The sequence below is a fragment of the Ranitomeya variabilis genome, chromosome 7 (assembly GCF_051348905.1).
Source record: "Ranitomeya variabilis isolate aRanVar5 chromosome 7, aRanVar5.hap1, whole genome shotgun sequence".
NCBI classification, from domain to species: domain Eukaryota; kingdom Metazoa; phylum Chordata; class Amphibia; order Anura; family Dendrobatidae; genus Ranitomeya; species Ranitomeya variabilis.
The window spans coordinates 36,936,360-37,052,163 of NC_135238.1; the positions used below are offsets into that span (position 1 = coordinate 36,936,360).

At 43.9% G+C, this 115,804-nt stretch overlaps 1 protein-coding gene across 2 annotated transcripts; it reads right to left on the reverse strand.

Moving 5' to 3' along the window:
- Positions 1-52,199: 52,199 nt before the first annotated feature.
- On the reverse strand, positions 52,200-104,802 carry LOC143785754 (cytochrome P450 2K1-like). 2 transcript variants are annotated; one of them, XM_077274846.1, is made up of 9 exons: positions 104,547-104,801; positions 100,733-100,895; positions 99,279-99,428; positions 98,707-98,867; positions 67,431-67,604; positions 63,095-63,236; positions 55,613-55,800; positions 55,317-55,458; positions 52,200-53,405 (listed from the first exon to the last, which is right to left on the reverse strand). In XM_077274846.1, the coding sequence occupies exons 1-9, from the start codon at positions 104,739-104,741 to the stop codon at positions 53,218-53,220; spliced, it is 1,503 nt and encodes a 500-aa protein (XP_077130961.1). In that variant the 5' UTR covers positions 104,742-104,801; the 3' UTR covers positions 52,200-53,217. The 2 variants fall into 2 exon arrangements, with proteins under 2 accessions (XP_077130961.1, XP_077130962.1); XM_077274847.1 differs by lacking the exon at positions 67,431-67,604 and having other exon boundaries at positions 53,074-53,405; positions 104,547-104,802.
- Between the last annotated feature and the right edge of the window lie 11,002 nt (positions 104,803-115,804).

The window sequence follows — 115,804 nt, forward strand, 5'->3', positions numbered from 1 at the left end:
GTATGTTCTCCTTGTAGGCTTGCATGAGTTTCCTCGAGGTTCTCCACTTTTTTCCATATTCTAAAAAGCATACGGGTAGGCTTATTGGTCCTAGTGTGTAGGTGAGTGAGAGACAGATTTAGGTTGTGACCCTAATTGGGGACAACAACTGATAAGAGGAATGGTGATCTCTGTGGAGCGTTGTACAATATTATAGTACAAACCTATTTATCAAAGAGAGGACACATCACATCAATCAATTAATTATAGGCATTAACTAGGGTTAGAAAAAGGGTCTCCCTTTTATGAAAATGTAATGCTTCAGCAGTGTCTAGTTTTTCACATAAAAATAATTCACTTATAAGGAAGCTATCATCAGAAAATGACTAGAATGACCTACTATTTGTGTGACATTTTTTTTTCTTTTTACTATTAAGATCTTTATTTAAAATAAAACAATAGTAATCTTGCAATTTTCACAATGGCCACTGGGGCTTTTTTAGCCACATCCTTCCTTAGCTTTCAGGAAGACAGACTCCATATCATCAGAGGCAGGATTACAATGACTAGTGACAACTCTACACACAGCTGATAACACAGGATCCACCAATCACAATAGGCGATGTCACAGCTCTCCCTGCTATCCTTGATTTCACAATGACCTTTGCACATGCTCATAAAACCTGATGTATTCAATAGATAATATTATTCCCTTTAATTAATTAGAGACTAGTCTTTCTTACCTAGCAACTTATCTGTGCGCTATAAGGTACTCAGTAACATTTATCAGTGTGAATACTAAAAAGCTCCTTATTCACTTACTTGAAATATGAAAAAATCTATGAGATCTACTAACAGCTAAACCTAATTATCACTACTCCCTGCTGATTCTCCTGGATCTCTCTCCAGCATCTGACGCTGTGGATCACCAGCTCCTCTTCACTATGCTCTGCTCTATCGGCCTCCAGGACATTGTGCTATGCTGGTTCTCCTCCTATCTCTCCGACCGCTTTCTCACTGTATGTTTTGCTGGCTCCTCTTCCTCTCCTCTTCCGCTAACTGTCGATGTTCCTCAAGGATCAGTCCTTGGCCTCCTCCTTTTCTCCTTATATATTGCCACTAGGGTTGAGCGACTTTCATTTTTTTAAGATCGAGTAGGGTTTTGGGAAACCCGATTTTGTCCAGAGTCGAGTCGAGTGCAGTCGGCCGATTATCGCTAAAAGTCGGGGATCGACCGAAACACGAAACCCAATGCAAGTCAATGGGGAAGCATAGTCGGCAGTGAGTGGAGGCCAGGAAAACACCTACAGTGCCCATTTTAATGCCAAAAACATCCATTCTTGTTTCTGAAGCTTGCCAATCTTAATTAACTGTATAATAATAGTTGGGCATAGGGAATTGGGGGAAAGTTGTGGGGGGAGTAGGGCTGGCTCAAGTTTTTCGTGGGCCCAGGAAATGCGGACTACGTCACGGCGGTGTTGCAGGGAAAGGTAAGTATTTAAACGTTGCAAGTGCTGTGATCCTGAGCAAGCAGGGGGGGGCCCACTCGTTCGCATTGCCACTGGCACAGGGCCCCTCAAAGTACGGCGGTGTGTTTGCATGGCGGGGGCGCCTCCCACCAGCAGCGACACTTTTGCGTACTCTGAGGGGCCCTGTGCCAGTGACGTCGCCAACGAGTATGCCCCCCCACCTGATGAAGGAACCTGCACTTTCATCTGCACCTTCCTCTTTGTCCCTGTGTAAGGTGGTATAACATGCGGGAAGGGGAACCTTATTTTCAGCAGGGTCAGATTCTGGCTGTGTAGAGTACAAGGGGAATGTAGTGGTCTAGGTCAATGTACCAGCAGACTCATTTAGCAGTGGCTGGGCAATGGGCAGGATGAGGAGGAAACAGATATAGGGCCAAAGAATAAATTAGGCTACATGCAGTTCAAAATTGGTAACAGGACTAAACAGGCGGCATTGCTTTGTTCAGTGGAGTAGCAAACCCAAGAGCAGCAGACACTGTTTCAAGGGCCTAACCACACTAGTAGGCCAAATGCAGTTTAATATCTGATAGTATAGGGCGAAAGCCAGAATGTGGAAGCTCAGCTTTGTTCAGTTGAGGACAACACCAGGGAGGGGCAGACACCTTTAGTAGGCCGGAAAAGCCTATTGCATTTTTTAAAATGGTAATTTGGAGCAGAAGGTTGAAGCTCAGCTTTATTTAGTTGAGGACAACACCAGGCAGGGGCACACAGACAGACACCTTTAGTAGGCCGGAAAAGCCTATTGCATTTTTTAAAATGGTAATTTGGAGCAGAAGGTTGAAGCTCAGCTTTATTTAGTTGAGGACAACACCAGGCAGGGGCACACAGACAGACACCTTTAGTAGGCCGGAAAAGCCTATTGCATTTTTTAAAATGGTAATTTGGAGCAGAAGGTTGAAGCTCAGCTTTATTTAGTTGAGGACAACACCAGGGAGGGGCAGAAGCCGTTAGTAGGCCCTAACCACCATTTTTTTTTTTTTAATCCACTTAATGAGAGCCGGAAGGTTGAAGCTCAGCTTTATTTAGTTGAGGACAACACCAGGCAGGGGCACACAGACAGACACCTTTAGTAGGCCGGAAAAGCCTATTGCATTTTTTAAAATGGTAATTTGGAGCAGAAGGTTGAAGCTCAGCTTTATTTAGTTGAGGACAACACCAGGGAGGGGCAGAAGCCGTTAGTAGGCCCTAACCACCATTTTTTTTTTTTAAAACCACTTAATGAGAGCCGGAAGGTTGAAGCTCAGCTTTATTTAGTTGAGGACAACACCAGGCAGGGGCACACAGACAGACACCTTTAGTAGGCCGGAAAAGCCTATTGCATTTTTTAAAATGGTAATTTGGAGCAGAAGGTTGAAGCTCAGCTTTATTTAGTTGAGGACAACACCAGGCAGGGGCACACAGACAGACACCTTTAGTAGGCCGGAAAAGCCTATTGCATTTTTTAAAATGGTAATTTGGAGCAGAAGGTTGAAGCTCAGCTTTATTTAGTTGAGGGCAACACCAGGCAGGGGCACACAGACAGACACCTTTAGTAGGCCGGAAAAGCCTATTGCATTTTTTAAAATGGTAATTTGGAGCAGAAGGTTGAAGCTCAGCTTTATTTAGTTGAGGACAACACCAGGGAGGGGCAGAAGCCGTTAGTAGGCCCTAACCACCATTTTTTTTTTTTAAAACCACTTAATGAGAGCCGGAAGGTTGAAGCTCAGCTTTATTTAGTTGAGGACAACACCAGGCAGGGGCACACAGACAGACACCTTTAGTAGGCCGGAAAAGCCTATTGCATTTTTTAAAATGGTAATTTGGAGCAGAAGGTTGAAGCTCAGCTTTATTTAGTTGAGGACAACACCAGGGAGGGGCAGAAGCCGTTAGTAGGCCCTAACCACCATTTTTTTTTTTTAAAACCACTTAATGAGAGCCGGAAGGTTGAAGCTCAGCTTTATTTAGTTGAGGACAACACCAGGCAGGGGCACACAGACAGACACCTTTAGTAGGCCGGAAAAGCCTATTGCATTTTTTAAAATGGTAATTTGGAGCAGAAGGTTGAAGCTCAGCTTTATTTAGTTGAGGGCAACACCAGGCAGGGGCACACAGACAGACACCTTTAGTAGGCCGGAAAAGCCTATTGCATTTTTTAAAATGGTAATTTGGAGCAGAAGGTTGAAGCTCAGCTTTATTTAGTTGAGGACAACACCAGGGAGGGGCAGAAGCCGTTAGTAGGCCCTAACCACCATTTTTTTTTTTTAAAACCACTTAATGAGAGCCGGAAGGTTGAAGCTCAGCTTTATTTAGTTGAGGACAACACCAGGCAGGGGCACACAGACAGACACCTTTAGTAGGCCGGAAAAGCCTATTGCATTTTTTAAAATGGTAATTTGGAGCAGAAGGTTGAAGCTCAGCTTTATTTAGTTGAGGACAACACCAAGGAGGGGCAGAAGCCGTTAGTAGGCCCTAACCACCATTTTTTTTTTTTTAAACCACTTAATGAGAGCCGGAAGGTTGAAGCTCAGCTTTATTTAGTTGAGGACAACACCAGGCAGGGGCACACAGACAGACACCTTTAGTAGGCCGGAAAAGCCTATTGCATTTTTTAAAATGGTAATTTGGAGCAGAAGGTTGAAGCTCAGCTTTATTTAGTTGAGGACAACACCAGGGAGGGGCAGAAGCCGTTAGTAGGCCCTAACCACCATTTTTTTTTTTTAAAACCACTTAATGAGAGCCGGAAGGTTGAAGCTCAGCTTTATTTAGTTGAGGACAACACCAGGCAGGGGCACACAGACAGACACCTTTAGTAGGCCGGAAAAGCCTATTGCATTTTTTAAAATGGTAATTTGGAGCAGAAGGTTGAAGCTCAGCTTTATTTAGTTGAGGACAACACCAGGGAGGGGCAGAAGCCGTTAGTAGGCCCTAACCACCATTTTTTTTTTTTAAAACCACTTAATGAGAGCCGGAAGGTTGAAGCTCAGCTTTATTTAGTTGAGGACAACACCAGGCAGGGGCACACAGACAGACACCTTTAGTAGGCCGGAAAAGCCTATTGCATTTTTTAAAATGGTAATTTGGAGCAGAAGGTTGAAGCTCAGCTTTATTTAGTTGAGGACAACACCAGGCAGGGGCACACAGACAGACACCTTTAGTAGGCCGGAAAAGCCTATTGCATTTTTTAAAATGGTAATTTGGAGCAGAAGGTTGAAGCTCAGCTTTATTTAGTTGAGGGCAACACCAGGCAGGGGCACACAGACAGACACCTTTAGTAGGCCGGAAAAGCCTATTGCATTTTTTAAAATGGTAATTTGGAGCAGAAGGTTGAAGCTCAGCTTTATTTAGTTGAGGACAACACCAGGGAGGGGCAGAAGCCGTTAGTAGGCCCTAACCACCATTTTTTTTTTTTAAAACCACTTAATGAGAGCCGGAAGGTTGAAGCTCAGCTTTATTTAGTTGAGGACAACACCAGGCAGGGGCACACAGACAGACACCTTTAGTAGGCCGGAAAAGCCTATTGCATTTTTTAAAATGGTAATTTGGAGCAGAAGGTTGAAGCTCAGCTTTATTTAGTTGAGGACAACACCAGGGAGGGGCAGAAGCCGTTAGTAGGCCCTAACCACCATTTTTTTTTTTTAAAACCACTTAATGAGAGCCGGAAGGTTGAATCTCAGCTTTATTTAGTTGAGGACAACACCAGGCAGGGGCACACAGACAGACACCTTTAGTAGGCCGGAAAAGCCTATTGCATTTTTTAAAATGGTAATTTGGAGCAGAAGGTTGAAGCTCAGCTTTATTTAGTTGAGGACAACACCAGGGAGGGGCAGAAGCCGTTAGTAGGCCCTAACCACCATTTTTTTTTTTTAAAACCACTTAATGAGAGCCGGAAGGTTGAAGCTCAGCTTTATTTAGTTGAGGACAACACCAGGCAGGGGCACACAGACAGACACCTTTAGTAGGCCGGAAAAGCCTATTGCATTTTTTAAAATGGTAATTTGGAGCAGAAGGTTGAAGCTCAGCTTTATTTAGTTGAGGACAACACCAGGGAGGGGCAGAAGCCGTTAGTAGGCCCTAACCACCATTTTTTTTTTTTAAAACCACTTAATGAGAGCCGGAAGGTTGAAGCTCAGCTTTATTTAGTTGAGGACAACACCAGGCAGGGGCACACAGACAGACACCTTTAGTAGGCCGGAAAAGCCTATTGCATTTTTTAAAATGGTAATTTGGAGCAGAAGGTTGAAGCTCAGCTTTATTTAGTTGAGGACAACACCAGGGAGGGGCAGAAGCCGTTAGTAGGCCCTAACCACCATTTTTTTTTTTTAAAACCACTTAATGAGAGCCGGAAGGTTGAAGCTCAGCTTTATTTAGTTGAGGACAACACCAGGCAGGGGCACACAGACAGACACCTTTAGTAGGCCGGAAAAGCCTATTGCATTTTTTAAAATGGTAATTTGGAGCAGAAGGTTGAAGCTCAGCTTTATTTAGTTGAGGACAACACCAGGGAGGGGCAGAAGCCGTTAGTAGGCCCTAACCACCATTTTTTTTTTTTAAAACCACTTAATGAGAGCCGGAAGGTTGAAGCTCAGCTTTATTTAGTTGAGGACAACACCAGGCAGGGGCACACAGACAGACACCTTTAGTAGGCCGGAAAAGCCTATTGCATTTTTTAAAATGGTAATTTGGAGCAGAAGGTTGAAGCTCAGCTTTATTTAGTTGAGGACAACACCAGGCAGGGGCACACAGACAGACACCTTTAGTAGGCCGGAAAAGCCTATTGCATTTTTTAAAATGGTAATTTGGAGCAGAAGGTTGAAGCTCAGCTTTATTTAGTTGAGGACAACACCAGGGAGGGGCAGAAGCCGTTAGTAGGCCCTAACCACCATTTTTTTTTTTTAAAACCACTTAATGAGAGCCGGAAGGTTGAAGCTCAGCTTTATTTAGTTGAGGACAACACCAGGCAGGGGCACACAGACAGACACCTTTAGTAGGCCGGAAAAGCCTATTGCATTTTTTAAAATGGTAATTTGGAGCAGAAGGTTGAAGCTCAGCTTTATTTAGTTGAGGACAACACCAGGCAGGGGCACACAGACAGACACCTTTAGTAGGCCGGAAAAGCCTATTGCATTTTTTAAAATGGTAATTTGGAGCAGAAGGTTGAAGCTCAGCTTTATTTAGTTGAGGACAACACCAGGGAGGGGCAGAAGCCGTTAGTAGGCCCTAACCAAAGTTGAAGGCCAAATGCAGTTTAATTTCTGATACTATAGGCCGAAAGCCAGAAGGTGGAAGCTCCGATTTAGACAGTGGAGGACAATTTGAATTAGGGACTGCAGACAGACTTAGTAGGCTGTCCCCTGTGGACCATGCATCCACCACATTTTACCCATTGCTGTTGTGAATTTGCTTTTTGCTCCCTCTAGTGGTTACTAGTTTTTTGACTCTGGTTTTTTCTGTCATTCCTTTTATCCGCACCTGGGTCGTTAGTTAGGGGTGTTGCTATATAAGCTCCCTGGACCTTCAGTTCAATGCCTGGCAACGTAGTTATCAGAGCTAGTCTGCTGTGCTCTTGTCTACTGATCCTGGTTCCAGTTATATCAGCTAAGTCTGCCTTTTGCTTTTTGCTATTTGTTTTGGTTTTGTATTTTTGTCCAGCTTGTTCCAAATCTGTATCCTGACCTTTGCTGGAAGCTCTAGGGGGCTGGTGTTCTCCCCCCGGACCGTTAGACGGTTCGGGGGTTCTTGAATTTCCAGTGTGGATTTTGATAGGGTTTTTGTTGACCATATAAGTTACCTTTCTTTATTCTGCTATCAGTAAGCGGGCCTCTCTGTGCTAAACCTGGTTCATTTCTGTGTTTGTCATTTCCTCTTACCTCACCGTTATTATTTGTGGGGGGCTTCTATCCAGCTTTGGGGTCCCCTTCTCTGGAGGCAAGAAAGGTCTTTTGTTTTCCTCTACTAGGGGTAGCTAGATTCTCCGGCTGGAGCGTGTCATCTAGAATCAACGTAGGAATGATCCCCGGCTACTTCTAGTGTTGGCGTTAGGAGTAGATATATGGTCAAACCAGTTACCACTGCCCTATGAGCTGGATTTTTGTATTCTGCAGACTTCCACGTACCTCTGAGACCCTCGCCATTGGGGTCATAACACATTGCGCCGTAATGGACACGTAATCTTCCGTGGCCATGCCTACAGGTCCATGCGTCTGTTGTCAGGTGCACCTTTGTACTCACAGATTGCCAGAGTGCATGGACAATGCGGTCTTCTACATGCTGGTGGAGGGTTGGGATGGCTTTTCTCGCAAAAGAAGTGTCGACTGGTTAGCTTGTAGCGTGGTACAGCGTAGTCCATCATGGCCTTATTAATAGTAAATAAAATATATAACTAGGCTCTATGAACTTTTAAATAGGTTCCAGGGGTACACGGGCAGCATTGGTGTGGTCAGTGGAGGAGTATTGCAAGTAGGGGCTGCAGACAGGCTATCAAAGGCCTAAAATAACAAACAGTAGGCAGTCATGGCAGTTTTACATCGGTTACGTGGATACACAGGCAGGCACTCCAGGCAGCATTGTGGTCAGTGGAGGAGTATTGCAAGTAGGGGCCGCAGACAGGCTATCAAAGGCCTAAAATAACAAACAATAGGCTCATTGCAGTTTTACAGCGGTTACATGGATAGACGGGCAGGCAGCTTGGTGGTGAGTGGAGGAGTATTTAAAGTAGGGACCGCAGACAGGCTATCAAAGGCCTAACATAACAAACAATAGGCTCATGGCAGTTTTACAGCGGTTACATGGATACACGGGCAGGCAGCTTGGTGGTCAGTGGAGGAGTATTTAAAGTAGGGACCGCAGACAGGCTTCAAAGGCCTAACATAAGAAAATGGGCTGGCTGTAGGCACTTTATAATTGGTTCCAGGGGTACACGGGCAGCAGTGGTCTGGCCAGTGGAGGACTAGTGGAAGGAGGGACCGCAGACAGGCTTCAAAGGCCTAACATAAAAAAATGGGCTGGCTGTAGGCACTTTATAATTGGTTCCAGGGGTACACGGGCAGCAGTGGTCTGGCCAGTGGAGGACTAGTGGAAGGAGGGACCGCAGACAGGCTTCAAAGGCCTAACATAAAAAAATGGGCTGGCTGTAGGCACTTTATAATTGGTTCCAGGGGTACACGGGCAGCAGTGGTCTGGCCAGTGGAGGACTAGTGGAAGGAGGGACCGCAGACAGGCTTCAAAGGCCTAACATAAAAAAATGGGCTGGCTGTAGGCACTTTATAATTGGTTCCAGGGGTACACGGGCAGCAGTGGTCTGGCCAGTGGAGGACTAGTGGAAGGAGGGACCGCAGACAGGCTTCAAAGGCCTAACATAAAAAAATGGGCTGGCTGTAGGCACTTTATAATTGGTTCCAGGGGTACACGGGCAGCAGTGGTCTGGCCAGTGGAGGACTAGTGGAAGGAGGGACCGCAGACAGGCTTCAAAGGCCTAACATAAAAAAATGGGCTGGCTGTAGGCACTTTATAATTGGTTCCAGGGGTACACGGGCAGCAGTGGTCTGGTCAGTGGAGGACTAGTGGAAGGAGGGACCGCAGACAGGCTTCAAAGGCCTAACATAAAAAAATGGGCTGGCTGTAGGCACTTTATAATTGGTTCCAGGGGTACACGGGCAGCAGTGGTCTGGTCAGTGGAGGACTAGTGGAAGGAGGGACCGCAGACAGGCTTCAAAGGCCTAAAATAACAAACAATAGGCTCATGGCAGTTTTACAGCGGTTACATGGATACACGGGCAGCTTGGTGGTGAGTGGAGGAGTAGTGCAAGGAGTGTCTGTCCCAGTACTCCCAAAATATAAATAGATGTTAATGTCTCGCAAAACAACCAAAACAAAAAAAAAGGTGGCATACTTAGGTACAGGGGTGGGCTCATCTGCTGAGTTTCTGACATAGTAATTTGGCAGTAACTATTTAATGGTGCCAATATAGGACACAGACACAGACTACTTTAAGTTGCATCATAGATGTCTACAAATTTGTATTGTCAGTGCCAGACATTGAATGATGTCAGCGAATAGACTAAAGATTGGTGGAGCTGTGCGACATAATTTTGCATGTGGTAGAGCACATTTTGAGCTGGGGTACGGGGGGAACTCTCTAGAGGCCGGCGGGACCGCCCCAGGGCCCCTCATGTTACAACGGTGTGTCTGACGTTGGGTGCGCACCACCACCGCCAGAGACACTACATTGTACTATGAGGGACCCAGTAGCAATGCCGTCAACCAAAAGCGAGCACACCCACCTCTTCAGACAAACAGCAGTCTCACGGGTGCTTGCGCCAAGTCGCGATACCACGGCCCCGTGTGGGGAGTTTGGCCATTTAGGGAGGTGTAAACATGTCGTATGCTGTACAATCAGCTGCAGCAAATTAGACATTAGAAAAGTAATTCACAGGCAAGAGCCTTTCATAGGAAAGCTAGGTGTCGGCCGGGCAAGGTGGGGCAAAAGATTTCGAAATCCAGTTGTGGTTCATTTTAATGAATGTTAGATCGTCAACATTTTGGGTAGCCAGACGAGTCCTTTTTTCGGTTAATATTGAACCTGCAGCACTGAATACTCTTTCTGATAGGACACTTGCTGCCGGGCAAGCAAGCTCCTGCAATGCATATTCTGCCAATTCTGGCCAGGTGTCTAATTTGGAGGCCCAGTAATCAAATGGGAATGACGGTTGAGGGAGAACATCGATAAGGGATGAAAAATAGTTAGTAACCATACTGGACAAATGTTGTCTCCTGTCACTTTCAATTGATGCAGCAGTACCTGTCCTGTCTGCGGTCATAGCAAAATCACTCCACAACCTGGTCAGAAAACCCCTCTGTCCAACGCCACTTCTGATGTGTGCACCCCTAACACTCCTAGTCTGCTGCCCCCTGGAGCTCGTGTGAGAACGATCACGTGCGCTGTGTGCTGGGAATGCCTGAAGCAAACGGTCAACAAGAGTTGATTGTTTGGTTGCTAATATTAGTTCCAAGTTCTCATGTGGCATAATATTTTGCAATTTGCCTTTATAGCGTGGATCAAGGAGGCAGGCCAACCAGTAATCGTCATCGTTCATCATTTTCGTTATGCGTGTGTCCCTTTTTAGGATACGTAAGGCATAATCCGCCATGTGGGCCAAAGTTCCAGTTGTCAAATCTCCGGTTGTGATTGGTTGAGGGGCAGTTGCAGGCAAATCTACGTCACTTGTGTCCCTCAAAAAACCAGAACCCGGCCGTGACACGCAACCAATTTCCTGTGCCCCCGGGAAAGGTTCGGCATTAAAAATATACTCATCCCCATCATCCTCCTCGTCCTCCACCTCCTCTTCGCCCGCTACCTCGTCCTGTACACTGCCCTGACCAGACAATGGCTGACTGTCATCAAGGCTTTCCTCTTCCTCTGGTGCAGACGCCTGCTCCTTTATGTGCGTCAAACTTTGCATCAGCAGACGCATTAGGGGGATGCTCATGCTTATTACGGCGTTGTCTGCACTAACCAGCCGTGTGCATTCCTCAAAACACTGAAGGACTTGACACATGTCTTGTATCTTAGACCACTGCACACCTGACAACTCCATGTCTGCCATCCTACTGCCTGCCCGTGTATCCTCCCACAAATAAATAACAGCACGCCTCTGTTCGCACAGTCTCTGAAGCATGTGCAGTGTTGAGTTCCACCTTGTTGCAACGCCTATGATTAGGCGATGCTGGGGAAGGTTCAAAGACCGCTGATAGGTCTGCATACGGCTGGCGTGTACAGGCGAACGTCGGATATGTGAGCAAAGTGCACGCACTTTGAGGAGCAGGTCGGAGAACCCAGGATAAGTTTTCAATAAGCACTGCACCACCAGGTTTAAGGTGTGAGCCAGGCAAGGAATGTGTTTCAGTTGGGAAAGGGAGATGGCAGCCATGAAATTCCTTCCGTTATCACTCACTACCTTGCCTGCCTCAAGATCTACTGTGCCCAGCCACGACTGGGTTTCTTGTTGCAAGAACTCGGACAGAACTTCCGCGGTGTGTCTGTTGTCGCCCAAGCACTTCATAGCCAATACAGCCTGCTGACGCTTGGCAGTAGCTGGCCCATAATGGGACAACTGGTGTGCAACAGTGTCATCTGCCGATGGAGTGGTTGGCAGACTGCGTTCTGTGGAAGAGCTGTAGCTTCTGCAGGAGGACGAGGAGGAGGAGGAGGAGGGGGTGCGAACGCCTACAGCCAACTGTTTCCTAGACCGTGGGCTAGGCACAACTGTCCCTAAATTGATGTCGCCTGTGGACCCTGCATCCACCACATTCACCCAGTGTGCCGTGATGGACACATAACGTCCCTGGCCATGCCTACTGGTCCATGCATCTGTAGTCAGGTGCACCTTTGTACTCACAGATTGCCTGAGTGCATGGACGATGCGCTGTTTAACATGCTGGTGCAGGGCTGGGATGGCTTTTCTGGAAAAAAAGTGTCGACTGGGTAGCTCGTATCGTGGTTCAGCGTACTCCATCAGGGCTTTGAAAGCTTCGCTTTCAACTAACCGGTAGGGCATCATCTCTAACGAGATTAGTCTAGCTATGTGGGCGTTAAAACACTGTGTACGCGGATGCGAGGATAAGTACTTCCTTTTTCTAACCAGAGTCTCATGTAGGGTGAGCTGGACTGGAGGGCTGGAGATCGTGGAACTTTCGGGTGTGCCGGTGTACATGGCAGACTGAGAGACGGTTGGAGACGGTATTGTTTCCGCCGGTGCCCTAGATGCAATATTTCCTCCTACAAAACTGGTGATTCCCTGACCCTGACTGCTTTTGGCTGGCAAAGAAACCTGCACAGATACTGCCGGTGGTGCGGAAAATGGTGGCCTTACAGTGACGGAAGGGATGTTGCGTTGCTGACTAGCTTCATTGGCCGAGGGTGCTACAACCTTGAGGGACGTTTGGTAGTTAGTCCAGGCTTGAAAATGCATGGTGGTTAAGTGTCTATGCATGCAACTAGTATTTAGACTTTTCAGATTCTGACCTCTGCTTAAGCTAGTTGAACATTTTTGACAGATGACTTTGCGCTGATCAGTTGGATGTTGTTTAAAAAAATGCCAGACTGCACTCTTCCTAGACTCGGATCCCTTTTCAGGGATTGCAGACTGAGCTTTAACCGGATGGCAACGCTGTGCTCCAACAGGTTTTGGCTTTGACACGCGTTTTGGGCCAGATACGGGCCCGGCAGATGGAACCTGTTGCGATGTTGATGCCTGCTGCGGCCCCTCCTCCACCTCCGCTTCTGAACTACTGCCGCCTGCACCCTGTTCCCCCAATGGCTGCCAATCGGGGTCAATAACTGGGTCATCTATTACCTCCTCTTCGAGCTCGTGTGCAACTTCGTCTGTGTCACTGTGTCGGTCGGTGGTATAGCGTTCGTGGCGGGGCAACATAGTCTCATCAGGGTCTGATTGTGGATCTGTACCCTGAGAGGGCAATGTGGTGGTCTGAGTCAAAGGAGCAGCATAGTACTCTGGCTGTGGCTGTGCATCAGTGCACTCCATGTCAGAATATACTTGTAATGGGCATGGCCTGTTAAATGTTTCACTTTCTAAGCCAGGGACGGTATGTGTAAAGAGCTCCATGGAGTGACCCGTTGTGTCGCCTGCTGCATCCTTCTCTCTTGTTGTAGTTTTTGCTGAGGAGGACAAGGAAGCGACTTGTCCCTGACCGTGAACATCCACAAGCGACGCGCTGCTTTTACATTTACCAGTTTCGGAAGAGGAGGCAAAAGAGCTAGAGGCTGAGTCTGCAATGTAAGCCAAAACTTGCTGTTGCTGCTCCGCCTTTAAAAGCGGTTTTCCTACTCCCAGAAAAGAGAGCGTTCGAGGCCTTGTGTAGCCTGACGACGAAACTGGCTCCACAGCTCCAGACTTAGGTGGAATATTTTTATCCCCACGACCACCTGATGCTCCACTACCACTACCATCATTACCAGCTGACAATGAACGCCCACGATGACCTCTTGCACCAGACTTCCTCATTGTTTTAAAATCTTAACCAAAGTAACTTTATTTGTTGCTGTCAAACAACTTACACGGTGAGCTATAACTTCAGTATGATTTCAATATCCCTTAACAGGTTGGTGAGACCACAAGGAAAATCAGGCACAATGTTACACACTCTGTTTTCTGTGGCACAAAATCACAGAGATGACACACACGCAGGACTGTCACTCAAGCACTAATGTCAATATTAATCTCCCACCTAATTTATTTTTTTTTTTTTCTCAGGGAGACTTTAGAAACCAAATAATATTAAAAAAAAAAAAAAGGCTTTCTATGGCCCACAATTAGAGAGAGAGAGGTGGCACACCCAGGAGTCAAGACTGGCGCACAAGCTGAAAGGGCAATATTACTCTCCCACTGTTTTTTTAAGTTTTTTTTTTATTTCAGGGAGACTTTAGAAACCAAATAATATTAAAAAAAAAAAAAAAAAAAATAGGCTTTCTATAGCCCACTGAATGAGAGAGAGAGGTGGCACACCCAGGAGTCAAGACTGGCACACAAGCTGAAAGGGCAATATTACTCTCCCACTGTTTTTTTATGTATTTTTTGTTTTTTAAGGGAGACTTTAGAAACCCAATAATATTTAAAAAAATAAATAAATAGGCTTTCTATGGCCCACTGAATGAGAGGGAGAGAGGTGGCACACCCAGGAGTCAAGCCTGGCACACAAGCTGAAAGGGCAATATTACTCTCCCACTGTTTTTTTATGTATTTTTTGTTTTTTAAGGGAGACTTTAGAAACCCAATAATATTTAAAAAAATAAATAAATAGGCTTTCTATGGCCCACTGAATGAGAGGGAGAGAGGTGGCACACCCAGGAGTCAAGCCTGGCACACAAGCTGAAAGGGCAATATTACTCTCCCACAGTTTTTTTATGTATTTTTTGTTTTTTAAGGGAGACTTTAGAAACCCAATAATATTTAAAAAAAAAATAAATAGGCTTTCTATGGCCCACTGAATGAGAGGGAGAGAGGTGGCACACCCAGGAGTCAAGACTGGCACACAAGCTGAAAGGGCAATATTACTCTCCCACTGTTTTTTTATGTATTTTTTGTTTTTTAAGGGAGACTTTAGAAACCCAATAATATTTAAAAAAAAAAATAAATAGGCTTTCTATGGCCCACTGAATGAGAGGGAGAGAGGTGGCACACCCAGGAGTCAAGACTGGCACACAAGCTGAAAGGGCAATATTACTCTCCCACTGTTTTTTTATGTATTTTTTGTTTTTTAAGGGAGACTTTAGAAACCCAATAATATTTAAAAAAAAAAATAAATAGGCTTTCTATGGCCCACTGAATGAGAGGGAGAGAGGTGGCACACCCAGGAGTCAAGACTGGCACACAAGCTGAAAGGGCAATATTACTCTCCCACTGTTTTTTTATGTATTTTTTGTTTTTTAAGGGAGACTTTAGAAACCAAATAATATTAAAAAAAAAATAAAAAAAAATAGGCTTTCTATAGCCCACTGAATGAGAGATAGCACACACAGCAGTGGCACACAAGCCCTGACTGAGGCCAATATTTTTCTCCCACTGATTGATGTAGTGTTTTTGTGTTGAGGTAGAATTTAGAACACAAATCACGGAAAAAATAAATAGGCTTTCTATGGCCCACTCAGTGAGAGATGGCACACACAGGGATGGCACTGTAGCAGAAATGCAAATCTTAATCTCCCACAAAAAAAAAAAAAAAAAAAAAAACAGGGACTGTCCTACAATTACTATCTCCCTGCAGTAATCTAAGCCAGGTATGGCAGGCAGCAATAGGAGTGGACTGATGCACAAATTAAATAAAAAGTGTGGACAAACAAAAAAGATAGCTGTGCAGAAAGGAAGGAACAAGAGGATATGTGCTTTGAAAAAAGCAGTTGGTTTCCACAGTGGCGTACACACAGCAATACAGCTATCACGGAGCCTTCTAGGGCAGCCCAATGAGCTACAGCGCTGAGGGGAAAAAAAAAAAAAAATAGCTTCCACAGTCCCTGCACACCGAAGGTGGTGTTGGACAGTGGAAATCGCTGCAGCACAAGCGGTTTGGTGGTTAGTGGACCCTGCCTAACGCTCTCCCTGCTTCTGACGAAGCGGCAGCAACCTGTCCCTAAGCTCAGATCAGCAGCAGTAAGATGGCGGTCGGCGGGAACGCCCCTTTATAGCCCCTGTGACGCCGCAGACAGCAAGCCAATCACTGCAATGCCCTTCTCTAAGATGGTGGGGACCAGGATCTATGTCATCACGCTGCCCACACTCTGCGTTCACCTTCATTGGCTGAGAAATGGCGCTTTTCGCGTCATTGAAACGCGACTTTGGCGCGAAAGTCGCGTACCGCATGGCCGACAAGCACAGGGGTCGGATCGGGTTTCATGAGACGCCGACTTAGCCAAAAGTCGGCGACTTTTGAAAATGATCGACCCGTTTCGCTCAACCCTATTTATGACTATTGGTCGATGGCTGTTGCTGGGAAGAGTGTGGATTCTGCCTGACATGGTAATGTGATCCTGGAAGGGAGTTTCCCCTCACAAAGTAACATGATTATGATGTCAGTACAGGTCCTTTAGTCCTAAATCCTAGTTGCTGGAGAGACTTTGGAGGAAGAAGTCAGCTTTCTTTGGTCTGTAACAAAGAACCTTTCTGAGCTCCAAAACCAGAGGCTTCTACTGCACTTACAAGAAAGTGATCTGTTGAAGGTAAGAGTAGGGGGGCTGTACTTTACCCTAAGCACACAAACACTAACCGCCGTGAAATTCCACCAATAATGAAGCACAATGCACAGCGACCAATCTGCGAGAGTGTATTCGGTTTCTGCAATGAGGCAACAATGGTGTCCTATAAAGCCAAGAAAGAAAAATCTGTGATATTACTGAGCACAATGCATCACGATGAAAGTATTGACACCAATGACAGGAAACAAAAACCTGAAATTATACTTCATTATAATAAGACAAAAGGAGGTGTCGACAAGATGGACGAAATGATTACTGAATATTCGTGTAAAAGGCAGACTAAACGTTGGCCTGTTGCCCTTTTTTCCAATATCCTTGATGTGTCATCCCTCAATAGCTATATTGTTTATTGTCAAACTAATCCAGAATTCCATGCCAACAGGAAGGACAATAGACGTATATTTTTGACAGAACTTTGTTATGAACTTTTGATGCCTACTATGCTAGAGAGAAGCAGCACAAAATGCTTATCAAGGCAAATTACAGAGGCAATGATCCGATGTGGAATATGCTTTCAGGAACAGCCAGAGCAAAGAGAAAAAAAAAGAAAGCGCTGCTATATTTGTCCAGCAAAGAAAGAAAGAAAATCGGAGCGTTTCTGTTCTACTTGCAGACAAAATGTATGCAGGGAACATTCTGAAGAAAAAATAATATGCAAGAATTGTCGGGGGAATATGTAAAGTGGTAAATAAATATTCCTGCACCAAGTTTGCTACAGACTTTATGTAAATACTTTTTATAAGAAAAAATGTATCCATCATAAAAAATTGTACTGAGTGAATATATTGGGCGTGCCTGTTTAGTTACATTTTTGTTGTTTTATGTACATAATTTTTTTTTTGAATTATACACATCTTAGGCTATGTTCCAAGTAGCGCTGGGGTTCACCAGAATGTGATCCATAATGGATCTGACCTCCTGGTAACTCCAGCTAAGGCTGATGGAATGCCGGGATTCCACCAGCCTTAGCTGAGGTCACCAGGAGGTCAGATCCATTACGGATCCCCTCCTGGTGGACCCCAGCGCTAGTGGGAATGCATCCTTACTTTGCAAATTTAAAATAAACTTTGAAAAGTATTTTTATTTGAGTTATTCCATGTTATTTGCACACAGGCCTAAAAGGCCCCAGGTACGTGAATATGGGGTAGTCACAAAAAAAGCGTTGCTATACGAAATGCCTATAACATAAAAATATACGAACAACTGGAAATTACTAACAACTATATAGCTGATGAATACCTAGAGTTTCAAAATTGTAACTAAAGTAGTTTTACAGAAAATAATAAAAAAGTAACCTGACAGGCCTGCGAGGCCCCAGGTACGCGTTCTACCAGCCTTAGCCGGGGTCACCAGGAGGTCAGATCCATTACGAAATCCCGTCCAGGCGGACCCCAGAGCTAGTGGGAATGCATGCTTACTTTCAAATAACTTTGAAAAAAAATTTTTTTTGAGTTATTCCATGTTATTTGAAAACAGGCCTCAAAGGCCCCAGGTACGTAATAGTGTAGATTTCTATGGTCACGCATTCTAGGGTTAAGAAACTGTGGCTGAAGGTAAGCTGTGGCCTAAAATGGAAGTCTTCTAAGACCAGAGCCAGCAGTGAGAAACTGTGGCCTCACCTGGAGACCTGAGCAAAGACACAGTGTGTGTCTATAGAAGCAGTTGCGCCCTGCATAGGTAAGAGAGTGCAAAGCATGCTGAAACAGTTGCCTGGAACCCCTGAGTAGTCTGGCTGTGATTGTATGTGATCTGATGTTAGAGTAAAAAAGAGTACTCCTATTACTCCACAAACACTAAGCTCTGCCTCAATTTTGAAGTGTAACCACTAGTGTTGAGCAATACCTTCCGATATTCGAAAGTATCGGTATCGGATTGGATCGGCCGTTACCGGCAAAATATCGGATCTCGCCGACACCGATACCCGATTCCAATACAAGTCAATGGGACACAAATATCAGAAGGTATCCTGGATGGTTCCCAGGGTCTGAAGGAGAGGAAACTCTCCTTCAGGCTTTGGGATCCATATTCATGTAAAAAATAAAGAATTAAAATAAAAAATATTGATATACTCACCCCTCCGGCGGCCCCTGGACCTTAGCGATGTAACCGGCAGCCTCCGTTCCTAAGAATGAGGAGTGAAGGACCTTCGATGATGTTGCGGCTTGTGATTGGTCGCGTGACCGCTCATGTGACCGCTCACGCGACCAATCACAAGCCGCGATGTCATCGCAGGTCCTAAACTCACTGCATTCTTAGGAACAGAGGCTGCCGGTTACATCGCTAAGGTCCAGGGGCTGCCGGAGGGGTGAGTATATCCATATTTTTTATTTTAATTCTTTATTTTTTACATGAATATGGATCCCAGGGCCTGAAGGAGAGTCTCCTCTCCTCCAGACCCTGGGAACCACACACTGGGAACTTCCGATTCCGATTTCCGATATCACAAAAATATCGGAACTCGGTATCGGAATTCCGATACAGCAAATATCAGCCGATACCCGATACCCGATACTTGCAGTATCGGAATGCTCAATACTAGTAACCACCAAGATTAGCGCCTCAATTCCTTTTCTGAACATTAAACTGTACTATAGCCTAAAACAGTTTGAGGAACTGTGGCTGGAGATGAGTTGTGGCGTGAACTGGGAGTCTCTATGACTTGAGACAGTGGTGAGAAATTGTGACCTTTACCAGGAGAACTGAGCAAAGGGACAGTGTGTTTCTCTAGAAGAAGTTGTGCCCTGCATAGGTTAGTCAGTGTGAGGCATTTTCTGAGAGCTGCTTGGAACCACTGAGTGGTTGGGCTGTGATTGTCAGTTGTCTCACATTTGAGAAAAAAAAATCCCATTACTCTGCAAGGTTTGACTAATATATAGAACTAGATGGTGGCCCGATTCTAATGCATTGGTTATTCTAGAATATGTATAGTAGAATAAAGCACAGCCCATGCAGTATATAACACAGCCCACGTAGAATATAACACAGCCCACGTAGTATATAACACAGCCCACATAGTATATTGCCCAGCCATGTAGTATAGTGCACAGCCATGTAGTATATAACACAGCCCACGTAGTATATAACACAGCCCATGCAGTATATAACACAGCCCACATAGTATATTGCCCAGCCACGTAGTATATTGCCCAGCCAAGTAGTATAGTGCCCAGCCACGTAGTATATAACACAGCCCACGCAGTATATAACACAGCCCACGCAGTATATAACACAGCCCACGTACTATATTGCCCAGCCACGTAGTATAGTGCACAGCCACGTAGTACAGTGCACAGCCATGTAATATATAACACAGCCCATGTAGTATATTGCACAGCCCACGTAGTATATTGCACAGCCCACATGCTATATAACATAGCCCACGTAGTATATAGCAATGTGGGCACCATATCCCTGTTAAAAAAAAGAATTAAAATAAAAAATAGTTATATACTCACCTTCCAGCGGCCCCCGAGTCCAGCCCAGGAGTTTAGCGATGCTCCTCGCGATGCTCCAGTCCCAAGAATGCATTGCGGCAATAACACGTAATGATGCGAGACCGCTGCGTCATCATCTCGCGAGACCGCGGGTCGTTGCCGCAATGCATTCTTGGGACCAGAGCGTCGCGAGGAGTGGGAAAGGCGCCGGAAGGTGAGAATATAATGATTTTTTATTTTTTTTAATTATTTTTAACATTAGATCTTTTTACTATTGATGCTGCATAGGCAGCATCAATAGTAAAAAGTTGGTCACACGGGTTTAATAGCAGCATTAACAGACTGCGTTACACTGCGTTATGCCGCAGTGTAACACAGTCTGTTTAACGGACTGCTAAACCGCTTTGGGGGCACGGACTGGGGAGTAGGGAGGGGGCACTGACTGGAGGGGAGTAGGGAAGGGCGAATTCGCACCTGGACTGTGCCCGTCGCTGGTTGGTGGTATATAGACGGATTCCCCCATTAAAGGTAACCCTTAATTTTCACAATTAAAAGTAAAAAATTGCCACTGAAGTTCCCAAATTTTCCAAATATTTAATAACCCAAGTGGTTTGAATATCCACTATTGCGCCAAGTGAACTACAGGATAGGATAGGTCAGACAATGCCCTCTCAATAGCCCTACCTGCCCATGGAGGCTGGCACCCTAGATACACCATGCAAGAATGTCGCCCACGCTCACCATCGTCTAGCCCTTTAATAGCTTATGATGAATCAACACATTAATTGACTTTTGAGTTTAGACAAATTTCTTTGGAGTTCAGTTGGGGTCATAACTATAAACAGTGATTCTGATAATCAACTCTTTAAAGAGTATCATAACTTTTATATTTTTTTTTATTTTTTGAAGACACTTTACAGAGGGAGCCTGTGTCCTGAGACCCTCACCGATTGCTCCAAATATGGCAGATAAATGTGCAGCGTGGGAACCAGGAGTGCATAGCTCTTGTTCATGAGAGAACGCAGAACAGAGTATGGATATAATAGAGTCTATTACTTTCTAATGCGTCTTTACTTTTGGCCATATATTAAATGCTATGGTAATGTCATTAATCCATTTTTACTCATCTATTGTTTTGATAAGCGAACGAGAAACTAACTTTGTAAAATTACGGCATAAAACCATTATAGCAGAACATGGTTGCACGTATTTCCAGCAACATGACAAGTCTACGAGTCTTCAAGAGGTTCTTGACTTTGAACAATCCCTAGGTTATTAGATGGTCCCTTAACAATATTTTCATCACAAAGTGTCTACCTGCAGAGATCAGCTATTATTCCAGGGAAATCTGACAGTAAGTATTCAATCTCTCTCCCTCACCACCACAGAGGAAATGCAGAGTTACACAGTGACCATTCACATTAATGGCTTGTGTATAATGCAGTAAAGAACAAGACCTCTAGACCTTTAATGCCCACCATGAATCCATTCATACCTGTCTCATTCAGTAACCACCCCCAATTCCTTTGCCTCCAGCTAAATAATGTTGCACCCTCCTTGACTATACAGTAAGTACAGTATCCTACCTGCATCAGAGATTCGTGGGGCTTTTCCAGGTCCAGCAGGTGGAGATTTCCAATGACCGGCAGAGGCATAGGTCCAGGGGGCATCTTTGCTGTGCTCTTCTTAATTCCATTTATCCAATAGATGAATAGTGCAATGAAAATTGAAAAGTATATTAACACATCGGCTCTAGCCAAAAAGTAGGCAATAAAAGCCATAGCGAAGTACTGGTAAGAGTCAGTTCTGATTGTGCTCCTGCCCTTATATTTATACACATGGACTTATTTTTCCTGCCTGTGTTAATTGTTACTAGGGCACAAATAATCTATAATAAACTGATTGGTCAATTGACATTTACCTTGGACGAACAATCTTGGCATTGCTGTTCTTGTTTTTACTTACATAGCATTATGTATTTCATCCAAATGAATGTTGGCCAAGTGTATTATAAAGTGATGTGTACAGTGGGATAAAGGAATATGATTTGTAATGTTTTTTTATCTTGTTTGTTCTGCAGCTGTACCAGCGCCAAGTTGTGAAGTTCACATACTAATGTTTGGAGACACAGATGAATCTATTTGCAGTTATAGCAGGATGAACTTTATATCTATTGTGCTGGAGTCTTTTGCATTAGATTTTGTGTATTAAAGTTTTAATAAATTACCAATGTAATCAGCTAAATAGAACTTGGTGGGCAAGAGGCTGAAAAGATTTTCAATTTTTGGACATGTCTGACAATTATATCTATGGGAACCTAGAAGTTGTATCTTCAACAGTGGTCGACTCGACATTGAAGAAAAGAGAACCTCATCGCAAAATTTGTGCCAGGTTTTGCCACATAGGACAAAGTTTAGAATAAGCCCAGTATTAGCTAATGTTCCTCCTCACCTACAGTAATAGCTGAATTGTCCTTAATTCAGGAGGACCAGTCACGTTAATGCATGTTTTGGGAGTGCATTTTTTTTCAATTCAATCTAGGTAAAATTATATTCCCAGCAGTGATGCCATAAAAAAATTGAAAACCTTTTGCTGCCTTACATCACGGATTGCTGCTGACCTTTGGAAGCTCAGCAGTGATTTTACCAGGCATGGAACCTGTCATCATCATTATCCAGTCCAGGCACTATTTTATACAGCAGGAGAAGCTGAGCAGATTGATTTTGTGAGAAAAGATTCAGTATAATTTGTGTTTTTTCCATTTAATCCTCTGCTGTTTCTGGGATGTTTTGTCCAGTGGGCGGTCCTATCAGTGACTGACAGCTGTCTCGGCATGCACACTTATACGAGCTGTCTGTCATTGATAGGTCCACCTCCACTCCACCGCAGCTGTCTACCTCAACGCGTATCGCAAGCCCCTACCCGGATTCTTGTACCATTTGTGCACAATTTCTCTTCATGAGTCATGACCTTCCATATGAGCAAGGTTTGAAAAAGACCCAAGATAGGGTCAAAACGTTACCTTTGCCTTCCTAATGTAACCTGACTGCGGTGAATTTATTGCAGTTTTTTGTGATTGAAATAAAGCATTATCACTTATGACTAGAGTTGAGCGACTTTTACTTTTTTAGGATCGAGTCGGGTTTTGCAAAACCCGACTTTCTCAAAAGTCGGGTCGGGTGAAATCGGCCGATTATTACAAAAAGTCAGGGGCTGACTGAAACACGAAACCCAATGCAAGTCAATGGGGAATCAAAGTCAGCAGTGAGTGGAGGACAGGAAAACACCTACAGTGCCCATTTTAATGCCAAAAACATCAAAACATCAATTCTTATTACTTAAGCTTGTCAATCTTAATTTACTTTATAATAATAGTTACGCATTGAAAACAGGGGGTAATTTGGCTAAAGTTGTGGGGGGGTAGGGCTGGCTTAAGATTTTCTTGGGCCCAGGAAACGCGGAATACGTCACGGTGGTGGAGCAGGGAGAGGTAAGTATTTCAACTTTGCAAGTGCTGTGATCCTGAGCAAGCAGGGGGGCCCACTAGTTGACTCTGGCAAAGGGCCCCTCATAGTACGGCAGTGTGTTTGACGGCGGGCGGTGCCTGCCACTGCCAGAGACACTTTTGCGTACTATGAGGAGCCCTGTGCCAGTGCCAAAGAATATGCCCCCACCTGATGAAGGAACCTGCACTTTCATCTGCACCTTCCTCCTTGTCCCCGTGTAAGGTGGTATAGTATGCGGGAAGGGGAACCTGACTTTCAGCAGGGTCAGATTCTGGCTGTGTAGAGTGCAAGGGGAATGCAGTGGTCTGGGTCAATGTACCAGCAAACTCATCTAGCAGTGGCTGGGCAATGGGCAGGATGAGGAGGAAACACAGTTAGTAGGCCCAAATAATAAAGTGGGCTAAATGCAGTTCAAATGTGGTAACAGGACTAACCAGGTGGCATTGCTTGGTTCAGTGGAGGACAACCGTAAGGACTGGCTGACACAGTTACTAGGCCCAAATAAGTAAGTAGGCTAAATGCAGTTCAAAATTTGTAACAGGAGTACACAGGCGGCATAGCTTTGCTCAGTGGAGGACAACTGTAAGGAGTGGCGCAAACAGACACAGGTAGTAGGCCTAAAATAAAAAAGTTGGCTAAATGCAGTTCAAAATTTGTAAAAGGAGTACACAGGCGGCATAGCTTTGTTTAGTGGAGGACAACTGTAAGGACTGGCTGACACAGTTACTAGGCCCAAATAAGTAAGTAGGCTAAATGCAGTTCAAAATTTGTAACAGGAGTAGGCAGGCGGCATAGCTTTGTTCATTGGAGGACAACTGTAAGGAGTAGCGCAGACAGACACATGTAGTAGTTCTAAAATAAAAAAGTAGGCTAAATGCAGTTAAAAATTTGTAACAGGAGTACACAGGCGGCATAGCTTTGTTCAGTGGAGGACAACTGTAAGGAGTGGCACAGACAGACACAGGTAGTAGGCCTAAAATAAAAAAGTAGGCTAAATGCAGTTCAAAATTTGTAACAGGAGTACACAGGCGGCATAGCTTTGTTCAGTGGAGGACAACTGTAAGGACTGGCTGACACAGTTACTAGGCCCAAATAAGTAAGTAGGCTAATGCAGTTCAAAATTTGTAACAGGAGTACACAGGCAGCATAGCTTGGTTCAGTGGAGGACAACTGTAAGGACTGGCTGACACAGTTACTAGGCCCAAATAAGTAGGCTAAATGCAGTTCAAAATTTGTAACAGGAGTACACAAGTGGCATAGCTTGGTTCAGCGGAGGACAATTGTAAGGAGTGGCTGATACAGTGAATAGGCCCAAATAAATAAGTGGGCAAAATGCAGTTCAAAATTGTTAACAGGAATAACCAGACAGCATTGCTTGGTTCAGCGGAGGACAATTGTAAGCAGTGGCTGACACAGTGAGTAGGCCCCAAAAAAATGTAGGCTAAATGCAGTTCAAAACTGGTAAAATGACTAAACAGGCGGCATAGCTTTGTTCAGTGGAGGACAACTGTAATGGGAGGTAGACACAGTTAGTAGGCCTAAGTAAGTAAGTAGTCTAAATGCAGTTCAAGACAGGTAAAAGGACTAAACAGGCGGCATAGCTTTGTTCAGTGGAGGACAACTGTAATGAGAGGCTCACACTTAGTAGGCCCAAAAAAAGTAAGTAGGCTAAATGCAGTTCAAAATTTGTAACAGGAGTACACAGGTGGCATAGCTTGGTTCAGTGGAGGACAACTGTAAGGAGTGGCGCAGACAGACACAGGTAGTAGACCTAAAATAAAAAGTAGGCTACATGCAGTTCAAAATTTGTAACAGGAGTACACAGGCGGCATAGCTTTGTTCAGTGGAGGACAACTGTAAGGACTGGCTGACACAGTTACTAAGCACAAATAAGTAAGTAGGCTAAATGCAGTTCAAAAGTTGTAAAAGGAGTACACAAGCAGCATAGCTTTGTTCAGTGGAGGACAACTGCAAATGGGGGAATTGGAGCAGTCAGTAAGAGGAGGCCAAAAGCAAGACATTTTTCAGGCAAGCAACGTGTCAGCAGGGGAAGGTGGGGCCAAATAATTGGAAATCCTTGATTGGTTCATTTTAATAAAGGTTAGGTCATCGACATTTCGGGTAGCCAGACGTGTCCTTTTTTTGGTCAGTATTGAACCAGCCGCACTGAAGACTCTTTCGGATAGCACACTAGCAGCAGGGCAAGTGAGCTCCTGTAATGCATATTCTGCCAATTCAGGCCAGGTGTCTATTTTAGATGCCCAGTAATCAAAGGGGAATGACCTGTGAGGGAGAACATCGATAAGGGCGGAAAAGTAGTTTGTAACCATACTGGACAAATGCTGTCTCCTGTCACTTTGAATCAATGCAGCAGTACCTGTCGTGTCAGCGGTCATTGCGAAATCACTCCACAACCTGGTCATAAATCCCTTTGTCCAATACCACTTCGGATTTGTGCACCTCTAACACCTCTGCCATGTTGCCCACTACGCCTCATGTTAGAACCATCACTGCCGCTGTGTGCTGGGAATGCCTGAACCAAACGGTCTACAAGAGTTGCTTGTTTGGTAGCCAATATTTGGTCAAGGTTTTCATGTGGCATGATATTTTGTAATTTTCCTTTATATCGTGGATCCAGGAGGCAGGCCAACCAGTAATCGTCATCGGTCATCATTTTGATAATGCGGGTGTCCCTTTTTAGGATATTCAAGGCATACTCAGCCATGTGGGCCAATGTTCCAGATGTCAATTCACTGCTTGTGCTGGGTTGAGGAGCACTTTCTTGCAAATCAACATCACTTGTGTCCCACAAAAGCCCTGTACCTGACCCTGCAACGCCACCAGTTTCTATTGCCCCCTGAGAAGCATCCTCCTCCCATAAATATTCATCTCCATCATCCTCATCCTCCTCCTCTTCGTCCGCCACCTCGTCCAGGAGAGTTCCCTGAGCAGACAATGGCTGACTGTCATCAAGGCTTCCCTCATCCTCGGCTGCAGACGCCTGCTCCTTAATGTGCGTCAAACTTTGCATCAGCAGACTCATTAGTGGGATGCTCATGCTTATGATGGCGTTGTCTGCACTTACCAGCTGTGTGCATTCCTCAAAACACTGAAGGACTTGACAGAGGTCTTGTAGCTTCGACCACTGCACACCAGACAACTCCATGTCTGCCATCCAAGTGCCTGCCCGTGTATGTATATCCTCCCACAAATACATTACAGCACACCTCTGTTCGCACAGCCTCTGAAGCATGTGCAGTGTGGAGTTCCACCTTGTTGCAACGTCGATTATTAGGCAATGCTGGGGAAGATTCAGAGATCACTGATGGTTCAGCATACGGCTGGAGTGTATGGGCGACCGGCGCATGTGCGAGCAAAGTCTTCGCACCTTCAGGAGCAGGGCTGGTAACACCGGATAATTTTTCAGGAAGCACTGCACCACTAGGTTCAAGGTGTGAGCCAGGCAAGGTATGTGTTTTAGTTCTGAAAGGGCTATGGCAGCCATATAATTCCTTCCGTTATCACTGACTACCTTGCCTGCCTCAAGATGTACACTGCCCAGCCATGACTGAATTTCTTGCTGCAAGTACTCGGACAGAACTTCCGCGATGTGTCTGTTGCTGCCCAAACACTTCATTTGCAACACAGCCTGCTGACGCTTACCACTAGCTGTTCGATAATGGGATACCTTGTGTGCAACACTGGCAGCTGCTGATGGAGTGGTCGTGCGACTGCGCTCTGTGGACGAGCTTTGGCTTCTGTAGGAGGAGGGGGGGGAAGAGGAGGGGTGGCGAACGCCTACAGCCAACTGTTTCCTAGACCATGGGCTAGGCAGAATTGTCCCACTATGGCTGTTCCCTGTGGACCCTGCATCCACCACATTAACCCAGTGCGCCGTGATGGACACGTAATGTCCCTGGCCATGCCTACTGGTCCATGCATCTGTTGGAGGTGCACCTTTCCACTGACTGATTGCCTCAGTGCATGGACAATGTGGTCTTTGACATGCTGGTGGAGGGCTGGGATGGCTGTTCTCGCAAAGAAGTGCCGACTGGGTAGGTCATAGTGTGGTACTGCGTAGGCCATCAGGTCTTTGAAAGGTTCGCTTTCAACCAACCGGTAGGGCATCATCTCTAACGAGATTAGTCTAGCAATGTGGCCGTTCAAACCCTGTGTACGCGGATGAGAGGATGAGTACTTTCTTGTCCTAACGAGAGTCTCTTGTAGGGCGAGCTGGACTGGAGAGCTGCATATGGTGGGACTAGCGGTGGTGGTGGTGAACATGACGGATTGAGAGAGGGTTGGTGATGGTATTCTTGATGTTGACCTACATACAGTGTTTCCTACCAAAAACCTTTTGATTCCCTGACTGCTTTGTCCTTGCGACGATACCTCCACATTTGCTGCTGGTGCTGTCCTAACCGGTGGGCTTACAGTGAGGGAAGCAATGTAGCGTTGCTGACTACCTTCATTCTGAGCAGGTGCACCAACGGTACGTGATGTTTGGTAGTTAGTCCAGGCTTGCAAGTGCATGCTGGTTAAATGTCTACGCATGCACGTTGAATTTAAATTTTGAAGATTCTTCCCTCTGCTAAAGGTCTTTGAGCATTTCTTACAGATAACTTTGCACTGATCATTCGGATCTTGGTTACAAAATTGCCACACTACACTCTTCCTACTATGGAATACCTTTTCAGGCATTGCACGCTGTGCTACTTTCACCGGATGGCCACGCTGTCCTAAAACTGTTTTTTTGGTTGACACACGTTTTTGGCCTGAGAGGGGCCTGCCAGATGAAAGCTGTTGCAATGTAGATGGCTGCTACGGATCATCCTCCTCTGCTTCTGAGCTACTGGCAGTGGCACCCTCTTCCCCCAATGGCTGCCAATCAGGGTCAACAACTGGGTCATCTATCACCTCCTCTTCAATGTCATGTGCACCTTCCTCTGTGTCACCGTGTAAGGTGCTATAGCGTTCGGAACGGGGCACTATAGTCTCATCAGGGTCAGATTCTGGCTCAATACACTGCGAGGGCAAAGTAGTGATCTGAGTCAATGGAACAGCATAATAATCTAGCTGTGGCTGTGCATCAGTGCACTCCATGTCCGATTCATCTTGTAATGGGCAGTTAACAATTTCCCTATCAAACCCAGGCACGGTATGTGTAAAGAGCTCCATAGAGTAACCTGTAGTGTCGCCTGACGCATCCTTCACTTTTGGTTTGGGTGAAGGACACAAGGAAACGTCTTGTTCCTGACCGGGAGCATCCACTGACGACTCGCTGCTTTTATATTTGGAACTTTCTGAAGAGGAGGCGAAAGAGCTAGAGGCTGAGTCAGCAAGGAAAGCCAAAACTTTTTCCTGCTGCTCCGGCTTTAAAAGCTGTTTTCCTACTCCCAGATAAGGGAGCCTTCAAGGCCTTGTGTAGCCAGACGATGACGCTGGCTCAACACCTCCAGCCTTAGGTGCTATTGTGCTTTTGCCACCCCCACCAGATGCACCACCACCACCATCAGTACCAGCTGGCAACCACCGCCCACGGGCTCTTCCACCAGACTTCCTAAGTTTTTTGGAAAATCTAACCAAAATAACAACTGTTATATGGTACTGTAAAACAAGGTAGAAGGTATATATAAACTTGTTGAGAATTTAAATCTCCCTTTTTTGGGGGGAGACTGAACCAAAACTCAGGCCCAGTGTATAAAACAACACAATGTACGTGGCAGAAAGTGGCTGGCTGATATACGACAAACTAACAGGACTGAAGTATATCCACTTTGTGAGAATCTGAATCTCACTTTTTTTTTTTGGAGACTTAACCAAAACTCAGGCCCAGTGTATAAAACAACACAATGTAAGTGGCAGAAAGTGGCTGGACTATATATGAAAAAATACAAGGACTGTAGTACAATTTCAATCTCCCTACAATGATCTCAGGACAAGTATGGCAGCAATAAAAAGGACTGCTGCACACAAAAGTGTGGACAAATGAACAAGATAACTGTGCAGAAAGGAGCAACAGGACTTTTGCTTTTAAAATAGCAGTTGGTTTGCACAGCAGTGTGCAAACAGCAGTGCAGCTATCAGGGAACCTTATAAGGCAGCCTAATAAGCTACAGAGCTGATGCACAAAGATATAGCCTCCACTGTCCCTGCAAAAAAAAGGTGGTGTTGGACAGTGGAAATCGCTACAGCACAAGCAGTTTGGGGGTTAATCTTCCCTTCCTAACTATATCCCTTCTTCTGACGAAGCTGCAGCAACCTCTCCCTATGCTAAGATTGGCAGAAGTAAGATGGCGGTCGGCGTGCACGCCCCTTTATAGCCCCTAGTAATCTTTATTCAGCCATAGAGCATCAAAGCGACGTTTCGACCATATGTTGGTCTTTTTCAAGCTTTATTCAGCTCTATGGCTGAATAAAGATTACTTTGGATATTACACCCGGTGGTGCGCTGTTCTTCTGTGAGAAATTTGAAGCTTTACCCAGGAGGGTTCCCTGGATATGGAACGAGCGCCCAAATGAGTGAGTGCTGTCAGCCACCTTCATACTCTCCTTTATAGCCCCTGTGACGCCCAGAAAGCAAGCCAATCACTGTCATGCCCTTCTCTAAGATGGTGGGGACCGAGACCTATGTCATCACATTGCCCACACTCTGCGTCCTCCTTCATTGGCTGAAAAATGGCGCTGAAAGCGTCATACGAAACACGACTTTTGCGCGCAGATTGCCGACAGCATGGCCGATCCCACACTAGGATCGGGTCGGGTTTCATGAAACCCGACTTTTGCCGAAAGTTTAATTTGTCCGATCCGTTTCGCTCAACCCTAGTCAGCACAATTTTGTAAGGTAAAGAAAACACATGGCAGTAATGGTGCTGTAATACTAATTAAATTGATGCCTTAAAATGATATCACAGCTATGTCTTTACTTCACATTACAAAATTGTGCTGAAAAGTTCTACACAATTATTTTTTTCACTTGACAAAGACACTAGTCCAGCCTTGAAACTCGTTATCGAAATAAAAACCGTTTAACTCATCTTGGTCCCAAAGATTCTTCATTTCAGTGGTATTATCCAAACTGGTCAACTACCGTGGAGGAGATCATCACCCAACCACGATGCAGCAGCAGCGGATATCATCAAGTGTTCATAGGAGTTGTGCCTGCCCACAGCCTGCTCAGGTGAGCACTTTCCTTTTACTTTCCTTTGTAGCTAAAAGTGTATCACACGATGGTCTTTGTTTACTTTTTGTTCCTCCACAGGTGTTATACTAAAGATCAGAGGTAGGCAGAGTGCTGTTGAATCACAGACAGGGGGGGGGGAGAAGACCCAGGGTACAGTCCACGCCTGTGCACCAAAATCAAATTAGCAGAAAATCAATTTACAAAAAAATCAATTAGCAGGTATGGTACCAATTTAAATAGTATTAAAGTGAACTCACAGCTATGTCTTTACTTCACATTACAAAAATGTGCTGAAAAGTTCTCTTTAAAAGAATCATAATATTAAAGGCACAGCTTGGGTGTGGGGCCTGGTGCTGATTTTAAGTGGAGCTCAACCAAACAACTCTGCCTTGGTCAGGGTATTTAGACAAAGGGTAAAAGTGGCAAATTGAATTACTGCCCCATAAAACAACATAGCGAAAACTTTGAGAAATGTACTCTAGCTATATTGCTGAAAAATTATAAAGTGCCCATGCATGTGCTTCGCAATTGAACAAGACCGTAGAATAGTTTTGAAATTTTTTGCAGGAAAAAATATGGGATTTAGAAAATATATATATATATATATATATATGATCATTCTGTTAGAAGGTGTTTTTTCAGTTGAGTGACATGGAAAATAATTTGATTTTGTATCTTAATGGACCTCATTACTTTAATACTGAGAATGGCACAAATGCGTCATGCAAATTTTCTAACTTTCTACCAAAGAAGTGATTGGGATTGAAATAAAAGGGGCATCGTAGCTGTGCTTTTCTTAATTCAATTTATCATATTAATGAATAGTGCAATGAAAATTAAAAGGTATACACATCAGCCCACATCAACACATCAACCATAGCCAAAAAGTAGGCAATAAAAGCCAAAGCAGGGTACTGTTAAGAGTCCATTCTATTTGTGCTGCTGTCCTTATATTTATAGACATGGAATTATTTTTCCTACATGTGTTAATCTAGGGCACAAATAACCTATAATAAACTGATTGGCCCATTACCATTTACCTTGGCCAGACAATCTTGGCTTAGATGGCACAGCCTTCAGGGACACAAATTAATTCATTTTTAATTCCAGTAGAATTTATGTACTAAAGTTTTAGTAAATTACCAATGTAGTCAGCTAAACTGATTTTGAGGGCAAGATTCTGAAAAGAATTCCATTTGTAGACATTTCTGACTATTATATACATGGGAGCTTAGATGCTGCCACCCTCACCAGTGATCTACACAGAAGAAAGGGGTCCCCTTTAGTGATGAGCGAGTGTGCTCATTACTCAAAATTTCTGAGCATGGTCGAGTGTTCTCCGAGTATTTTGGGCGTGCTTGTAAATTATGTTTTAGTCCCCGCAGTTGCATTATTTGCAGCTGCTAGACAGCCTGAATACATGTGGGGATTCCCTAACAAACATGCAATCCCTGCATGTGTTCAGGTTGTCTAACAGCCACAAATCATGCAGCTGCAGAGACACAAACATAATCTACTAGCACGCCCAAGATACTCGGAGAACACCCGAGCATGCTCGGAAATCTCGAGTAACGAGCACACACGCTCATCAATAGTCCCCTTTGCCAAAATTGTGCCAGGTTTTGCTACTTAGGACATGACCTACAGAGTTAGCCCAGTATTATTTAAGATTCCTCCTCTGTTACAGAATTAGCTGTATTGTTTTTCATTCAGGAGGACCAATCAATTTATTGCATTTTTGGAGTAGGCCATTTATTTTTTTAATTGAAACTATGCCAAGTTTTATTCCCAGCTGTGTCACCGTAGGAAAATTGAACATTTTTTATTGTCCATCACAGATTGCAGTTGATCTTTGGAAGCTCAGCAGTGACATAGACTATGAGCAGATCATCATTGGTGAACTTTTCGTCCAAAAAAATGGTTCACTCCTCAAATAACAAATTGATATTTATATTTTGTTTATGTTTTATTCATTATATATTGGGGCAGATTTATTATTCCTTCTGACTTAAACGTAGCATGAAACTAAACTAAGCAGAATATGAGTAAAATATATCACAGTAGGCTACTTCAAATGATAGACTTGGAGAATCTTGCTAGAGATGATAAACAATGTCCCCTTCGTAATGTCATCCCTATTTGGTTGAGCCAACATTTTTATGCAATTTGTCACTTTCATAGCTAACTTGTTTTTTTCTAATCCTTGCCTCTAAACACTTTGTAAAACTCTTGAGTGGGGCGCAAAAAAGTGTTGTCAAAAACGCACAAATGGAAAAGGTGCCGGATAACCCCTTGAAGTGCTAGACCTTAGTGCTGAGGGTTTGTGCAGTGTTTAGGCTGGGTTGGATATGGTCACCAGTCAGAAGCAATCTTGAACTTATCCGGAGACTTAGGCGATACTAAAGGCTGAGACTGTGAAGATGGTAAGCCAGAGGATGCAAGTCATGACAGAGGGTCTAAGTGGAGCGGAAAATAATGTCTTACGCACACATGATTATTTTTGGCTCTATCAATATTTATAAGGCAAAACCTGTGACTGTCCTTTGTAGGCTACCGCAGGAGTACTCTTGGCTAAATGCATTATCAGGCCAGTTGGTTAACTCTGGAGAGTGTGCTGGAACTATAGGAATAGTCAACCCATAGAGGTAACAAGTGTTGGGATAGAGTGGCGAAGTTCAATCACATACGATAATTAGAATATTCAATGCACCAGTGGCTTGGTCAAGAGGTCCAGTGCAACATTCCACCCACTGGTTTTGTATGCTCCCGCCACTATCACTGGTGAATTACAGCACTGACTTGCTTGAACTTTCACTGCTGACAATGCAGCCAGCATTGTTGATCACCAGTGACGGAAGCATGCAAAACCAATGGGTGTAACGGTTCACTCAGCACCCCAATTGCTTATGCTTTAGGTTCTACAGAACAAAGGCAACAACTGGAAAATTAAATGTTTGATTTTTCTTTACAGGGGCTGTATCCTTTACAAAGCTATGATTTTAGATTATAATGCCAGTTTGGGCTCACATTTAGTGAATGACTTTACCAGGATTTTAATTCACGACTCCTAACCTGTAAGGCAGAAACTCCATCAGTGAGCCACACGTTGCACTGTTAAGTATAAGAGAATTTTCTGTAGCTATAGATCTTAATGGTATTTTTATTTTTTACAGGCAATAATATTCTGATATGCAGAGAATGATACATATCTATATACCAGTACATTATGCCCCTGCATGTGTGCACAATAATAGTAGCACCAATTACAATCATTCACTATAGCTGGAAGCCCCTAGAGTTCTTTCCTCTGTCTTATGTCTTATGCCATTGGGTGCAATGACCATTTTCAGGTTTTCAGGACTTCCTTCTTCTGAATAATTGCATTGTATCAGTCAAGGGGATGGGGAATGGCCCAAAGACCCTGATTAGTGATCTAAAAGTTCCGATAAGCCTAAAAAAATTCAGGCTCAATCGACTAACAACTACCTCTCCTGACATCCCAAAATATATGTACTTTTGATTTGTAAATGTTTAATAGCAAAAGTGGGGAAAGGCTTACAGCATTTACCTCAAAATTGCCTGAACTTCCTTTCTAATGTGTATGGGCGTCCTAAAAGTTCTATTTTCTGTCCCAGAAACTAAAGGCACAGCAATTCAGGAGAAAGTAAAAAAAATATCTTGCAAGATATAAACTATGCACAGATACAGTGCATTAAAATTTTCATTTGTGCCACAAAGTACACCTTATCAAAAAATCCAATCAGCATTTACTAAAACTAAAAATATACTTTTAGTTTAAAGGTCAAATAAGATAATTGGAGCCCATTGCATAATTTACTCTACTGCTTTCAACTAAAGAGATTTGATAATGATATTTACAAAAAAAGTACTAAATTAAATTTATTAAAGTATAATCAAACAAAAAACATCAGTCTCTATGTTGTCTCTGTTTTTCACTCCAAACTAATAGTTTGACTTCGCACAGGTCATGTATGGTGTGGGTGCTAATGTGAATCCAATACGAGGTTGGAGACTGAGATCGTCTGGGTGAGTATAAGCATTTTTTTATTTTTTTATTATTTTTAAATATTCTATCTTTTACTATAGATGCTGCATAAGCAGCATCTATAGTAAAAAGTTGGTCACACTTGTCAAACAGTATGTTTGACAAGTGTGACCAACCTGTCAGTCAGTTTTCCAAGCGATGCTACAGATCGCTTGGAAAACTTTAGCATTCTGCAAGCTAATTACGCTTGCAGAATGCTAAAAAAAACGTGAAAAAAACGAAAAAAAACCCGCAAAAACAAAATGCGGATTTCTTGCAGAAAATTTCCGGTTTTCTTCAGGAAATTTCTGCAAGAAATCCGGACGTGTGCACATACCCTAAGGCATACTTTCCAAGTCTCTCTCCTGGAAAAAATAGGAAGCGTCCAGGAAGTCACAAATGTTTCCTAGAACTCCCTGGAAAGCATAGTTGACTGAATAGTTCTTGTTTATTGCTCCAGGATGTTTCATATCCAGACCATTTGAAAAAACTGACCGTCACATCCAAACATAGACTAAGTGTGAACAGGTGCTGAACCTAGAGTCACCAACTCTTATATAGTCAAGCAAATAAGGCAGCACACTGCAGTGCTGAAACATGCAAACATGAAACATGCAAATTGAACTGCATTACTGCACTAGAAATATGAAAAATGAGAGCGTTTAGCGCATAAAAATGGCCAATTTTATGTGTACCTGGTAGCCACTTTATGGCATCTCTCTTATACCAGGTCCTACGCTTTCCTTTCCTCGCTGAGAATAAACATCTCCATCTGAATGGGTACCTATGAAAACCTCTTCTTAGACTAACATTCTCTCTCTCTGTGGAGGGGTAATGGACCTGTTGCAATTAAAACACCTGTGTATTATTTAGCCTTCTGACCGAGCACTTCGCCTCCTAGCCACAGGTGTTTTAATTGCAACAGGTCCATTACCCCTCCACAGAGAGAGAGAATGTTAGTCTAAGAAGAGGTTTTCATAGGTACCCATTCAGATGGAGATGTTTATTCTCAGCGAGGAAAGGAAAGCGTAGGACCTGGTATAAGAGAGATGCCGTAAAGTGGCTACCAGGTACACATAAAATTGGCCATTTTTATGTGCTAAACGCTGTCATTTTTCATATTTCTAGTGCAGTAATGCAGTTCAATTTTCGTGTTTCATGTTTGCATGTTTCAGCGCTGCAGTGTGCTGCCTTATTTGCTTGACTATATAAGAGTTGGTGACTCTAGGTTCAGCACCTGTTCACACTTAGTCTATGTTTGGATGTGACGGTCAGTTTTTTCAAATGTATTATTTAGCCTTCTGCCCGAGCACTCCGCCTCCTAGCCACAGGTGTTTTAATTGCAACAGGTCCATTACCCCTCCACAGAGAGAGAGAATGTTAGTCTAAGAAGAGGTTTTCATAGGTACCCATTCAGATGGAGACGTTTATTCTCAGCGAGGAAAGGAAAGCGTAGGACCTGGTATAAGAGAGATGCCGTAAAGTGGCTACCAGGTACACATAAAATTGGCTATTTTTATGCGCTAAACGCTCTCATTTTTCATATTTCTAGTGCAGTAATGCAGTTCAATTTTCGTGTTTCATGTTTGCATGTTTCATATCCAGACCAAACCACAGAGTACAAAGAATATTACAACAATACTCCATCCTCCACAAGGATGCCAATGGAGGGATGAAAAGTTCGATTTTGCTCCCTTTCTTTGTCCCAGGTATCCTACTTAGACATGAATGCTGATCTTCATAAGCTTAAGTACATGAGAGAATGACCAAGCAGCATATAATTACATTTTTAGCTACTGCATCTAACTCTTAAATGCACACATGCTTGGGGGATGTCATTCAAACAACTCTGCCTTTGTCAGGGTATTTTGTCAAAAAATACTGAGAAGCAAACTGAATTCTTGGCCTAGGAGAAGGAAAACACGATGAAGACTTTCGGAAATGTACTGGCTGTGCCAATCATTGTACTGGTTTCTCACTCGCTACAGAATACAATGCAAAATTATCTATCTCACCCACAAAGTTCTCCATTGTTTTGCACCACCTTATATATCATTCCTCATTTCTTTCACCTTACCCGTGCCCTCCATTCTGTAAGTGATCTAAGACTAACATCCTTCATAATATGAACCTCGCACCTCAGTCTCGAAGACTTCTCTCATGCTGCGAATATGTTGATGTTATATAAATTGAATTATTATTATTACTCTAGGTTATATTGTAAAAAAAATATTAAGTGCTCATGCATATGCTGAGCATATTAATAAGACCATCAAACTTTTTTTACTTTTTGGAGGAAAAAATATGAGATTTAGAAAACATATTTTATTTCATGTAAAATATAGTCATTCTGTTGGACAGTGTTTTGTCAGTTGAGTAACATGCAAAGTGATTTTATTTTTCATCTTAATGCTCCTCATTACTTACCTGCTGAGAATGGCATAAATGCGTCATGTTGGATAAATTTCACATTTTCACCCAAGAAGTGATTAGGATTGAAATCATAGGGAGTTTTCCATTGAGTTTTGTCATAGAGAACTGATGTCAGGAATGGGATAACCTCTATACCCTGGGAACAATAAATCACCAATTTTTTTTATTATATACATTTAAAAAATGTGAGATTATTTGGATGGCTGTGGACCCCATAGCAGTCCCTTTTACTAATAGGTAAATGCATACAATAGTTGAGCATAAGAACATTTCTTTTATATAAACTCACTTTTGGGATCAGGTAGCCCCACAAATACACATCAGTTGGAGTTGCGTGTGACACGTTCAATGGGACAACATTGCCAAACCTTTGTATTTCATGTATTACTGCATTAGCATAAGGCATTTTTTTCCAATCTTCAACTTTCGGCAGCTGTCCAAGTTTAATATGTGTTTTAATTTCTGCCTGTACCTTCACTATAAAGAAAAAGAAAACCTATTTTGTTACATTTTGTACTTGCACATCAATACCAATGCATTTAATTAATAGATTAAAGACTTTTGTTATGACTTGCACTGGCTACCAGCCAGTGCTAGGGCATGGTTACAGCTGACGCTCACTATGTACTGAATCCGTGCCAGCAGCGCCACTATGTCTGAAAGCCAGAGGCTGCCGAGAGGAATAAAACTCGTTTCCTTTCAGTGCAGTGGGCGGGCAGCTTTGAAATGCTATTATTCTGCAGATTAACCTTATATCTGCAGGTTAATAGTGTCGTTATCTTTAAATGGTGTGGAGATCAAGCATGGGCACTGCCGCTCCATTCATTCTCTATTGGACTGCTGGAGATTTCATCAAGAATTCCCGGTATACTCCTTCATATAACAAAGTTGTAAAGATTGATAAGTCTAAAACTTGGATTTTTACTGGCTATGAAAAAATGTATTTTAGGTGAAATCTAAATGTCTTATTTCGCCAAAAATCTCTTGTCCCTCTCTGTCTAGGGTGGGTGGTAGCATCATCCCAGGAATATAGCAAATATAAAACATGCAATTAATGCAAAAAATAAATACTATAATTACCTCAAATGAATAGATAATTTATATATGCAAAAATTTGCATTTAAAATTGACTTCTACAGGGGTGGCCATTAAAAAGACAGCCATTATACAGTATATGGAATATGACGTAAAAATGAATAAATAACAGAAAGTCTGGGTAAGGTGCTACCTTTCAGAGAGAGGTGATTTTGTGGTCTATAGAATCTATAGAGACTGTAGTTGTTCATGCGGCGCGCCCCCACACCGCCGCAGGGCCGAGGGGTACCCGGAGCCGGGCCTCTAGTTCTCAGTCTCGGGGTTGTCACGGTGGCTAGACCCGGTCCGTGGCCCTGTCCGTCAGTGGGGGACGTCCGGTGTAATAGGTGGTAGTAATAGTAGCGATGGAGCGGTGCAGTTGTGGGGTGTAAGTCGCGGTAAATAACGAGGACACCAGGTTGCAGTCTCTTTACCTCTTTACTGGAGATCTCTGAGTCCTCAGTCCAGAACACGGTTCACCAGGCTACGCAAGTCCGGCCGGTCCAATGGCACCTCCAGAGTTCTCCTCTCAGGTGGAAATCTGTGCCTTCCTTCTAGCGCTATGTGTTGTAGTCCTTCCCTGCTGTGCTTACGGAAAGTAACCCCACAACGGTTGTGTCTGTTTCTTAAGTTCCCTCACAACTCGATTTGATGTTCCTCTGTAATCCACCCCTTCCCTGTATTCAGGTTGGAATGGCACCCGTTTGTCAGGTAGGCCTGGAGTTCTTCCGGGACCCTAGAGTCGCCCCTCTCCCGCAATTGCCCCCCAAGACTTCATAGGTGATATGTGGTAGACAGCCCGCCTGAGACCGACTGTCCTGCCGCTGTTTGGAGTATGGCTTGAAGCTGTATTCTAATCCACTCCCTCGGCGTTCTGGCCACCGGTATTGCGCCTCAGCAGGGTGCTGCCTCTTTCAACAAAACCCCTGCTGGTATTCTCCTTCTGCTTGATCTCGTTTCTCACTCAGCACAATCTGTCTCGCTTCTAGTCCTTTCCTTGAGTCCCGCCGCTTCCAGGAGCCTGCGCGGACCCGTTACGTTCTTTCAATGCCAAGCCTCTGCCAGGATCCCACCCCTGGCAGAGACCCTACAGTCTCTCCCTTCACAACACCCCCTGCCACAGGGTGTTGCTCCGTTCAATCCCGTCAGCGTTCTCTCTAACTTTCTGCCTGACCCCCAGTTTACCCACTATGGTGGGGAGTGGCCTAATGAATAGCACCCTTAGCTCCCCCCGGAGGCCCAGCTGTGAAACATATTGGTGTCTGTGATACCTGATTGGAGGAACTCCTTCGGTGCCATCGAACGTACCATGGCTCCCCTTAGCGGCGAAGCCACAGTACTGCAACGACCAGAACTCTGGGGCGCTGCACTCACCTACATTCTTATATAACTTTTAAAAATATATCAAGAATTACTTTGAATCTCCGGATATTTCATCATCAATAAAATTCCCCAGCAGATCGTTGTAGATGTAGGTTCAGTTCCAGCAGCAAAAAGATCCAGGACGGAAGAAAGTAGATTTTCTTCTTTAAAATATGTCTGTGGTTTTGTTGTTTCCTACAATTACATAACACGAATATTCTCCATGTTACTACATTCAGCTGGTTTCAAGGCAATTACATGCGTCTTCTGTTTCTTATAAGGTAGGCACCGTCCTCTTTTCTTAACATTTCTTTTTACCTGAAATAGTAAGTTTGTCACAGTAATGTTCTCATGACTATAGCTGCCTGAATGGGAAGCATTAGAGAAATGTTATCATTCCACCCTTCAGTGTGTCTGGGATGCAGTTATTGACAGCTCAGCCGTCGATTCTGTTACAGGGGTGTGCTGAAGCTGTCATCACTTTGATTGACAGCTCAGTCATTCAGTCTGGTGTAGGGGCATGCTGAGCTATCAGTGTGCTAACTGACTGCTTGGCCGTCCAATCTGAGACTTTGAGGAGCTGGCCGTCTTCAGGAGTTCATTGCCCAGGTGATTGCCAGGCTACTTAACTGGACGTGTTTGCACTCTAAGAAATAATCACTTTACTAATTTACCTTTGGGTTGGTCTCTATGACTACTATTTACTTATACATATAGATGTTTGTTGATACCCCTTTACTAACATAGGATCAAAGTGGTCTGATGTTTTAAAAGCACTTGCTTTGATATATTATACCACTTAATCACCATAAGCTATTTTTGTCTGGTATCTCCATATATCTGTATTCTTTCCGTGTCATTTGTGGCTTTCACCACAAATTACCCATTCATAGATATTGTGTCTGCTTCATCAACCCTAATCTACATTTTTGATACCTACTGTGCTGTGTGCCTTTACATTTACCTACTCATCTGCAACAGTGATGTATTGATTGCCTTCTTGACCCGAGAGATTTCTCTTTTGCCACTTCCCCTTGTATTTTGTCTATATTTAATTTAATGGATTTAATAAACATTTACCTTTTTAATACATAGTGGTATACTGCTTCTTTGTTTCTCTTTTGGGTAATACAGTTTTTTTGGAAGTAATATCTTTAATAGGCCGAATCTGCTTTGGATTTCTTACGTAACTGGGCTGTTTCTTCCTGGCCTCTGCCAGACGTACAATCAGCTAAGTGCGGTTTGTCTCTCTGTGCCTTGCATTCTGTTTGTAAATTTTTTGTTACCTCACTCTGACCATCCGTCTGTTTAACCCTTTCTGCTCTGATCTGTTATCCCCCAGGTATTCTGACCTCAGAAAGTTACCTAACAACTCATCTGTCTCTTCCTTCTGTTTATGACGTACCCTCCTAACTTTTGACCATGGACTCCTTGATTATCCCGCCTCATGGCTTGGCCATGAGATGTGACTCTGTGTCACATCTCATCTGGCCAATACGTTTTTCTTTTTCGCCGGTATGGAGCCTGTACACCCGCTCGGTGACCAGGTGGCAAATTTGACGTAGATGACTCAGGATCTGGATAAAGAATGTCAGCGTCTGGAGTCATCACAATGCCAGTTGCAGGGTCAAGTAATTAATTTGATGAAGACCCCCTATAACCTCCACTGTCGGCAGTGGCTGTGACGTCAGTAGCCTCTGATGTAATGTTGGCCTATCCTGGACCTGTAATGGCCCTCCCTGATAAATTTTTGGGAAAGATCAGTTTAAGGTATTCACTGAGCTCTTCGAGTTGCAGATCCTGTGCCTTAGCAAAAATGGCATAGTCATCAAAATTTTGGTAGCAGCTAAAAGTAGCAGTCACTGACCAGTCCGTAGTGACTTAGTCCCCCTCGAAACAGGGAAAAGAGGTGGCAGAACACAAAGTGGAGAAAAGTCAGTCAGGTCTAGGACCCTTCAGAGAAAGAGTCCGTGAGGTCCTCCAAAACTTGAAGGGCTAAAACTATCTGTGTTTTTAAAGAACAAAAGGACCAATTGGGGGCATAGAACATGGGAGCTGTTAAAAGGGCTGTCAGCAAAACAGCTCAGCAGCAGGGAACTGTGATCTACTTTCACAACAACATGGACTCTGTTGTTCCTCTGAGGTCAATCAAGGCCGGAGAGCTACCAGAGCCAAGAAAGGGGAAGGACAAAGTATCGCCATGTTCCTGCCAAGGTTGGCACTGGTTTTTACACTCTCCTTGGCAATAGTCACTGATCATGGCTGTGCCATAATAGATCAGAGATAAAAAATTAAAAGAGAAAATACGACGCAAACAGCACATACTGAGAAATTAAAGTTACTGATTTACATATAATTTTTTTAGCATACAAGTTAACATCCAGATTAACTGTTCTCTGGATGTTTCCAGTATTGTGTATTGTATAATCCCAGGTATCCTGTCATTCATGAAATTCAAGCGAACCTTTCTCTAAGAATGTGCCTTCAATAACTGAAGCATTGGAGGACAGGGCAAGGAAACACATTTCCAACTTTACCTACTATAATCTGGTGCTCTGTTTTGCCAAAATTCATGTTTAATGTATATGCAAATTAGGCTTGCAAGTGCACCAGTGGGCGCATCAGGGCACTTTCAGTCCTCCGTTCCTCCATGATTCTTTCTTCCAACGCTACGCTTGAGTTGAGAGCAGAGGTGACATCAGGCAACAGAGCTTGTCTCTACTGTTAATCAATAAAAAAGCAGGGGCATAGCTGGGGGAGGGCAGCAAAGAGGAGACGAGGACTGCAAGTGCACTAATACGTCTACCACTAAACTTGTAAGCCTACTTTGTATATAAATAAAATATGAATTTTATCGCAATTGAGCAGCGGATAATGACAGAAAAGGTATTGTCGAATTTTTTTTCCCTGCTCTATTCTACAGTACCTCAGGTTTCTTAAGTACATTCTTACTGACAAGTACCTTTTAAGTAAGAAAAATTATGAAAAATCACAAAGAAATCTCTTACTTGATTAACCATAGAGTTATTTTAGGGCAGGGATGTCAAATTCAAATACATAGATGGTCAAAATTAAAAGTTTGGAAAAAGTTGTAGGCCAACTTTGATATTTATTAAAAAAATCTACAGTTGAGGACATTTTTCCTCATCAAATATAACAATGAACTTTTTCATATGGAAACAAAGTTAAAAGGGTTGTACCACAAACAAAGTATATTTTAATTAATAGATCTTGAAATAAAATATTGGAATTATGTAATATGTTATGTAAGATCGGTAAAAACCATATGGCCCAATATCCTAATTTAAATATGTAATTATAAAGAACTAGATGGTGGCCCGATTCTAACGCATCGGGTATTCTAAAATATGTATGTATGTATATAGCAGCCACATAGTATGTAGCACAGGTCAAGTAGTATATAGGAGCCATGTAGTATATAGCAGACAAATACTACGTGGCCTGTGCTATATACTATGTGGCTGCTATATACATACATACATATTGTAGAATAGCCGATGCGTTAATACAGGCCACGCAGTATATAACAGTGGCCACGCAGTATATAACAGCCCAAACAGTATATAACACAGCCCATGTACTATATAACACAGTAAAGGAACAAAGTCCAGCTCACCATACCGACATTCCCCAGGTCTCGGAGCACGGAACCGCTGTGTCAGGGCGTGAACAAACAGGAAAAAAGGAGAAGATCCAGCTCAACGATATAGTGAAAAGTCCATAGTTTTATTTCACCTCGAAAATAGCATGGTGTAAGGACAAAACATCAGCATACAAAAGGGTTAAAAACCAAGATCAACGCGTTTCCGGTGACTAAGCACCCTTAATCATGATACCTGGCACATGTCATGTCTCGTACTTTTATACTGGTATCCGGTCGGCACACCGGCATGACAATTAATCAATCCAATAGAATGGACACACATGAAAAATAAGCACAAAACAAGCATGGTAATAGAACTAAGGCAAATGTTCTAGTTGGATGGAATTACGGAAAAAGGAATACAGAAAAAGCATAGAAAAACTACATACAAAATTTAACACTGAAATAATTAATTAAATAAATAGATCTATACAAAGTTTAATTATAATTGTAATTAAATAACCTAAAATATATAGAAAAAATTATTTATATGATATATAATAAAATATATTCTAATGACAATATGAAAAAAATACTATTTTTAAATATAAATTAAATTTGTGGAAGCAACCTAATCCACTTGAGTTGATGACAATTTTACATGGGAGGGAGAGAAATTTACAAGGGAAAACAAAATCGCCTGAAGTGGGACACGAACTCATATGAGTTCTTTATTCGGAGGTGAGACATGCATGTAAATCTCGTAATGAACGGAGCTACAAGCTTCTTTGACTCGAGAGTCGGCCTTGGAATGTTACGGACTTATAGATGGCCAAGGCTGAAAGAGCAAAGTAAACAAATTAGAGGCAATCAAAGTCGAAGTGAATTAGTGCACAGCAGGAGACGCCGTTACAATGTAGAAGCGGCCGACAGGAAGGAATCATTTTAAATGGATAGTAAATAATAGATAAATAAATAAAAAAAAATATTATACATAACAGGAAAAACAGGGAAACATACAGAAAATGTAACCTATACATATAGTAAGCAGATAAACGAATGCGCAGTCCATAAGCTGTCAGAAGATTAATAGAAGAGCATTAGATCCTTTCTTTTGTTTAAGCCATGTGGTATTCTAGTACCAAGCTTGAAGATCCACCATGTTTCTCTATTTCTAAGGATCACCTCAACATCTCCTCCTCTAAATGATTTATGAATTTTTTCAATCGCATAAACTTTAAGTGACTCAAGATTTGAATGATGAAAATTAATAAAATGTTGTGAAACTTGTGATATGTTTCTGTTGACATTGATATTCTCAACATCATAAATGTGTTCACGGATGCGTGTTTTTAGGGAACGTATGGTACTCCCCACATATTTGAGGTTACACATTGTGCATTCCATGATATATACCACATTTTTGGTGTTGCAATTCAAAAATGTTTTGATAGGGAAAGTATTCTGGTCACTAGCATCAGTAAAATTACAGCGTTTTCCCGAAAATTTGCAAGTTTTGCATGTCACCGCACCACATTTGTAAAAGCCTTTCGTACTAAGCCAATGAGAGGGCTGTGCAATAGGGGTATTGAGAGAGCTCGGTGATAAGCTGGAACCCAAAGAAGGTGCTTTTCTGGATACAATTCTACATCCATTACTCAAAATTTTGGCTATATCAGGATCCTCTTTTAGAATAGTCAAATTATTAATAATCGTTTTTTTGATTAAATTAAACTGATTACTATACTGGAGAACTATAGTGATTGGATCTTGAGGAAGTAGACTTTGGTTTTGTTTTTTGTGAAAACGTGGTCGTCGTGCGACGATTTTTTCTGCTCTTTTTAAGTGCCAGTCACTATAGCCTCTCTGTGAAAGTCTTTCTTTTATACCCTCGATTTCTTGTGAATAATCTTTCTGTGTGCTACAGTTACGTTTTGCTCTTACCATTTCCCCCACAGGAATACTTTTAATTGTATGTTTGGGATGGTGACTGTTTGCGCGCAATATCGTGTTTCCTGCCGTGGTTTTCCGAAATGTGGAGGTAACAATAGGAGCATATGGTATGCCCTTCAATTTTAGGTCTAGAAACTCTATACAGGTGTAATCTTGGCGAGAAATAAATTCAAGATTAAAGGGATTGCCGTTGAAATAATTTGTTAAATCCTGTACGGTAGATACATCAGAATTCCAGATTAATATCAAATCATCGATGTATCTACCGTACCAACATATGCAGTCCTTAAATGGGTTTTCATCATTGTATATATAGGATTCTTCCCACCAACTCATTACCAAATTGGCAATGGAAGGTGAGTATTTAGCACCCATTGACACTCCGCTAATTTGCATGAAATACATTTGATTAAAGCAGAAAAAATTGTTGGTCATGAGAAAAGAGGTGACCTTTATAACATAGGACTGAAGGTCCGCAGAGAAATCACTATATTTCTGCATGTGAAATTTAAGAGCAAATAACGCCACTTCATATGGTATAGAGGTATATAACGAAGTGACATCTGAGGTGATCCATGAAAAGTTTGGCTGCCATATGAACTCCTCCATGAAGTTGAGGACATCAGTACTGTCCCTAAGATAGCCAGGAGTTCTCTGGACGAGAGGCTGGAGGAGCAGATCCAGCCACTCCCCCAGCCTCTCACCCAGAGATCCAATACCCGATACAATCGGCCTCATAGGTGGTGGATATTTATTTTTGTGGGTTTTGGGTAAGGCATACAAAATTGGAGTTACTGGATTTAAAACTTTCAGATGGTCACCTTCCTTTTTGTTAAATAATCCCAAATTAAGCCCCTCGTCTATCAGACTATGGATTCTATTTTGTATTTGTAGAGTGGGATTGGCAGGCAGGCACTTGTATACAGTTGAATCCATGAGCATGTCATTAACCCATGTGATATAATTAGCTTTGTCCATTATAACAACGGACCCACCCTTGTCAGAGTTTTTAATGACAAGGTCGTCATTATTTTGTAGTTCACGAAATGCCTTCTGTAACCTGGGTTTAAGATTACTATTGTGCAGGTGTCTGTCCCGCGTGCCTTCAGAGAGATTTCTCAACTGAGATTCCATCACATTTTGAAATCTGTCCATAGCAGGTTTGCGTGCTTGGACAGGATAATAATGAGGGTTAGGCACTTTAATTACATTTTTTGGAATAGTTAAATCTTTACTCGCCTCTAAACTTTCTTCCTGTAGTTCTAATAGACACATGAGTGATAACTGGTCTGAAAAGTCAAGAGATCTGAATACATTATTATGAGAATTAGTATTGCTTTTTACCTCTGATGAATCATCCTTAAAATGCAATTTAAGAGTGATATTTCTAATAAATCTATTCACATCACAAACCGTGGAAAAAAGGTCAAAATTGCAGCTTGGTACAAAATTAAGGCCATATGATAGAAGTTCTTGTTGGTCATCTGTAAGGGAAAAAGAAGACATATTGACAACATTGTAATGACCTAACGCTGGCGTCTGAGATGATATCTCGGAGGATTTCTGTTTGCTTCGGTGTTTCCTTCCTTTTCTTCGATAGATCTTCTTCTGTTGAAAAACGGAGGTTTGCTTTTTTTGTAATAGGAGTTTTTTGAACTCTGTGCAGGTTCAGAGTCTGAGTCCTCCGTGGCTCCAGTTGAAGTATCCAAATCTGACGAGCTGTATACAAGTGCCTGCCTGCCAATCCCACTCTACAAATACAAAATAGAATCCATAGTCTGATAGACGAGGGGCTTAATTTGGGATTATTTAACAAAAAGGAAGGTGACCATCTGAAAGTTTTAAATCCAGTAACTCCAATTTTGTATGCCTTACCCAAAACCCACAAAAATAAATATCCACCACCTATGAGGCCGATTGTATCGGGTATTGGATCTCTGGGTGAGAGGCTGGGGGAGTGGCTGGATTTGCTCCTCCAGCCTCTCGTCCAGAGAACTCCTGGCTATCTTAGGGACAGTACTGATGTCCTCAACTTCATGGAGGAGTTCATATGGCAGCCAAACTTTTCATGGATCACCTCAGATGTCACTTCGTTATATACCTCTATACCATATGAAGTGGCGTTATTTGCTCTTAAATTTCACATGCAGAAATATAGTGATTTCTCTGCGGACCTTCAGTCCTATGTTATAAAGGTCACCTCTTTTCTCATGACCAACAATTTTTTCTGCTTTAATCAAATGTATTTCATGCAAACTAGCGGAGTGTCAATGGGTGCTAAATACTCACCTTCCATTGCCAATTTGGTAATGAGTTGGTGGGAAGAATCCTATATATACAATGATGAAAACCCATTTAAGGACTGCATATGTTGGTACGGTAGATACATCGATGATTTGATATTAATCTGGAATTCTGATGTATCTACCGTACAGGATTTAACAAATTATTTCAACGGCAATCCCTTTAATCTTGAATTTATTTCTCGCCAAGATTACACCTGTATAGAGTTTCTAGACCTAAAATTGAAGGGCATACCATATGCTCCTATTGTTACCTCCACATTTCGGAAAACCACGGCAGGAAACACGATATTGCGCGCAAACAGTCACCATCCCAAACATACAATTAAAAGTATTCCTGTGGGGGAAATGGTAAGAGCAAAACGTAACTGTAGCACACAGAAAGATTATTCACAAGAAATCGAGGGTATAAAAGAAAGACTTTCACAGAGAGGCTATAGTGACTGGCACTTAAAAAGAGCAGAAAAAATCGTCGCACGACGACCACGTTTTCACAAAAAACAAAACCAAAGTCTACTTCCTCAAGATCCAATCACTATAGTTCTCCAGTATAGTAATCAGTTTAATTTAATCAAAAAAACGATTATTAATAATTTGACTATTCTAAAAGAGGATCCTGATATAGCCAAAATTTTGAGTAATGGATGTAGAATTGTATCCAGAAAAGCACCTTCTTTGGGTTCCAGCTTATCACCGAGCTCTCTCAATACCCCTATTGCACAGCCCTCTCATTGGCTTAGTACGAAAGGCTTTTACAAATGTGGTGCGGTGACATGCAAAACTTGCAAATTTTCGGGAAAACGCTGTAATTTTACTGATGCTAGTGACCAGAATACTTTCCCTATCAAAACATTTTTGAATTGCAACACCAAAAATGTGGTATATATCATGGAATGCACAATGTGTAACCTCAAATATGTGGGGAGTACCATACGTTCCCTAAAAACACGCATCCGTGAACACATTTATGATGTTGAGAATATCAATGTCAACAGAAACATATCACAAGTTTCACAACATTTTATTAATTTTCATCATTCAAATCTTGAGTCACTTAAAGTTTATGCGATTGAAAAAATTCATAAATCATTTAGAGGAGGAGATGTTGAGGTGATCCTTAGAAATAGAGAAACATGGTGGATCTTCAAGCTTGGTACTAGAATACCACATGGCTTAAACAAAAGAAAGGATCTAATGCTCTTCTATTAATCTTCTGACAGCTTATGGACTGCGCATTCGTTTATCTGCTTACTATATGTATAGGTTACATTTTCTGTATGTTTCCCTGTTTTCCTGTTATGTATAATATTTTTTTTTATTTATTTATCTATTATTTACTATCCATTTAAAATGATTCCTTCCTGTCGGCCGCTTCTACATTGTAACGGCGTCTCCTGCTGTGCACTAATTCACTTCGACTTTGATTGCCTCTAATTTGTTTACTTTGCTCTTTCAGCCTTGGCCATCTATAAGTCCGTAACATTCCAAGGCCGACTCTCGAGTCAAAGAAGCTTGTAGCTCCGTTCATTACGAGATTTACATGCATGTCTCACCTCCGAATAAAGAACTCATATGAGTTCGTGTCCCACTTCAGGCGATTTTGTTTTCCCTTGTAAATTTCTCTCCCTCCCATGTAAAATTGTCATCAACTCAAGTGGATTAGGTTGCTTCCACAAATTTAATTTATATTTAAAAATAGTATTTTTTTCATATTGTCATTAGAATATATTTTATTATATATCATATAAATAATTTTTTCTATATATTTTAGGTTATTTAATTACAATTATAATTAAACTTTGTATAGATCTATTTATTTAATTAATTATTTCAGTGTTAAATTTTGTATGTAGTTTTTCTATGCTTTTTCTGTATTCCTTTTTCCGTAATTCCATCCAACTAGAACATTTGCCTTAGTTCTATTACCATGCTTGTTTTGTGCTTATTTTTCATGTGTGTCCATTCTATTGGATTGATTAATTGTCATGCCGGTGTGCCGACCGGATACCAGTATAAAAGTACGAGACATGACATGTGCCAGGTATCATGATTAAGGGTGCTTAGTCACCGGAAACGCGTTGATCTTGGTTTTTAACCCTTTTGTATGCTGATGTTTTGTCCTTACACCATGCTATTTTCGAGGTGAAATAAAACTATGGACTTTTCACTATATCGTTGAGCTGGATCTTCTCCTTTTTTCCACTATATAACACAGCCCACACAGTATATAGCAGCCATGCAGTATATAACACAGGCACACAGGCGACGTAGTTTATAACAGTGGCCGCGCAGTATATAACACAGGGCATGTAGTATATAACACAGCCCACGCAGTACATAACACAGGGCACGTAGTATATAACACAGCCCACGCAGTATATAACACTGGCCATGTAGTATATAGCAGCCACGAGGTATATAACACAGCCCACGTAGTACATTGTGCAGCCAACGCAGTACATTGCGCAGCCAACGCAGTACATTGCGCAGCCCACGTAGTACATTGCACAGCCCACTTAGTATATTGCGCAGCCCACATAGCATATTGCGCAGCCCACGTTGTATATTGCGCAGCCCACATAGTGTATTGCGCAGCCCACTTAGTATATTGCGCAGCCCACTTAGTATATTGCGCAGCCCACGTTGTATATTGCGCAGCCCACATTGTATATTGCGCAGCCCACGTTGTATATTGTGCAGCCCACATTGTATATTGCCCAGCCCAAGTTGTATATTGCGCAGCCCACGTAGTATATTATGCAGCCCACGTTGTATATTGCGCAGCCCACGTTGTATATTGCGCAGCCCACGTTGTATATTGCCCAGCCCACGTTGTATATTGCCCAGCCCACGTTGTATATTGCGCAGCCTACGTTGTATATTGCCCAGCCCATGTAATATATAGCACAGCCACGTACTATATAGCACAGCCCATGTAGTATATTGCCCAGCCAACGTAGTATATTGCCCAGCCCACGTAGTATATAGCAATGTGGGCATCATATCCCTGTTAAAAAAAAGAAATAAAAAATAGTTATATACTTACCTTCCGAAGCCCCTGGATCCAAGCGAAGCGGTTACCGACACTGCTCGTGCGCTCCGGTCTCAAGAGTGCATTGCAGTCTCGCGAGATGATGACGTAGCAGTCTCGCGAGACTGCTATGTCATCATCTCGCGAGATCGCAGCACGGACCGGTTACCGGAGCGTCGCAAGCAGGAAAGGCCTGTTGTCGATTCGGGGGCCAACGGACAGTGAGTATATAAAGATTTTTTATTTTTTTATTATTTTTAACATTAGATCGTTTTACTATTCATGCTGCATAGGCAGCATGAATAGTAAAAAGTTGGTCACACAGGGTTAATAGCAGTGGTAACGGGGTGCATTACACCGCGGCATAACACGGTCCGTTACTGCTGCCATTAACCCTGGAGGGGAGTACGGAGCGGGCACTGACTGAGGGGAGGAAGGAGCAGCCATTTTTGCGCCGGACTGTGGCCATCGCTGATTGGTCGAGGCTGTTTTGCCACGACCAATCAGCGACTTGGATTCCATGACAGACAGAGGCCACGACCAATGAATATCCGTGACAGAAAGAAAGACAGACAGACAGACGGAAGTGACCCTTAGACAATTATATAGTAGATTTGCAGTAAAGTAGTGATGGCTTGTTATATTATTTATCCTTTTACTTTTTATTATTTTTTATTTATATTTTTGTTATATATTTATATTTATTTATTTATATTTATTATTTATTTATCATGTATTATTCATTAATCAATATGTTTTATTCTATTTTTCTATTTGAATAATTTTTAATAATTTTTATTTTTTTCCTACTATTAATTTAAATATTTATTTTTTATTATTTTTTCATTTTCATTTTATTTTCATTTTCTATAATTCCTTTATTATTCTTTACTATTTTTGTGTGTATACATGCATGCATGTATGTGGTTAGCATGTATATACACGTAAGTACATAATTTCCTCATTATCGTATATATTTTTTTATCACACACAATCATTATTTTTTCACCATTTTTACTTCATACTCTGTATTTCACTTAATAAGTAGCACAGATTGTATGGCATACTTTCTTATGGCACATTGCCCTTGCATAAGTACATATACTTTTTAATTCACAATCTTAATTCACACTTTTGTGTTTTTTCCCCTTTTGTATTTTTTATTCTTTTTGTGTTATTTTGGTAATACAAGTTGTGGTGACATTGCATTTAATCTGAATTATCCAGACATGTTATTTCAGTAGGTCCAGGGACATGAGCTAGTGTTCATGTGAGAATGACTGTTGGCCCTTATTGCCACTAAATTATTGTTCACTGGCTGCATTTGTTGACTGGCTGCTGATTAGCTATTGTATCTGTCCTAGTATTGCAGTCCTAGTATTTGAATGTTTGTTAATATGTTGACCCATTGGTACTCTGAAATATAAAGGACAATCTATGCATGTTGTTTGAACACTCCAGCAGTGAGGGATGGCCTCCTTCCACCTACTGTACCACCAAGCCTGTGGTGGAATGACTGAATGAGAAGTTGTGATCTATAAAAAGCAGGATCTGCCTATGTTCAGAGAGAGTCTACATTACAGAAGTCATGGCATCATAACTCCAACTGAAGAAGCACAGAGCTGCCTCACTGACCATCACTGAACCCTCAAAGATGTTTAGAGAATCCAAGATGGGACAATCAAGTCACCTAGCCTTGTACAGTATTGGGCTGTATGCTTCATAAATTTGTCGTTACCTCTTAACCGTGGAGGCCCGCCAAAAGCGGGGAGCCACTGGTGGGGGTATTCGGCATTGGAAGCAGCTCTAATCCCGGCGAGTCAGCGGAAGGGTGAGACTCTGTAATTTGCACCATCTTGGGTATTTGCTGGGACTGTTCTGTATGCTATTATGTGTTGGTGGTTCAATAAATTATTGACACACTGTTTTACCCTCATCCTGTGTTGTCTGGGTTCTGCCCATAAGGAGAGAGAGAGGACGTTCAGTTGTATGAGCCCTTGTCCATGCAGTCTTTCTAGTTATAGCTCTTAATAGTATTTTTATTTTTACAGGCAATAATATTCTGATATGGAGAGATACATATCTTTACACCAGTGCAATATTTCCCTGCATGTGTGCGCAATAATAACAGCAGCAATTACAATCATTCAGTATAGCTGGAGGCCTGTTAGAGAACTTTTCTCTGTCTTATCAAAGAAAAAAAAATCAGCTGACAGCTCGTCAGTCCCAGGATGCACGTTCCAAGTCCAATGACCCAATCAGACATCAAGTGATACAACAATAAAAAGGAACAGCATCCAGTTCAGGGGATGAAAAAGAAAAAAGGCCTTTATGTCAACACGTTTCGACCACTATTGTTCTTTTTCAAGTCTTGATAAAGACCAATTGTGTTTGAAACGTCGAATGATGGCGGAATAAAGGCTTTTTTCTTTTTCATCACCTGGACTGGATGCTGTTCCTTTATATTGTTTCCTATGTATTATGTCTTATGCCAATGGTTGTAATGACCATTTCAGGAATTCCCTCTTATGAATATTTACGTAGACCCTGATTAGTGATCTATAAGTGCTGATAAACCTAGAAAAAGGTCAGCCTAAATCGACTAATAACTATCTCTCCTGACATCCCAAAATATGTTCACTCTTGGTTTGTAAATGTTTAATGGTAAAAGTGGAGAAAGGCTTACAGCATTTACCTTGATAATGACTGAGCTTCCTTTCTCCTGACTTCATTGGTTGGCGAAAAGTCAGGGGGCCTCTATACACATTAGATGTTTGTCCAACTTTAATGTAATGTGTATGGGGGTCCTCACCAATTGAAAAAATCCTATCAGCATTTACTAAAACTAAAAATGATTCCTTTAGTTTAAAGGGGAATTATGATAATTAGAGACCATTACATGATTTACTCTACAGCTTTCAACAAAAGAGATTTGAAAATGAGATAAAAAAAATAGAAAATTAAATATATTAAAATATAATCAAACAAAAAACATCAAAACATCAGTCTCAATGTTCCTCTCTGTTTTTCACATCAAACTAATAGTTTGGCTTGGCACAAGTCATGTATGGTGTGGGCACTAATGTGAATCCAACACAAGGCTTTAGACTGAGGTCTTCTCTGGAAACTCCTGGAGGTGGATAGAAAGTAAATGCTTGAAGAAGTCCAGTAAAAAACAGGAAAAGTTCCATCTTGGCCAAGGCCTCTCCTGCACAAGCTCTTCTTCCTGTAGAAATGGGATTACTGAGTTAACAATGTCATGTTGAGAGTAGATTTTGACTCTAAGGGTACCGTCTCACAGTGGCACTTTGGTCGCTACGATGGCACGATCTGTGACGTTCCAGCGATATCCATACGATATCGCTGTGTCTGACACGCAGCAGCGATCAGGGACCCCGCTGAGAATCGTACGTCGTAGCAGATCGTTTGGAACTTTACTTCGTTGCTGGATCTCCCGCTGTCATTGCTGGATCGGTGTGTGTGACACCGATCCAGCGATGTGTTTGCTTGTAACCAGGGTAAACATCGGGTTACTAAGCGCAGGGCCACGCTTAGTAACCCCATGTTTACCCTGGTTACCATCGTAAATGTAAAAAAAACCAAACAGTACATACTCCCATTCCGGTGTCACGTCCCTCGCCGTCTGCTTCCCGCACTGACTGTGAGTGCCGGCCGTAAAGTAAAAGCAGAGCGCTCTGTGTGACAGCTCCCCAGCGACCACATAACGACTTACCAACGATCAGGGCCAGGTCGTATCACTGGTCGTGATCGTTGGTAAATCGTTTAGTGTAACGGTACCCTAAGGCCGGAGACAAACTAGTGTATGGCATCGGATGAGAGATCACCGGACACGATAAGCTAATGACCCTCTGCTCCTGCTGAGCTGAGTGTCATGCTATTGTGCTCCGATTCTCTCGCACAGAGGGAATCAAATCACAGGTGTGGAGGAGGTGAAAAAATTAATTTATCCATCTCCTCCGCTGACAGCATTGGCGTATAACGAGTTCTGTGAATTGCGTCACTCGCACCCACAGGCTTATATGGGTGCAAGTGAGCCAAGACTCGGCCAAGTCTTGGTGCTAATGGTAGCATGCTGGGATTGATCTCGCATGCCGAATCGGCATGAGAAAATAATCACAGATGTGAGCTGCCCCATAGAGCAACACTGGTTCAAAGTACTATGCAAAGTCTTATCACATAGCACTCGGTCATATTGTATGGTAGCCTGACTCCGGCCTGACTTAATAAATTGGAAATAATGCATACTTTCCAAATTTCTCTAAATTACTGTGAGTGTCCTGAAAAAAAGAGACCTCCAGAAAGTCACAAAATGTTCCTAGATCTCCCTGGAAAGCATTGTTAACTGAATAGTTATTTTTCATGGCTCTAGGCTGTTTCGTATCCAGACCATCGTATACTGTACGTGTATGTATGCCTGCGGATCACCCATGGACACTTACATGGAGAGCATCTTTCAAGATATCTCTGCAAGAGAAATTAAATCAATATAATATATTGAAAGCAGTAAATACGCATGGTTCAGTGAACACATGGTGATTTAACTGCATTCAATAGAAGGCACCGCTTTGGATGCAGTGAACATACGCTGCATCCAAAGCGTTGATAGTTCCAGATTATGGGCACATAGCCTTATTGTAAAGTGCTGTAGAATATGTTGGCATTGAATAAATACAATTATATTTACTCTAGGCTATATTACAAAAAAAGATTAAGTGCTTGTGTACTGTATATGTTGAGCATCTCAATAAGACCATAGCACATTTTGGAACTTTTTGAAAGAAAATATATGAGAGTTAGAAAACATATTATTCCTTGTTAAGAGAGGCATTCACACTAGGCACAAAAGGTCCAAACAGTGTGAGACCACCTTGTCGTTTGTTGCTGGGCATGCATGAATTGGCCAAATTATGTACTAAGTGTCTCAATGTTTTCGTATTATCCAGAGCAGTATTGCTATTCATATTTCATATATTCCAAGCCTACATGCTTTAGCATGACAGAGACCAACTTCTTTTGTATCTTGTTAAAATATAGTCATTCTGTTGGGCAGTGTTTTGTCAGTTAAGTGGCATGTAAAATGATTTGATTTTTCATCTTAATGCTCCTCATTACTTACCTACTGAGAATGGCATAAATGCATCAGGTCGGACAAATTTCCCATTTTCATCCAAGAAGTGATTGGGATTGAACTCATTGGGAGTTTTCCATTGAGTCTTGTCATAGAGAACTGAAGTCAGGAGTGGAATAATCTCTATACCCTTTGAACAACAAATCAGCAAATATATTTTTTATTATATGAATTTAAAAAGCGTGAGATAATTTGGATGGCTGTGAACCCCATAACAGTCCCTTTTACTAACAGGTAAACGCTTACAGTACTTGAGCATAAGGACATTTTTTGCATAAACTCACTTTTGGGATCAGGTAACCCCGCAAATACACATCAGTTGGAGTTGAGTGTGACAGGTTCAATGGGACAATATTGCCAAACCTTTGTATTTCATGTATTACTGCATCAGTATAAGGCATTTTCTTCCGATCTTCAACTGTTGGCAGCTGTCCAGGTTTAATATGTGTTTTAATTTCCTCCTGTAACTTCTCTATAAAGCAAAAGAAAACATATTTTGTTACATTTTGTACTTGCACAACAATACCAATGTATTTAATTAAGCCCTTAATGACCGCCGATACGCCTCTTAACGACGGTAGTTAAGGGTACTTAAAAAGTGTATAGCGCCTCCCAGAATCAGATTTTCTCCAGGTCTCAGCTGCCAGGAGTAGCCGAGACCCCAGAGAACATGATTAGGGTCTGTTTTTACCGACCCCTGGGTTGCGATCGCCGGTATTAACCGTTTAACGGCGACCGCAAAAATAAAAGTTCAATGTGCCATTTAATTTCTCTCTCCTCTGATGTGATTGCACATCAGAGGAGAGAAAAATAGGGTCCCCCCCGGTACCTCCGGGTGCTTCCCAGCACCCCTGCTTCCCCCACCATGGGCACCGCCATCTTTTCCTGGAAAAAAAAATGGTGTGCGCATGCTTAGTGCGTCCCACGAGATCTCTGGGTCTAGGCTTCCAGGGGTAGCCGAGACCCCAAAGAACATAATTCGAGTTGGTTTTTACCGACCCCGGTTTTGCGATCACCGCCACTAACCGTGCAGTGGTGTCTGCAAAAATAAAGGCCGATGTGCCATTTAATTTCTCTCCTCTGATGTGATCGCACATCAGAGGAGAGAGAAATAGGGTCCCCGATCTCCCCCGTATCTGCCGGTGCTCCTCGGCCCTCCTGCTTCCTCCTGTGGGCGCTTCATCCTCATCCGGGAAAAATGGCCGAGATCTGCAGGCTGGCACCCGGCAACAATAGGAAAATATTTCCTATTGGTTCATTTTGATCACCGTGATAAACCCTATCACAGTGATCAAAATAAAAAAAATAGTAAATAACACCGCCCCTTTATCACCTCCTTAGTTAGGGAAAAATAATAAAATGAAGAAAATATATTTATTTCCATTTTCCCATTAGGGTTGGGAGTTGGGTTAAAGTTAGGGTTAGGGTTGGAGCTAAAATTAGGGTTAGGGTTGAGGCTAAAATTAGGGTTAGGGTTAGGATTAGGGTAAGGCTTCTTGTACACTTACCGTGGTTTTGCATCCCATTTTTGCGGTCCCAATAGATTTCTATGCGGCCGCAAAAAAGGTCGCAATAATTCCATGGAGCGCCGTATGGCCGTGAGGGCCGTATTTACGGCCATGAAAAAATATCGAGCCTGCTCGATATTTTTCACCGTTTATGGACACGGCCCCCATTGTAATTCAATGGGGCCGCAAAAAAAATGGAAGGTTGTTTTTGCGGCTCACTGTGACTTCCGGTTTTATGGACCGCCGTTTTTTTCCCAATACTTTTGCCATAGTATTGCAAACCTGAAAAACGGCAATCTGCAAGTTTTTTGCAGTCCGATATTGCGGCGGACCATGAAAATTGTGGCAATAAGGCCTGCAAAAAAGGCCCACAATAATGGGCCGCAAAAAACCCAGTAAGTGTAAAAGAAGCCTTAGTTTTGGGATTAGGGTTATGGTTAGGGTTGGGATTAGGGTTAGGGTAGGGATCAGGGTTAGGTTTGGGATTAGGGTTAGGTTTGGGATTAGGTTTGGCATTAGGGTTATGGTTAGGTTTGGGATTAGGGTTATGGGTGTGTTGGGATTAGGGTTAAGTTTGTAGTTAGGGTTATGGTTAGGGTTGGGATTAGGGTTAGGGGTGTGTTGGGGTTAGGGTTGTGATTAGGGTTAGGGTTTGGGATTAGGGTTATGGGTGTGTTGGGATTAGGGTTAGGTTTGCAGTTAGGGTTATGGTTAGGGTTGGGGTCAGGGTTAGGGGTGTGTTGGGGTTGGGTTGTGATTAAAGTTATGGTTATGGTTGGGATTAGGGTTAGGGGTGTGTTGGGGTTAGGGTTGTGATTAGGATTATGGTTAGGGTTGGGATTAGGGTTAGGGGTGTGTTGGGGGGTTAGTGTTGGAGTTAGAAATGGGAGTTTCCAATGTTTAGGTATATCAGGGGGTCTCCAAACACGACATGGCTCCACCATTGATTCCAGCCAAATTTGCGTTGAAAAAGTCAAATGGTGCTCCCTCCCTTCTGAGCTCTGCTCTGCACCCAAACAGTGGTTAACCCACTTCCACGTACTCAGAACAAATTGGACAACAACTTTTGTACAGTTTCTCCTCTTACCCTTGGGAAAATATTGGGGCTAAAAAATCATTTTTATGGGAAAAAAAAGATTTTTTATTTTCACGGCTCTGCATTATAAACTTCTGTGAAGCAATTGGGCGTTCAAAGTGCTCACCATAACATCTAGATAAGCTCCTTGGCGGTATCTAGTTTCCAAAATGGGGTCACTTGTGGGGGTTTCTACTGTTTAGGCACATCAAGGGCTCTGCAAACACAACATGATGCCCGCAGACCATTCCATCAAAGTCTGCATTCTAAAACATCACTACTTCCCTTCCGAGCCCCGACGTGTGCCCAATCAGTGGTTGCTCCCATATCTGGGGTATCGGTTTATCAGAAAAAATTGGACAACTTTCGGGTTCCAATTTCTCCTGTTACCATTGTGAAAATAAAAAATTGCGGGCTAAAAAGTCATTTTTGTGGAAAAAAAATGATTTTTTATTTTCCCGGCTCTGCTTTATAAACTTCTGTGATGCACTTGGGGGTTCAAAGTTCACACAACACATCTAGATAAGTTCCTTGTGGGGTCTAGTTTCCAAAATGGGGTCTCTTCTGGGGTGTTTCTACTGTTTAGCCACATCAGGGGCTCTGCAAACGCAACATGACACCCGCAGACCATCCTATCAAAGTCTGCATTCCAAAACGGCGCTCCTTCCCTTCTGAGCTCTGCCATGCGCCCAAACAGTGGTACCCCTCCACATGTGGGGTATCAACATACTCAAGACAAATTGCACAACAACTTTGATGGTCCAATTTCTCCTGTTACCCATGTGAAAGTAAAAATTTGAGGGTGAAAAGATAATTTTTGTGGAAAAAATATGATTTGCTCTATGTTATAAATTTCTGTGAAGCACTTGGGGCATCATAGTGCTCACCACACATCTAGGTTAGCTCCTAGGGGGGTCTAGTTTCCAAAATGGGGTAAATTGTGGTGGGTTTCTACTGTTTACGTACATCAGGGCCTCTGCAAACTCAACATGATGCCCGGCAGACCATTCCATCAAAGTCTGCATTTTAAAATGTCACTACATCCCTTCCGAGCCCCGCTGTGTGCCCAAACAGTGGTCCCCCCACATATGGGGTATCGGCATACTCAGGACAAACAGGGCAACAACTTTTGGGGTCCAATTTCTTGTTACCCTTGTGAAATTAAAAAATTGCTGGCTAAAAAATCATTTTTGTGGAAAAAAAAATATTTTTTATTTTCACGGCTCTGCGTTATAAACTTCTGTGAAGCACTTTGGGGTTCAAAGTGCTCATCACACATCTAGATAAGTTCTTTAAGGGGTTTAGTTTCCAAAATGGTGTCACTTGTGGGGGTTTTCCACTGTTTAGACACATCAGATGGTCTCCAAACGCGCCATGGCGTCCGATCTCAATTCCAGCCAATTCTGCATTGAAAAAGTCAAACGGCACTCCTTCCCTTCTAAGCTCTGCTGTGTGCCCAAACAGTGGTTTACCCCCGCATGTAGGGTATCGGCGTACTCAGGACAAATTGTACAATAAATTTTGGGGTCTAATATCTCATGTTACCCTTGTGAAAATAAAAATTGGGGGGCTAAAAATCATTTTTGTGGAAAATAATTGATTTTTTATTTTCATGGCTCTACGTTATAAACTTCTGTGAAGCACTTGGGGGTTCAAAGTGCACACCACACATCTAGATAAGTTCCTTAATGGGTCTAGTTTCCACAATGGTGTCAGTTGTGGGGGGTTTCCACTGGTTAGGCACGTCAGGGGCTCTTTAAACACAGCATGGCGTCCGATCTCAATTCCAGCCAATTCTGCATTGAAAAAGTCAAACAGCCCTTCTTCTCTTCCAAGCTCTGCCGTGCGCCCAAACAGTGGTTTATCCCCACATATGGGGTATCGGCGTATTCAGGAGAATTTGAACAACAAAGTTTGGGGTTTCTTTTTCTCTTTTTACACTTGTGAAAATAAAAAAAAATTGGTTCTGAAGTGAAATGTTTGTAAAAAAAAGTTAAATGTTAATTTTTTTCCTTCCACATTGCTTCCCTTACTGTGAAGCACATAAAAGGTCAATACAATTTTTGAATGTGGTTTTGAGCTCCTTGAGTGGTGTAGTTTTAGAATGGTGCACTTTTGGGTATTTTCTGTCATGAACACCTTTCAAAGTGACTTTAAATGTGAGATGGTCCCTAAAAAAATGGTTTGTAAATTTTGTTGTAAAAATTAGAAATCGCTGGCAAACCTTTAACCCTTATAACTTCCTAACAAAAAAAATTGTTTCCAAAATTGTGCTCATGTAAAGTAGACATGAGGGAAATGTTATTTATTAACTATTTTGTGCGACACATCTCTCTGATTTAAGGGCATAAAAATTCAAAGTTTGAAAATTGCAAAATTTAAAATTTTTTCGCCATGCTTCCATTTTTTTCCTAAAAAACACAAGTAATAGCGAAGAAATGTTATGAATAACATGAAGTACAATATGTCCCGAAAAAACAAATTCACAATCAGCGGGATCCGTTAAACTGTTCCAGAGTTATAACCTCATAAAGTGACAGTGGTCAGAATTGGAAAAATTGGCCTGGTCATTAAGCTGCAAATTGGCTCCATCACTAAGGGGTTAATATATGATAGGCTTTTGTTATGATTTGTATGGTCAGTGAGTGCTAGGGCATGGTTACAGCTGACATTCACTATGTACTGAACTGTGACTGAAGCCACGTTTGCTGCTCCACTATGACTAAAAGGCCCGGAGACACACTGGTGCGAGATACGGCCGAGTCTCGCTGGTTAAAAGCAAGCTGTGGCACCTGCACTCCGGAGCGGAGCGTGCGGCTCCATGTATTGCTATGCAGCTGCACGCTCCGCTCCGGAGTGCAGGTGCCACAGCTTGCTTTTAACCAGCGAGACTCAGCCGTATCTCGCACCAGTGTGTCTCCGGCCAAAGCCAGAGGCTGCCTAGAGGAATAAAGTTAATTTCCTCCCAGCAGCTGAGCATTCAGTGCAGAGGCCAGGCAGCTTTGGAATGTTATTGACCTGCAGATTGTATCTGCAGGTTAATAGTGTTTGAGAACATGACAGGTTATCTTGAAATAGAGTGGAGATCAAGCATGAGCACTGCGGCTCCATTCATTCTCTATTGGACTGCTAGAGATTACATCAAGAATTCCCTGTATACTCCTTCACATAACAAAGTTATGAAGCTTGAAGAGACTAAAACTTGGATTTTTATTGGCTATGAATAAAGATATTTTAGGTGCAATCAAAATGTCAAACTCTGCAAAAAATCACATGTCCCGGTCTAGGTTGAGTGTCAGCATCATGCTAGAACATTAGAAAATATAAAACATGCAATAAATGCAAACAATATATGCTAGAATTACTTCAACTTAATTGATAATTTGTTTATACAATTATAGTAAAATTGCAATTAAAAATTGATTTCTACCGGGGCGGTCATCAAAAAGACGGCCATTATACAGTAAATAGAATATGATGCAAAAGTGAATAAATAGCAGAAAATCTGGGTAAAGTGATAGCCTTCAGAAAAAGGTGATTTGGTGCTCCATAGAGATACATACATATACCTGTATGTCATCTCCCCTGTAAATAGTATATACCTTGTTATGATCCGGTGACCTTGGAGCCGCATGAGACTTTCTCAGGAGAAGGTGGAACCTGTACTGACCGCAAACCCTAAACTGACACCGCAACTAGAAGTAGCCGTGGGGTGTACCTAACACATCCTAGACACCTCGACACAGCCGGAGGACTAAATACCCCTATAGATGGAAATGGGAATTCTATCTTGCCTCAGAGCAGAACCCCCAAGGATAGGCAGCCCCCCACAAATATTGACTGTGAGTATAAGAGGAAAGACAAACGCAGGCAGAAATCAGGATTTAGCAGAATTCTAAGCGGTCAGTATTAAAAGCCTAAAAATATCCACAGCAGATAATACAAAAAATTCCACCATCTAACTAAAGATATGGAATGTATCTCTGCATCTCCTGAGAATCCAACTTGACTGAAAGTATCCAAACACAGTCTAAGCTGGACAAGAAAAAACAATGAATAGCACTGAATTGTAAAGCACACCGCATGTGTGCAGCAGAAACAAAACCAGACACTTATCTTGGCTGATTTGGCAGCAGGGCAGGAGGAACCAGACAGAGATGTATAACCTCCAAGAACAATGGACAACTGGCAAGGGCTAATGAATCCTGCACACCTAAATACCCCAGTCAGAGCTGCAATCAGCAGGAACACCTGCCCAGGATTGCAACCCAGGGACAACTGCATTACCACCAGCAACCACCAGGGGGAACCCAAGAGCAGAATTCACAACAATACCTGCTGTATGTCATCTCCTCCTGTATATTGTATATACCTATGTGTCATCTCCTCCTGTATATAGTATATACCTATATGTCATCTCTTCTGTATATACCTGTTACCTGTATGTCATCTCCTCCTATATATAGTATATACCTGTATGTCATCTCTTGTATATAGTATATACCTGTATGTCATCTCCCCTGTATATAGTATATACCTGCTGTATGTCATCTCCTCCTCTATATACATATGTGTCATCTCCTCTATTATATAGTATATACCTGTATGTCATCTACTCCTGTATATAGTATATACCTGTGTGTCATCTCCCCCTGTATATAGTATATACCTGTGTGTCCTCTCCCCTGTATATAGTATATACCTGTGTGTCATCTCCTCCTGTATATAGTATATACCTGTGTGTCCTCTCCTCCTGTATATAGTATATACCTGTATGTTATCTCCCCTGTATATAGTATATACCTGTGTGTCATCTGCTCCTGTATATAGTATATACCTGTGTGTCATCTCCTCTGTATATAGTATGTACCTGTATGTCATCTCCTCCTGTATTAGACCTCGTTCACACGTTACTTGGTCAGCATTTTTACCTCAGTATTTGTAAGCTAAATTGGCAGCCTGATAAATCCCCAGCCAACAGGAAGCCCAACCCCCTGGCAGTATATATTAGCTCACACATACACATAATAGACAGGTCATGTGACTGACAGCTGCCGTATTTCCTATATGGTACATTTGTTGCTCTTGTAGTTTGGCTGTAGCTGCGACGGTGCAGATGCCAATCCCAGACATACACACGCACACACATACACACACACATTCAGCTTTATATATTAGATTACTTTGAATCTCTGGATGCTTCATCATCAATAATATTCCCCAGCGGATTGTTGTAGATGTGGTTTCAGTTCCAGCAGCGAAGAGATCCAGGACGGAAGTAAGTAGATTTTCTTCATTAAAATACGTCTGAACTTTCGATGTTTCCTAAAATTATATAACACGAATATTCCCCATGTTACTATAATCAGCTTGTTCCGAGGTAATTATCACCTGCTTCTGTTTCTTATTTGGTATTCACTGTCCCCTTTTGCTTAAATTTTTTTTGCCTGAAATGCTAAGTTTGTCACAGTAATGTTCTCATGACTATAGCTTCCTGAATGGGAAGTATTAAGGAAATGTTACGGTTGCACCCCTCAGTGTGTCTGGGATGCAGTTATTGACAGCTCAGGCGTCCAATCTTGTACAGATACATGCTGAAGATATCAGTACTTTGATTGACAGCTCAGTCACCCAATCTGATACAGGGGCATGCTAAACTGTCACTGTGTTGATTGACAGCTCGACTGTCCACTCTAAGACTGGGAGGCGTTGGCTGTCTCCAGGTGTTCAAAGCACCAGGAGATTGCCAGGCTACTTAACGGGGCTGTTACTCCCAGACCAATGCCTGACATATATTTAGCTAAGTGTGGTTTGTCTCTCTATGCATTGAGTTCTGCTTGTAAATCTTTCATTGTCTGACCTTGTTCTATCCGTCTGTCTTTTTATCACCTTCTGCTCTGATCTAATATCCTCCAGGTATTCTGACCTCCAACATCATCACAATGCCAATTGCAGGATCAGATGATTAATTTGTTGAAGACTTCTTACAGCAGTCCACTGCCAGCATGGGCTGTGATGTCGGTACCCCCTGATTCACAGTTGATCTCTCCCGAACCCCCCTGTAATAGCCCTTCCTAATTAATTTTCAGGAGAGAAAGACCAGGGCATTTAGGGAAAGCTGTCAGTTATTGTTTACCATGTGCATCCGGTCATCGGGGGAGGAGTGGGAATAGCTATGTCTCTACTGAGAAGGTGTCCTCAGAACTGGGCATTTACATTGTCCCCAAAAGCCCCAGAACAGTTCTCTGTTTATGGCTTTTTTGACAGTTTGGGTCTGATACATGACTAAGATCATGAACCTGGCACAGAGAGGTTGCACAGCAAAGGACTACTGTACTAAGTTCCACCAGTGGTCCACTGAATTTCTGTGGAACGGTGCAGCTCTCAGGAGCCAATGGCTCAAAGAGCTTTCCAAAACCTTTAAGGACTCTGGTTCTTCATGATGCCCCTTGTTCTCTGGAAAAGGCCATGACCCAGGCCATATGAATGGACAGCAGAATCTGTGAGAGATTTGTTGAACTGCAGGCTATCCGTCATACTTGCCTGCAGCAGGTCCATTTACCGAAGGTGGATCCATTGGAGGTTAGCCTTGACAGTCTTTGTGTTGTGCAAAAAACACATGCACAAAATCTTTCTCTGGTAAAGTACTAATAAATACAGTGTTATCCTTTGAGAACCAGGTATTATCAATATTGGCGTTCATTGACTTTGGGTCTGCTGCTAGCTTTATTGATTTGTGACTGGTTTTCAATTTAGAGTTAGGGACAATCAGTTTAGATAGGCCCATTCAAATATTCGCCCTTGATAGGACACCATTAGCCTGGAATTTTGGCAAGAGGGTATTGGTGGATTTCACTCTCCAAGTGGGAGCACTCCACTCTGAATCCATCTCCTGTTTCGTATTGGATAATTTACCTGCTGGGTTGGTAATGAGGCTTCCACGGTTGCAGATTCACAATCCTGCTATTGATTAGTATCAGAAGGAGATTGTTAAATGGAGCCCCAATTGTTTCAAGAAATGTCTAAAAACTTTACAAATATGCTCTGAAAGGTCTGTCGGGATAAACTGAAGGTCTTCAGATATGTGTTCTCGGAAAAAGCATATGGCTCAATAGCCTAATTTAAATTTCTAATAACAAATGATAAAAAAAACCTTGAATAATAAAGTGTGATGCAACAATAGTGCCCCCAAACACAGTATAATGCACCCACAGTGAATTCCTCAACAGTGTTCACTTTTGCCCATTCTCCCACTGCTCAGGTCTCTTCTTGGTGTCATCAGATCCTCTGCATATCTCGATGAAGAGGGTGCATTGTAATGACATAATTGTGCCCGCTGCGCTGAGATGTCAGACGTATAGGGGGAATCATGGGAGAGCGTCAGCTGACGCTCCCTCCTCCATCATTGCTTTCAACTGTATCGACATCTAAGATGCAGATCTAGTTGAAAGTGCAATGTCGGCAGGAGACCCACCCAGCACTGTGGGCCAAATATACTCATCCTGTGGGTTACATTTGGCCCGTGAGACAGAGTTTGACATGTGTGCTTTCGTGTCAATTTCAGCAAAGTTATGTCTCTTAAATGTTTTCAAATGATGAATGTATGTAAAAACTCAATTTCGATTAAATGACTGGCATGATTCCAGTAATAACTTTTAATAATATAAAAATACCAAAATAAAAATACCAAGTAAAGAAATATGCCATGTATTGGCTATATGGTCGTTCATATAGAAGGTCCCAGCCCCTGTTAAACCCACCCCATTTGTTATTGGGAGGTTAGTACCTGTGCAAGAAAGCCATCTCTAGAGGAACCGTAATGGGAGACCCATTAAATTTCCTAGTTGTATTATATGCGAAGGCAGTGATGTGAGTACAATTACTGACTACAGGGCTGGCATGAGGATAGGGGTCCTGGGCAACTCCCTCTCCAAAGCTGACTAAAAGTTACGCAGGGGAAGAGACTTTTGGACCTAAGGACACGGATACAGATCAAGGATGCAAAATGGCAGTGAACATAACTCTGCAGACACAAATTGTGGCTGGAAGAAGTCTTCATAGCGGTCTGAGCCAGATGAAAAAGATGGGAAAAGTGAACAAGTCCAATAAGAGAAGACATTGGTCTTGGATTGGATTTATAAGACACACTGAACAGAAACACTAACAATTGCCTCCCTATTCAGCCTTGTAGGTCATTAACAATTGTGACATTGACCCCACACCCACTTTTTTATACTGCCAGGACAGTTTTGATTGGTGGGACATATGTTCCTATATGTCTAAACCTGTGCTGCATCTTAAAATCCAAAAAATGAACCCTAGCAGTGCCCAAACATCGGTGCCTCTGCTCTGCTCTCAGCACAAGACCTTCTGTGCTGACTGAATATGATTGTGTTGGTATAAATAGTTCAGCATTTACCATCTCACTTTTACTTTCAGCCACAGGGTTACACGTCACCTAACACCAACCGTGAGTGTTAGGGCTAGCGGAATGCACCAAATAATAATATGGAAGGTATAAGCTGCATTCGCTGCCCGGGGTCCACCGTGCAGAGAAACTCCTGCTGCTAGATAATGGCAGGCAGTATATGGCGGTATTACGTGATCACACACACAGGTTAGCTTCATCCGGTATGAACAATGAGGCGAACCCTGTTGCTTCACAGGGCCGCCGAACCGCAAAGAGACACTAGGTTCAGGTCATAGAACTCTGCCACAAGGATTGGGAGAAGAGTCCCTCTAGACCACTAGTGCTCGGCGCCACTACTGCGGTGCCAGGGAATTCAGACTAAACATTTACCAAGTGTGTGTACAGCGCCGCTCTGGCGGACGCCACTAACCACCCTGACTAGGGCCAGGAAAGCGCACTGGTCGCTGGAGATTTGTCACTGTCGTATTAGTGTGCTGGATTGCACTGTAAGGTGCTAGATAACTCCAACATTCGCAAGCATTCAACAACACTAGGAATGGGAATGATTAGGAGCTTTCATCAATCACAGGCATACATCCACATACACACAATAACAGGTTTATAGTAGCGCATTGCCATGCGGCCATGTGAACCTTTTATAGCAGAAGCTCTCCGGGACCTTCCTAGTGGTCCAATAGGAGCTGCTACAGGACCTGAGCATGTGACCCCAGACCTCCAATGAGAGGTCATCCCTTGGGCATGCTCATAAGAGAAAAAGCAGGACTTCGACCCAGTAGCGCCTGCTCGCCGCTGATCAGTACTGGTGGTTACAATGTCTGAGTCAGGAATGACAGCAGTAACCATCTGCACAATATCAGCTTGAGCCAGATGCTGGGACTGATGTCTCTGCTGAGCAGACTCCACTGCGGCTGGAGTAGAATGGGAGACCGCAGCGGAGATGGTTCGAGATTCCCCCTGTGCAGCGGTGGAAACTCAAAACCTAACACTAAGTAGATTGTAAAATCCTCAGATGTAACCAGAATAATTGATATCACACCCTTTTTTTCTTATAAAGGAAAATGAAGGTAACATATGCACTATTAACGCACCTGTTCCTGCTTCAGAAGATATGCATCAATATATCCTGTGACGTCATTTGCATCTAAATCCAATCGTCGATTCATCAAACATTGGGAAATGAAACTCTTCAGATCTTGTATGTTCTGCATTAGTTTCTTATGTAGGCCAAGGAGTGATCCGAGGAAAGGATAATAATTATACAGCTGTGGAAATTAATAATTCCTTCTTAGATTTTCTTGTAACAAAAAGTACAGACGATTTCAACAACGTTGTATATTGGGAACAGCTCGACCAGTCAGTGGCGCTCCACCCTACATCACTAGGTTAGAATCCAGAAAAGTGTATTCTCTGAATTGAGTCCTTTTCAGGTTTTATTTTCTACATCACTTTTATCAGTATAGTGGATCCAATTGTAAACATTTTTAGTCCTTGTGGATGGATTTTTTTTACCATTCATGCATATCATCCATTTTTCTCATATGAGAAAAAACCACAAGTTCCCCAGGCTTCTACCAGCATTACTCAGTGAAAAACGGACGCAGCACATATTCACTCAAATCACTAAGGTTTATCCACAAAATGGATCAATATCGGACATGACTTTGGGTATGTGAAAAGGCCATAGACTATAATAGTAGCAAATAAGAAAACACAAAACATGCACGCAAAACTTGTGTAAATGAGACTTAAGCTGGTATGTTCTCCTTGTAGGCTTGCATGAGTTTCCTCGAGGTTCTCCACTTTTTTCCATATTCTAAAAAGCATACGTGTAGGCTTATTGGTCCTAGTGTGTAGGTGAGTGAGAGACAGATTTAGGTTGTGACCCTAATTGGGGACAACAACTGATAAGAGGAATGGTGATCTCTGTGGAGCGTTGTACAATATTATAGTACAAACCTATTTATCAAAGAGAGGACACATCACATCAATCAATTAATTATAGGCATTAACTAGGGTTAGAAAAAGGGTCTCCCTTTTATGAAAATGTAATGCTTCAGCAGTGTCTAGTTTTTCACATAAAAATAATTCACTTATAAGGAAGCTATCATCAGAAAATGACTAGAATGACCTACTATTTGTGTGACTTTTTTTTTTCTTTTTACTATTAAGATCTTTATTTAAAATAAAACAATAGTAATCTTGCAATTTTCACAATGGCCACTGGGGCTTTTTTAGCCACATCCTTCCTTAGCTTTCAGGAAGACAGACTCCATATCATCAGAGGCAGGATTACAATGACTAGTGACAACTCTATACACAGCTGATAACACAGGATCCACCAATCACAATAGGCGATGTCACAGCTCTCCCTGCTATCCTTGATTTCACAATGACCTTTGCACATGCTCATAAAACCTGATGTATTCAATACATAATATTATTCCCTTTAATTAATTAGAGACTAGTCTTTCTTACCTAGCAACTTTTCTGTGCGCTATAAGGTACTCAGTAACATTTATCAGTGTGAATACTAAAATGCTCCTTATTCACTTACTTGAAATATGAAAAAATCTATGAGATCTACTAACAGCTAAACCTAATTATCACTACTCCCTGCTGATTCTCCTGGATCTCTCTCCAGCATCTGATGCTGTGGATCACCAGCTCCTCTTCACTATGCTCTGCTCTATCGGCCTCCAGGACACTGTGCTATGCTGGTTCTCCTCCTATCTCTCCGACCGCTTTCTCACTGTATGTTTTGCTGGCTCCTCTTCCTCTCCTCTTCCGCTAACTGTCGATGTTCCTCAAGGATCAGTCCTTGGCCTCCTCCTTTTCTCCTTATATATTGCCACTATAGGACAAGCAATCAGTAGATTTGGTTTTCAGTACCATGTCTATCAGGATGACACCCAAATATACACATCGTCTCCTCACATCACTTACGCATTTTTACAAAACACAAGTGATTGTCTTTCCGTCTAAAAATGAATCTGTCAAAAACTGAACTCATTGTGTTTCCTTCCTTCACAAAGATGTCTATTTTAATATTGCCATTTCCACGTGTGGTTCTACCATTAGTCTCCAACAGCACGTTCACTATCTTAGGTTCATGTTTGTCTCAGATCTTTCCAGATCTTCCAAATGGACAATGACCTGAAGCATGCTGCCAAAATGGTAACAAAGTGGCTTAAGGATAACAAACTCAATGTTTTCAAGTGGCCATCACAAAGCCCTGATCTCAATCCTATTGAAAATTTATAGGCAAAGCTAGGCAACCAACAAACCTGGATCAGTTACACCAGTTTTGTCAGGAGGAATCGGCCCAAATTCCGACCAACTATTGTGAGAAGCTTGTGGAAGGATATCCGAAACATTTGACCCAAGTCATTCAGTTTAAGGGCAATGGTACCAAACACTAATGAAATGTATGTAAACTTTTGACTTTGCAGTAAGTAATAAAAATGCCTTAAAACATTCTCTCTCATTATTCTGGCATTTGGCAAATATTAATAATTATGGTAATCCTAATTGACCTAAAACGGGAAAGGTTTATTGTGATTTCATGTCAGACGTTGAGAAAAAACATGGATATGTGTCTTTTTATAGAGTGTATGGAAACTTCTGGTTTTAACCATACATCTCAAAAACATCTCTAGAATTTGACCTTTTCTTACCTATTGACTCAGGAAAATCTCTAACCATTACTCTTATTCATTCTTGTCAGGGCTATTACAACACTCTACTAATCGGTCTCCCTCTTACTAAACGCTGCGCTCTCCAATCTTTCCTCAATGCAGCAGCCAGGATCACATTTCTTTCCAACCAGTACACCGATGCCTCTACCCTGTGCCAGCCATTGCACTGGTTGTCCATCCAATACAGAGTCCAATATAAACTTATCACTCTCACTCATAAACTGCTCTACGGTTCAGCACCATCCTACATCTCCTCCCTCATCTCAGTCTACCACCTTATCTGTGCCCTCCATACTTAGTGACCTAAAACTTACATACTCAATAATCCAAATCTCCCACTCCCGTCTCCAAGACTTCTTACGTGCTTCACCAAATTTTTTGGGAATTCACTACCTCTGACAATTAGATTAGTTCCCAATAACCCCAATTTTAAGCGTGGCCTAAAAACACATTTCTTTAGATTGGCCTATCAAATCTCCTCACTTATCTAACTATCCCTTTTTGCCCATACAAAATTTTCTTCAAAACCAAGACCCTCATAGCATATGTTCACACACACTCTATGCACTTAATAGCCCGCTGTGTCAGTACTCGTATACATAGTGGCTGGTGACTCGTTCATGCAGCGTTATGTGAGTACCCTATTTATTGTATTAATAACCGACAGGACAACATAATCACTTTTTACTATCTACCTTTCAGGGCCCTCACTCTTCTTGGTATTTTACTTATTATTTTTATTGTTATACATTTTTATAGCGCCATTTATTCCATGGCGCTTTACATGTGAAAGGGGCAGATATAGACAAGCACAATAAGCATAAGCAAAACAAGGCACACACAAGTACAGAAGGAGAGAGGACCCTGCCCGTGAGGGCTCACAGTCTACAGGATCTGAGGTGTGTGTAATTCTGTAATTCTCTGTACAAGTCCCATCTAAAATGTGAGCTGTGAAATATGTATGTGCTATAGAAATAATAAATCAATAGAGGAACACAATCAGTATTATCTAGCCACCATAGCAGTCTGTTTCCTTAAACTCCCTATTATGTTCATCTTATACCCACTGTATTTGGTGAATGTCTGAGAAGGACTGTTCTTCTTCAGTACAGTGACCAACTAAATTAGAGAAAGGGTAAACAGAATATTAATTGGATATTGTACATTAATTGTAAGGAACTGTAGTGAAATATGTATAAATATACATGTGTGCAGTGAACTATTGATAGGTTTATTGTGTGACTAGTAATAATTTAACATCTGTCCTGAAGGCTGCATGTCTCACCCAGGTGTTAATATGTATTATCATGAGACAGCAGACTTCTGTCTCCAATCTCGCCAGGGGGCCTTGCTAGGACCAGGAAAGAGAGGAAGCGCTTCATACCTTCGGCTCTTTGGAACAAAGATGTCAATTACAGCCTGACACTATCTATCTGTGGGAAGCTTTACACAAAGATCTCAGAGAAAATAATATATTCATTGGGGGTGCAGCCGTTGTCCAATCAAAAACAAGCAATTAGAATATTAACTTGAGGGGCTGGTCTAGAAATCTGACCTCCAGGGTGACTCTATAAATTAGGCTTGTATACATTCAAAATTGTTCACATGTGAGGGCAGCCTTGGAAGCTGATGTGTTCCAGCCCATATTCACCCCCCTCCTCAGGGAGCAGAAGCAGACTACAAGTTAGCTATTTCTGTAAGTTTTCTCCTGCTTATTTTATACTGTTTTGCATACCTGTATGTCTTTTTATTATCATATTTTCAAATCTTTTTTCTTTACTGTAAGCACTGTACTTTTTGCATTAAAGCATAAACTTTAACAGCTGAACCTTGTATGTTCTAAAGAATCCATAGCCTAAGGTTTGTTAGTAGACAGTATTAGTAATATTTCTGGGACTCATTGCCCGTGTGTTCGGTGAGTGGTGGCAGCTAGGGTTGAGCGACTTTAACTTTTTTAGGATCGAGTCGGGTTTCGCGAAACCCGGCTTTGTCAAAAGTCGGGTCAAGTGAAATCGGTCGATTATCGTGAAAAGTCGGTGATCGACCGAAACACGAAACCCAATGTAAGTCAATGGGGAATCAAAGTCGGCAGTGAGTGGAGGACAGGAAAACACCTACAGTGCCCATTTTAATGTCAAAAACATCAATTCTTGTCACTTAAGCTTGTGAATCTTAATTTACCTTATAATAATAGTTAAGCATTGAAAATTGGGGATCATTTGGCAAAAGTTGTGGGGAGGGGGGTAGGGCTGGCTCAAGTTTTTTGTGGGCCCAGGGAACGCGGACTACGTCACGGCGGTGGAGCCGGGAGAGATAAGTATTAAAACTTTGCAAGTGCTGTGATCCCGAGCAAGCAGGGGGGTCCACTCGTTCGCATTGGCACTGGCACAGGGCCCCTCAAAGTACGGTGGTGTGTTTGATGGTGGGGGCGCCTCCCACCGGCAGAGACACTTTTGCGTACTATGAGGGGCCCTGTGCCAGTGATGTCGCCAACGAGTATGCCCCCCCACCTCATGAAGGAACCTGCACTTTCATCTGCACCTTCCTTTTTGTCCCCATGTAAGTTGGTATAGTATGCGGGAAGGGGAACCTCACTTTCAGCAGGGTCAGATTCTGGCTGTGTAAAGTGCAAGGGGAATGTGGTGCTCTGGGTCAATGTATCAGCAGACTCATCTAGCACTGGCTGGGCAATGGGCAGGATGAGGAGGAAACACAGATATAGTCCCAAAGAATAAAGTAGGCTAAATGCAGTTCAAAATTGGTAACAGGAGTAAACAGGCGGCACTGCTTTGTTCAGTGGAGAACACCAAGCAGCGGCAGACACCGTTAGTAGGCCCAACCAAACAAGTAGGCCAAATGCAGGTTAATATCTGATATAGGCCGAAAGCCTGAAGATTGAAGCTCAGCTATATTCAGTGGATGAGAACACCAAGGAGCGGCAGACACCGTTACTAGGGACCAACCAAAGTAGTAGGCCAAATGCAGTTTCATATTGTAAATATAGGCCGAAAGCCTGAAGATAGAAGCACAGGAGAAAAGCACAGGAGAACACCAAGGAGCGGCAGATACCGTTACTAGGGCCCAACCAAACTAGTAGGCCAAATGCAGTTTAAAATTTCCTATAGGCTGAAAGCCTGAAGATTGAAGCACAGGAGAAAAGCACAGGAGAACACCAAGGAGTGACAGACACCGTTACTAGGGCCCAACCAAACTAGTAGGCCAAATGCAGTTTAAAATTTCCTATAGGCCGAAAGCCTGAAGATTGAAGCTTTGCTTTGTTCAGTGGAGGAGAAAAGCAAGGAGCGGCAGACACCGTTACTAGGGCCCAACCAAACTAGTAGGCCAAATGCAGTTTAAAATTTCCTATAGGCCGAAAGCCTGAAGATTGAAGCTCAGCTTTGTTCAGTGGAGGAAAAAAGCAAGGAGCGGCAGACACCGTTACTAGGGCCCAACCAAACTAGTAGGCCAAATGCAGTTTAAAATTTCCTATAGGCCGAAAGCCTGAAGATTGAAGCTTAGCTTTGTTCAGTGGAGGAGAAAAGCAAGGAGCGGCAGACACCGTTACTAGGGCCCAACCAAACTAGTAGGCCAAATGCAGTTTAAAATTTCCTATAGGCCGAAAGCCTGAAGATTGAAGCTCAGCTTTGTTCAGTGGAGGAAAAAAGCAAGGAGCGGCAGACACCGTTACTAGGGCCCAACCAAACTAGTAGGCCAAATGCAGTTTAAAATTTCCTATAGGCCGAAAGCCTGAAGATTGAAGCTCAGCTTTGTTCAGTGGAGGAGAAAAGCAAGGAGCGGCAGACACCGTTACTAGGGCCCAAACAAACTAGTAGGCCAAATGCTGTTTAATATCTGATATAGGCCGAAAGCCTGAAGATCGAAGCTCAGCTATATTCAGTGGAGGAGAACACCAAGGAGCAGCAGACACTGTTAGTAGGGCCCAACCAAACAAGTAGGCCAAATGCCGTTTCATATTTTCTGCAGGCCGAAAGTCTGAAAATTGAAGCTCAGTTATATTAAGTGGAGGAGAACACCAAGCAGCGGCAGACACCGTTAGTAGGCCCAACCAAACAAGTAGGCCAATTGCCGTTTAACATCTGATATAGGCCGAAAGCCTGAAGATTGAAGCTCAGCTATGTTATGATCCTTAGTGGCTGAGGATCACGAATAGACCAGCAAGTGAATAAGCTAAGGACAAGCTCTAGGGAGATGGTAACTAGACTGATCGCAAATCTGAACCTATCCAACACAAATAGAGGTAGCCGGTGAACGTGCCTAAAAAATTCCTAGACGTCTCGAGCCAGCCTGAGGAACTAGCTACCCCTAAAGAGAAAGAAAGACCTCGCTTGCCTCCAGAGAAATAATCCCCAAAGATATAGAAGCACCCAACAAATATTAACGGTGAAGTAAGAAGAAGGCACATATGTAGGGATGAAATCAGATTCAGCAAAAGAGGCCCACTAGTACTAGAAAGCAGAAAATAGAGCAGGGGTCTATGCGATCAATAAAAAACCCTTACAAAATATCCATCCTGAGATTTCAAGAACCCACGCACCAACTAATGGTGTGTGGGGAGAAACTCAGTCCACTAGAGCATCCAGCAAGCGAGGGAATCACATTTTAGCAAGCTGGACAAGAAAACATGATAAACACTGCTGATCAAAAAATGAGCAAACAAAACTTAGCTTGTCCTGGATGGACTGGGAGCAAGGTAGTCAGAAGGAATCTGAGTAGCACTGATTACATCGACAGCCGGCAACAAGTGAAAGCAAAACAGAGCTATATAGGAACCTCCCAGAGGATAACGAACCAGCTGATAGCCAGAGACCAGCAGGATAACAAACAAAGCCACCAGGGGGAGCCCAAAGCAAAAGTCACACCATACCACCAGTGACCACAAGAGGGAGCCTGAAAACAGAGTTCACAACAGTACCCCCCCCTTAAGGAGGGGTCACCGAACCCTCATGAAAACCCCCAGGGCGATCAGGATGAGCCACATGGAAGGCACGAACCAAATCGGCCGCATGAACATCAGAGGCGACAACCCAAGAATTATCCTCCTGACCATAGCCCTTCCACTTGACCAAATACTCGAGCCTCCGTCTAGAAACACGAGAATCCAAGATCTTATCCACCACGTATTCCAATTCTCCCTCAACCAGCACCGGGGCAGGAGGCTCAACCGGAGGAACCACAGGTACCACATACCTCAGCAACAACGAGCGATGGAACACATTATGAATAGCAAATGATGCCGGGAGGTCCAGACGGAATGACACAGGGCCAAGGACTTCCAGAATCTTATAAGGACTGATAAACCGAGGCTTGAACTTAGGAGAGGAGACCTTCATAGGAACGAAGCGAGAAGACAACCACACCAAGTCCCCAACACGAAGTCGGGGACCCACACAGCGACGGCGGTTAGCAAAGAGCTGAGCCTTCTCTTGTGACAACTTCAAATTGTCCACCACATGATTCCAAATCTGATGCAACCTATCCACCACAACATCCACTCCAGGACAGTCAGAAGGCTCCACCTGACCCGAGGAAAAACGAGGATGAAACCCCGAATTGCAAAAAAAAGGAGAAACCAAAGTAGCAGAACTAGCCAGATTATTAAGGGCAAACTCGGCCAACGGCAAAAAAGTAACCCAGTCGTCCTGGTCAGCAGAAACAAAACATCTTAAATAAGTCTCCAAGGTCTGATTAGTTCGCTCGGTTTGGCCATTCGTCTGAGGATGGAAGGCCGACGAAAAAGACAATTCAATGCCCAACTTAGCACAAAAGGTCCGCCAAAATCTAGACACAAACTGGGATCCTCTGTCAGAAACAATGTTCTCAGGAATCCCGTGCAAACGAACCACATTTTGAAAAAACAGTGGAACCAACTCGGAGGAGGAAGGCAACTTAGGCAAGGGCACCAAATGGACCATCTTAGAAAAACGATCACACACCACCCAGATGACAGACATTCTCTGAGAGACAGGGAGATCTGAAATAAAATCCATGGAAATGTGCGTTCAAGGCCTCTTCGGGACAGGCAAAGGTAACAGCAAACCACTGGCACGAGAACAGCAAGGCTTCGCCCGAGCACAAATTCCACAAGACTGCACAAAGGAACGCACATCCCGCGACAAGGAAGGCCACCAAAAAGACCTGGCCACCAAGTCTCTGGTACCAAATATTCCAGGATGGCCCGCCAACACCGAAGAATGAACCTCGGAGATGACTCTGTTGGTCCATCTATCCGGGACAAACAGTCTCTCCGGTGGACAGCGGTCAGGTCTATCCGCCTGAAACTCTTGCAGCACACGTCGCAAATCTGGGGAGATGGCAGACAAAATCACCCCTTCTCTAAGGATACCAGCCGGCTCTGAATCTCCAGGAGAGTCAGGCACAAAACTCCTAGAAAGAGCATCAGCCTTCACATTCTTCGAACCCGGCAGGTACGAGACCATGAAATCAAAACGAGAGAAAAACAACGACCAACGAGCCTGTCTGGGATTCAGCCGCTTGGCCGACTCGAGATAAATCAAATTCTTGTGATCAGTCAAGACCACCACACGATGTTTAGCTCCCTCGAGCCAATGTCGCCACTCCTCAAATGCCCACTTCATAGCCAACAGCTCCCGATTACCGACATCATAATTCCGCTCGGCAGACGAAAACTTTCTAGAAAAGAAAGCACATGGCTTCATCACAGAGCCATCGGGGCTTCTCTGCGACAAAACAGCCCCCGCTCCAATCTCGGAAGCATCAACCTCCACCTGGAAGGGAAGTGAGACATCTGGCTGACACAAGACCGGAGCTGAAGAAAACCGATGCTTCAGCTCCCGAAAGGCCTCCACAGCCGCAGAAGACCAATTAGTCACATCAGAACCCTTCTTGGTCAAATCCGTCAAAGGCTTAACAACGCCAGAAAAATTAGCTATGAAGCGACGGTAAAAATTAGCAAAACCCAAGAACTTCTGAAGACTCTTAACAGATGTAGGCTGCGTCCAGTCATGAATAGCCTGAACCTTGACAGGGTCCATCTCAATAGTAGAAGGAGAAAAAATGAAACCCAAAAAAGAAATCTTCTGGACTCCAAAAAGACATTTTGAGCCCTTCACAAATAAAGCATTGTCACGCAGGACTTGAAAGACCATCCTGACCTGCTTAACATGAGACTCCCAATCATCCGAAAAAACCAGAATATCATCCAGATACACAATCATAAACTTATCCAGATATTCACGGAAGATGTCATGCATAAAGGACTGAAAGACTGAAGGAGCATTAGAAAGTCCAAAAGGCATCACCAAGTACTCAAAATGGCCTTCAGGCGTATTAAATGCAGTTTTCCATTCATCACCCTGTTTTATACGCACAAGGTTATACGCACCACGAAGATCTATCTTGGTGAACCAACTAGACCCCCTAACGCGAGCAAACAAATCAGTTAACAATGGCAAAGGATACTGAAATTTGACCGTGATTTTATTCAAAAGGCGATAATCAATACAGGGTCTCAGGGAACCATCCTTTTTAGCCACAAAAAAGAATCCTGCACCAAGAGGGGATGAGGACGGGCGAATATGTCCCTTCTCTAAAGACTCCTTTATATAACTCCCCATGGCAGCATGCTCCGGCACAGATAAATTGAAAAGTCGTCCCTTAGGAAACTTACTACCAGGAATCAAATTTATAGCACAATCACAGTCCCTATGAGGAGGTAGAGAATTGAGTTTGGGCTCCTCAAATACATCCTGGTAGTCTGACAAAAACGTAGGGACTTCAGAAGGAGTGGACGAAGCAATTGACACCACCGGAGCGTCACCATGAATTCCCTGACAACCCCAACTTGACACCGACATAGCTTTCCAATCCAGGACTGGATTATGAGTCTGCAACCATGGTAGACCCAACACGACGACATCATGCAAATTATGCAGTACAAGAAAGCGAATCACCTCCTGATGAACAGGAGTCATGCACATGGTCACTTGTGTCCAGTACTGAGGTCTATTCGTAGCCAATGGTGTAGAATCAATTCCCCTTAGTGGAATAGGGAATTTTAAAGGCTCCAAATCAAAACCACAGCGCCTGGCAAATGACCAATCCATCAGACTCAGGGCGGCACCTGAATCTACATATGCATTAACCGGGTAAGATGACAGGGCACAAATCAAGGTAACAGACAAAATGAACTTAGGCTGTAAAGTACCAATGGTGACAGATTTATCAACCTTTTTTTTGCGCTTAGAGCATGCTGAGATAACATGAGCTGAGTCACCACAGTAAAAGCACAACCCATTTTGCCGTCTATAATTTTGCCGTTCACTTCTGGTCAGAATTCTGTCACATTGCATAGATTCAGGTGTCTGTTCAGAAGACACCGCCAAATGGTGCACAGGTTTGCTCTCCCGCAAGCGCCGATCAATCTGAATGGCCAGAGTCATTGACTCATTCAGACCTGCAGGCGTAGGGAACCCCACCATGATATTCTTAATGGCTTCAGAAAGACCTTCTCTGAAATTTGCAGCCAGGGCACACTCATTCCACTGAGTAAGCACCGACCATTTCCGAAATTTCTGGCAGTACACCTCTGCTTCATCTTGCCCCTGCGAGAGGGCCAATAACGTTTTTTCAGCCTGGTTCTCAAGATTAGGTTCCTCATAGAGCAATCCAAGGGCTAGAAAAAACGCATCTACACTAAGCAATGCAGGATCCCCTGGCGCCAATGCGAAGGCCCAATCTTGAGGGTCACCGCGCAAAAAGGAAATGATAATCTTAACTTGCTGAACGGCATCACCAGAGGAACGAGGTTTCAAAGAAAGAAACAACTTACAATTGTTCCTAAAATTCAGGAACCTAGATCTATCTCCAGAAAACAACTCCGGAATAGGTATTCTAGGCTCTGACATAGGACTGTGAACAACAAAATCCTGAATACTTTGAACCCTAGCAGCAAGATGATCCAGACTGGAAGCCAAGCTCTGGACATCCATGTCAGCAGCTGAACTCAGAGCCACACCAAGATTAAGAGGAGGAGAGAAGCTAGCCACAGCAGCTAGACACACGGCAAAAAAAAAAAAAAAAATTTCTCAAGGCTTCTTTTCTCCTGCTTCTGCCATGCAATTAACACTTTATGGGCCGGCTGTACTGTTATGATCCTTAGTGGCTGAGGATCACGAATAGACCAGCAAGTGAATAAACTAAGGACAAGCTCTAGGGAGATGGTAACTAGACTGATCGCAAATCTGAACCTATCCAACACAAATAGAGGTAGCCGGTGAACGTGCCTAAAAAATTCCTAGACGTCTCGAGCCAGCCTGAGGAACTAGCTACCCCTAAAGAGAAAGAAAGACCTCGCTTGCCTCCAGAGAAATAATCCCCAAAGATATAGAAGCCCCCAACAAATATTAACGGTGAAGTAAGAAGAAGGCACATACGTAGGGATGAAATCAGATTCAGCAAAAGAGGCCCACTAGTACTAGAAAGCAGAAAATAGAGCAGGGGTCTATGCGATCAATAAAAAACCCTTACAAAATATCCATCCTGAGATTTCAAGAACCCACGCACCAACTAATGGTGTGTGGGGAGAAACTCAGTCCACTAGAGCATCCAGCAAGCGAGGGAATCACATTTTAGCAAGCTGGACAAGAAAACATGATAAACACTGCTGATCAAAAAATGAGCAAACAAAACTTAGCTTGTCCTGGATGGACTGGGAGCAAGTTAGTCAGAAGGAATCTGAGTAGCACTGATTACATCGACAGCCGGCAACAAGTGAAAGCAAAACAGAGCTATATAGGAACCTCCCAGAGGATAACGAACCAGCTGATAGCCAGAGACCAGCAGGATAACAAACAAAGCCACCAGGGGGAGCCCAAAGCAAAAGTCACACCATACCACCAGTGACCACAAGAGGGAGCCTGAAAACAGAGTTCACAACAGCTATATTCAGTGGAGGAGAACTGTTGTGATTTTCCTTTTTGCTCCCTCTAGTGGTCATTAGTGATTTGACTCTTGAGCGTCTGTCTTTTCCTATATCCTCACCTGGGCCGTTAGTTCAGGGGCGTTGCTATATAAGCTCCCTGGACCTTCAGTTCAATGCCTGGCATCGTTGAAATCAGAGCTAATCTGTTGTGCTCTTGTCCTCTGATCCTGGTTCCTGTTTTTCAAGCTAAGTCTGCTTCTTTGCTTTTTGCTTTTGTTTTGTTTGGTATTTTTGTCCAGCTTGTTCCTATCTGTATCCTGACCTTTGCTGGAAGCTCTAGGGGGCTGGTGTTCTCCCCCCGGACCGTTAGACGGTTCGGGGGTTCTTGAATCTCCAGCGTGGATTTTTATAGGGTTTTTGTTGACCAGATAAGTTATCTTGCTTTATTCTGCTATTAGTAAGCTGGCCTCTCTTTGCTGAACCTGGTTCATTTCTGTGTTTGTCATTTCCTCTTACCTCACCGTTATTATTTGTGGGGGGCTTGTATCTTGCTTTGGGGTCCCTTTCTCTGGAGGCAAGAGAGGTCTTTGTTTTCTTCTCCTAGGGGTAGTTAGATTCTCCGGCTGGCGCGAGTCATCTAGCGATCACCGTAGGCATGATCCCCGGCTACTTCTGGTGTTGGCGTTAGGAGTAGCTATTTGGTCAACCCAGTTACCACAGCCCTATGAGCTGGATTTTTGTATCTTGCAGACTTACACGTTCCTCTGAGACCCTGTCCACTGGGGTCATAACAGTATGCCAGGACCGTATTAAATGTTTAATGCATTGCAGAAGTGGGATTATAAGAAAGAGAATTTTGAGGTTTTTTTTCCCTCTCTCATTTTTTTTTTTCTTTTCCCCTTTACCTCAGAGTGGCTTAAGCTTGCTGCAGACATGAATGTCCAGACCTTGATTACAAGTGTGGACCAGCTTGCCGCTCGTGTGCAGGGTATACAAGATTATGTTACCAGAAATCCTAGGTCTGAACCCAAGATTCCGATTCCTGAACTGTTTTCAGGAGACCGATTTAAGTTTAGGAATTTCAGGAATAATTGTAAATTATTTTTGTCCCTGAAACCTTGTTCGTCTGGAGACTCTGCTCAACAAGTAAAAATTGTTATTTCATTCTTACGGGGTGACCCTCAGGATTGGGCTTTTTCGTTGGCGCCAGGAGATCCGGCATTGGCTGATATTGATGCGTTTTTTCTGGCGCTCGGTTTACTTTATGAGGAACCCAATCTTGAGATTCAGGCAGAGAAAGCCTGGCTGGCTATGTCTCAGGGCCAGGACGAGGCAGAGGTGTATTGCCAAAAATTTCGGAAATGGTCCGTGCTGACACATTGGAACGAGTGTGCACTGGCCGCTAATTTTAGAAATGGCCTTTCTGAGGCCATTAAGAATGTTATGGTGGGTTTTCCCATTCCCACAGGTCTGAATGATACCATGTCCCTGGCTATTCAAATTGACCGGCGGTTGCGGGAGCGCAAAACCGCAAATTCCCTCATGTTGTTGTCTGAACAGACACCTGATGTGATGCAATGTGATAGAAAAACCGCAAATTCCCTCATGGTGTTGTCTGAACGGACACCTGATTTGATGCAATGTGATAGAATCCTGACTAGAAATGAGAGGAAAATTCATAGACGCCGGAATGGCTTGTGCTACTACTGTGGTGATTCTACACATGTTATCTCAGCATGCTCTAAACGTATATCTAAGGTTGTTAGTCCTGTCACCGTTGGTAATTTGCATCCTAAGTTTATTCTGTCTGTAACTTTGATTTGCTCACTGTCATCTTATCCTGTCATGGCGTTTGTAGATTCAGGTGCTGCCCTGAGTCTTATGGATCTCTCATTTGCTAAGCGCTGTGGTTTTATTCTTGAACCATTAGAAAATCCTATCCCTCTTAGGGGTATTGATGCTACGCCATTGGCAGAAAATAAGCCGCAGTATTGGACACAGGTTACCATGTGCATGACTCCTGAACACCGCGAGGTGATGCGTTTTCTCGTTCTACATAAAATGCATGATTTGGTTGTTTTGGGGCTGCCATGGTTACAGACCCATAATCCAGTCCTTGACTGGAAGGCTATGTCAGTGTCTAGTTGGGGCTGTCGTGGTATTCATGAGGATTCCCTGCCTGTGTCTATTGCTTCTTCTACGCCTTCGGAAGTTCCGGAGTACTTGTCTGATTATCAGGATGTCTTTAGCGAGTCCAGGTCCAGTGCATTGCCTCCTCATAGGGAATGTGACTGTGCAATAGATTTGATTCCAGGCAGTAAGTTTCCTAAGGGAAGACTGTTTAATCTGTCGATACCTGAACATACCGCTATGCGTTCATATATCAAGGAGTCTCTGGAGAAAGGACACATCCGTCCGTCTTCTTCCCCTCTTGGTGCGGGATTCTTTTTTGTGGCTAAAAAGGACGGATCTTTGAGGCCTTGTATTGACTATCGGCTTTTAAATAAGATCACTGTCAAATTTCAGTATCCTTTGCCGCTGTTGTCTGACTTGTTTGCCCGGATTAAAGGTGCCAAGTGGTTTACCAAGATAGACCTTCATGGTGCGTACAACCTTGTGCGCATTAAGCAAGGGGATGAATGGAAAACCGCATTCAATACGCCCGAAGGTCATTTTGAGTACTTGGTGATGCCTTTTGGGCTCTCTAATGCCCCTTCAGTTTTTCAGTCCTTTATGCATGACATTTTCCGGAACTATCTGGATAAATTTCTGATCGTTTATCTGGATGATATTCTGTTTTTTTCTGATAATTGGGACTCGCATGTGGAGCTGGTCAGGATGGTCTTTAAAATTTTGCGTGAAAATTCTTTGTTTGTCAAGGGCTCAAAGTGTCTTTTTGGTGTACAGAAGGTTCCCTTTTTGGGGTTCATTTTTTCCCCTTCTGCTGTGGAGATGGACCCAGTCAAGGTCCGAGCTATTCTTGATTGGACTCAGCCCTCGTCAGTTAAGAGTCTTCAGAAGTTCTTGGGTTTCGCTAACTTCTACCGTCGTTTTATCGCTAACTTTTCTAGCATTGTGAAACCTTTGACGGATATGACCAAGAAGGGCTCCGATGTGGTTAATTGGGCTCCTGCTGCCGTGGAGGCTTTCCAGGAGTTGAAACGTCGGTTTACTTCGGCGCCTGTTTTGTGCCAGCCTGATGTCTCGCTTCCCTTTCAAGTTGAGGTGGATGCTTCAGAGATTGGAGCAGGGGCCGTTTTGTCGCAGAGAGGCCCTGGTTGCTCTGTTATGAGACCTTGCGCCTTTTTCTCTAGGAAGTTTTCGCCTGCAGAGCGAAATTATGATGTGGGCAATCGGGAGTTGTTGGCCATGAAATGGGCATTTGAGGAGTGGCGTCATTGGCTCGAGGGTGCTAAGCATCGTGTGGTGGTCTTGACTGATCACAAAAATCTGATGTATCTCGAGTCTGCTAAACGCCTGAATCCTAGACAGGCCCGCTGGTCATTGTTTTTCTCCCGTTTTGACTTTGTTGTCTCGTATTTACCAGGTTCAAAGAATGTGAAGGTCGATGCTCTTTCCAGGAGCTTTGTGCCTGATGCTCCTGGAGTCGCTGAACCTGTTGGTATTCTTAAGGATGGTATTATCTTGTCAGCTATTTCTCCAGATCTGCGACGTGTGTTGCAGAGATTTCAGGCTGATAGGCCTGATTCTTGTCCACCTGACAGACTGTTTGTGCCTGATAAGTGGACCAGCAGAGTCATTTCCGAGGTTCATTCCTCGGTGTTGGCAGGTCACCCAGGAATTTTTGGCACCAGAGATCTGGTGGCCAGATCCTTTTGGTGGCCTTCCTTGTCTAGGGATGTGCGGTCATTTGTACAGTCCTGTGGGACTTGTGCTCGAGCTAAGCCTTGCTGTTCTCGTGCCAGCGGGTTGCTCTTGCCCTTGCCTGTCCCTAAGAGACCTTGGACACATATCTCCATGGATTTCATTTCTGATCTTCCGGTGTCTCAGGGCATGTCTGTTATCTGGGTGATATGTGATCGCTTCTCCAAGATGGTCCATTTGGTTCCTTTGCCTAAACTGCCTTCCTCTTCCGATCTGGTTCCTGTGTTTTTCCAGAACGTGGTTCGTTTGCACGGCATCCCTGAGAATATTGTGTCAGACAGAGGATCCCAGTTCGTTTCCAGATTCTGGCGATCCTTTTGTAGTAGGATGGGCATTGACTTGTCGTTTTCGTCTGCTTTCCATCCTCAGACTAATGGACAGACGGAGCGAACTAATCAGACTTTGGAGGCTTATTTGAGGTGTTTTGTCTCTGCTGATCAGGACGATTGGGTGACCTTCTTGCCGTTAGCTGAGTTTGCCCTTAATAATCGGGCTAGTTCCGCCACCTTGGTTTCGCCGTTTTTCTGCAACTCTGGTTTCCACCCTCGTTTTTCTTCGGGTCATGTGGAACCTTCTGACTGCCCTGGGGTGGATTCTGTGGTGGATAGGTTGCAGCGGATCTGGAATCTTGTGGTGGACAACTTGAAGTTGTCACAGGAGAGGGCTCAGCGCTTTGCCAACCGCCGCCGCGGTGTGGGTCCCCGACTACGTGTTGGGGATTTGGTGTGGCTTTCTTCCCGCTTTGTTCCTATGAAGGTTTCCTCTCCCAAATTTAAACCTCGTTTTATTGGTCCTTTCAAGATATTGGAAATTCTTAATCCTGTGTCCTTTCGCCTGGATATTCCTGTGTCGTTTGCTATCCACAACGTGTTTCATAGGTCCTTGTTGCGGCGGTACGTTGTGCCTGTGGTTCCTTCTGCTGAGCCTCCTGCTCCGGTGTTGGTTGAGGGCGAGTTGGAGTACATGGTGGAGAAGATCTTGGATTCTCGTCTCTCCAGGTGGAGGCTTCAGTACCTGGTCAAGTGGAAGGGCTATGGTCAGGAAGATAATTCCTGGGTGGTCGCCTCTGATGTTCATGCGGCCGATTTAGTTCGTGCCTCTCACGCCGCTCATCCTGATCGCCCTGGTGGTCGTGGTGAGGGTTCGGTGACCCCTCACTAAGGGGGGGGTACTGTTGTGATTTTGCTTTTTGCTCCCTCTAGTGGTCATTAGTGATTTGACTCTGGAGCGTCTGTCTTTTCCTATATCCTCACCTGGGCCGTTAGTTCAGGGGCGTTGCTATATAAGCTCCCTGGACCTTCAGTTCAATGCCTGGCATCGTTGAAATCAGAGCTAATCTGTTGTGCTCTTGTCCTCTGATCCTGGTTCCTGTTTTTCAAGCTAAGTCTGCTTCTTTGCTTTTTGCTTTTGTTTTGTTTGGTATTTTTGTCCAGCTTGTTCCTATCTGTATCCTGACCTTTGCTGGAAGCTCTAGGGGGCTGGTGTTCTCCCCCCGGACCGTTAGACGGTTCGGGGGTTCTTGAATCTCCAGCGTGGATTTTTATAGGGTTTTTGTTGACCAGATAAGTTATCTTGCTATATTCTGCTATTAGTAAGCTGGCCTCTCTTTGCTGAACCTGGTTCATTTCTGTGTTTGTCATTTCCTCTTACCTCACCGTTATTATTTGTGGGGGGCTTGTATCTTGCTTTGGGGTCCCTTTCTCTGGAGGCAAGAGAGGTCTTTGTTTTCTTCTCCTAGGGGTAGTTAGATTCTCCGGCTGGCGCGAGTCATCTAGCGATCACCGTAGGCATGATCCCCGGCTACTTCTGGTGTTGGCGTTAGGAGTAGCTATTTGGTCAACCCAGTTACCACAGCCCTATGAGCTGGATTTTTGTATCTTGCAGACTTACACGTTCCTCTGAGACCCTGTCCACTGGGGTCATAACAGAGAACACCAAGGAGCAGCAGACACCGTTAGTAGGGCCCAACCAAACAAGTAGGCCAAATGCAGTTTAATATCTGATATCGGATGAAAACTGAGGCTCAGCTTTGTTGAGTGGAGGACAACTGTAATGGGAGGCAGACACAGTTAGTAGGCATAAATAAGAAAGTAGGCAAAATGCAGTTAAAAATTGGTTAGTGGAGTACACAGGCGGCATAGCTTTGATCAGCGGAGGACAACTGTAATAAGTGGCTCAGACAGACAGAATAGGCCTACAATTAAAAAAGGTGGCTAATTGCAGTTCAAAATTTGTAATAGGAGTACACAGTCGGCATAGCGTGGTTCAGCAGAGGAGGACAAGTGTAATTAGTGGCTCTGACACACTGAGTAGGCGTAAAATAAAAAAGAAGGCTATATACAGTTCACAATTGGTGAGAGGAGTACACAGGCGGCCTTGCTGGGTTCAGCGGTGGAGGACAACTGTTGTGAGAGTCTGACACAGTTACTAGGTCAAAATAAATAAGTAGGCTAAATGCTGTTCTAGATTGGTAAGAGGAGTACACAGGCGGCATAGCTTGGTTCAGGGAAGGAGGAGGAAAACTGTAATAAGTGGCTCAGACAGACTGAGTAGTCCTAAAATAAAACAGTTGGCTGAATGCAGTTCCAAATTGGTAACAGGAGTACACAGGCAGCATAGCTGGGTTCAGCGGAGGACTACTGTAATAAGTGGCTCAGACAGACAGACAGACAGAGGCCTAACCGAAAAAAGATGGCTAAATGCAGGTCAAAACTGCTAGCAGGACAAAGCAGGCGGCCTAGCTTTTTTCAGGGGGGGGACAGTTGTAATGTGTGGCGCCGACAGACAGACAGACAGAGGCCTAACATAAAAAAAGGTGGCTGAATGCATATTCAAAACTGCTAGCAGGACTAACCAGGTGGCCTAGCATGTTTCAGCGTGGGAGGACAACTGTTATGAGAGGCTGACACAGTTACTAGGCACAAATAAGTAAGTAGGCTACATGCAGTTCACAATTGGTAACAGGAGTACAGAGGTGGCATAGCTTTGTTCAGCGGAGGTCAACTGTTAGAAGTGGCTGACACAGTTAGTAGGCCAAAATACTAAAGTGGGCTAAATGTCAGCCAAGGAATTGGTCATAAATAAACTGGTGGCATAGCGAGGTACAGGGGTGGGCTCCTCTGCAGAGTTGCAGACAGGGGTAGTTGGCGCAAAGTATTAAGGGGTCTAAATGGAGGCCAGGGCCCCTGTATATTTTTACTATCATCTATCATTGCAACAAATTTGTTATGGCAGTGCCATTTAAGGATTTAACAGCACAGACTACACAGTGGTGGGGCAGGGAGAGGTAAGTTTTGCAAGTGGTAGAGCACAGTTTGAGCTGTGGGGGAACACTCTCTCGTGGGCGGCGGTACTGGCACAGGGCCCCTCATATTACGACGGTGTGTCTGACGTTGGTTGTGCACCACCACCGTCAGAGACACTTCATTGTACTATGAGGGACCCTGTGCCAGTGCCGTGGCCCAAGAGTGCTTGTGCCACGTTGTTACCCACTGCCCTGTGGGGGGAGTCAGATCATTTAGGGAAGTATACAAATGGCCTATGGTGGACATTCGGCACCTGCAAATGGCGGAATCGGAGCAGTCAGTAAGAGGAGGCCAAAAACAAGAAATTTTTCTGGCAAGCTACGTGTCAGCAGGGGAAGGTGGGGCAAAATAATTTGAAATCCATGATTGGTTCATTTTAATCAAGGTTAGATCATCAACATTTCGGGGAGCCAGATGTGTCCTTTTTTTGGTCAGCATTGAACCAGCAGCACTGAAGACTCTTTCTGAGAGTACACTAGCAGCTAGGCAAGCGAGCTCCTGTAATGCATATTCTGCCAATTCGGGCCAGGTGTCTAGTTTAGATGCCCAGTAATCAAAAGGGAATGACCTGTGAGGGAGAACATCGATAATGGCGGAAAAATAGTTGGTAACCATACTGGACAAATGCTGTCTCCTGTCACTTTGAATAGATGCAGCAGTACCTGTCGTATCTGCGGTCATTGCGAAATCACTCCACAACCTGGTGAGAAATCCCCTCTGTCAAATGCCACTTCGGCTTTGTGCACCTCTAGCACCTCTGCCATGTTGCCCCCTACAGCTCGTGTGAGAACCATCAGCGCCGCTGTGTGCTGGGAATGCCTGAACCAAACGGTCTACAAGAGTTGCTTGTTTGGTAACCAATATTTGCTCAAGGTTCTCATGTGGCATGATATTTTGTAATTTTCCTTTATATCGTGGATCCAGGAGGCAGGCCAACCAGTAATCGTCATCGGTCATCATTTTGATAATGCGGGGGTCCCGTTTTAGGATACACAAGGCATACTCTGCCATGTGGGCCAAAGTTCCAGGTGTCAATTCACTGCTTGTGCTGGGTTGAGGAGCACTTTCTTGAAAATCTACCTCACTTGTGGCCCGCAAAAACCCTCTACCTGACCTTGCAATGCCACCAATTTCTATTGCCCCCTGAGAAGAATCCTCCTCCATAAATATTCAGCCCCATCATCCTCCTCCTCCACCTCTTCATCCGCGACCTCGTCCCGGAGACTTCCCTGTCCAGACAATGGCTGACTGTCATCAAGGCTTCCCTCCTCCTCGGCCGCAGACGCCTGCTCCTTGATGTGCGTCAAACTTTGCATCAGCAGACGCATTAGTGGGATGCTCATGCTTATGATGGCGTCGTCCGCACTGACCAGCTGTGTGCATTCCTCAAAACACTGAAGGACTTGACAGAGGTCTTGGAGCTTCGACCACTGCACACCAGACAACTCCATGTCTGCCATCCAAGTGCCTGCCCGTGTATGTGTATCCTCCCACAAATACATGACAGCAACCTTGTTGCAACATCTATTATTAGGCGGTGCTGGAGAAGATTCAGCGATTGCTGATGGTTAAGCATACGGCTGGAGTGTACGGGCAAACGGCGGATGTGCGAGCAAAGTCTGCGCACCTTCAGGAGCAGGGCTGGTAAATCAGGGTAATTCTTGAGGAAGCACTGCACCACAAGGTTCAAGGTGTGAGCCAGGCAAGGTATGTGTTTCATTTCAGAAAGGGCTATGGCAGCCATAAAATTCCTTCCGTTATCACTGACTACATTGCCTGCCTCAAGATGTACACTGCCCAGCCATGACTGAGTTTATTGCTGCAAGTACTCAGCCAGTACTTCCGCAGTGTGTCTGTTGTCGCCCAAACACTTCATTTGCAGCACAGCCTGCTGATGCTTACCACTAGCTGTTCCATAATGGGACACCATGGGTGCAACACTGGCAGCTGCGGATGGAGTGTTCGTGCGACTGAGCTCTGTGGACGAGCTTTCGCTTCTGGAGAAGGAGGAGGAGAAGGAGGTGCAAACGCCTACAGCCAACTATTTCCTAGACCGTGGGCTAGGCAGAACTGTGCCACTATGGCTGTCCCCTGTGGACCCTGCATCCACCATATTAACCCAGTGTGCTGTGATGGACACGTAACGTCCCTGGCCATGCCTACTGGTCCATGCATCAGTTGTGAGGTGCGCCTTTCTACTGACCGATTGCCTCAGTGCATAGACAATGCGTTCTTTGACACGTTGGTGGAGTGCTGGGATAGCTTTTCTCACAAAGAAGTGTCGACTGGGTAGGTCATAGCGTGGTACTGCGTAGGCCATCAGGGCTTTGAAAGCTTCGCTTTCAACCAACCGGTAGGGCATCATCTCTAACAAAATTAGTCGAGCAATGTAGCCGTTCAAACCCTGTGTATGTGGATGAGAGGAAGAGTACTTTATTTTCCTATCAAGAGTCTCTTGTAGGCTGAGCTGGACTGGAGAGATGCATATGGTGGAACTAGCGGGGGTGGTGGTGGACATGGCAGATTGAGAGAGGCTTGGTGATGGTATTCTTGAAGTGGGCCTACTTACAGGGTTTCCAACCAAGAGCCTTGTGATTCCCTGACTGCTTTGGCCTTGCGACAATACCTCCACATTTGTTACTGGTGGTGTCATAACCGGTGGGCTTCCAGTGAGGGAAGCAATGTTGCATTGCTGACTAACTTCAATATGAGCAGGTGCATCAAAGGTTCGGGAAGTTTGGTAGTTAGTCCATGCTTCCAAGTGCCTGCTGGTTAGATGTCTACGCATGCACGTTTTATTTAAACTTTGTAGATTCTTCCCTCTGCTAAAGGTCTTGGAGCATTTCTTACATATAACTTTGGACTGATCATTCTGATCTTGGTTAAAAAATTGCCACACTGCACTTTTCCTACTATGGAATACCTTTTTAGGCTTTGCACGGCATGCTACTGTCACCGGATTGCGACGCTGTCCTACACCTGTTGTGGTTTTTGACACACGTTTTGGGCCTGATGCGGGCCTGCCAGATGAAAGCTGTTGCGATGTTGATGCCTGCTACGGCTCATCCTCCTCCGCTTCAGAGCTACTGCCAGCGGCACCCTGTTCCCCCAATGGCTGCCAATTGGGGTCAACAACTGGGTCATCTATCACCTCCTCTTCAATGTCCTGTGCACCTTCCTCTGTGTCACCGTGTAAGGTGCTATAGCGTTCGGGACAGGGCACCATAGTCTCATCAGGGACAGATTCTGGCTCAGTACACTGCGAGGGCAATGTTGTGATCTGAGTCAATGGAATAGCATAATAATCTAGCTGTGGCTGTGCATCTGTGCACTCCATGTCCGATTCATCTTGTAATGGGCTGTGAACTATTTCCCTTTCTAACCCTGGCACGGTATGTGTAAAGAGCTCCATGGAGTAAACTGTAGTGTTGCCTGCCGCATCCTTCACTTTTGCTTTGGGTGAAGGACACAAGGAAGCGACTTGTTCCTGACCATGAGCATCCACTGACGACTCGCTGCTTTCAAATTTGGAACTTTCGGAAAAGGAGGCGAAAGAGCTAGAGGCTGAGTCAGCAAGGAAAGCCAAAACCTTTTCCTGCTGCTCCGGCTTTAAAAGCGTTTTTCCTACTCCCAGAAAAGGGAGCCTTCGAGGCCTTGTGTAGCCAGACGATGACGCTGGCTCAACAACTCGAGCCTTAGGTGCTATTTTGCTTTTCCCACTACCACCAGATGCTCCACCACCACCATCATTACCAGCTGGCAATGACCGACCATGGCCACGACCTCTTCCACCAGACTTCCTCATTCTTGGGAAAATGTAACCAAACTAACAACCGTTATATGGTACTGTAAAACAAGGTAGAAGGTGTATGTAAACTTGTTGTGAATTTAAATCTCCCTTTCTATATGTGTGGGAGAATGCTGCAAAATTCAGGCCCACTGTATTACACTACACAGTATAAGTGGCAGAAAGTGACTGGCAGATATACGCCAAACAGAACAGACGCAGATGCACTTAATGGCAGTATAAATCTCCCTTTTTATGTGTGGGAGACAGCAGAAAAAATCAGGCCCACTGTATTACACTACACAGTTTGAGTGGCAGAAAGTGGCTGGCAGATATGCCACAAACAGGACTGACGCAGATGCACTTAGTGGCAATATAAATCTCCCTTTTTATGTGTGGGAAACTGCAGAAAAAATCTGGCCCACTGTATTACACTACACAGTTTCAGTGGCAGAAAGTGGCTGGCAGATATGTAAAAAAAAGGGACTGTACTACAATAACAATCTCCCTACAATGATCTCAGGAAAAGTATGGCAGCCAGCAATAAACAGGACTGCTGCACACAAAAGTGTGGACAAATAAACAAGATAACTGTGCAGAAAGGAAAGAGCAACAGGATTTTTGCTTTTAAAAAAGCAGTTGGTTTGCACAGCGGCGTACAAACAGCAATGCAGCTATCAGGGAGCCTTATAAGCTACAGAGCTGATGCACAGAAATCTAGCCTCCACTGTCCCTGCAAAGAAAAGGTGGTGTTGGACAGTGGAAATCGCTACAGCACAAGCGGTTTGGGGGTTAATCTTTCCTCCCTAACTATATCCCTTCTTCTGACGAAGCTACAGCAACCTCTCCCTATGCTACGATCGGCAGAAGTAAGATGGCGGTCGGCGTGCAAGCCCCTTTATAGCCCCTGTGACACCGCAGAAAGCAAACCAATCACTGCCATGCCCTTCTCTAAGATGGTGGGGACCGAGACCTATGTCATCATGCTGCCCACACTCTGCGTGCACTGTTGTGAATTAGACTTTTTGGCTCCCTCTTGTGGTTACTAGTGATATTACTCTGGGAGTTTCTTCCCTCAGTTTGCACCCACCTGGGCCGTTAGTCCAGGGGTGTTGCTATATAAACTTCCTGGATCCTTAGTCCAGTGCCTGGCATCGTTGTAATCAGATCCTTTCTGTTTGCTCCTATCTGCTGGTCCCGGTTCGTGCTAAATTAAGCTAAGTCCTGCTTCTTTGTTTTTTGGGTTATTTGCTTGCTCTCATTTTTGTCCAGCTTGTACTAAATGTGATTCCTGACCTTGCTGGAAGCTCTAGGGGGCTGGTGTTCTCCCCCCGGGCCGTTTGACGGTTCAGGGGTTCTTGAATTTCCAGCGTGGATATTTTTGATAGGGTTTTTGCCGACCATATAAGTTATCTTACTATATTCTGCTATTAGCTAGTGGGCCTCTCTTTGCTAAATACCTAGCTCATTCTTACGTTTGTCTTTTCCTCTTACCTCACCGTTATTATTTGTTGGGGGCTTGTATCCAACTTTTGGGGTCTTTTCTCTGGAGGCAAGAAAGGTCTTTCTTTTCCCTTCTAGGGTTAGTTAGTTCTCCGGCTGGCGCGAGACGTCTAGAATCAACGTAGGCACGTTCCCCGGCTGCTGTTATTTGTGGTGCTAGGATTAGATATATGGTCAGCCCAGTTACCACTGCCCTATGAGCTGGTTTTTGTGTTTGCAGACTTAGTAAATATTTCTGAGACCCTCTGCCATTGGGGTCATAACAGTGCACCTTTATTGGCTGAGAAATGGCGCTTAAAGCATCATACGAAAAAGCGACTTTGGCGCGCAGATCGCCGACCTCATGGCCGATCCCACAGTGGAATCGGGTCGGGTTTCACGAAACCCGACTTTGCCAAAAGTCGGCGACTTTTGAAATTGTCCGATCCGTTAGTCATGGAGAGACTAGGTGAGCGAGAGCTAATAACCCGGGCCCCTGCAATTTCCCTAAGACTAGGGAAATCCTGACTGACCCTCTACCTGAAGTTTACACTGACGGTGTGCATGTTCAGGCCTCGAACCTCACCCTAACTCCTGAGCTCAGCCCTAGGCTGAAACCTCCACCCACCACCCAGTGAAGAGGTAATACTTAAATACCCACAGTTAGCACAGACAAGGATAAAGGAAAATATACACCACGCCGCAGACACTCAGGAATACACTATAAATGTGCAGGGCAAAATAAACACAAATATAGGAAGGAGTAAATAAGATGAAGGAATATACACCACCAGCAACGAATCTCCAACCACCAGCTCTCCACTCCAGACCGAGATAACAACGCAAGACAAAAGCTATAATCGGCGACGCCCAATGATCAGGAGAACTATTTAAAAGCCATGGAAATGGCCCAGCTTCCTATCCGAGGATCAGGTAAATTAACCCCGGAACAGCTAGACAAAATCTAGCAGACGCCAATGAGTAAATAGTGGTCAAAAGCGGAATTACCGCTGTCTGTCGGACGACCTGGTCTGAACAGCGTCCGACATGACAGTACCCCGCCTTCTACGAGCGACCCCAGGGCCCTCACGGCTTATAGGACCCGGCTTGTCCGGATGACGACGGTGAAACAACCTGACCAGCTGGTCAGCATAAACATCCGAGGCTGGTACCCAGGACCTCTCCTCAGGCCCATAACCACGCCAGTGTACCAAGTACTGTAAATTTGCGACGCACTACACGAGAGTCAACCACCTTGGAGACTTCAAACTCCAAATTACCATCCACCAAGACTGGAGGTGGCATAGGCGCCGCGTCCACAGAACCCACCACCTTCTTTAGAAGAGACCTGTGGAACACGTTGTGTATCTTATACACCGTAGGGAGCTCCAATCGGTACGCAACTGGGTTAATGACGGCGGTGACCCTAAATGGACCTATAAACCGTGGACCCAATTTAAGGGACGGTATCTTGAGTCTTATGTTTTTTGTGGATAACCACACCCAGTCATCCACGCTCAGGTCCGGACCTGGCACATGCCTACTGTCAGCCACACGTTTGTACCTAGCACCCACACTCAACAGGCGCTGTTTAACTCTCCTCCAGACTGATGACAATTGTGTTCCTAACTGGTCCTCCTCCGGAACACCGGAAGAGCCCCTCTGACTCAAGGTACAAAATTGAGGACGTAGTCCGTAAACACAAAAAAAGGAGACTCCCCAGACGACTCCTGGCGGTGATTATTGATGGCAAACTCAGCCAAAGGAAGAAAGGTAGACCACTCCTCCTGGTTATCAGAGACAAAGCAGCGTAAGTACTGTTCCAAATTTTGGTTCATATGCTCAGACTGACCATTTGACTGAGGATGAAACACCGAAGAATGAGAAAACTTGATTCCCAGCCGTGAGCAAAACGCTCTCCAAACTTTTGCCACAAACTGAGACCCCCTATCAGACACGATGTCAGACGGAACCCCATGAAGTCTGACCACCTCCTGCACAAATACCTGAGCCAGAGTCTTAGCGTTAGGCAACGCAGGCAAAGACACAAAGTGCGACATTTTAGAAAAACTATCAACAATCACCAAGATGACCGTGTTTCCAGCTGATGAGGGCAAATCAGTGATGAAATCCATGGAGATTTCCATCCATGGCTTACTAGGTACCTCAAGAGGAAGTAGTGTGCCAACAGGACGGGAGCGGGGCGTCTTAGCCCTAGTGCACGTGGTACAAGCTGACACGTATGAGACCACGTCCTATCGGATCTTGGGCCACCAAAACCGACGTACCTCTAACCCCTGGGTGACCAGCCAGGACGGCATCATGATGCTCCGCCAAAACCTTTAGGCGGAGATGAAGCGGAACAAAAGATTTGTTGACGGGAAGCTCAGATGGTACCTCCTCCTGAGCCTCGGCAATCTCAGCCTCAACCTCGGTAGTGAGAGCCGAAACCACAACACCCTTTTTGAGGATGGGTACTGGATCCTCCCGAGGTTCTCCCCCCGGAAAACACCTGGACAGAGCATCTGCCTTAGTGTTTTTAGACCCCGGTCTGTAAGTGACCACAAAATTGAAACCCGTGAAAAACAATGCCCAGCGAGCCTGCCTAGGGGACAGACGCTTGGCTGACTCCAAATACAGCAGATTCTTATGATCAGTAATAACAGTTACCTGATGGACCGACCTCTCCAGGAAGTGTCGCCATTCCTCAAAGGCCAACTTAATTGCCAAAAACTCCCTGTTGCCGATATCGTAGTTACGTTCGGCGGACGACAGTTTCTTGGAGAAATAGGCGCACGGACGTAAACCACTCAAAGATGAGCCATGAGATAGTACCGCCCCCACACCAACCTCAGACGCATCGACTTCCACACCAAATGGTTTAGATACGTCTGGCTGCACAAGAATGGGGGCTGAAACAAAACTGTTTTTAAGAAATTCAAATGCACGCACAGCAGCCTTAGGCCAAACAGAGAAATTGGTACCCTTTTTAGTCATGTCAGTTAGCGGTTTAGCAATGATGGAAAAATCCTTGATAAATTTCCTATAGTAGTTAGAAAACCCAAGGAACCACTGAAGTGCTTTCAGGTTATCAGGACGTTCCCAATGCAGCACCGCCTGCACCTTAGCGGCGTCCATTTTAAAACCAGAAGCAGACACAATATAACCCAAGAAAGGCAACTCTTGAACAGAAAATACACATTTCTCAAGTTTAGCATACAGCTTATTCTCTCTGAGAAGCTGTAACACCTGCCTGACATGATCTAAATGAGCCTCACGGTCGCAAGAATATATGAGAATGTCATCTAGGTACACAATAACGTATTTCCCCAAACATGCGAGAACACATCATTGATGAAATGTTGGAACACTGCAGGTGCGTTAGTCAACCCAAACGGCATCACCAAATTTTCAAAATGACCCTCAGGGGTATTAAAAGCCGTCTTCCACTCATCACCTTGACGGACTCTTATGAGGTTGTACGCCCCCCTGAGGTCAAGCTTGGTGAACCACTTAGCACCTGCCACCTGGTTGAACAAATCTGGTATCAGAGGCATAGGGTATGGATCACGAACCGTAATCTGGTTCAACTCCCTGAAATCCAAACACGGGCGTAATCCGCCATCGTTCTTCTTCACAAAGAAGAACCCTGCTGCCACCGGCGAGGATGACGGCCTGATGTGCCCTTTGCTCAAGCTTTCAGCAATGTAATCTTTTAACGCTTGTCTCTCCGGACCGGAGATGTTAAACATCCTTGCTTTAGGCAATTTGGCCCCTGGTTTAAACCTGATAGAACAGTCATAAGGACGATGTGGCGGCAACTCTGAACAACCCTTCTCAGAGAACACATCCACAAAATCCTGAAGTGACTCCGGAACTCTTGAAGTCACCGCAGCCACACTTGTGGCCAGGCAATTCTCCTGGCAGAACTCGCTCCACCGAATTATGTCCTGAGTTTTCCAGTCAATTACAGGGTTGTGCATAGACAACCAAGGAAAACCCAAAACCACCTGAGTAGGAAGATTCCTGAGCACCTTACATGTAACCCGCTCAGAATGTAGAACTCCAATGTGGAGTTTCACCTCAGCCACAAATTCAATAATCTCCCCCTGAGAGAGAGGAGCAGCATTGATGGTGACCACGCGGATAGGATGAGACAGTTTTTCAATCCTAAAACCTGCTGTGCGCGCAAACCCCTCATCAATGAGATTTGTGGCTGAACCACTATCCACAAAAACAGTAATTGGCAGCTCACTGCCAGCAACAAAAACCTTAGCAGGAGCATGCACTGAGAAACCACCATGGAGGATATACATAAGCTCAGACTGGTCTCCTCCACACCCTCTGAGCTCAGAAGTTTTCCTCTGTTGCGTTTTTCTTAGGCAGCAGAGGACAGATGTTAATAAAATGACCAGTTTTACCACAGTAAAAACAAGCTCCCTGCTTCCTGAGCTCAGGGGCTCGATGCTTGACATGTGACACCCTTGCGATTTGCATAGGCTCCATGGGCTCACCTGCAGCCACCTCACGTGAACCTAAACCCTCTCCCATAGGTGGTGTCTCATGCTCCCCCTGACGCAAACGGCGATCAATGCGGACAACCAGACTCATAGCGGAATCTAGAGAAGTAGGAGTCTCGTACATCAGAAGGGCTTTTTTAACCCTTCCAGAAATCCCATGTATAAACTGACTCCGCAATGCTGCATCATTCCATTGGGTATTGATCGCCCAGCAACAAAATTCAGAACAGTAATCCTCTGCAACTCACTCCCCCTGGTGAATAGAGCATATCTTAGATTCTGCCAGAGCCATCGTAGATTTTCCCAAGAGAAGAAAAAACTCTCCACAGAGACAAATGCAGCAGAATCAGATGGCAAAGAAAACGCCCATGCTTGGGGATCCCCACTTAACAATGGCAACACCAGGCCCACACGCTGAGCCTCATTACCCGAAGATATTGGGTGCATACGGAAATATAGTTTGCAAGCTTCACGAAAAGAAACAAATTTACTGCGTTCCCCAGCAAATTTTTCAGGCAACGGAAATTTAGGCTCAGTAACTCTTCCTGTCGCTCCAGCTTGCACATTGGACACTGCTAGTCCCTGTTGCTGCACTGCCCCCCTCAACTCAGTGACCTGTAGGGACAGCGCCTCCAACTGGCGGGTTATGGAAGTCATGGGATCCAGGACAAAACAAAAAAAAGAAACCCCTTTATTTATTTTTTTTCTTTGTTGTTGTTGGGCCGATTATAATGTCAGGGAGAGACTAGGTGAGCGAGAGCTAATAACCCGGGCCCCTGCAATTTCCCTAAGACTAGGGAAATCCTGACTGACCCTCTACCTGAAGTTTACACTGACGGTGTGCATGTTCAGGCCTTGAACCTCACCCTAACTCCTGAGCTCAGCCCTAGGCTGAAACCTCCACCCACCACCCAGTGAAGAGGTAATACTTAAATACCCACAGTTAGCACAGACAAGGATAAAGGAAAATATACACCACGCCGCAGACACTCAGGAATACACTATAAATGTGCAGGGCAAAATAAACACAAATATAGGAAGGAGTAAATAAGATGAAGGAATATACACCACCAGCAACGAATCTCCAACCACCAGCTCTCCACTCCAGACCGAGATAACAACGCAAGACATAAGCTATAATCGGCGACGCCCAATGATCAGGAGAACTATTTAAAGGCCATGGAAATGGCCCAGCTTCCTATCCGAGGATCAGGTAAATTAACCCCGGAACAGCTAGACAAAATCTAGCAGACGCCAATGAGTAAATAGTGGTCAAAAGCGGAATTACCGCTGTCTGTCGGACGACCTGGTCTGAACAGCGTCCGACATGACACCGTTTCACTCAACCCTAGTGGCAGCGTGTATGAGCGGGTGTGTGGCCTGAGTCGGTGTGTGATTTATGCTCCCATTACAGCATAGGACAGAGGTTGAATGCTGGACTGAGAGAGGGGAGATAGATCAACCCTTTGCAGGCACAACCCCAGTCACTTGCTGAGAGCAGGTACGTGACAAATTAGTGACAGCACGGAGTGATCAGTGACAGGAACCATGAACAGAACCAAGTTTGTACATCACCATCTACTGTGTAGGACACTTTTATTTTATAATTGAAGCAACTGGAGGGTATGTGGTGAGAACCAAAAGATGAGCTTGGGTCTATTTTTCTGAGCTCATAATTGGAGTACAATTAGCCCTAAAGGTGAACCTGATATTATTCTTATGAGAATTCACTAAAAAGGTTAGATATAACATCTGAAGGTTTTCTTACCATCACTTTGGGTGTACCGATCAGTTTGGCACTTTCATCTAACATTTTGATTAATTTTTCAAACGTTGGGTCATCATACTCAAACCTTTTACCAAAGATAATAGAGCAGATTACATTGGAAACTGCACTGTTTATCACCATATGAGTATCGAATGGTTTGCCTGAAATAACAAAAATATACATATACAATAAGTTAAAACATGAATAAAAAATGCTCCAGATATTGTAATCTCAGGTCAAAACTACCTTCAGTAATGACAGTGGATTACTGAAACAATCAAGTGATAATTGAAGCAAATCTGCAGCCAATTAAAATTCTAATATGTTTAGATGCTGCAGATGTTTTCCACGTGCAGCAAAATATGATTCAAATATAGAGCAAAAACTTCACACTGTGGGGTACCCTCTACTATATGTGAATGGGGGGTCTACAAAACCCCTCTGAATAAGGCTATAGTTTAACTGTGTTGGGGATTGGAAACGTGGATTCTGTAAACCGGGTTGTATAACGCGACAGATAAGAAGTTAGAGTATATGAAAGCTATGAGATAAATGTGAATGATGTATCTTACCATTGTGAGATCTAAAACTTTCTATAAGGGGCATTAATTCATCTTGAATTCTGGCTTCCACACTTTTCTTCCCCATTCCAAAGTCTCGAAGTGTTGATAGCGTGAACCTCCTCATGGATTTCCATGTTTCCCCATTAGAAAGTATTATACCTAAAAGTATAGTTAAAAATGAAAAACTTTTGTCAGTTATTAATTAATCATACTGAATAGAAAATAGCCTTTAGTAATCTAAACAATCGAACAAGTGGTTTCTTTTAAAAGTTGAAGAAGTTTAATTCTGTGACTTAAAAATTTAATTTATAAAAAAACACCCGCAGGTAAGAAAATACATGTAAACTGACAACCAAGGTTGTCATACACAATAATACTTTAATTAATTATGAGAAAGAAGAAAATGTCGCAAAAGTAAGAGGAAAGAAGAAGACAAGAAACAGAAAACAAAAATATGATGGTTACAGAAAAGATGGAAAAGGGAGGACAAAAAAAGAAAAAAGATAAGAAAATAACAGGAAAAGTAAGAAAGAGAGAATGAAGTAAATTACGATAAAACTGAAGAAGAAAGTTGGAGAAGAAGAAGATGGATGATGAAGAAGAAACAAAGGAAGAAAAGATGATAATAAAAAGATGGTGATGAAAAAAGTGAAGGCAGAATAGTCAAGATGATGTTATGATAATGATGGTGCAGGAAATGGAAAAGAAGACAGGAAGTAGATGAGGTGAACATAAGATAAAAATGAAGAGAATCATGAAGTAGATGAATAATTAGATAAAGAAAAACAGAAGGAAAATTAAATTAAAGAAAAGAACAAAATGAATAAGGAAGAAGACTGAACATAATCATCATGAGGAAGATGAATGAGCAAAAGGAAACGGAAAAAGAATGGTGTACAGAAGTAGAAGGAGATGAAATAGAAAGAGAAAAAGGAGAAGGTAGATAAAAGTTAAAACCAGGACCGCGGGTTACTTCCCAGGAATAACCTGAGCGCTTCCCTCCCTTCCCTTTTTCCTTCGTGTCTTTCTTTTTCATGTTCACCCTTGACTAATAAAAAATGTTCATTGTTTGTTCACCTGGATTTGTTCAATAAATACTAGCAGCTTCATTTTAATGTATATTAATTGGTGCAAAATTCTTAGAAAAATGTTGAAAATGAGAAAAAGGATGTAGAATGATGATGACAGTAAAGTAGGAATAAGAAGAATGCAGAAGTATAAACACTAGCAGCTACGACTTTCTGCAGTCATTACACAACTTCTAACAGTCGGCTTCCATGATTAAAGTGTTCTTCAATTCATAATTTTTGCTCATAAATGACCTTTGTTGATGTTTTTAGTGTATCTTTTATTAGCAGAATCAGCTATATTTACTAGACTCTATTGTATTCTTCTACTCTTACAGGTCACCATTGTGGATTTTATGATTCATAGAAAGCACAATATTATAGTTCTATAAATACCATGTCCATTAGAGAGGATATCGAAGACTGGAGTAATCGGCCGTTCTGAAAAATCCTCAGCTCGCGTAACAAGTGCTTCCATTATAATCCTATATCCAGAAAGTATCACCATTTTCTTCGGTCCAAAATGCAAAGTAAATACTTCACCATACTTTTCAGAAAGCTGCAAAATATTATAATTCTTTATTTTTATAAAACATTAATTTGACTCGCACTTCTGCAAAGAAAAAATATGTATTTTCAAACCACAATGTCACTTAAACAGAGCTAATTAAGATAAACTTCCAACAAGTCACAGTTGCTGTTGAGACCATGAATCTGGAGAAATATGCAAAAATTGTGATATAATCAAGGAATTTTGCCTTAGCACTAAAGTTAGGGAACAAGAGGCGTAAAGATCTGTTGGGATTAGCTTAAGAATTAGGCCTGGCAGAAGAGAGTTGGAAATAGCTAGTGTTTGAAGAAAGCTAACTGAAGAAATGTGCTGACCTTAAAGGGAACCTGTCACCCCCAAAATCGATGGTGAGGTAAGCTCACCGTCATCAGGGGCTTATCTACAGCATTTTGTAATGCTGTAGATAAGCCACCGATGTTACCTGAAAGAGGAGAAAAAGAGGTTATATTATACTCACCCAGGGGCGGTCCTGGTACGATGGGCGTCTCAGGTCCGGTACAGCGCCTCCCAACTTCTTACGATGATGTCCTCTTCTGGTCTTCACGCCGCGGCTCCAGCGCAGGCATACTTTGTCTGCCCTGTTGAGGGCAGACCAAAGTACTGCAGTGCGCAGGTGCCAGAAAAGTCAGAGAGGCCTGGCGCCTGCGCACTGCAGTACTTTGCTCTGCCCTCAACAGGGCAGACAAAGTACGCCTGCGCCAGAGCCGCGGCGTGAAGACAAGAAGATGATGTCATGGAATGAAGATAGGAGGCGCCGGAGCGGACCTGAGACACCCAATTGACTGGACCGCAGCGGGACCACCCCTGGGTGAGTATAATCTAAGCTCTTTTTCTCCTCTTTCAGGTAACATTGGGGGGTTTATCTACAGCATTACAGAATGCTGTAGATAAGCCCCTGATGCCGGTGAGTTTACCTCACCATCGATTTTGGGGGTGACAGGTTCCCTTTAAGATGGGAAATGGACTTAGAAGCTCCTGTGGTGACCTTGGGAAATTTAATACATCAGTCTGCCTGCCTTGAAACAGCTACTGCTCCCAAGACAGTAAGAGAGGAGCCATGGCCTGGACGCTAATGGGTACTATAGTTAGAGACTGTTTGAGAAACTGTGGCTGAAGGTAAGCTGTGGCCTGAAATGGAAGACTTCTAAGTCCTGAGCCAGCAGTGAGAAACTGTGGCCTTCACCAGGAGACCTGATAAAAAGACACAATGTGTGTCTCCAGAAGCAGTTGCGCCCTGCATGAGTACGATATTGGAAAGCATGCTGAAACAGTTGCTTGAGCCCTGAGTATTCTACCTGTGATTGTAAGTGATCTGATGTTAGGGTAAAAAAGAATACTCCTATTACTACACAACCACTAAGCTCTCTGCCTCAATTTTGAAGTGTAACCACCAAGCTTAGCGCCTCAATTCCTGTCCTGAATGCTAAACGGTACTACAGCCTAAAACAGCCTCTATGACTTGAGGCAGTGGTGACCTGCACCAGGAGAATTGGGCAAAAGGACCATGTGAGTGTTAGGGTTGGTGGATCGCACTAAACATAAATAATGGTGAAGTGCGATCGCAACCAGGGGTTCACCGTGCAGAGATGGAAAACTGCAGCTAATGTGAATAATGGCAGAACACACAGTGAGCGTGTGTCAGGCTTTGTCAGTCGCACACAGTAATGGAAAAGATGCTCTGCAGTAGAGCTGTGTCAATCACACATAGTAACAGAGCAGATATGGTGCTAAACACGATCCCTGTTAATTTCACAGGAGAACGCAACCCTCACAGGGGCAAAGGAACAGGTAGTGGACACAAGCGCAGCGTGTGCATGCACATGAGCTCCTCTTTGGAGGTGCCAGAATTCTAAAGGCTATACGCCTGCCCTGAATTCACTCAAACTCCTCTCTGGAGATGCCGGAATTCTAAAGGCTATATGCCTGCCCTGAGCACACACAGACAAGTCCACACTACCGTTATGTTCACACACTCATAAGATATAGATGATCTTAGCGTGCCGATATGCACTCCAGGAAACCTTTTATAGGTTCCTGTTCAAGTCAAGTCAGACATTTCCTTGCTCGTGGACCAATCCGGAAATGCCATATCACCCAAGCAGCTGACGACCGACCAGCAATGAGAGGTCGCCACCTCACGAGCATGCTCAGTAGGGAGATTTCTGGACTTAGCCTCTGGAATGCCTGTTCACTGCCGCCTATTGCTGGTTACTATAGCTTTGGCTGGAGAGCCCGCAGTAACCAAGCGAACAGCACGAGCCTGGGCAAGACGTTGAGACCGACGTCTTTGCTGAGCAGCTCCCATTGTTGCCAAAGCAGAATGGGAGACCACAGAGGCACACAAGGCTTGGGATCTACCCCGTGCAGTGGGAGAATCCTGGTTCCTAACACTGAGTCTGTGGAAGAAGTTGTACCCTGCATAGGTAAGACAGTGCAAGGCATGCTCTAAGAGATGTTTGGAACCACTGAGTAGTTGGGCTGTGATTGTTAGTCGTTTCACATTTGAGAAAATATCCCAAATAATCCCATTACTCTGCAAGGTTTGACTAATATATAGAATTCCCGCAATATAAGAAAACCTTTATTTTTCACAATTAAAAGTAAATAAATACCATTGACGTTCCCAAATTATCCAAATATAATAACCCAAGTGGTTTGAATATCCATTATTGTGTCAAGTCAACTACAGGATGAGATAGGTCAGACAATGCCCTCTCAATAGCCCTACCTGCCCGTGGAGGTTGGCAAACTAGATACACCATTCAAGAATGTCGCCCACGCTCATCATCGTCTATCCCTTTAATAGCATATGATAAATCAACACATTAATTGACTCTGAGTTTAGACAAATTTCTTTAGCGTTCAGTTGGGGTCATAACTATAAACAATGATCCTGATAATCAACTATTTAAAGAGCATCATAACTTTTATACATTTTCTTATATTTTGAAGACACTTTATGGAGGGAGCCTGGGTCATGAGACCTTCACGAATAACCCCAAACATGGCAGAGAAATGTGCAGTGTGTGACCCAGGAGTGCACAGCTCTTGTTCATGAGAGAACGCAAAACAGAGTACGGATATAATAGATTCTATTACTTTCTAATGTGTCCTTACATTTGGCCATATATTAAATGCTATGGTAATGTCATTAATCCATTTTTTATTCTCCTATTGTTTTGATAAACGAACGAGAAACTATCTTTGCAAATTACGGCATAAAACCATGATAGCAGAACATGGTTGAACGTATCTCCAGTAACATGACAAGTCTACGGCTCTTCAAGAGGTTCTTGACAATGAACAATCCCTATTTTATTAGATGGTCCCTTAACAATAGTTTCATCATAAAGTGTCTACCTGCCGGTAATTGGAGGGATCAGCTATTATTCCAGGGAAATCTAGCAGTAAATATTAACTCTCTCTCCCTCGTCACCACAGAGGAAACGAAGAGTTACACAGTGACCCTTCACATCAAAGGCTTATGTATAATGCAGCAAAGAATACGACCTCCAGACCTTTAATGCCCACCATGAATCCATTCACACCGGTCTTATTCATTATCCACCCCCAATTCCTTTGCCCCCAGCTGAATACTGTTGCACCCTCCATGACTATACAGTAAGTACAGTATCCTACCTGCATCAGAGATTCGTGGGGCTTTTCCAGGTCCAGCAGGTTGAGGTTTCCAATAACCGGCAGAGGCATAGGTCCAGGGGGCATCTTTGCTGTGCTCTTCCTAATTCCATTTATCCAATAGATGAATAGTGCAATGAAAATTGAAAAGTATACCAACACATCGGCTCTAGCCAAAAAGTAGGCAATAAAAGCCATAGCGAAGTACTGTTCAGAGTCCGGTCTGATTGTGCTCCTGTCCCTATATGTATACACTTGGGCTTATTTTTCTTACATGTGTTAATCTTTACTAGAGCACAAATAACCTACAATAAACTGATTGGCCCATTGCCATTTACCTTTGTCAGACAATCTTGGCTTGGACGTTCTTGTTTTTATATACATAACATTATGCATTTTATCTAAATGTATGCTGGCCAAGGTGTGTTATAACATGATGTGTCCCGTGGGATAATGGAATTTTTTATCTTATCCGTTCTGCAGCTGTACCAGTGCCATGGGGTAAAGTTCACACACTAATGTTTGGGGACACGAATGAATCTATTTGTAGTTATAGCAAGATGAACTTTATATCTACTGTGCTGGAGTCTTTTGCATTAGATTTTGTGTATTAAAGTTTTAATAAATTACCAATGTAATCAGCTAAACAGAGTTTGGTGAGCAAAAGCTTGAAAAGATTTTCCAGTTTTAGAGATGTCTGACAATTACATCTATGGGAGACTAGAAGTTGCGTCTCCAACATTGGTCTACATTGAAGAAGGAGAACCTCATCGCAAAAATTGTGCCAGGTATTCCACAAAGAACATGATCTACAGAATAAGCCCAGTACCTACAGCATTAGCTATATTTAATTCAGGAGGAACAATCAAGGTAATGCATGTTGTGAATAGTAATATATGTTTTTTCAATTGAATCTGGATAAAATTGTATTCCCAGCAGTGGCGTCATAAAGAAATTGAAAGCCTTTTCTTGCTTTCCATCACCGATTGCAGCTGATCTCTAGAAGCTCAGCAGTGATGAGATTAGATTATTATTGATGAACGTTTCGACCAAAACAGTGGTTAAAGTGAACCTGTCAGCAGGATTGGGCTCAGTAATCTACAGACACCTACAGTCAGTTTGGCGCCATTACACTGATTAAAATGATACCTTGGGTGATGAAATCTGTCTTGTGGTTGTAGTTTAATCTTTATTTGCAGTCTTCAGTTAATGAGTTTCTGGTGGTTCTGGGCGGCCTGTGGGCGGGGCTGTGGGTAGTGATGTGGGCGGGGCTATGGGGGAGTCTTTATGTGGTGCTCTTCTTAGATATTAATCCTTATGTGTTGCTGCTGATGTCACTCACTCGCGCTGCAGAGACGAACACTGGTGGTAAGTGCTCCATTGGAGCAGGAGACATCAAAGATTAAGTGCACGGGGGGAGACAATTGGAGTGGGGATGGGGAGATTTATTATGTGTGGAGAATTTGAGTGAGGATGGGGTTATTTATTGTGTGTGGGGAGATTTGTAGTGGGGATGGGGGGATTTAATGTGTGGGGAAGATTTGAGGACACAAAATGAAGAGCAAAGGGGAAGTGGGGAAACAGTACAGGGGAATAAGGGGCATGTATGAGGAAACAATATGGGGGAATGGGGGCATGTATGAGGAAACTGTAGGAGGGAATGGGGGCATGTATTAGGAAACAATATGGGGGAATGAGGGCATGTATGAGGAAACAGTACGGGGGAATGGGGGCATGAATGAGGAAACAGTACGAGGGAATGTGGGCATGTATGAGGAAACAATACGGGGGAATGGGGAAATGTATGAGGAAAGAGTACGGGGGAATGTGGGCATGTATGAGTCAACAGCACTGGTCAATGGGGACATGTATGAGGAAACAGTATGGGGGGCATATACGAGGAAACAGTATGGGGGAATGAGGGGCATGTATGAGGAAACAGTATGGGGAATGGGGGCATGTATGAGGAAACAGTATGGGGGAGTGGGAGCATGTATCAGGAAACAGTACTGGGCAATGGGGGCATGTATGAGGAAACAGTGTGGGAGCATGTGACGGGGTGTACGGCAGAGCAGGAAGGGACAACAGGCCAAGGGATGATTCCACAGATTTATTATCAAGAACGCTGGAACAACACATGCAGGTAGATCTACAGAGTCCACAATTAGTCCAACGGAACAGGTTCGGGGGCACCTCCCGATAATCCTTGTGCCAGCTAACAAAACAATAGTCCACACGAGTTCAAGTGATCACAAAACAATCCCTCGAACGACGAGATATGTCCTCAGCTCAAGTCTCGCCCCGTTCGCTTCCGCAGTCACAGATGTACGTGGGGTCTTGCCTCAGCTAAGAATTCCCACTCCTTCTCCTTCAAAAGTCAACTCACATCTGATCTCAAAATAAGAATGGATTGTCTGAGCTCCTGGGATCGGCCCATGAAGGGGGTAGGGGTCACACCTTCTATTCAATGGTTGGGTCCTGTTGTGAACTCTATTTTTGGGCTCCCTCTAGTGGTCACAAGCGGTACTGTGTAGTGTTGTCTTTCTGCAGGTTGGCTTCATCAGCTGGTTCATTATCCTTGGTTGGTTTCCTATTTAGCTCACCTGGATACTCAGTTCCTTGCCTGCTATCAATGTTTTCAGTGCTCTTCAGATTCCTGGTGACTACCTTGCTCCCAGTCTCTCCAAGACAAGCTAAGTTTTTGTTTGTTTATTTTTTGATCATCAGCATTTATCATGTTACTTGTCCAGCTTGCTAAAATGTGATTTCCTCGCTTGCTGGTTGCTCTAGGGGACTGAGTTTCTCCTCCCACACCGTTAGTTGGTGCGGGGGTTCTTGAAATCTCAGTGTGGATATTTTGTAAGGGTTTTTTACTGACCGCACAGACCCCTTTACTATTTTCTGCTATCTAGTATTAGTGGGCCTCATTTGCTGAATCTGCTTTCAATCTGTGTATGTGCCTTCCTCTTACCTCACCGTTATTATCTGTTGGGGGCTTCTATATCTTTGGGGATTATTTCTCTGGAGGCAAGAGAGGTCTTTCTCTCTCTCTAGGGGTAGTTAGTTCCTCAGGCTGGCTCGAGACGTCTAGGATTTTCAGGCACGTTCACCGGCTGCTTTTAGTGTGTTTGGATAGGTTCAGATTTGCGGTCAGTCCAGTTTGCCACCTCCCTAGAGCTTGTCCTATGTTTGTTAAGGTCCTGTCTCACAGTAGCACTTTGGTCGCTACGACGGCACGATCCGTGACGCTCCACCTAGGGAAATATGCCCTAGGTACTGAACTTCACCCATCCCCAATTGGCATTTATCTGGTCGAATGGTTAGGCCTGCTGCAAGAAGCAGGTCAAGAATAACGGCTACTTGGTTCAGATGTTCTTCCCACGTCTGGCTGAAGATTGCGATATCATCCAAGTAGGCACAAGCAAAGTCACCACCATCCCCGGAGGATCTGGTCCACCATTCTCTGGAAGGTTGCAGGGGCAGTCTTCATTCCAAAGGGCATGTTTAGAAATTCATACAGACCAAAGGGGGTTATAAAAGCGTACCGTTCTCTCCCTTCCTCCGTCAGAGGGATTTGCCAGTAGCCCTTACTGAGATCCAAGGTAGTGACATATCGGGACCCCGCCAGGCAGTCTAGAAGTTCGTCAATACGGGGCATTGGGTACGGATGACTGACGGTATGGTCGTTTAGTTGTCGATAGTCCACACAAAACCGAGTACTCCCATCCTTCTTGGGTACTAACACCACAGGAGAGGCCCAAGGGCTATGGGAGGCCTGGATTACCCCAAGCTGTAACATCTCCTCCAGTTCGTGCTGCATGGTGTGTCGAACTGATTCAGGTACCCGGTAAGGAGCCTTTTGTATGTCCCATACCCTGAGGATACCCTGAGTGTCCACATGATGTTGGGTGATGGTGGTTCGACCTGGTTGGGATGAGAAAGCAGCCCGTCTCTGTTGAAGCACTCCCAGAATCTGTTTTTTCTGTAAGGAATCCAGGTGATCTCCCAGTGGAACCTGTTCCACAGTGGATGGGGCTCTCGCTGCTTCCACGAGATCAGGTAGGGAGTCCTCATCCTCTTGACCATCTTCTGAAGCCAGCTGGCAGCTTGCTATCATTGGAATGTTCCGGTCATGGTACTCCTTAATCATATTCACATGAACAGTCTTTTGTCTTAGCCCCTGATCATCTAAAGCAAGAAGATAATTGGTGTCATTTAGTTTTCTGAGAACCCGGAAGGGACCCTCCCATGTGGTCTGCAGTTTATTCTGCCGATGGGGAACAATCATTAAGACCTGTTGTCCTTCTACAAACTCCCGATAGCGTGCTTTACGGTCATACCATGTCTTCTGTCTGGTGTGAGCCATCCGCACATGACTCTGGGCAAAACTAGCAAGTTGAGCCAGGGTTTCTCGCAGCTTTAGGACATAAGGGACGGCAGGGGCTCCTGTATCCTCAACTTGCCCCTCCCAGTATTCCTTGAGCAGGGTTAAGGGTCCTCGGACCTTTCTTCCATAGAGTAGTTCAAAGGGGGAAAACCCAGTGGACTCCTGGGGAACTTCCCGATAGGCAAACAAGAGATGGGGTAGGTACTTCTCCCAGTCTGAATCTCTGTCAGTGAAGGCCCTTAGCATATTCTTCAGAGTGCCATTGAATCATTCACAAAGTCCATTTGTTTGGGGATGATACGGGGTTGTTCGGATCGCTCGTACTCCACAAGTGCGCCACAGGCACTGGACCAGCTTTGACATGAACTGGGAGCCTTGGTCTGACAAGATCTCACTGGGGAATCCTACTCGGGTAAAGATGGTAACCAAGGCCTCGGCCACCTTGGCTGCAGAAATACTTGACAAGGCCACAGCTTCTGGATATCGGGTGGCATAGTCCACGACAGTGAGAATGTACTGCTTTCCAGATTTACTTGGTTTAGCAAGAGGTCCAATGATATCGACAGCTACTCTTTGAAAGGGTTCTTCTATTATAGGGAGAGGTTGCAGGGGTGTCTTTGGGTGATCTCCGGGTCGCCCTCTACGTTGACATATGTCACAAGTTCGGCAGAAATGCGCTACGGCTTGGGAAATCCCCGGCCAATAGAAAGTTTGAGTCAATCGTCTCTCCGTGCGAGTTTTGCCTTGATGGCCAGCCGTAGGAATGTCATGAGCAAGGTGTAAGGGTACCATCTCACTATACGATTTACCAACGATCACGACCTGCGATACGACCTGGCCGTGATCATTGGTAAGTCGTTGTGTGGTCGCTGGGGAGCTGTCACACAGACCGCTCTCCAGCGACCAACGATGCCGAGGTTCGCTGGTAACCAGGGTAAACATCGGGTTACTAAGCGCAGGGCCGCGCTTAGTAACCCGATGTTTACCCTGGTTACCAGCGTAAAAGTAAAAAAAAAAAAACAGCACATACTCACCATCTGATGTCCGTCAGGTCCCTTGCCGTCTGCTTCCTGCTCTGACTGAGTGCCGCCGTACAGTGAGAGCACAGCACAGCAGTGACGTCACCGCTGTGATCTGCTCTCACTTTCCGTCCGGCAGACAGTCAGAGCGGGAAGCAGACGGCAAGGGACCTGACGGACATCAGATGGTGAGTATGTACGGTTTTTTTTTTTTTACTTTTACGCTGGTAACCAGGGTAAACATCGGGTTACTAAGCGCGGCCCTGCGCTTAGTAACCCGATGTTTACCCTGGTTACAAGCGAACGCATCGCTGGATCGCTGTCACACACAACGATCCAGCAATGACAGCGGGAGATCCAGCGACGAAAGAAAGTTTCAAACGATCTGCTACGACGTACGATTCTCAGCAGGGTGTCTGATCGCAGTAGCGTGTCAGACACTGCGAGATCGTAACGATATCGCTAGAACGTCACGAATCGTGCCGTCGTAGCGATAAAAATGCCACTGTGTGACGGTACCCTAAGAGGGGAATTCTGTACTTCTGAGGAATAATCAGCTGTTTGCTATAAGTCCAGGGCTTATCTAGGGAGTCGGCATTGTTAACCCGATATAGAAGTCCATTTTCTCTGATAATTCTTTCCCCGTTCTCCCCTAGCTGCCCTATCTCAGCTCGAGCTCTAAAACTAGCAAGGGTGGGGTCAGTCTCTACCTCTTGTCTAAACTGAACTTTATCCCAAGTAACATTCATATTATCCCCACAAGAAGAATCACTCACCGGCTGTGACGGCAGTTCTGGTGGCCTCATTTCCATGGATGGGTTGTACACGTCCACATCCGCTGCCCTCTTGGCTTGACTTCTGGTTACCGCACCGACAAAGTGGCAATGAAGATTTCCCACATCATTTCCTAGAAGAACATCTGCAGGGAGGCCGCTCATCACACCGACCATGCATTGTTTGGCCCCAAAGCCATAATCCAGGGTCACACTCGCTCTTAGAATATATCTCTGGTTGCCTCCAGCCAATTCAATAGCAATTTCTGGTCCCTTTTGAATTGCTTCTGGTTGAATTACTAGGGGATCAGCTATGGTGAGGAAAGCCCCAGTGTCACGGAAGCCAACAACTTTTTGGCCATCCAGCACGACCTCCTGTAGATGTTTGTGCTGAAGCTCAGAAGAACAGGTGGCTGGGGCTCACACCCCATAGACTCCTGGTAGGGGATCCAGGGGATCCGAGTCACTTGGCAAGTCATCAGGGACTATATCCAGCTCTTCTCCTGGTGAGGGGGTCTGTAGATAATGAACGGGCAAAGGCGGTCTGTAGCGGTTCTGCCTCCGAACACCTGGACATTGGAATTGCAGATGCCCAGGCTGCCCACATCCATAACATCTGCGCTCTGGGATTCTTCCTCCATGTCGTATTCCCAAAGATGGAGCAGGAGTAGTGCGAGGCACAGTCACACGAAGGTCACCATGAGTTGGTGGTCTAGTGGGATGGTAAATATTGGAGGCCGAAGGACCAGGGGCTGCCAGCGTTGGGGGGCTGGTAGTTTTTTTCTCACCGAGTAGTAGTTTTTTCCACTGAGGCTTGATGGTGAGAACCTCATCAGCTAAAGCTGCAGCTTCCTCCACAGTGGCTGGTCTCCTCTCACGCACCCATTCCTGGTTCTCAGCAGGGCACTTGAAGTAAAACTGCTCTCTTAGGATAACCTGGAGAAAGGTCTCTGTTATGATCCTAGTGGCAAGGATCACAGGTCGGACTAGCTAAGTAACTGAACAGACGACTAGCTCTGGGGAAGTGGTAACTGAATTGACCGCAACCTGATCCTATCCGCACACAACTATAGGCAGCCGTGGAACGTTACCTGAAAATCCTAGACGTCTCTTCACGGCCTGAGAAACTGACTATTCCTGGAGGGAAAGAAAGTCCTCTCTTGCCTCAGTGAAATGACCCCAAAGATATAGAATAGCCCCCCACAAATATTAACGGTGAGTTAAGGGGAAAGCACAAACGCAGAGATGAAATCAGATTTAGCAAATGAGGCCCGCTAATACTAGATAGCAGAAAAATAGGAAGGGAACTGTGCGGTCAATAAAAAACCCTATTCAAAATATCCACGCAGAGATTGCTCGAGCCCCCGCACCAACTAACGGTGCGGGGGAAGCAACTCCGTACCCCAGAGCTTACCAGCAACAAGAAATCACATATTAGCAAGCTGGACTAGACTCATCATACACAGAAATCATATTGCAGGCAGATGAGCAAAAAATATTCAAACAGAACTTAGCTTATCCTGAAGAGGCAGAAAACAAGATAATCAGGAGTAATCAGAATAGCACTGAATACATTGACAGCCGGCAACAAGTGGAAGTGAAGCAGAGCTAAATAGGAGCCTCCCTGGAGAATAACGAGGCAGCTGATCCAGCCAGACCCGCAGGATAATAAACCAAACCACCAGGGGGAGCCAAAAAACCAAAGTCACACAATACCATCTGTGACCACAAGAGGGAGCCTGAAAACGGAGTTCACAACAGTAACCCCCCCCTTGAGGAGGGGTCACCGAGCCCTCATCAAAACCCCCAGGGCGATCAGGGTGAGCCACATGGAAGGCACGAACCAAATCGGCTGCATGAACATCAGAGGCGACAACCCAGGAATTATCCTCCTGACCATAGCCTTTCCACTTAACCAAATACTGAAGCCTCCGTCTAGAAATACGAGAATCCAAGATCTTCTCCACCACGTATTCCAATTCTCCCTCAACCAGCACAGGGGCAGGAGGCTCAACCGAAAGAACCACAGGCACCACATACCTCCGCAACAACGACCGATGGAACACATTATGAATAGCAAACGATGACGGGAGGTCCAAACGAAAAGACACAGGGTTAAGGACTTCCAAAATCTTATAAGGACCGATAAACCGAGGCTTAAATTTAGGAGAGGAGACCTTCATAGGAACAAAGCGAGAAGACAACCACACCAAGTCTCCAACGCGAAGTCGGGGACCCACACAGCGACGGCGGTTGGCAAAGCGCTGAGCCTTCTCTTGTGACAGCTTCAAATTGTCCACCACATGATTCCAAATCTGATGCAACCTATCCACCACAACATCCACTCCAGGACAGTCAGAAGGCTCCACCTGACCCGAGGAAAAATGAGGATGAAACCCTGAATTACAAAAAAAAGGCGAAACCAAAGTAGCAGAACTAGCCCGATTATTATGGGCAAACTCGGCCAATGGCAAAAAAGTCACCCAGTCGTCCTGATCAGCAGAAACAAAACATCTTAAATAGGTTTCCAAAGTCTGATTAGTGCGCTCGGTTTGGCCATTCGTCTGAGGATGGAAGGCCGACGAAAAAGACAAATTAATGCCCATCTTAGCACCAAAGGTCTGCCAAAATCTAGACACAAACTGGGATCCTCTGTCGGAAACAATATTTTCAGGGATCCCGTGCAAACGAACCACATTTTGAAAAAACAGAGGAACCAACTCGGAGGAGGAAGGCAACTTAGGCAAGGGCACCAAATGGACCATCTTAGAAAAACGATCACACACCACCCAAATGACAGACATTCTCTGAGAGACAGGGAGATCTGAAATAAAATCCATGGAAATGTGCGTCCAAGGCCTCTTCGGGACCGGCAAAGGTAACAACAAGCCACTGGCACGAGAACAGCAAGGCTTAGCCCGAGCACAAATTCCACAAGACTGCACAAAGGAACGCACATCCCGCGACAAGGAAGGCCACCAGAAGGACCTAGCCACCAAATCTCTGGTACCAAAAATCCCAGGATGGCCTGCCAACACCGAAGAATGAACCTCGGAAATAACTCTGCTGGTCCATCTATCCGGGACAAACAGTCTCTCCGGTGGACAACGGTCAAGTCTATCCGCCTGAAACTCCTGCAGCACTCGTCGCAAATCTGGGGAGATGGCAGACAAAATCACCCCTTCTCTGAGGATACCAGCTGGCTCTGAATCACCAGGAGATTCAGGCACAAAACTCCTAGAAAGAGCATCAGCCTTCACATTCTTCGAACCAGGCAGGTATGAGACCACGAAATCAAAACGAGAGAAAAACAACGACCAACGAGCCTGTCTAGGATTCAGCCGCTTGGCCGACTCGAGATAAATCAAATTCTTGCGATCAGTAAAGACCACCACACAATGCTTAGCTCCCTCGAGCCAATGTCGCCACTCCTCAAATGCCCACTTCATAGCCAACAACTCCCGATTACCGACATCATAATTCCGCTCGGCAGGCGAAAACTTTCTTGAAAAGAAAGCACATGGCTTCATCACAGAGCCATCAGAGCTTCTCTGTGACAAAACAGCCCCCGCTCCAATCTCAGAAGCATCAACCTCGACCTGGAAAGGAAGGGAGATGTCTGGCTGACATAAGACCGGAGCCGAAGAAAACCGACGCTTCAGCTCCCGAAAGGCCTCCACAGCCGCAGGAGACCAATTAATAACATCAGAACCCTTCTTGGTCAAATCCGTCAATGGCTTAACAACACCAGAAAAATTAGCGATGAAGCGACGGTAAAAATTAGCAAAACCCAAGAACTTCTGAAAACTCTTAACAGATGTAGGCTGAGTCCAGTCATGAATAGCCTGAACCTTGACTGGGTCCATCTCAATAGCAGAAGGAGAAAAAATGAAACCCAAAAAAGAAACCTTCTGGACTCCAAAAAGACATTTTGAGCCCTTCACAAATAAAGCATTGGCACGCAGGACCTGAAACACCATCCTGACCTGCTTAACATGGGACTCCCAATCATCCGAAAAAAACAGAATATCATCCAGATACACAATCATAAATTTATCCAGATATTCACGGAAGATGTCGTGCATAAAGGACTGAAAGACAGAAGGAGCGTTAGAAAGTCCAAAAGGCATCACCAAGTACTCAAAATGGCCTTCGGGCGTATTAAATGCAGTTTTTCATTCATCACCCTGCTTAATACGCACCAGGTTATACACACCACGAAGATCTATCTTGGTGAACCAACTAGACCCCCTAATGCGAGCAAACAGATCAGATAACAAAGGCAAAGGATACTGAAATTTGACCGTGATTTTGTTTAGGAGGCGATAATCAATACAAGGTCTCAGGGAACCATCCTTCTTAGCCACAAAAAAGAACCCCGCACCAAGAGGGGAGGGGCGAATAAGTCTTTTCTCCAAAGACTCCTTTATATAACTCCGCATAGCAGCATGCTCCGGCACTGACAAATTGAAAAGTCGTCCCTTAGGAAACTTACTACCAGGAATCAAATTTATAGCACAATCACAATCCCTATGAGGAGGTAGAGAACTGAGTTTGGGCTCATCAAATACATCCTGGTAATCCGACAAAAACGCAGGGACCTCAGAAGGAGTGGATGAAGCAATTGACACCACAGGAGCGTCGCCATGATATCCCTGACAACCCCAACTTGACACAGACATTGTTTTCCAATCCAGGACTGGATTATGAGTCTGCAACCATGGCAGGCCCAACACGACAACATCATGCAAATTATGCAATACAAGAAAGCGAATCACCTCCTGATGAACAGGAGTCATGCACATGGTCACTTGTGTCCAGTACTGAGGTTTATTCGTAGCCAATGGTGTAGCATCAATTCCCCTTAGTGGAATAGGGAATTTTAAAGGCTCCAAAACAAAACCACAGCGCCTGGCAAATGACAAATACATCAGACTCAGGGCAGCACCTGAATCCACAAAAGCCATAACCGGGTAAGATGACAGGGAACAAATCAGGGTAACAGACAAAATAAACTTAGGCTGTAAAGTACCGATGGTGACAGATTTATCAATCTTTTTTGTGCGCTTAGAGCACGCTGAG

Excerpts from the sequence above, each read along its gene's own strand:
- LOC143785754 (XM_077274846.1), bottom strand. The coding sequence starts at position 104,741 with ATGGCTTTTATTGCCTACTTTTTGGCTAGAGCCGATGTGTTGGTATAC. Across the intron at positions 67,605-98,706 it reads TCGGTACACCCAAAGTGATG|CTGTATAATTATTATCCTTT; the intron begins GTAAGAAAACCT and ends TAATTTCCACAG. Across the intron at positions 55,459-55,612 it reads GGGGTTACCTGATCCCAAAA|GGTATAGAGATTATTCCACT; the intron begins GTGAGTTTATGC and ends TGTTGTTCAAAG.